The 144,179-nt window shown below is 44.9% G+C and overlaps 2 protein-coding genes across 3 annotated transcripts; one reads left to right on the forward strand and one right to left on the reverse strand.

Moving 5' to 3' along the window:
• The first annotated feature begins 35,878 nt into the window (after window positions 1-35,878).
• On the forward strand, window positions 35,879-117,838 carry LOC147630065 (protein kinase family protein / protein phosphatase 2C (PP2C) family protein). 2 transcript variants are annotated; one of them, XM_086811690.1, is made up of 12 exons: window positions 35,879-36,144; window positions 59,135-59,252; window positions 59,391-59,557; window positions 63,476-63,543; window positions 63,650-63,873; window positions 87,256-87,307; window positions 87,394-87,913; window positions 116,218-116,290; window positions 116,389-116,608; window positions 116,739-116,843; window positions 117,119-117,214; window positions 117,503-117,838. In XM_086811690.1, the coding sequence occupies exons 1-12, from the start codon at window positions 36,018-36,020 to the stop codon at window positions 117,695-117,697; spliced, it is 1,965 nt and encodes a 654-aa protein (XP_086667816.1). In that variant the 5' UTR covers window positions 35,879-36,017; the 3' UTR covers window positions 117,698-117,838. The 2 variants fall into 2 exon arrangements, with proteins under 2 accessions (XP_086667816.1, XP_086667817.1); XM_086811691.1 differs by lacking the exons at window positions 59,135-59,252; window positions 59,391-59,557 and having other exon boundaries at window positions 35,920-36,144.
• A 7,221-nt stretch (window positions 117,839-125,059) lies between these two features.
• LOC147630066 (putative NADH dehydrogenase [ubiquinone] 1 alpha subcomplex subunit 5, mitochondrial) lies at window positions 125,060-141,586 on the reverse strand. Its single transcript, XM_086811692.1, has 2 exons — window positions 141,136-141,586; window positions 125,060-125,544 (listed from the first exon to the last, which is right to left on the reverse strand). The coding sequence occupies exons 1-2, from the start codon at window positions 141,446-141,448 to the stop codon at window positions 125,378-125,380; spliced, it is 480 nt and encodes a 159-aa protein (XP_086667818.1). The 5' UTR covers window positions 141,449-141,586; the 3' UTR covers window positions 125,060-125,377.
• Between the last annotated feature and the right edge of the window lie 2,593 nt (window positions 141,587-144,179).

The raw sequence follows: 144,179 nt of genomic DNA on the forward strand, positions 1-144,179 counted from the left end.
CATTGCCTTCCCCCCCCGGAGTGTGTCGGAGAAGCCATAACCTAGGTAGTTTGAAGTGTGTGAATGAACTTTTCCCACGCTTAAAGAACCATAGGGTCTCAAACATATCACATTTACATTAGAAAATTTTGGAGGTCATTTCTAGGGCCTTGTAAAAAATTCACAAACTCGTATTTTCTCTCTCTAGATTTTTTTAAAAAGATATCCTCACTAAATGTGTACTTTATAAGAAACTGTCGCAAGTTATAAAAAAATGGATCTGACAAGGTATTGAAATATGTGCACTAGCTACAAGTCGCTCTCAACTTTTTGGGTATGCAAAAGGCACTTATGTCATCATATGGTACCTTTTCCAAAAATTTGATGCTACTCTCCTAACAATCTACACTTACTGGCAGTTTGGTGTAGAATTTGGTGCTTTGACATCACCATTGCATCTAGAGTAGCCAAAAACCCCCCAAAATGACTTTTGAGAATCACTTGAATCGGACACCTGAAGAGATAGAAACGACCAAAAAGAAGGGGAGAAGAGGCTTGTGCAATTTGGCACGCATAGAGGCCTCCATTCCAAATGGAGGCCTCTATGCAATTTGGAATGGAGGTCTCTATGCGTGCCAAATTGCACAAGCCTCTTCTCCCCTTCTTTTGGCCGTTTCTGCCTCTTCAGGTGTCTGATTCAAGTGATTCAAAAGTCATTTTGGGGGGTTTTGGCCGCTCTGGATGCAATGGTGATGTCAAAAGCACCAAATTATACATCAAAATACCATCAAAAGAAATGTATAGACTCAAGTCCACAGTTTAGCTTTGAAGTGCTTTTTCTTATCCAATGATGACGTAAGCCGTATTTAATACAGTAACTCTACCTCATTTAAAAAAGATACCCGCATTGAATGTGTACTCAATTGTTTTTTAAAAAGATACCCTTATTGAATATGAACGTGACTATTTTTTAAAATTTTTCAATGAATTAAGCTATTTTTCAACGTTACATTTTCTTCTTCCTCATTGGTTGTGCTCTATTTTCTCATTCCTCTAAAAGGCCCTCCAAATGACCTCTAAAATTTCCTAATGAGTGGAAGCATGCTAAAGGCACCAACCACTGGAGAGGAGTGCAACAATGCATCTGGAAAACTCCTTTGCCAATATTGAGCGGGGTCGACGATGTATGCAATTGTTACATCTATTATGTGATGCCCTCCCATGAGACGATGAGTCAATTAATGATACACATCGGTGTCCCCATCAACATAATGTATGGGTAGGCACATCAAAGGCACTAACTGCTGATAGGACAAAGCAAATGGTGTTGAGGGTGTTAGGAGTAGATCACAATGTTGGGGAAAGAAAGGTACAAATGTGTGTGGCAAAAGAAATCGTGATGGCAAGGCCAGTGCAAGAACGTGGTTTCTCACATTTTATTGGGGAATAAGAGTTCATCTCAACATTAGAGAGGAGATGGGACCACTGGTGGAAGACACTCGGTAAATTAAATTATTTGGATAGTTTTGTTTTTGTAAATGAGTTATATAAATCTAGATAAGTGAAGTGTGAAACCTAAACAATTTAATTACTAGGTTTCAGAGGTTAGGAACTATAGCCCGACAAGCTTGGATGCACTTTTGAAGCTGAAACAAGAGTGCACTTACGACTTTTTCCACGGAAGCAGGTTCTCGAGGCAAGGGTCCATAGGTGAGAAGTGCTTTGTTTTTAAGATGTCTACCATTAGAGCCACTTTTGGGTTGGATTTGGTGAATCGAATGTGATGAAATGGCTCTCGGGACCTATGACATGCATGGATATAGTTCGACCACACCTGATGAACATCAGATTGGGTGACCATGGCTTGTCATGTGTATGATCCAAGGTAGCATATTACAAATGTCAATATAAATGTAGTCAGAGGTGGGGTCAAGTATGTTACATCGTAAATGACTTGAGTTTTCACATAGCATATAGGATCTTCTAACAATTACGCCATGTGAAATAAAAGAGGGGGATATGGAGACCCAATGTCTTTTTTGGGAGTGCATCAAGGAGGTGATGGCAAACCATGGTTGTGAAAGGGACGATTTCTTTGGTTTCATGGTGGCAGACTAACTAGAATGTAGTTCAACATGTGTTCAATATGGAGGCCCAATGTCTATTCTGGGAGTGCAACAATGAAGTGCAACAATAAGGTGATGGCAAACCATGGTTGTGAAAGGGAAGATTTCTTTGGTTTCATGGCAGACAAGGCATAGGCTAACTACAATGTAGTTCGACATGTGTTCACGACATGTGTTCAATGGTGGGAAAAATAATGTTCTCACAGATAGGGAGAGGTCCTACCTATTTCACTTTGGGAGCAAAGCATGGTTGCCCCCACCACATAACAAAGTATGTGTATGCCACATCTCAAGGTAAGCACAAAGCAATGTGCGAGAAGTGGCACAGGGCTCCTACCAATGAAGCTACATTAGTAGAGGCTCGATTGATACGTCAATGATGGTGGCACAATGGTCATGTGATGGATAGGAATATTTCAACAATGGACTCTTGGTTGAGCTGGTGAGAGGTGCGCATAGCACATTGGGGATCAGTTATGACAACAGTAGAGAGAAGTAACGATGGTCTAAATACCCTAAGAACAAACCTAGCAGAAAGCAAGCATGGGAGTTAGCTTACAGGGGAAGGATATAGACGCCAGATTTCTCTTTATAATGCATGTACTACCGATATGGAAAATGCAATTTCACAAAGCACTAAGGCAGTCTCTTACTCTCAAGGCAAGCACATAGGGAGAGGACCAACCTTGGAGAAACTAAAAGGATGGATGTCTACAAGCCTAGCCCAAGTGGTTCGAATAGTTAATCACATGAAACTGAAGGAATACCCATATATAAGGTGCCTACCCCTCTCACCGGTGACAAAGAAAGTGCATGTCACAAGAGATCAGCCATTATGGTCCTTGATATTAATGATCCTCTTATGCATCTAAATTTTTTTATGCAGCATGAAAAAATAAATATAACAAAAATGCTTCTTTTCTCTATTTAAACAATTATGCATAAATACTATAAAAGTATTTTCCATAAATATGACAAAAATCATTCTTTTAGCATAAAAATATATATGCCTAGAATATGATGGAAATTCCTCTTTTTGCTTTACTAAATTTAAGCATAAAAATAAGATTTATCTTTTTTCTGAAAAATTTTGCCATAGCTTCGCTGCAATTTCAGAGAATGTTCAATTTTCTAATCTTAAATAAATACCCATAACTATGAAATGTGGTGGAAATTCCTCTTTTAAAATAAAAATTTTTCTATGCATACATAACATAATTATAATCATAATTATGATTAAATCTCTTGGTTATTCTTTAAAATATCCATTCATCATTTCTATGTGAAAATACTTGTAAAAATATTAGCATAACTCTCTTTTCAACTTAAAATGAATTAATATGATTTTTCTTAATCATAAACAAGCTTAAAAGAATTAATCATCATTTTTAACTAGATTAAAATCATTTTTAACTAGATTAAAATCATAAAAATATTTAATCTTCTTCTCTAGCTTATCAAGCTAGAGAAGAAGATAATGAAATTATCTTTAAGATCCATTCTTCTAACAAGTATCTAACCATAAAGATGATTAATCTTTCAAAAGGAGAGATTTACTAAAAATATATATATAATTAAGCATAAAGATTAGTATTAAACCATTTAAACATTATGAATCGTTAAAAATCTTGATTTCTAGAAAAAACCATTGATTAAAAAGCTTCCCAAGCATTAGAGGGGTTGGGAAGAAGATTATCATTGAGAAAGATAGAAAAACACCATGAATTAAGGCTCACCCTTGATTTTTGGCTTGATCCTTTTACAAAGAAATGAAGCCCACAAAGAAAGCTTGGCCACCAAGATAGGGAGGGTAATCTCCAAGAGAGGATGGAGATTTGTGAAGCTCCAAAGCTTCCCAAAGTAGAGGCAAAATAGAGGTATAATAGAATTACACTAAAATGAAGATAATACTCACATGTAAATACACAAAGATGAAAATACAAAGGAATGATGGTCTATTTATAGGTGAGGGAGGCCACTAACCAATTCCAACTGGGTGCTAGAGGCTTCCAGCTTCAGCTTGATCCAATTTGGACAAGATTTGGACCAGTTTGGCTCACTTTTTGATCCAGTTTGTAGGAGGAGAGAGGAGAGATAAAAATATCTCATTTTTTTGAATTAAAAATGCAAGGTAATGATGAGAAAAAGGCACCTACTTCATGAGCCCTCTCCCTCCTTACTGAGGTGTCAAAATTTTATTTTTTTACTATAAACCTAGTACTTGGTCAACTCTTCATCTTATGTGAGCATTTACTCATTTTTGGGGTATTTTCTTTTATTCTTTATATTTTTGTCATCCCAACACTTGGATTAATCCTATTGTCCCATTAGAACCTTATTTGGACCTTAGTCAAAAATTTTGAAAATGTGGATCCTTAGGCTAAGGTCTTTACACATATTCAATTAATTTCTAATGTACATTGGAAAATTCTTTTTGAACTTCTGTTTCACGGGAATTCATCTTAGATATTAGGAGAAAAATTTTATCCAAAAATATCTCAAATTTGTATTATCTCTCTCTAGAATATTTTCTCTCTCTAGGCCAAAAACAAGGGAAAATAATGTTTTCTTGCATTATGAAATAGGGGATGATATTACAGGGGAACGACATGAGAGCTTATATATCTTTTAGGGCTGAGGAGAAACCTTACATCCACTCCCACTTGAAAAACATGAGATGTCCTCATCTCGCAAAGTGGGGGTAATCCTTTACCAACTCTTCTTCTTCTTTCTCCCAAGTGGCGTCCTCTAAAGGGTAGAACTTTCCCTTGACCAAAAATTCTCTGAGGACTCTGTTCCTGAGAAAATTCTCTCAAACATCAAGGATTTTTTAAGGTTGGAGTACCATCTGGCCTTGAGTCGGAGAAATCAACTGTTCATCATCCAGCACATGACTCAGGCTAGGTATATACCTTTTAAGTAAACTGACATGGAATACATTATGTACTTTGAGATGGGAAGGTAGAAGAAGTTCATAAGCTAGATCTCCTATTTTCTTAGTAATGGCGTACGGCCCACACTATCTTTGAGATAGCTTTTTGTACTTTAGAGATAAAGAACTTCTCTTGGGTCGTACACGAATGAAAACCATATCTGCTTCTTCAAACACTCTCTCCGATCTCTTCTTGTCAACATACTATTTTTGTCTATCCTGGGCAGCCTTGATATCCTTGCGAATTGCCTGCATTTACTGCTCCATATCATCAAGCATCTATCTGGACATCTCGACCTTGATTAATGGGTCAGACCATGTTAATAGCATGAGGCAATCTTGTCTGTACAAAGCTTTGAATGGGCTCATCCCGATACTTCGGTGATAAGAGGCATTATAAGCAAACTCAACCAAGTGCAAATAGCTTAACCACTTCTTGGGTTCTCTGCCACAACATGACCGAAGGATATCTTCTATTACCTGATTTACTCTTTCAGTCTGACCATCTGTCTCTGGATGATAAGCTATATTGAGATCTAAGGAAGTTCCTACTGCTTCAAAGAATGCAGCCCAGAACCTTGATGTGAACTTAGAATCTTTGTCGCTCACTATTCTTCTGGGTAAGCCATGCAGCCTGAAAATCTCCTTGAGGAAGACTCGGCAACATCCACTGCAGAGTAGGTTTCTTTTACTAGAATCAGATGGGCAACCTTGGTTAATCTGTCAACTACCACAAAAATGGAGTTGTAACCTGATTGCACTGACGGTAATCCAGTAACAAAATCTATACTGATACATTTCCACTTCATCTGTGGAATGTCCAAGGGATGCAGCTTACCTGGCATTTTAACCCTTTCTGCCTTGACTCTTTGACATGTTAAGCACTCACGTACATGATTGAGTACATCCTTTTTGAGTCGTGGCTAGAAGAAGCTCTTCTTTACAGACATGTATGAACCCTAAATGTCCAGCTATCGGGCTATCATGGGCTTCCCTCAGAATTTTTCCCTTTGTTTCCTCATCATTAGGAATGCATAGCTGATTGTTGTAATACATGCTTCCTTCGTCCAATTTGTACCCAAGAACTCGACTCATTTCCTGAGGAGTCTTGCTTTCCTGCATCAGTAGGGTAGCAATAGGGGCAAAGAATCTGTCCTGCATGATTTTCTTTCTTGCTTCACTCATCAATGGATTTGACACCAGTGTTATTTCAAGCAAGGAGCCTTTCCTACTGAGCGCATCAGCTACCACATTTTCTTTCCCTGGCCGGTACTTTATCTCAAAGTGAAATTCCTGCAGAGTCTACATCCATCTTCTTTGACACATGTTGAGATCCCTTTGGGTGAAGATCCACTTCAAACTTTGATGATATGTCCATCAAGGTGAATCTCTCTCCCAAGAGATAATGTCTCCATAACTTCAAAGCATAAACTACTGAGAGTAACTCCAAGTCATGGACAACATAATTTCTCTCATGCGTTTTGAGTTTTCTGGATTCATAGACTACTGTATGACCTTCCTGTGCATAAGAGCACCTCCTAGGGCCAAACCACTGGCATCTGTAACTACCTCAAAGGGTTTAGAAAAATCTGGCAATTTAAGGACACGGTTGGTTACTAAAGCTATCTTCAACTTATCAAAAGCTGTCTTCAGCTTACCAAAAGCACTCTGACACATAGCAATCCATTGAAATAGGGTGCTCTTCTTGAGAAGGTTCAAAGGGGATGCTATCTAAGCATACCTAGGTATAAAGATTCTATACCATCCAGTTAGTCCCAAGAATCCTTTGACTTCTTTCACTGTTTTGGACTCTGACCAATCCACAACTACTTGGATTTTAGCAGGGTCAGGAGAAATCCGGTCTTTAGATACTATGAATCCCAAGTATTCTACATGGTCAGCAGAGAAAGTGCACTTGCTCTTCTTTGCAAAGAGTTGGTGCTTCCTTAGGATCTCCAGGACTTTGCGCACATGATCTTCATGATCAGCTGCATTCTTGGAGTATACAACGATGTCATCAAAGAAGACAAGAACAAATTCATCCAAGTATTCTCTGAGAATGTCCTGCATGGGGCAATTAAACGTCGCTGGGGCGGCATTAGTTAATCCGAATGGCATGACTGTGAATTCATAATGCCCATAGCGAGTATTGAAAGCTGTCTTTGGGATATCTTGTTCCTTGATTCTGATCTAGTAATACCAAGATTTGAGATCTATCTTTGTGAACATTTGGGTTCCACTTAACCGATCTAGAAGTTCATCAATCCTAGGGATAGGATACTTATTTTTTATTGTTAACTGATTTAATCCTCTGAGTCTTAACGTTCCATCTTTCTTTTTCTGAAAGAGAACGGGTGCACCCCAAGGTGAAACAGTGGATCTTATGAATCCTTGCTCTAGCAGTTGTCTTAGCTGCTCCTTTAGTTCTATAGCTTTAGGAACTGGCATCTTGTATGCACATTGGGCTACTGGATGAGCTCCGGGGTTTAGCTCTATCTCATAATCTACTTGATGAGTCGGAGGCATCTCAGTCAACTCTTATGGGAATACATCGGCATACTCACTTAGCCATTCTGGTTCCGTAGCCTTGCGTTTTTTGTCTACTACTGGATTCATTTTAATGACATAGACAGTTTGCCTCTTTCTGAGTCCCTTCAGCTATTTAAATGCTTTGACTAATTGCAGAATTGGGGATCCAAAAAATTCCAGTTCCTTGGACTCGATTCCCATGCAGGTCGAGGAAAGAAATGGTTCCGTTGAAATAGTGAATGTCAGCCTGATTCTTATGGAGCCAATCCATTCCAAGGATTCCGTCATAGATTCCCAAGGGTAAGACTCTGAACTGGCAGTCTGTCGCATTCCCATCTAGATTAAACTAAATGATGCGGTCTGTCTCATGGTGTGTGAAAAGAATATTCTCAGTGGGTTTCCCTAATTTTTGATATAGGACTAACTTACACAGACATCCTGGGGAAATAAAAGAATGTGTACTACCTGAATCAATCAAAAGCTTGAAATGCTTACCCTTGTACTCTGCTAGAGTCTAGAGGACTAAGAATTAATGATTCTGCCCTTGATGTTCAATGGCAGCATAAATCTGTCCTCTTTCTTCCTCCACTTCATCAGCTATTGTGGCGGCTCTAGCTGTTGCAGTCTGAGGTGGAACTCTCTCTCTTTGGTTTTCCCAATTATGGGAAGGATTTTTAAGACTACTTTGCATTGAGGCTAAAGGCTAAGCTGGCACTCTTCTGGGGTTGCCCTGATTTTGGTGAGGGGGACCCTGATTAGGGACTGATACGAAGGAGTCAGTCTTTGAATTTTGGGACCTTGGCTTCCTTGGCGCCCACTGACATAGAAGGAGTTGGGAAATCCTTGAGTTGGTGCCCAAAAGCTTGACAACCGAAACACCTATTTTCACTTTGAAGCTCTTCCTTCTGCATTTTGGAAAGAGCTAGAGTTCCGAAAAAAGGGCTTCGAGGAAAAGGCCTTCCTTCCATTCTAAAGCTTCCCGTCTCTTGGTTTTTCGATTAGGACCTTGGTGTCTTTTTGGAGAGGGAAGGTTGGAAGTACTTCCCGGTGTTTGGAACCTTTTGAAGGACGAGGAAGCTAGCTTTAGCGGGACCTTAACAACAAAGGCCTTGGCAAAGTCCTTTGCCATCCGTAGTGCTTCAGCCATGGAAATTGGCTTGGCATTCTTTACCAGGGTATCCAAAGGTTCGTTCATTCCCCGAATGAACCTGGCCATCAGCTGTTCTTCATCCAACGTGGTGGCGAGTATTTGAGGAGGAGAGGTTACGCTTGGTGATACTCTTCAATAGTTCTTCTCCCCTAGGTTAACTCCAAGAATTCATTCATCTTAGTTTCCAAGAAGCCGGGAGGAAATAATCTCTTCCTTAGGTATGTCTTGAGATCATTCCATGTATGGGTGTTCTGATCCAGATGGTTTGTCTCACGGCGGTGTCTCCATGCTACTCTAGTTGTTTCTACTATCTTCAGCCTTGCAAGAGCCACTTTACTTTTCTCATTGTATCCAGTGACATCAAAGTATTCTTCCATTTCTTCGATCCACTTATCCACAGCCTCGCCCAAGTTTTTCCCTTCACCCTTGAAGGGACTTGGCTAAGATCTGTGAAGAAGGGCTTTCCGAACATCGGGTCAAGCTCTTCCTCATCCGTGAAAGGATCTGGCTATCTGCACATGGTTCGCGCGTCTCATGATTCTGCCAAAATGATACATCGTTAAATTTCTATTTGATTTCGTCATCGAGATCCTAAGACTTAAGAAGTTCGAAAGTAATTACTTTAAACAAGATAATCGATCTTATTAAAGATCTACGACATATGTCCGAGGAAACTGATCTTATTTCTTTAAACTCGATATCTAATAATCAAATCACTTAGATAACTGGAAATTTTTCACAAAACATTCTTTAGTTACATAAGGTTTACAATATATACATAGAGCAACATGGCTCCAGAAAATCAAAACCTTCATGGTGGTATAAGCATGACACGGCGATACTGGGCTACTGACATGCCGCGATACAATTGTTCCCTTACAATCTTACTTCCTGGGATAAAACATCTAAAAAATCTATAAATATGATAAGAAAGCCTAAAATCTTGAGGTGAGGGGTGATACAGGATAACACCGCGAACCACCTTTAGCCTCAACAGGACCATGGCTAAAGAGATATTCTTCCTCAGCATCAGGCGCGCTGGTTGTAAGAGGTGTGGACATATTGCCATGCATGCCACTTATGCTGTTGTCTCTCAGCCAGGTCCAGAAAATATAATTCCTCAAAATGATTTGCGAGTCTTGCTCTGCTCATTCAAGTTGTGCGGAAATAGGATATGCTCAAAAGCAAAAGCAGTCATATCCTAAGATTGAGTAAGATCAGGAATACCAGATAAACATGGAACATCTATCTGTAAAATCAAATTCATCGATTAAAAGTCTTCATTAATGAAGCTTAATCTGAACGAGAATACAACATGAAAATGCATCTTTCTAAGTTTTTATTTAATAAATTTCTAATAAAATTCGATTTTCCTTCTTAAGCTTTCAACAAAGCTCTGATACTAGCTATGAGACCCATGCCCTCTCCGTGAGGCCTCCTCTGGGGCACTGGCAGCAGAAGTAGAAGCCTCTCATGCAGGGCAGGGCTTCCCACTCGGGGCCTTGCCCACGAATGTCCAAACAAGAGACTAATCCAGCTCTGATACTAGCTGTGAGACCCATGCCCTCTCCGTGAGGCCTCCTCTGGGCCACTGGCAGCAGAAGTAGAAGCCTCTCATGCAGGGCAGGGCTTCCCACTCGGGGCCTTGCCCACGAATGTCCGAACAAGAGACTAATCCAGCGGTTCCTCCGAAATCAAGACCGAAAAAACTTCCCTCACCCGAAAAGCACGGGCAATTCCGCCAGGAAAACCATCTAACGAGTCAAGGCCTTAACTAGATTTTCTATTCCAACTGAACCTGTAGGTCACAGGACCAGATCAAAGAAGGGACTTGCACTTGGTTCATAGAAACCGTCGCTTTTTTCCCCTTAAGCGAGGCACACTACTGATTCTTTTCCATAGAACAAGAATCTTCCTAGGACTTATTCTAACTAATGTAACTTGAACGTATCTAACTGTATCGTAGGAATCCACTGATCCAACCGGCCCATGGGTTAGCCAACCACCCAACCAATGTATTGGTGAGATCCCTTTATATAAAATTTGGTTGAGTTTTATCCCGGATACCAAGGAAAAGAGTTCCCAGGCCCCCTAGCCGCCGCCGGCACTCATGCAAAATACGATTTAGACACACCACTTACGCACCCAATATGAAATTGCCTTTTACAGATTCAGCTATCTTTAAAGAAGAATTAAAATGAAACTATAGTATTTTGATCATAATCCTCCAAAATATCCAGTCCATTGTTTTATAATCAAAATATCATCTAGACTCTCCATTGACCAGCTAGTCAACCAACGAGATCCAAATTCAAGTTCAAGTTCACATATATAATTCCTTATCAATCCATCCATATCTTCCTTGACATACGCATAGGTGTCCTAGCAACCGCGAGCCCATGCATCGCCTGGTCAGAACCCTCTAGGATCCTCCTTAGGTGTCCTAGCACTTCACTCAGGGACCACTTCATCGGCCCTCGCCCATCGTATCGAAACCACACCATTTTAACCATACTGAGGAGGCTGGTCAAGACCTTGGCAGGCTTTGCCCGAGCAATGTCCTTAGTGACTGCCCACGAGCTACAACGTAACACTCCTTAGTTTAAACCATACACCAAATGCTTCCTCCAGCGTTCTGGCATAAGACAGTCCTTTAGAAAAAATAGAGTTTCTATGCAAGTAAGAATTTCCCGTTGAGTTTGATTCCACGAGACCCTTTTTCTCAAAATCCAGATTTTCTTAATGAAAATCACGAATCTCGTATTTCAGTAATCCACCCATCAATTACAATGAATTTCTAACTTATTTCTCGATGATTTCAGGTCTTAAGAAAAATAATCCGGTAATCCATTCTTCGTACACTACTGAAGAAATGGGAATGATCACAAGGTTTTGCTTAATTTCTAATTCGAGAGATAGGTAACCATATTACTAACCCACCATTCTCATGTGGTCTTGGTCTAACCATAAATTACTAGGATTTAATCCTAGCTTTAATTTCTGATTTTTCTTCTATTTATTTGATAAATTAACTAGGATTTCTAATCGTTATTAAGGATAAAATCCAAAATTATGAAAATTCATTCTTTCCTGGCCACAATAGAATTATAAATAGTTCTATTCAAGAATAATGGAATTTTATAAAGATAACTCTTTTTTTGATAATCCATTTGTAAATATGCATACATCATTTTATTGATTTATTCGCATAGAAATATTCTTTTCTCCATTTTGATCCTCAACATTAATATACCATAATTTTTTACATGAAATTATGGTGAAACCTTCTCTTTTAACACCGAATTTAATTTATGCATTTTCTAATTAAAGTACGATGAAAATTCCTCTTCTAAATAAACAAAAATACCCATGTTTTGAAATATGCCAAGAATTCCTCTTTTAGTATTTAAATTATTTGTATATAGAATATCGTGGGAATTCCTCTTTTGCATCTAAATTTTTTTATGCATGAAAAAATAAATATAACAAAAATTTCTCTTTTCTCTATTTAAACAATTATGCATAAATACTATAAAAGTATTTTCCATAAATATGACAAAAATAATTCTTTTAGCATAAAAATATCTATGCCTAGAATATGATGGGAATTCCTCTTTTTGCTTTATTAAATTTATGCATAAAAATAAGATTTATCTTTTTTTTAGAAAATTTTACCATAGCTACGCTGCAATTTCAGAGAATATTCAATTTTCTAATCTTAAATAAATACTCATAACTATGAAATGTGGTGGAAATTTCTCTTTTAAAATAAAAATTTATTTATGCATACATATCATGATTATAATCATAATTATAAGCATAATTACGATTAAATCTCTTGGTTATTCTTTAAAATATCCATTCATCATTCCTATGTGAAAAACTTGTAAGAATGTTAGCATAACTCTCTTTTCAACTTAAAATGAGTTAATATGATTTTTCTTAATCATAAAAAAGCTTGAAAGAATTAATCATCATTTTTAACTAGATTAAAATCATAAAAATATTTAATCTTCTTCTCTAGCTTATCAAGCCTAGATTAAAATCATCATTTTAACTAGATTAAAATCATAAAAATATTTAATCTTCTTCTTTAGCTCATCAAGCCTAGAGTTTTGATTGAGATAATGAGATTATCATTAAGATCCATCCTTCTAACAAGGATCTAATCTCCAAGAGAGGATGGAGATTTTGTGAAGCTCCAAAGCTTCCCAAAGTAGAGGCAAAATAGAGGTATAATAGAATTACACTAAAATGAAGATAATACTCGCATGTAAATACACAAAGATAAAAATACAAAGGAATGATGATCTATTTATAGGTGAGGGAGACCACTAACTAATTCCAACTAGGTTCTAGAGGCTTCCAGCTTCAGTTTGACCCAATTTGGATAAGATTTGGACCAGTTTGGCTCACTTTTTGATCCAGTTTACATGAGGAGAGAGGAGAGATAAAAATATCTCATTTTTTTGAATTAAAAATGCAAGGTAATGATGAGAAAAAGGTACATACTTCATGAGCCCTGTCCCTAGTACTTGGTCAACTCTTCATCTTATGTGAGCATTTACTCATTTTTGGGGTATTTTCTTTTATTCTTTGTATTTTGTCATCCCAACACTTGGATTAATCCTATTAGCCCTTTAGAACCTTATTTGGACCTTAGTCAAAAGTTTTTGAAAATGTGGACCCTTAGGCTAAGTTCTTTAATACACATATTCAATTAATTTCTAATATACGTTGGAAAATTCTTTTTGAGCTTCTGTTTTAGGAGAATTCATCTTAGATATTAGGAGAAACTTTGTATCCTAAAATATCTCAAATTTGTATTATCTCTCTCTAGAATATTTTCTCTCTCTAGGCCAAAAATAAGGGAAAATAATGTTTTCTTGCATTCTGAAATAGGGGATGATTACAGGGGAATGAGATGAGAGCTTATACATCTTTAAGGACTGAGGAGGAACCTTACAAACACTATCATTGATCTCCAACATGTAAATGTCCCTAGGTGCAATATAGAGGTACTCTTCTTCAACCATGTTAGATCAAGTGTATGTTTGAAAGGATTCACATATTCTAAAAATTGATATGCATACGTGGAAGACACATCCCATGGAAGGGCAATTGTTTGGGAATGATTTGGTCACCACACAGAGCGGACCACATCCTTACAAGTCTGCCAACCAGTTGAGGAGAATTCACGGGAAGAGGAAGAGGCCGTAATGTATGCATTGCTTCCACCTCCAGATTGTAGTAAAAATTGGATGCACATGCTTGCCACTATAGATGTGTTGGCCCTTAGAGGAACCCAGTATGTTAAATCGGGAATCATTCCTATAACCTCAGTATGCATGGTAGATGTATAACTAAGAGAACGGGAAGAAATAGAGGATGAAGCCTTCAGCAAGGGTTTGGCTCGCAAGGCCGCAATAGTACCCAACGCCTCAGGAGATGGCATAAACAACAGAGGTATATGTAAAGTAAACCCATGGATGCCCAGTGGCTAAGATATCTCGAGGTCACTAAGGTGCACGAGGAGTTTTCTAAGAATTGGGGTGAGGAGTCGAGTAAGATAACCCTAGAAGGAAAACAAGGGGAAAGGACTATACCACAGGAGCCGAAAACGCCTAAACTCACTAAGGCCAAATGTAGAAAATGAAATAAGGCTCTAGCTGAAGCGGAATGCAAGGTAAAGAGGCACTAGCTTGGACAAAAGATGAGGAGGACGACAAGCCGGACCTACTCTTAGTGCCGAACCATTTCAAAACATACACCATTGAAGAACGAAAGGTGGTCCAATTGACGGCTAAAAGAGTAAAGGAAGATGGCCAATCCACTTCTTGCGATGGTCCAGCTAAGGAGGTTGATATTGCAGAGACAGGGGAGGACTCCAAACCTATCTACATTGCTAAAGACTTAACTACGGCTGAAGAGGAAGAGCTCATTGCTCTCTTAAAAGAATTCAAATATTATTTTGCTTAGAAATACATGGAGATGAAGGGTGTACCACCTGAGGTGGTTCAGCACACCATTCTAATCATGGAAGGATCGAGACCATCCAGGAAAAAACCATACCAGATGAATCCAAAATATATAGCGATTATAAAGGAGGAAATTTATAAACTCATTGCCTTGGATTTCATCTATGAAATCGAGCACACAGATTGGCTTTCACCAATTGTGATTGTGCCAAAGAAAAATGGGAAATTGAGGATTTGTGTTGATCTCAAAAAGGTCAATGTAGCCACTAGGAAGGACCATTACCACTGCCATATACAGAACATGTATTAGAATAGGTAGCAAGTGAAGAAGACTACAGCTTCTTAGATGGGTTTTCGGGCTATAATCAGGTGTCCATAGCACCCAAAGACCAACACAAGACGGCCTTCAATATGATGTGGGGAACATATGCTTATAAGGTTATGCCTTTTGGCCTCACCAATGCCAAAGCAACTTTTCAGCAAACAATTGATGTGCACGACTACTTGCAAAGTGGTTGGAGGTATTCATTGATGATCTGTGTGCACACTCATGCTAGACTGAGCACTTGGCTTGCTTGAGAAAGGTGTTTAAAAGATGTCAATTATATCGTATATCCTTAAACCCTTTAAAGTGTCAATTTTGGGTCAAGCACGATGTAATCTTAGGGCACATTGTGTCAAAAAATGGTATTTAAAAGATGTCAATTATATCATATATCCTTAAACCCTTTAAAGTGTCGATTTTGGGTCAAGCACGATGTAATCTTAGGGCACATTGTGTCAAAAAATGGTATTTCCACTTATGAGAGCAAGGTAAAATTGATCTTGGAATTACCACCACCAACCAACGACAAAGGTGTACAATGGTTCATGAGCCATGTTGGGTATTATCGATGCTTCATCATACTGAAATCGCCAAGCCATTAAGCAAAATCAATTGTGTCTGTCGTCCACGTAGCGTGATAAGGGAAATTCCACAGTGTAGAAAGATGGCTCTCGCGCCGTCAATGAAACCCGACAAAAAAAGAAAGAATATTTTCTCCTTTTTATAGAGTGTGATGTCATCATGTGACAAAGATGACATTAGCCCTACACACGTGGCAATTTGGCATACACTTTAATGACATTAGCCCTACATGTGGTATTTAGACATACAATTTGATGACATCGGTCATACACTCTGCGTACACTAATGATATCAGCCCTAAAAATGTCTATATATGCTCGTGCCCTGCTTAAATTTCATTTTTTTCCATTCACGCCATGATAAGTCTAATCAGTTCTTGTCATTCCCCTTCCTCGCGCCATGAAAGGCCCTTTGATTATCTTATTTTTTTCCCATTCACCGCGCGATATCCTATTTCGATTCCTTTCGGTCCCCCTTACCTCGCGTCGTGGAAGGCAAATTGACCATGGAGCAACAAGGGTTCATTGTTATGATCATGTGGAAGATATAGATACACTTGAAGAGATAAGAGATGAGCCTAGTGCCAATGAAAATCTATTCGATTTGTTAAGGAGAGCTGGACACAATGAATGTTGTCCATATGTTGAGCCAATATTCAATGTGTCCTTTAGTTTGGAACATATTATTAAGGACTTGGAAATCTCTATTTTTAGAGGAAGACATTGTTTAGGCAGTCCATAGAATAAGATCATAGCTCTCTGAAGACGTTGTAGATCAACAAATATATTGTTGAACTCATTGTAGGGATACATGATCTTACCATTTATGCCTCGTTTTTTTCCCCAAGCTCCAATGGTTAATGTATCATTGATGCAATAGTATTCTCCAATTTTGTGTTGCACATCATCATTGCATGTCCTCTTTGCTAATCTTATCTTTCTAGGGACTAGAAAAATATTCCTTATGATGCCTTGTTTGCGGAGTGTATCTTTTAGTAATTGATGGAGGGCTTGATATCCTTTTGTGCTAATGCCCACCTCATCGCATGCATTCTAAGCCTCCTCAATGCTTAGAAGATTGGTAATGTCATCCATTATCTCATTTGCAAGTACCTTACGCATCTTACGCATCTTTTTGTAGCACGAGTCTCAAATGATGAAAAGAATGTCACGCCTCCTCACACAACTACATAATATTTTCCCAAAATCTTGAGGACCATTATCACCACATGCTTCTTTCAAAAAGTTCCTATCACAAACCAATGAAGATTACCAAAAACACCTTAATCTATTACTTACAAATAACCACAACAACCAAAAATACCTTAATCAAAATTACTTGCAAACAATAATAGACAAAGAACAAAAAATAAACCTTGTTGCATCTTTGCTTGCAAGCAACACCACCAACTACGAGTTTTTGAATGTTATTGATTATCCTCTTTCGTTCTCTTACTCCTATGGGGGTGCTCTTCATACGAGAGATTATGTCTTGTAGCTTCAAAACGCGAGCCTCTTTCTCTCTGTCTCTTTGTCTCTTTGTCTCTTTTCTCCAACTCTACAATATTATTTTGTGCATCTTGTAGTGCATGTTGCACACTACTCAAAATACTTTGTAAGCTTTGTATTTATGAGTGGAGGAATTGGACTCTCCATGCATCACTCATGCTTAACCTTATGCAGTACCCAAGCAGCCCATTCTCACCCTCCAACAAACTGAATAAATGAAGAGAGATCAGTTAAGGGTGGAGGACAATACGAAGAAGGATCATTAGGATATATATATCCATCAACCCAAAGATCCACATTAGTTCGACCCTGTTGTCTTCGTGCATGATTCTCTTGTGCATTCAGATGTTCTTTTTTTATTGGTGCATATTCATTCAATATACGAAAATGCAAGTCCACCTTCGGCACTCTTGTTGAATCTAAAATTTCTTTGTGTGCCATTCAAAAAATGGAAGAGACTATTCTGAAGTGACTCAGTGCTATCCTATTGTATCACAATGGGCTTAAGAGAGAGAGAGAGAGAGAGAGAGAGAGAGAGAGAGAGAGAGAGAGAGAGAGAGAGAGAGAGAGAGAGACCTATTGTATTCGCAATAGGAGAGGAGAGCTTGGGAAAAAGGGGAGAGAGAGAGAGAGAGAAGAGAGAGAAGAGAGAGAGAGAGAGAGAGAAAAGAGAGAAGAGAACTTTTTAACGTCGTAGGAAACTATCCCAAGAGACCAAATTGATCTATCCGACAAGATTTGAACTCAAGACCTTTGATTCAAGAGGGAAATGAGCTAACCAATCTACCACACATGGGTGATAGAAAGGTTAGCCCATTTTCCTCTTCTTATTCACCCACACACCCACACACACATTGAGAAGAGAACTTTTTAACGTCGTAGGAAAGAGAGAGAGAGAGAGAGAGAGAGAGAGAGAGAGAGAGAGAGAGAGAGAGAATCTTATTGTTGCAGAGGTTGGTAGGTAGGACAAAGAGGGAAATGTGATGGCAATAATAGTAATGAGTGAAAGAAACGGTCTTGATGTGGGTTGATGATGTGGAATGTGGGGGGAATTTCAAATACAACTATTAAAGTGGAGTAAATAAGATTGAAAGTGTAGATATCAGTGGTAGCTTTTGAGATAAAATGTTCTTGAAATGAAGAAAAAAACATTTTTACTATTTTTTGGGATCCAGAAAGAGAATCCTAGTTCAAAAATTACAGAGATCCCCTACTTTTAGGCCCAAAAGTAGGCTTTATTATGAGCTTTGTCTCCTTAAGCCTTAATAAAATTAATCTTAATTCCTTAAAATTAGAGATCTTACAAGGCCCTTTTTATGCTCAAATGCCCCCTAATGCACTAAGCTCACTAGGGCCAATGCTAAAGATTTCCCTTCTATATCTCATTGACAGTTTCCCCTCTTGCTTAGACAAAAGTGTCATAGTCTAATTTGATACTCTAATAAGCCTTGAAGCTTTTAAGCTTTGAAGATTTAAGCTTTAAAAAGCCTTGGAGTGTAATAAGCCTTGAAGCTTTAAAGCTTTAAGCTTTTAAAAGCCTTGGTCTTTCAACTCATAAAAAGAAGCAAAACCATGAGCGGGTTTGTTTGCCAGTGCCACAATGAAGTTGAGGATGTGTAGCATGTGCCCTAAGTTGAGGATGCACCAACACACAATGACGATGTGCCATTCGCCCTCTGTGGATATAGAGTTTGATTTCGATGTGGTTCTTATTTTTGAGAGTTGAGGATTCGCTCTAGTGCACAATGAACTTGAGGATGCGCCGTGCACACTTTGTGCATATAGAATTTGATTTCGATGTGGTTCTTATTTTTTAGAGTAGGAGCCTGATCTCCACCATTACCTGTTGATCTCATCCATGAAGCTTGATCTTGGGGAGGCTGCACTGTTTAAGAAAAGGGTCATTTTAAATACATGCAAATCTACTTTCCCTCTAACCTTTGGATAATAAACTAGTAGAGTTTTTTTTGTCCAACAGGAAAGAACCTTAACTTTATCTCTTCCTTAGCCTTTTGCCTTGTCCTTGACCTTGATGTAGATGTAATTCACTTTTTGCTAAACCTGTAGGTTGACAATTAAGAAATGATTAGACTCAAAATCATTGTTTTCAAAATCCTGGCTCAAGAATGAGAATTATCGTAAAAAACATTTCTCAAATATCAAAGGGAAAATGTGCACTATTAGATTTCATGAAGTTTGGAGATAGAAAATGCACCAACTCTCCCCACAATAAGGATTGAGAAGCATTTGAAAGAGTGCTCCTAGCACATGGGCCATGCCAATCAATGGAACTTAATCACACACTCTATCTTACAAAATAAAAAATCGATGGTTATTTTTCTTATTATGTGCATATACTTTTTGTTCCAAAAGAGAACATATTATCTTTCTATATGATAAAAGGGTGAAATTATAACCATAAAAGATCATATTGCTTTGAAGCACGAACTGTGCAGATTGAGAGTAGAAAAGGATTATTTCTTCCCTTTTTATCTTGATCTCAAAAAATTTCACAAAATTCTATGTCTTGTTTGTGGCCAAGTCTTGCCCTAGTCATTCATGTTCTATTCAATTCTATGCTTATAAATTCGCACATGGATCTCTTAACGCTACCCAAGTCATATCTAGTTTCCGCTTGTTGAGGCTTTTGGAAGCTAAGAAGGGCACAAGGTACGACAAAAATGAAGTTTTTCAGTATGTGAGTTATAGCCGTTCTCGACTGTGGCCTCATTCACTACCTGCCATTTTGGGCTTATTGAACTTTAAAGAAATGGAGTGACCCCTTTTTTAACTCAGAGGTAAGATTAACTCCACCTGAGTTCAAGTCCCAGAGGTAAGATTAACTCCACCTAAGATTAACTCAGAGGTAAGATTAACTTCACTTGAGTTCAGGTCCCACCGTTGGTTGTATATGCCCTCGTGTTGCATTCTACCAACGTTAATCTCTCTCTCTCTCTCTCTCTCTCTCTCTCTCTCTCTCTCTCTCTCTCTCTCTCTCTCTCTCTCTCTCTCTCTCTCTCTCTCTCTCTCTCACACACACACACACACACACACACACCACTTTTATAGCAAAGCGGTTGCCCTATTCATGTGAAACCAGCCCAGTTCTTTTGTAGCGCGTGAAACCAACTTTTCCTTATTAGGGTTTTTGAGGATTACGATTCGGTAGAGCAGACGCTTATTTTTGGTATGCGATTTCTTATTAATTGGATGCTCTAAACCACGTTTTTGCCAACGAGATTATGTACATTACTCGTCAAGTATTGGTGTTTCTTTCAAATCTGGCTTTGTTTGATGGTGGGTTGGTGGGTGGGTGTGTGTGTGTGTGTGTGTGTGTGTGTGTGTGTGAGAGAGAGAGAGAGAGAGAGAGAGAGAGAGAGATTTCTTTCAAATCTGGCTTTGTTTGATGATGCTTTGTGTGTGTGTGTGTGTGTGTGTGTGTGTGTGTGTGTGTTTTCTTTTCAAATAGCTTTGTATTTGTGAGTGGAGGAATTGGACTCTCCATGCATCACTCATGCTTAACCTTATGTAGTACCCAAGCAGCCCATTCTCACCCTCTCCAACAAACTAAATAAATGAAGGGAAATCAGTTAAGGTTGGAGGACAATGCGAAGAAGGATCATTAGGATATAAATATCCATCAACCTAAAGATCCACATTAGTCCAACCCTGTTGTCTTCGTGCATGCTTCTCTTGTGCATTTAAACGTTCTTTTTTTATTGGTGCATATTCATTCAATATACGAACATGCAAGTCCACCTTCGGCACTCTTGTTAAATCTAAAATTTCTTTGTGTGCCATTCAAAAAATGGAAGAGACTATTCTGAAGTGACTCAGTGCTGTCCTATTGTATCACAATGGGAGGATAAGGAAGAGAGAGAGAGAGAGAGAGAGAGAGAGAGAGAGAGAGAGAGAGAGAGAGAGAGAGAGAATCTAATTGCAGAGGTTGGTAGGTAGGACAAAGAGGGAAACATGATGGCAATAATAGTAATGAGTGAAAGAAACGATTTTGATGTGGGTTGATGATGTGGAATATGGGGGTAATTTCAAATACAACTATTAAAGTGGAGTAAATAAGATTGAAAGTGTAGATATCAGTGGTAACTTTTGAGATAAAAAGTTCTTGAAATGAAGAAAAAAATATTTTTACTATTTTTGGGCCCCCTTTGTACGACAAGAATGATTATGCTAGTAGGGGTTTTAATAGCTAGAAAGAGAATCCTAGTTCAAAAATTAGAGAGATCCCCTACTTTTAGGCCCAAAAGTAGGCTTCATTATGAGCTTTGTCTCCTTAAAGCCTCAATAAAATTAGTCTTAATTCCTTAAAATTAGGGATCCTTTACAAGGCCCTTTTTATGCTCAAATGCCCCCTAATGCACTAAGCTCACTAGGGCCAATGCTAAAGATTTTCCTTCTATATCTCATTGACAGTTTCCCCTCTTGCTTAGGTAAAAGTGTCATAGTCTAATTTGATACTCTAATAAGTCTTGAAGCTTTAAGCTTTAAAAAGCCTTGGAGTCTAATAAGCCTTAAAGCTTTGAAGCTTTAAAGCTTTAAGCTTTTAAAAGCCTTGGTCTTTCAACTCATAAAAAGAAGCAAAACCATGAGCGGGTTTGTTTGCCAGTGCCACAATGAAGTTGAGGATGCAGCATGTGCCCTAAGTTGAGGATGCAGCATGTGCCCTAAGTTGAGGATGCGCCAATGCACAATGACGATGTGCCATGCACCCTCTGTGGATATAGAGTTTGATTTCGATGTGGTTCTTATTTTTGAGAGTTGGGGATTCGCTCTAGTGCACAATGAACTTGAGGATGCGTTGTGCACATTTTGTGGATATAGAGTTTGATTTTGATGTGGTTCTTATTTTTTAGAGTAGGAGCCTGATCTATACTATTACCTGTTGATCTCATCCATAAAGCTTGATCTTGGGGAGGCTGCACTGTTTAAGAAAAGGGTCATTTTAAATACATGCAAATCTACTTTCCCTCTAACCTTTGGATAATAACTAGTAGAGTATTTTTTGTCCAACGGGAAAGAACCTTAACTTTAGCTCTTCCTTAGCCTTTTGCCTTTTCCTTGACCTTGATGTAGATGTAATTCACTTTTTGCTAAACTTGCAGAGGCTGACAATTAAGAAATGATTAGACTCAAAATCATTGTTTTCAAAATCATGGCTCAAGAATGAGAATTATCGTAAAAACCATTTCTCAAATATCAAAGGGAAAATGTGCATTGTTAGATTTCATGAAGTTTGGAGACAGAAAATGCGCCAACTCTCCCCACAATAAGGATTGAGAAGCATTTGAAAGATTCCTCCTAGCACATGGGCCATGCCACTCAATGGAACTTAATCGCACACTCTATCTTACAATAAAAAATCAATGGGTTTTTTTCTTGTTATGTGCATATACTTTTTGTTCCAATATTCTCTTACTATAGATATGATAAAAGGGTGAAATTATAACCATAAAAGATCATATTATTTTAAAGCAGGAACTGTGCAGATTGAAAGTAGTAAAGGATTATTTCTTCCCTTTTTATCTTGATCTCAAATAAAATTACAAAATTCTATGTGTTGTTTGTGGCCAAGTCTTGCCCTAGTCATTCATGTTATATTCAATTCTGTGCTTATAAATTTGCACATGGATCTCTTAACGCTACCCAAGTCATATCTAGTTTCTGCTTGTTGAAGCTTTTGGAAACTAAGAAGGGCACAAAAGGTACGATAAAAATGAAGTTTTTTAGTATGTGAGTTATAGCCGTTCTCGACTGTGGCCTCATTCACTGCCATTTTGGGCTTATTGAACTTTAAAGAAATGGAGGGACCCCCTTTTTTAACTCAGAGGTAAGATCAACTCCACTAATCTCTCTTTCTCTCTCTCTCTCTCTCTCTCTCTCTCTCTCTCTCTCTCTCTCTCTCTCTCTCTCTCTCTCTCTCTCTCTCTCTCTCTCTCTCTCTCTCTCTCTCACCCCACTTCCCCACTTTTATAACAAGCGGTCGCCCTATTCGTGTGAAACCAGCCCAGTTCTTTTGTAGCGTGTGAAACCAACTTTACCCTATTAGGGTTTTCGAGGATTACGATTCGATAGAGCATACGCTCGTTTTCGGTACGCGATAAGTTGAAGCAGTCTTCTAGATGACCCAACCTCCTTCCACCATCATGTCTGTTGATCTCATGGGTCCACCATCATGTCTTTTGTGTATGTTGATCTCATGGGCCCACCATCGTGGTCGTTGTACATATGGCAAACAGTGATAGGTCTACCTAACCAATTCTACCTCACTCTTGGGTTCTAGGTTAGGTCTTCTTGATCAAGCCTCCATCCATGCATTTCTTTTATGTATGTTTAAATCATGTGTGTATGTATGGTAATAATAATTGCAATTTGGGGTGTCTTCTTGGATGGAAAGTGTAAGCATCCTATTCCATGGTCATTATTTATTATTATCAAAAGAAGCATACACATCACCGAGCGAGAAGAGTTGACAAATGCCAAAAGGATGGCAATTGAATTGCAATATATAAGATGATGAAGACCTTACTTATAATAAGACATCATGTTATTAAGAACACAAGAAATGTTTCTATGGATTTCATCCTATATGTGTGAGGTGTTATAGCTTTTCGTCTTAGTTTTTATCAAGGTTGTGCCTTCGGTCATGATTGTTTTAAAAGAAAATGTGCCTTTACATCGCCAATGTGTTTTAAGTGCCACCACATTGTTATTAAGAATCATGGAATGTAATGAGCATGTGCATATATGTTCCACTAATATACTTAGTCTAAGCTCAAAGGAAAAACATTACGGATCTTTCAATGAATGTTTTAAAAGAAAATGTGCCTTTACATCGCCAATGTGTTTTAAGTGCCACCACATTGTTATTAAGAATCATGGAATGTAATGAGCATGTGCATATATGTTCCACTAATATACTTAGTCTAAGCTCAAAGGAAAAACATTACGGATCTTTCAATGAATTAGCCTTGCCAAATGGAGTGAAATGTTAAGTTTCTTGATCACTTTGAAGGTGTCATAATACTTGGGAAGTTTTGGCTTTATCCCTCCTTATCGTCTCTTTCTAAGATGTGTTTCTTAAAACTAAGGAAAAATTTAGTCACCTTCCTAACAGTCTTTTTGTCTTTAATGCTTGTCAGTAGCTCTTTTGTGCTTTTTTGGAGACCTCTGTGGCTCTCCACATTTAAGTCATGGACATACTTATATGCAACTAAAATTTTATCTTTTGTTCTAATGATGGGACGAAAGTATCACCTTTTTCATGTTGAATCTCAAAAGGTGCTTTACATGTGGTAGAATGCACCGTGTTGTATGTAAACTTTCCCAATAGCAAGTACTCTTTTTTTGCAAAGTCTTTTTATCTTGCCACATAATACTTTTAGTAGTTCAATAACAATTGAATCTGTAGCCTCACTTTATCAATTTGTCAAAGGATGATGGTTTGATGAAAAAGCCTACATCATAAGGAGTCCTTGCAAATTGGCTTGTAGGTCTTGGATTGAAACCGCAGGAATTAGCGAAGATCTAGTGTATCCTTGCTAAAAGAAATTCATATGCTTTGCCTTGATCTTCCTCATTGCCATATTTTAGCAAAGCATTTGCCTTCCTTTGCTTAAATGATTCTTTGATTGAAATTTGGTTTTAAAATCAATCCCTTCTCTTGAAACTTTTTATTAGAAGTATTTTCAATCCTTTGCGCTCTCTAGAGTTTCTTTATTGGTGATTCTCCACCCTTGTGTGTAAATGGGGCACTCATCCCCTTATTTTTATTCAAATTTGTGTTCTTCCTTAGTTTGCAAATACTTCACATGACTATTTTTAGCAGCAAAGATGGAGTTATAAGTTATTGGAGAATTTATTTGGTTAGAATCTCCAACACATGTTGAATGATGGATTGTAAGCCCCACATAAACTTACTTTTATAAACTTCAAGGTAGTAACTTTCAGCGATACCATCCAAAAAAAAATTTTGTTGTAAAATGTGATGATGGACTTGCATTGTAAAACCTCACTTAGCAAAAATTGAGCATAAAGTTATGGTGGGGGCTTGGAGTTTGGAGTTCTCCAAAATTTGTCATCATCATGAAATGCAATTTCAAATTGATTAATAAAGGCAAGAACCTTAGTTGAGCTAAACTCACATTGAAGTTGTCAAATTTAATGGTCTTCTATCTTGTGTTGAAGTTTTTGGTCCTCTTTTTTATTTGGTTTCTCTCTTTTGCGTGTCTCTAGCTTGTGGTTACATTGCGTAGGATTCTCGCTTGAAAAATCTCCACTCATGGTGGGTAGGTTTCTCGTTGCAAGATCTTTTTTGGGGATACCTTCCTCACAAGCTCTTGGTCTTGTTTCATTCGCCATTCTTTTAACACGGGATTGAAGTACTTCTTGACTTTCTTTTGAAGGTTTTTGTAGTCAATGAGTTTCTTCTCTCTGGGCAGAGCTGGTTTGAATAGGAGATTGCTCGTTGTTGCCTTCACTAAAGAGAATGTAGGGAAGAGGGAAAGCTTGAGTTCCTTACAAGCGAACACACACACACACACACACACACACACACACAAGAGAGAGAGAGAGAGAGAGAGAGAGAAAGAGAGAGAGAGAGAGAGAGAGAAATCAAGACACGAGAGGGATGGATGGTTGAATTTTCTTCTATCTTCTTTTCTTCTCTACAGCCATAAAACTAAAGAGATGAGAGTACATATTATAAGGGAAAGTACTTTCGTACTATAACTTACAAAGGTCAATCCATAGTGTGAACTCGACTACATGAGCTACTATTATAACTATGTTATAACTCTAGCAGTTCAAACTGGTTATCACAAAGCCTATTGTCCACTGGCGGCATATTAGCCATAATCTCACTAATTGCTGGCGGCATATTAGCCATAATCTCACTAATTGCTGGTGGCATAAGTGCGAAAGCTATCACCCAACACCGGGACATCTAAGTAGCACTAGTTAAGCTTGATATCTCAACACTCTCTCTCAAGCTCAACTTCACACATTGCACTCCAAGTAAGCTCCTAAAATTATGGAGCTTCTCTGTGTCCAATGCCTTCATATAAAGATGTCAACCATTTGATCCTCTATGCTTACATATACCAAATCTACATCACCAACTAGAACTTTCTCCCTCATAAAGTAATAATACACCTCAATTTGTTATTTATTGTATCTATGGGCTCACCCATATCACCAAGTAGCTTCTAAAACTAAGCTACCTCACAAGTTGCCCAGCAACATCTTTGTACTCTACCTCTCTACTCGACAAGGCAGCTATCGGTCGTTTCTTACTGCTTCAACTCACAGCAGTACTTCCAAAAGAAAACATAAAGCCGTTGGTTATCGTGACACTACCAACCTATTCATCATCTGCATGTAGCTATATCTTTGTGCTAGCCTCATCGAAAAGTGCATAATCAACTATGGACTTTATGTATCTAAGAATCCATCTAGCCACATCTAAGTGTGGCTTATTGGGAGCCTGCATAAACTGACTCATAAGTCTAACAACATCGCTCAAATTTGGCCTAGTAATGGGGTTATGTAAATCAAGCTACCTACTATGCATCTATACATAAAGCGGTCCTTCAAAGCTCATTTGTATCTCTACTATGAAAAGCTTTGTGTTCTGCTCCAATGGCACTCAAATAGGCTTACAACCTATCATACCATACTTGGACAACATATCCAAGCCATATTGACTATGTAACTACAAAATGCCATGAGGTGATCTCACCCCACTAAAAATATCGTAGCTCATTCAAATCCTTTATCTCAAACCTGTGCTTCAAAATCATCCTTACACCATGTATGTTAGCATCACTATCACCAATGATAATCAAGTCATCCACATAAATGACTAAGAGTATGATCTATCTGTCTCTCTTTTTTACATTAAGTGAATTGCATTAGATATCTGAAATCCAATGGTAACCAGATACTCTTCGATCTTGTTTAACCATGCTCTGGATGCTTGCTTCAAGCTATACAAATCTAGGTGTGTATCACTCTCATAAGTCGGTGGTTGCATCATGTGTACTTCTTCTTGTAATTCACTACGTAAAAAGACATTTTGTATATCCACATCTGATGTAAAGGCCAACCCTTTACTATAGTCATAGTAATTGTTAGATCGCTTCTGTAACACCACTACGGGCGTTACCACAGGAGGGGACGGCCTCTGGCTTCACCACCCAGCCATAGAGGAAGAATGAGGATTGCCCCTCATCCCCCGGGCTATATAGTGTGTGGCCTGCCGTCCACACTAGCCTGGCCGCCCATGACTCCGCACACGGGCGTCCTCTCCCACTGAACCCCGGATGGCCAGATCCTTGGCCATCTGGTCTGCTCTGTCGATCACACAGGCGTTACAGCCTACGTGACATTACCCCCCCTTAAGAAGAGTTTTCGTCCTCGAAAACAAACTGGGGAAACCTCTTGGAAATTGGACTACGGCGTTCCCAGGTAGCTACCTCTCATCCCTGTCTGTCCATTTAACAAGTACCTCCTGGTACACTTTATGTTGGGTTTGTCTGTCACGATACTCTAGAATCTTTTCAGGTTCATGTGGTATCCTTGGTGGCTCTATCAAGTCCACCAAAATCTCTGGAGAAACTGCATTCTCTAACCCGTGAACTGATTTCTTTAGTTTACTGACATGGAAGACAGGATGGACTTGAGAACTCTCCAGTAACTCAAGTTTATATGCTACGTCCCCAATCTTCTTAAGGATTTTAAAAGGACCACAATATCTCGGAGAAAGTTTATCACACTTTCCCGTTTTCATAGTTTCTGACTGCACAGGAACCTTGAGGAATACAAAGTCACCTTCTGCAAAGGTCACCTTTCTTCCGTCCTTTATCCGCATAAGTTTTAGCGCGATCCTGAGCGCCGCGATCCTGAGCACTACGAATGCTCTCACGTGCGACTCTGAGCATATCATTCATATCTTCAAGGAAATCCTTGACAGATTGAATCTTCTCCTTTTCTAGGCCTACAACCATCGGAGATCTCGGGCTGGAATCCATACATTAACATGAATGGTGTAAAATCCAGTCGCTGAGTGTTTGGAGCTGTTATAGGCAAACTCCAATAAGGGCAAGTACTCTTCCCAATTAGATTGCTTCTTACTAACATAAGAACGCAACATATCCTCTAGAATTTGGTTAACTCTTTCAGTTTGACCATCAGACTCCAGATGATCTGCCGTACTCATACTCAGAGTAGTATCCAACTTTTTGAAGACTTCCCTCCAAAAATGACTATTGAACTTTCTATCTCTATCCAACACTATATCTACGGGTAGGCCATATAGCTTGTAGAGATGTTCAATAAAGAGTTTTGCCAACTCTGGCATTTTAACAGTTTTCTTCGTGGCGATAAACTTTGCCATTTTAGTTAACCTGTCCACTACCACCCACATCGAGGTCATTCCCTCAACTCGTCTTGGGTAAACTGGTAATGAAATCCATGGAAATGCTTTCCCATTTCCCTTGAGGAATCTCCAGCGGATGGAGTAGTCCTCCAACCTTAAGACGTTCATGTTTATTGACCTGGCACCTACTGCATTTCAGCACATAAGTCTGGACGTCCTTAAACAAACTAGGCCAATAAAACTGTCTTTTTACTAGCACATAGGTCTTCTGAATCCCGGGATGACCCACACTTGGACTATCATGACTTTCTTTAAGAATTTGGGCCCGAAAGTCACCAATAGTTGGTACACATACTCTACCCTTGTAGAGTAAGTACCCGTCGTCAATGGAGTAATTAGCATTATTTCTCCCCCGACGAAGTTTATCACTCCCCTTTGAAGCCGTGGCAGTCAAAGGTGATGAAGGGCCTACGTCAGAGCTCTCCGGCTCCAATTATACCCAAAAGACACGGCTAGTCTCTCCGGACTAACTCTCGCTTCCCTTCCTATTGCACCTTCGGCTAGTCTCTTCGGACGAGCAATACGTGCCAACGAGGGAGGTGGTCGCGTCTGTGAAGAAGTGCGTACGCATACAGCGCGCCAGACCTCTGTAAAAGATGGATCGTGCTCACATAAACCACGTAGTGACTCCAAGAAATCATTCTTGAAGACTGTGAAATTAAGTTCATTAATTTGTGGCATGCGACTAAGTGCATCTGCCACCACGTTAAATACTTACCTTTTTGGTAACGTATCCGAAGGTCAAACTCCTGTAGAATCTCCGCCCACCGAGATTTTCTACCCTTCAGTTCATTTTGACTTGAAAGCCATTTCAGACTTTCATGGTCCGTCCGGACCTCAAAAGTAGCACCATATAAATAGTGTCTCCACTTTTTCAGTGCATGAACTATCGCTAGTAACTCTCGCTCGTAAGCTGAGTAGGTTACGCTGCACACGATCTAACTTTTTATCTCAAATGCAATTGGGCGTCCCCTTTGCATAAGTACGGCCCCAATGGCCTCATTACTAGTGTTTGTTTCCAAAACAAATGGCTCATTTGGATCGACTATAGTCAAAATAGGTGCAGCTGCTACGGTCACCTTGAGCTTATCAAAGCTCTTCTGTTGGGCGTCCCTCCAACTAATGTTTTTAGTTTTTGACCGTAATAACTGGTCAGTCAACGCGACTGTAATCTTCGCGTAGTCCTTCACATACTGTCAGTAGAACCCCGACATGCCAAGAAAAATCTACAGTTCCTCGAGATTCTTCGACGCTGGCCATTTAAGAATAGCCTCTATTTTTTCTGGCTCCATCCGCATACCATCGGCGAATATAATATGGCCAAGGTAGTGAATTTCTGTTTCAAAAAATTCACATTTGCTCTTCTTTGCAAATAGTTTGTGCTTTCGCAACAACTCAAACACTAGACGCAAATGCTCTATGTGTTCTTTCTGTGTGTTACTGTACACAAGAATATCATCTAGGAAAACTACTACGAATTTTCCCAGATATGGACGTAAATGCTGTCCATCAGCGTCATAAACGTCGCTGGAGCATTGGTTAGCCCAAATGGCATAACCAAAAACTCAAATGCCCGAAACGGGTCCTAAATGCTATCTCGCAACATCTTCTTGTTTAATTCTAACTTCTTGATATCCTGATCTCAGGTCTATTTTTGTAAAGTATCTCGATCCATAGAGTTGATCAAACAACTCATCCATGCGTGGCATTGGATACTTGTTCTTAATCGTTATCTGATTAAGAGCCCTATAGTCTATGCACATCCACATAGATCCGTCTTTCTTCTTTACCAAAAGAATAGGCGATGCCCACGGACTTGAACTAGGCCGAATGAAGCCTTTGTTCAAATATTCCGCCGTCAATTGTTTTTCCACCTCCTGTGCCTCGGCGGAGTGGCTTAATCTATAAGCAGGTTTGCTTATAGGTTTTGATCCTGGCATAACTTCGATGCCATGGTCTACTTCTCTAGATGGTGGTAAACCATCTGGTATATCATCAAGAAAAACATCTTGAAATTCCTCTAATAAATTCATTAAAGTATCTACGTACTTTTTCTTTAATGTCTCTTTCACCTTGGATTTTTTCTTGTTTGAATCACATGCATGCCAAATAAGGGTTTTCAAACAGTGGGTCTCGTCCAAGGCTATTTTGTTTTTGTTGTTTGTCTACGTAAACATCATTTACAGTTTCATCTACGAAAACAGAATTTAAAAGAGGTAACAAGCATATACCTCTGCTATCTGGTCTCTGCGGACCGCTGTGCACAGCTCCATGGAGGAAACAAGCATATACCTCTGCTATCTGGTCTCTACGGACCGCTATGCACAGCTCCATGGAGGAAATAAGTGGTGTGGCGGGGACAGTACGGTTGCCCTGCAGGGTAATGACTCTACCTCCATGCTCAAAACGTAGCGTATTATGTAAGTAATTCCGAGCTAGACAAGGCCCAAGCCATACAGCCACTCCCTGCCTAGATATACGTCTGCTCTGGCTAAGTGCATGACCTGAAAGTCAAGCGGAGCCTCGTAGTCCTGCATAGATAATGGGACCCCCAATACTATGGTAGTCCATACCGTTTTGTCATATCCATTGGCTAGGCCAACAGTATACTCATGATCACTCCGGGTCTCAGTCAACCCCAATTTCTTGACTAACGAGTAGTTCAAGAAGTTGTGGCTAGCTCCATCATCAATAAAAACTGTGACTCTACGGCCACCTATGGTATACTCATGATCACTCCGGGTCTAAGTCAACCCCATTTCTTGACTAACGAGTAGTTCAAGAAGTTTGTGGCTAGCTCCATCATCAATAAAAACTGTGACTCTACGGCCACCTATGGTGCCATACATGCGCACCATGTCATGCGGACCTACAGTAGGCTGCCACATCGCTGGTGTCACTGAACAAGCGTGATGTTTATCACAATGCCACACTATCACCTCTCTGAACTCTGCGGAACTGAGAGGGATCCATTAGATGGGGGATGGACTTTGTGGGCCCCATCAAACCCATGGCCCACCCCAGTAGATGCAGGTACATACTTGTGGCCACCGACTATGCCACTAAATGGGCTGAGCCCATAGCCACCAAGGATTGCACATCTCAGATAGTGCAAAATTTTTATATGAGAACATCTTCACTTAGTTTGGTTTCCCCCTGGAGATCACGAGCAATCATGGGACCCACTTCGTCAATGAGCTGATCACCACCCTCCTCCCTCACTATTAGATCTTCGAGAGGAAGTCATGTGCATATATCCTCATGCTAACGGTCAGGTCGAGTGCACCAACAGTCTCATGTAGGATGCTTCGCAAGGCTTTCCACAAACATCCTCTCGGCAATGGCCAAATGCTCTTATTCGTGTACTTTGGGCCTGCTGCACAACCTCCAAGGCCACTACACAGAAAACTCCATTCCAACTAGCATATGGTCTTGAGGCAGTCTCTCCCTTCGAGTTCAATAGTGGCTCTCCTAGGGTGGGATCTCCATGCTCCTCTGACCCTCATATCTCACAGGAAGCAAGTATCGGCTCTCCACTCTTTAAATCGAGTTTCAAGGACACCTTAGCCCCATTCAACCTCTTGAGAATATAATCTATTCCAGAGAGGGAGTCTCTGCACTGTATGCAATTGCCTAGAGGATTTATCATCTTTTTTGGCTCATTGCCACTCGTGCTGGCTTTAGGCTTTGGACACTCAGCCTTCGTGTGCCCTACATCATTGCAATTAAAGCAGCGATTTTCCTTTTGCGCTTTAATATACTGCTCTTTCTTTTGGATTTTGATGTCTCTTTTCTTCTTGGATGGTCGCGGTTTTTTAAACCAATGACCACCCTGTCCTTCCTGGTCCGTCCTATCCCCTTGTTTATGCGGAACCCTTTTCTTTTAAGGCCTGACCTCCTCTTTTCACTACCCTCGGCCCTGCTAGAACCACCACGCGCACTACGGCACTTGATGTCATCGAATATCTGCGCATATTTAATTGCCTCTGCTAAGTCTTTAGGCTGTAAGGGCTCTACGTACTCAAGGTAATCATCTTTGAGGCCTCTTTTAAAGCCTCGCAATGTCTGGAATGCATCGATCCCCTTTAGCTTGAGTACTATCTCCCTATAGTCTGAGATGTATTGAGTCAGGGATTTCTTCTCCATCGAGCACTTGTCCCATAACTCCGAGCTTCTCTCCGCCTCATTAACAGGCAAAAACTCTTTTCGAAACATCGTTTCAAACTCCGTCCAAGTGGCAAGACGAGTTGTCAAACTCATCCACCACTTGTACGCTTTGTCGGTTAATGAGAGGCTAGCCTCTACGGGCTGTATCCGGCTAGGCTGCTACCGCAGCGCGTGCAAATCTGACCACTTCGCTAGAAACATGTTGACCGAGTCCTTGTTTCTCTCCTTCTCCTCACCACCAAAACTAGGCGGCTTTAAGTCTTTTAATAACGACAAAGCTATCGCTGCGGACGGCCCCGCAGGCGCATCGGCTTGTACTCCTGCAACCACTGGCGAGGCTACACTCACCTGTGCCGCAGGAGCTCGGCTACCACGAGGAGTCGGAGTACTAGCCGAGGCGGCTGTCAGTGCATCTAACCGTGTGGAGATGCTCTCTAGCATCATGACTAAATCAGCCTGGACTTTACCCATATTGTTCAGTTTTGCATTAAGATATTTAAAAAGTCCACTAGAGAGCTCCGTCTCTGTTAGGACGTCGGCAGGGTCCAATAGGTCATAATCATCGTCGTCATACTCCAAGAGGTCCTCCTCGGTCCCCTCGGTGACGTCGGTGTTCATGTCATCTGGCTCATCGACCACCAGAAAGGGGTCATCTGCTAATGCGGCCGCTGCGGGCTTGCTCGATCCTAAGGCGGGGTCGAAAGACAAGGAGGGCGCTGGCGGACCACGCGTGATCAACGAGCGCACTCGGCGTATACGGCGTGACAATTCAGTCGGGGTTAAACCCACGACCGAGGACAAGAGACCTGAAAACCCTAGAGAAGTAGAAGGTGGTGGGGACACACTATGCCTAGTAGACATCTTTAATTCTTGCACAAAGAAAAATGTGAGAACTCAGAAATTACAAAAAAAACGCTAATAAAATGAGCAGTGATGGAGAGAGAATAGTCACCCCCCTTACGGTCGCTTGCGACTGTCATCGACTTTCGATTTGTGTTGCGCTGTGAGCCTCTACAAGCATCGCTACTCCGGGCTGCTCCGATCCGAGAGAAAAATGCCTGCAGATTCGCTTTGGTGCGTGCGAGAGAGAGAGAGAGAGAGAGAGAGAGAGAGAGAGAGAGAGAGAGAGAGAGAGAGAGAGAGAGAGAGAGAGAGAGAGAGAGAGAGAGAGAGAGAGAGAGAGAGAGAGAGAGAGAGAATTCTTCCTTTCAATTCTGGCCGCCTCCCTCCACACACCATTGTGGAGATAAGGATGAGATTTTGAATGGTTAAAAACCATTGAGTGGGCTCTGGTCCCCCGGTCACGCGCACAGACCTTGACGACCCAATCGAACCGACGCTCTGATACCAGTGTTAGATTGTTGTAACACCACTACGGGCGTTACCACAGGAGGGGACACCACCCAGCCATAGCATCATGCAAGGACTCATCACTCATCACTACTCCTTGAGTAGATGTATACAAAACAAGAAGGTTCACAGATCAATGTCATATAAAAGAAGCTTGAGAGGACTCATCATTACCCACACATCACATGCATGAAAAAAAAACATTTACACATGCATACATCTATGAAAAAAAGTTTACATGTGATGACATTGTAACATGAGACAACTACCCATAGAGCACACAAACAAATAATGCAAGGACTTATCATCACCCACATAAACAACACAAAATTGGACGATGAAATTGTAACATGAGACAACTACCCATAGAGCACACAAACAAATAATGCAAGGACTTATCATCTCCCACATAAATAACACAAAAAAGGATGATGGATAGAATAAAAAAAAGAACATCTAGACAAGCACAATTATATATACACCTAGGATATTTAAAATATGCAACATTGTTAAGTTTTCTTGTGCCTTATTGCCTTATTCTTATAGAGATTTTAAAAAACACAAACATGCTGCATGTAAGAATGTAGCAACACCTTCCATGTATCACAAATGAAACATCATGAAAATGAAATAAAAGAAAGAGCGCAAGAGAAGGGCTTACACACAGATCTGAGTCCAACAACACCATTAGGAAGAGTGTTAATCAAAGGATATTGAACATCAACATCATCACAGGAAGGTTGCTAAAAAGATGTGTTCTATTATGTGGAGGAGGCCAATATGATTCTATTTACATTGAATGACAAAAAGAGAAAGAGAAAATTATGAGCTGGTGAGTTGGTTATGTTCCTTAAAAGAGACCTCAAACTTCACATCGTGCATACACATGCAAGCAAACATAAGAACATTAAACAACAGAAATACAAACAAGCCACACGGATAAGAAGGCCATATGCAAAAAATCATAAGCAATAAGAAGCACCAAGGAGGAAGCAACGTGATCGACATAAAGCAATAATCATAGATATGGTCAAAGCATGGCAAGTGATACACACACACAAATGTAGAGCACAAGTAAAAAAAGCCATCGAGAACAGAAACCATGCAAAAGACACGTGCCATGGGAATAGAAACCATGCAAGACATGTGTTGTGCTGTTCAAAATATAGTTGATAGATGGAAAACTAGAAAGAGGAAGGTTAATTAATTGCTGCACCCAAAAAAACAATGTCAAGGGAAGAGTGAGAGCATACAAAATTTAGTTGAGAAAACATAGTCCAACTTTCAAGAAATAACTAAGGATGCCTTTTGGAACAATACCATGGCTCAAGCCCCAAAAGCTGTCCATGTGAAATCACTCCATTAAAGTTCTCTCTTCTCATTAAATTATAATTCGAGCCGACGCCCATTGTGCGTAGGGAAATTCCTATTCGAAAACCTGTCGGGTTTGTAGAGTTTTTAGTGGGTGAGCCTAACGGCAAGTCCCACAGTACCTGGGCTCCTTCGAGAGTTCTTGGTTGCTGTCGTGCCCAGTTATTGGGTCTTCCGAGGTCATGCCTTGGAAGTAGCGAAACCGTTCTCACGACTGAGACGACGAAGCTAATGACAAAAGCTTTCTCTGCTCGAGTCTCAGAGATGAGCATGCTCGTCTCTTACCCCGGTTCAAAAAGCAAAAACAAAAACAAATTAAATTATTAAAAAAAACAACGTTTGGGTGCCTTATAAATGGCGTTCTATAAAATTTTTAATAAACAATTGGCATTACTAGTGTCGTGTTCGTGAGCAAAGTAATGAAATAAACAATTGAGCAAAGTAATGAAATAAACAATTGGCATTATATAATAGTGTCGTGTTCGTGATGCAGGGCCATTGCAGGTGATACAGACCATCTTCAAGAGAGAGAGGGGAGGGCGAAGAAGGAGATTCAGAGAGGAGGAGGATGTCAAAACATGGCATCAACAACGACAACAGCAGCAGCTGCTTCCGAGGATGCTGCTCCAGCGACCGAATCCCCATGGCCATCATCCCCAAGTCCTCTCTCACCCTTCTCTCCGAGATCGCCCGAGGTAACCCTATGCGTTTACATTCTCTCCATCATGGAATCCATGTGATATATGCGTGTTATCATAAAATTCATGGAAATACCTACATGCAATGCCTACGCAAAATATGTACCATGCACTATACATGCAATGGATCACGGGTAGGCGTATAGTCCAATGAGACCACAGCTGATTGTTTTCTAATATACCGGACACATGTTGGACGTGCCTTATTTCCTGTGACACATGGTGGTGTGGTGCAATTGTGACCTGGGATGTGATGCAGCGAGTGAAGGTGTTCAGGATGGCTGGAGGCAGAACGTTGCTGTGAGTGAGAGGAGGTGTGTGTAAAGTGAAGTGGACAGGGGAGGACCCAATGTGGTGGATGTTGTGTATTAGCAAGAAGAGCTAAAGAAGAGACAAAATGGATTCTGGTGAGAGATTTACTCGCACAGAGCTTCGATATGAGGTGGGAGCTTGGGAGCTAAAGGGAGAATACGGTGGGATGTTGTCTCTCTCCTAGCTTTGATGCAGTGGCGTTATAATCTGACCTATGGAGATGTGCAGTGCACGTGACATGCACTTCAGATCTCCATGGGTCAGATTATAATGCCACCCATTCACTGAGGTGCTGTGACCCCATTTTGAGCCTTGGTATAGGGACATGTCAGGCACGAGCTACGTAGGTCTTTCCAAGCCTTAGGTGTCAAGAGTCTATCACTTAACTCACTTGGAGAACAGTCAGTTCATGTAGGTTACCCTAGCATAGCATGCATATAGAGGCATGTAGAAGTGGTTTAGCAAAGAGAGTCAAGGCTCTAGGCCAGCTCTATGCCAGCCTATGAGCCTTGCTTGTATGCCACCGTGGGCCACACCAAAAGGCCTACACCTAGTTGGCAGCCTTACAGTGTCTTGGACAGCCAGTTGGCCCAGCAGCCAGGACAGCACACTTGTGAAGCGTCAATGAGAAACTAGCATTTAGTGCTAAATATTAGCAGTTTTGAGCATATAATAACTGGTTGACAGCAGTCCACATAACTGACCTTGATGACGGGATTCCAACATGCTCTTGGATGACTGTCATCATCCCTAATCTTTCCCTGAAGTCCCTCTGTCATCCATCCATCCCTAGCAACCCTTTTTCTTTGAAAGTCTGGCCCGTTCTCCAAACCACTCTCTCAGACGAAGATATATGCATCTGTTCCATCTAGTCCACAATCCATTCCTGCCCCGACTCTGAACATTGTTTTGGTCTTCATTCCTGAGAAATGAGTCTGGCACTCTCACATCGCCCTTGGAGGATAATCCTCCCTTGGGACTGTTGCCCGAGAATCTATCTGGCTCACAGGAGTGCTATCCTCTTTGGCTTTGTGGAACACCACCAACAAACCTCCCGGGAGTTCTTCCCGCTTCTGTGCTCCTTGCCTTGGGCTTCGTATCCGTGTACTTTTCTGTACCTTGGACCTATACACCATCATATGGGACTGAATCAGTGTTTAGCTTTGCTGAGCCTGATGCTCTGATACCAATGTAACACGCGGAAGCTTTGGGAGTCTTTTCTTTCAGCCCTAAACACTCCTGGAAACCATCTGATGCAAAACGTAGATATAGAGAGAGAGTAGAGAGAGAAATGCTGGAAATTCAGGTATATTCATATAGTACAAAAAGGTACTCTTACACACAGCCCTAGGCTGCCTTCTTCTAAAAGGTGAACATCACCCAAAACTGTCCCCCTATGGGACTCCTAGAGACCCAATCCCTGGAGGATTGAATGTCTTTTACAATGAGCATGTGTGCCTATTTATAGGCCTTGGAATATTGTAGAACGGCCAGCAGTCGTGGGCATAAAACCATCCAAAAATCTGCGTTTGTGTCAGATCTGGACCAGCCGCTTCTGATCTGGTCCAGCCGCCTTGAACTGGTCCAGCTGCCCACCTTTGCAAGCAGCCGACAGCTCATCCATACCCTTCCATGCCCCTGCTACAAGTCCACACTGGCCTCTGCTGCACCAGATACTCCAAAATCCTAGTTCTACTGATCTTTTACCGGCTGCCCCTTTCTGGATTAGCCTTGAGAAGGTACATGGCATTAATCATGCACATGACAAAGCTTGACTCCAAATCCCGCAAGCTTATATTTATGGGGTATAATTCTCTTTCCAAGGGATACAGATTGTATGATCCAGATAGGAATGAGATTGTTGTCAGGTGGGATGTGGTCTTTGATGAGCATGTTCCAGTATCCGCTGTCGAGGAGCCGCCACTTCTTGGAGATCCAGAAGAGTTTGATGATGATTCCCAGACCATTGTTCGAGTTGATCAACCTCAGTCAGTACAGGAGGTTGAGCCCGCAGCTGGAGTAGAGACCCCGCAACGGCAGGAGGCTCCACGATCTGTTCGAGTACCCAGGTGGTTGTTGGACACCCTTTGGGAGTCAGTTGTCATAGAGTTACCCTCCGAGTGGACCACAGAGGATGGCCCTCGAAGATCGCACAGGGTCCGCGACAAAAGCAATACAGCGGAGCTTCTTCAGGTAAACTATGCTTTGATGTCTCGTATTATGTGGGACAAGGAGCCCACTTCCGTTAAGGAAGCCCTTTCACAGGATACTTGGAGGAAAGCCATGCAGGTGGAACTTGATGCCATCGAGAAGAACAAAACATGGGAGTTGGTACCGAGGCCGTCAAAACGGTCAGTCATTGGGTCTTTAAGACCAAATATGCGTCAGATGGGTTGGTGGACAAACAGAAAGCCAGACTTGTGACTAAAGGTTATGCTCAGCGGCCAGGCATCGACTACGAGGATACCTTTGCATCGACAGCATGGATGACCACGATTCGGACTGTTCTTGCCCTTGCTTCTTCTCAGAGGTGGCTAGTGCATCAGATGGATGTAAAATCTGCGTTCCTTAATGGTGACCTGCAGGAGGAGGTGTATGTTGAGCAGCCTCCAGGCTTTGTTGTTCCAGGATTAGAAGGGATGGTTTACAGGTTACGTAAGGCCTTGTATGCTCTTAAGCAGGCTCCCAGGGCTTGGAATCAGAAGATTGATTCCTTCGTTGTTCGGATTGGTTTTCAGAGATCGTTTGCAGATCCCAACCTGTCTCTCTTTCGGGAACGCGGCATGGTTACGATTATCATCCTTTATGTGGATGATCTCATTCTCACCGGCGGTCATGTGGAGCACATTCGCGTGACGAAGGCTGCCTTGTGAAAGGAGTTTGAAATGACCGACCTAGGCTTACTCCACTTCTTTTTGGGATTGGAGATCTGGCAGACCCAGAGGGGGTTTTTTGTCTCTCAGCAACCGTATGTTCATGAGTTGCTTGAGGCCTTTGGGATGGAGAACTGTAAGCCTATTACTTCGCTGATGGACCCAAACACAAAGTTAATTGTTAATGATCCTTGTGAGCCAGTTGATGCCTCGCAGTATCGGAAGTTGGTTGGTTCATTGATCTGGTTGTTGAACACCAGATTGGACTTAAGCTTCTCCGTGGGGCTGTTGAGCTCTTTTATGCAGATGCCATTGAAGTCTCATTAGGACGCAGGATTGTGGATCTTGCGGTATCTGCAGAGTACGAAGGATCTAGGACTCTTTTACACAGGAGGGGAAGGAGTCAGACTCCAAGGTTGGAGTGACTCAGATTGGGGAGGAGATCAAGACACGAGGAGATCCACTTCAGGTTACAGTTTTACCCTTGGCTCAGGAGCAGTTTCTTGGAGCAGCAAGAGGCAGCCAACTATTGCTCTATCTTCGACAGAGGCCGAGTACCGTGCTGCTTGTGGTGCTGCTTGCGAGGTTGTGTGGCTGCGGAGGCTGCTAGGCAAGATTGGGTTTCCACAGAAGGAGCCCACAGTCATCCAGTGTGATAACCAGAGTTGTATAGCTATTGCTCGGAACCCGGTCTTCCATGCCCGGACCAAGCACATAGAGATACAGTATCACTTTGTACGTGAGAAGATCTTGGCTGGTGACATCTTGCTACTTTATTGTTTGACGGAGGACAATGCGGCGGACCTCTTCATGAAGTCTCTACCTCAAGCTACGCTCAGGCGGCACTCAAACTCCCTAGGGTTGGTTTCACAGCCAGGAGCTGAGACGGGGTGTTAGAAGCCATCTCTTGTCTTTATCAGACACCAGGGCCTTTGTTGTGGGTGTGCCCGCCCTGTATAGGTGTTTTCTCATTTTTCCTCACTCCCCGTATTATTTCCCCATTTTTCCATGGTGTGGGAGGCTACCTTGTGTTGGCAGGATGGTCCAGGTGCTGGCCGACTGATGGCTGTTGGCCGATTGGAGCAGGCTGACTTCACATGTGCAAGCATGTTGGCCGACTACAGTAAATGCTGGTCGGGTGACTCCAGCATGCTATCAGCTGTCCTTCTGTTGGCCGACTGCACTCATGGGGCCATATAAAATGGCCCCATGGCCCCCCCTCTTATTGTATCTTGTTTTCATTGCGGGATCTTGTGTATGGAGAAGAGTTACACGCCTATCTCTCTCCTTCTCTTGTGCTGTCTATTTTCTGCACTCTACTTGCTCTTGTGGTCTCAGATTTTGTTATCATCTCCGCTGCGTGTTTTGACAGAAAGAGGGCGAGGTTGAGGGGTAGACAAAAGCTCTAATTTGTGCCTATGGCACAGCGACGGGACAATACTATATTGTCCTTTTTGACATGGGCAGCTTTGAGGATGCCATCCTCTCCCTAGTTGGCTACGAAGATGGGTTGTACCTTATTGTCACACAATCTAGTCGTGGACGGGTTCACACTTGGTCTCCACACACACACACACTGCTCACGAAGCTCAACAGTTTGAGTTTTTGGTTCAAAAGGCCACATTTCAACGAGATTTCATTGTTTCACCACTTTTAGGGTGTGACATGATGCTCTCGACATCCAGTGGTTCCGAGAACATGTGCCCTTTCTTGATTGGCAGCAGGACACCTTCACCATTGTTGATGGTTTACCTAAGCCCATCATAATTTGCGGGGATAGGAGCATTCTTGGAATCCCACAAATTTCACATGTCTGGGCTCAACAAACAATCAGAAAAGGAGGTGAGTGCGTTGATTTATGTTTGTGCCCAATAGTTTGTTGTTCATCTGTGCTCCTTTTTACTTCCCTTGGCTCCCAAAGGAGTACACCAACAGTTGGCTGCACCTTGGGATAGGTGATTGTCCCCTCACAGCTAGGGCCAAGGGGCTTCCATTGCTTTGCGTCCTCTTGGTCTTGTTGGAGAACCTTCCCTAGAAGGTGGCGGTTCCTCGTCTTGACGAGACCTTCTTTCTTCAACATGTGGAGTAGTGGGGGCTTCTGGGTCAGTGTCTTAAGAGAACATTAACAACATTTCTTCTAATCACACCGTCAGACAACCAGACCCCAGGCGGTTGCGGCTCCAAGAGTGGAGCCTCCTCCTAGCTTTCTTTGTCAACAGCGCCCCCTCCCCCTGCAACCCGCCCGGTGGGCTCCAGGCGGCGGGCGCTAACGTGAATAGAAAGGAGGGGTCCCCGCAGCCAATGGAGCAAGACTAGGTCTGGCTGATCCACCACTGAGCACTAGCGCCATCAGAGACAACATTGGCGTCAACATGAGCGAGAGGAGTGTCCTAGTTCTTCCACGAGGAGGGATCCCCCATGAGGCATTGGTTCCCACAAAGAACCGTTATGAGCCTTTATCTTCGGATCCCCACATAGTTGCCTCAAGATCCTACCCCACTTGCCTTGCTGGCGACAACTCAGTCCCTAGGTCACCCCTCTCCCTCATCGTTCCTGAGGCTCGTGAGCTCCACTCACAAGTCCCTCCCTTGGAGCCCGTTCAATAGCAGATCCATGTCGAGGAGTCCCCCACCTTTGGACACCCACTCCTAAGACTGGCAAACTCACTCGCAAGTCCCTCCCTTGGAGCCGGTTCAGTAGTAGCAGATCCCTCTAGCAGGGTCCCCCACCTCTAGACAACCGCCTTCGCTGCCCTCCATAGATCCTCCACCCATCACCACTACCTCTCCGTGTGAGGACCAAGGGGCCCCCTTCGCTCTGACCGAGGCGCCCCCCTCCACATCGACTCAGCGTCCGACCACTCGCTCGTATTAATACTAGAGCTTCTTTGCCCACTCCTTGGTACTCATATTAGAGCTTCTCCGACCTAGTGGAAATTCATATCTTCTCCGCCCCCTGCACAACTTCAGGGGGAGCAGTTGTCCAGGGTCGGGGATTGAGGGTTTTGGGGGAGGGGGGAACTCAGCCTTGCCATCGAGTCGGCCATTTTAGGAGGGTCCAGACTGGCTTACGTCCCTTGTTTCTCCACTCAACCTAGAGTGGGTTGCTTTTTTCTTGCAGCACATGGTAGTTGTTAACTTAGGGTTGCAGGGTCCAAGCCATGGTGGATTGAAAGTATCCATGTTCTGTGCATAGAGAGAGAGAGAGAGAGAGAGAGAGAGAGAGAGAGAGAGAGAGAGAGATATTAAGCGTCTACTAAAGACCCAATGGGCCTATGAGACCAAAGTGATACAATAATGTCCATGGCATATCTCATCATGGAATGGAAAATAAAACAGAAAGAAAACATAAACATAGCTATCCCACTGGGGTGATACAAAATTGTTCATGGAAACTCATCACGGAATACTAAGAACATAGAAACATGAGAGCAACATCAACTCCAAGTAGATGGTATACCACTCTCCAAAATATCAAGCATGGGGCTAATGAGTATGGCCGAGAGGTCTCCCTCAGCTATGTCACGTGGAAAGGTAGCTCGATGGCGGTGGGGGGGGGGGGAGAGAGAGAGAGAGAGAGAGAGAGAGAGAGAGAGAGAGAGAGAGAGAGAGAGAGAGAGAGAGAGAGATTTTATTAACGTCTTCCAAAAGACCGAACTCGGCCTATGAGACAAATCAATGTACCTGTGTGGGGTATCCTCTGTCATCCCAACAAAATGAAAAAGTACTGAACTAAAAAGCTGAATCTGGTTGTGCAATAAGTACAATGAATGGGGGAGGGGATGGATCTCTACTACTAGGAGAATGCAAAGCTATATGCATGGAGTATACAATCATGATATGCAACCTAGCTAGCTCCATCCTGTACCATACTGGGGGTATAAAATGGTATTCATCAATGAAGGAGGTGTCCATAGCTCCCTGAAGAACATGCCTGGGTTTGCTCTGAAGCGAGCCAGTCGCTCCACACCCTCTCTGTGAAACTGAGCTTTGATCTCTGTCATCTCTCTCTGGTAGAGGCGTGATGTCTGAAAGCCAGGTGTCCTCTATCTCCTGCGGGCTCTGAGTGTCTCTGCTCTCTCTGGAGAGTAATTCCCTGCTGTGTAGGGGCTGGGAGGGGGGTGGATCTCTGAAAAAATGTAGTAATCTGTGTATGTCGTCCCCCCTCTGGAGCTGTCTGAGCCATAGTCACAAGGGAACGTCGTTCCAAGCTCTTGGAACGGGGGAACGCGTTCCATAGAGATAGCCGTTCCCGTTCCCGTTCCAAAATGGCACCGCAGACCATGTAAGAAATATAAGTGAACTATGTATCATGTAGAACACATCTATGCATTATCATGGCCACTACTGAGATGGTTTGAGGTTCTTTCTTTACTATGCCTCTTTCCAAAGCATTTACAGATATATAAAGTAAATTTATAAACACATTTATGCAATGATGTGGCGTTCCCGATTCCGTTCCCTTTTATTCAAGCTTTTCGTTCCCGTTCCAAACAGTCATCCGTTCCCCAAAACGTTCCCGTTCCCTTGTGACTATGGTCTGAGCCTGTAATGATGTCTCTCTGTGACGCTGTATGTCTAGAATGAATCTCCCCAGTATGCGCTGGTCTGCTGCCGCAAAGAGCTGGCGTAGGGAATGTGGCTTTCTGAATAAAATAGGATCTCTATCTCTGATGGCTGTATATGCTCTGCATCTGCATCCATAATGCTCCTCACTCTCCACCTCCTGTCTGCACAATTTGCATACCCTCTTCTCTCGGGGGATCCGTGCTGCTCTGCCATTCTCGATCTCCAATCGATGTGATGAGACTCTAAGCTGACCAATAGCTACTCGGGAGCCGTGTGGTAAAAAGCCCTCCATGTATCTAGGCCTCTCTATAAATCCATCATCAGCGATACTCATGAAATGATCTCTGTAGTACAGCATCTTCGGTGGAAGAGGTTGTGTAGGCGATATCCACGTCTCTCGTGTATAGAGCTGCCATAGGTCCTGTCTCAATACTTTGTTCCTCTCACTATGAGAGACGGATATGTCGTGCATCCCTGTCATAGTGGAATGGTGGTAGATGATCCATGTCTAGGCCATGCTGTGAGAACCAATGTGTGACCTATGCATACCATGATCCTCTGTCTCCTGCCTCAGCCAGCTGTCTAGATGCCTCAACAGCTCTGTATGACAATCTGTCATGTGGCATCTCTTTGAATCTGTCTAGCAGGCACATAGTCTGGAATATGGCCTCTACCATCATAGGAGGCGCAACAAACTCTGCTCGGATAATGTTATGAGGTACTGACGGTTTGCTGCGTATCATGCGTGCTATCATGAGGGCCTGTGGTCTCTCTATCTGTGTCCACCAATGGGTAGCAAGGCCTGGCGCCCATATCGCTGCTCCATACATCAGTGCCGGTGTGACTAATGTGTCAAATAGCCACCCCTTCGTCCGGGGCTCCTGAAAATGTGCTTGGTGGCATTGTCTCTCTAGCATAGCCAATGCTGCATATCCCCGTGTCAATCTAGCTCTGGCTGCTGAAACCATGGTGAAGCGCGTGGCTGCTGCAAAGAAGATAATCCCTAGGTACACGTATGATGTCACCACCTCCACCTGGCATCCTGCGGGAGTGAATGTCAGCTGACTCCTGCCTTGTCTCGATGTATGAAAGACCATAACCTTGGTTTTCCCAAGGTTCACAGTAAGACCAGTCTGTGTGCAAAAATCATCGAGTGCATGTAGATGCTGCTGTAGACCTCCTGGAGACTCAGACACTAGTACAATATCATCAACATAAAGCATAATATGTACTGAGGTACCTGCTAGATCAACTCCATCTCCGCCTCCCCGTGTAATGAAGTCAGCCACCTCATCAATGTATAACCCAAATAGCGTGAGGGAAAGTGGGCATCCTTGCTTCACACCAATGGTGCTAGCAATAGTCTCGGACATGCCTCCTGGGCATCTGACTCACCCAAAAACCTACTCATATAATGCATAGATGTCCCATGTCATATCTACTGGTATGCCAAGAGACTGCAGGCGCTGAAAGAGCCTCTCTCGTGGTACTGTGTCAGATGCCTTGCGGAAATTCCACAAAGCAGCAATAGAGCTTTCTCTTCCTCAGTCTGGCCTGATCAATCATACATCTCAAAGTGAATACATGGTCAGTGGTAGAGAAAGCTCTCCTAAAGCTTGCCTGCCCTGACGAGCGTAAACCTGCTCGCTTAGCATATAAGCTAAGCTCTTGCTCCAACACTGCACCATAGAGTTTGGCCAACACGTGGCCAACCATAACCGTCCTGTAGTTGCTCGGATCGAGCATATCCCCTGTTTTGTGGATCGGCACAATGGTGTGCATTGTCTACTCCGCAAGCAAACCCTCTGCTAGTGCCCTGTTAAACAGGTGTGCAAGAAAAGGAGCCAAAGAATCTAATGCATATATGAGATGCTCACCCTGTAGGCCAATATGGTCGGCGGCCGGCCATGCTGTAGGCGGCGGATAGCTTCCTTTACCATCGAGTGGGTAAAGAAGCTAGTTGTGGTAGGTCGAGGCTCCTGTGGCTGAGGTATAGGTGGCTGCTGTGGGGCGTGGTATAGGCCCTCTGCATATGTGTGCCATGTCTGTGGGTCGCAATGGGTGTCGGTGTCCGGGGCTCTCTGAAGTGCGGCCATGAGATAGGGCTATCTCTACTCATGAAGAAATGGAAGATCTCTAGCTCCTGTATCTCTGCGAAGGCCCGCCTTTTGCGGCGAGTAAGTATCTTCATCTCTCTCTTGCTCTGTGATGGCTCCCAAGGTTCTCTGTATGCGGAGCTGTGAGTATAGGGCTCTGCACTCGTCAGCATACCATCTGTTCTGGGGCATAGTCCCAGATCTTGCAGGCTCTCCTGAGTGGACACGATGTGGGAAGCTCTGTAATGCACCCGTGTGTAGGAGTGATGCCAGCTGGGTTGTAATGGTATCCATAGGTGCCAAGGGATCCATGAGTAGGAGCCCATCCTCTACTCTGCCAGTGTATATGTCTGCCATGTGATGTGACTTCTGGTGATACGATTATTGTATCTGGCACCTTGTTTCGTGGGATCTATAGGCTCAATTCTTATGACAAATGTGTGGAAGATTCAGCAAATGCAGTTTCTGATGAAAAGGCAGTTTCAAATGCAAAACTATGGCATGCTCGTTTTGGTCATCTGAACTTTGCTAGTTTGCTACGTTTGCAGAAATTTGATATGGTTGCTTCATTGCCCCCTCTTGAGGAGGAACCATTGAAACATGTTTGTGAAGGCTGTATTTTGGGCAAAATGCAACGTTCTGCGTTTCCAAAGGATGGTTCTATGCGGGCCACTTGCAAATTGCAACTTGTACATAGCGATATATGTGGGCCTATGCAAACTCCGTCATTTGGTAAACACTTGTACTTCGTGACTTTCATTGATGTTACTCAAGGCATGCATGGGTATATCCACTAAAGGCAAAGTCCGAAGTGTTTTTGTGCTTCAAACAGTTTCTGCTTATGGTTGAAAATGTATCCAATTGTACTGTGGGCACCCTCCATTCTGATGGTAGTGTGTGGCGTCCGTATGTGGGGTTGGTGATACTGGTGATCCGGCTAGTGAAAATGCCAAGTATGTATGATCTGCCCCAATAGGATGAGGTGGGATGGAGAATGAGGTGACAAGCTATGATGCCTCCAAAGACCCCATAATGTAGTCTACCACCGTGCCTCCGGTCCGTGTATGACCCCCATGTGGGAAGCATTTCAGCCCTCCTGATCCCGGCCACTGTAGCATCCCGTTATAAATAACGAGACGATGCCTGGCTCCCAACTCTAGTAAGTGGTCCCCATAATGTCCTCTGTCTGGTCCAGTGTCCTCTGATGCCCGACTAGCGCCTATCTCCTCTGGATCCACAGGGTGGAGGATCTCCATGTCGTCATAGTCACACACCTCACATTGTCTGCTCTGTGTGTGGGCATTGAAGTCACCTGTAAGAAATACTTCCCCTAGTGTAGAATAATGCATAATCTCCTCTGACAGACAAGTGTATGGCGAGGCTCCTGTCTCCTCCTCTCCTATGGCATGTCCTTGTAATGACATATAGGAGGATCCTGATGGAGGAAAGTAACATAGGGCTATGTATATAACCCTGTCCTGTGAGAGCTGTAAGCTGATCCACATGTATCTGGCCTTTGGATCGCGTGCTACCACTCTCAGTTTCTCCTATAGCTCCCGTCTGTCTGAATAGAACTGCTAATCCCCCCGACCCTCTCGAGGTACCCTGGCGTGTGGTCCTCTTGTATGCTGACTCCCACTGGAATCCCTCTACTCGAGGTAGCCCTCTCTCTGGGCTCTGATGTGTCTCTGTCAGAAGTATGATGTCTCTCCATTCCATAACATGCTCCAGTCATCCCGGCTGCACCCATAATGAACCATTACAGTTCCATACTGCCATGTGTAGCTCTATCAGTGGCATGGTCTGTGTCCCAGAGGTCCCAAACCGCTAATCCATGGGCCGGCCATCAATGATGACGTGACCATCTCGATAGAAGGCCTTCTTGCCTTCTCTCCTCGCGTGTAAGACTCGTGGCATGCAAGCTCTCCTATACTCTAGCTGCATGAGAGAGAGAGAGAGAGAGAGAGAGAGAGAGAGAGAGAGAGAGATTTTATTAACGTCTTCCAAAAGACCGAACTCGGCCTATGAGACAAATCAGTGTACCTGTGTGGGGTATCCTCTGTCATCCCAACAAAATGAAAAAGTAATGAACTAAAAAGCTGAATCTGGGTGTGCAATAAGTACAATGAGTGGGGGAGGGGATGGAGCTCTACTACTCGGAGAATGCAAAGCTATATGCATGGAGTATACAATCATGATATGCAACCTAGCTAGCTCCATCCTGCACCATACCGGGGATATAAAATAGTATACATCATCCCAACAAAATGAAAAAGTACTGAACTAAAAAGCTGAATCTGGGTGTGCAATAAGTACAATGAGTGGGGGAGGGGATGGAGCTCTACTACTAGGAGAAGCTATATGCATGGAGTATACAATCATGATATGCAACCTAGCTAGCTCCATCCTGTACCATACTGGCGGCGGTTATGTACCCGTCGACTGCGCTTGTACCTGACGGCAGCGCGGCAGCTGTTGCGACAGTACCTGGCGGCGGCTGTGTACCCGGCGGCGGCGCCAGTACGCGACGGCGCCAGTACCTGGCGGCGGCTGCTGTACCCGATGGCGGCAGCACTTGTACCCAGTGGCGGCAGCACATGGCTTCTGCGCAGCAGCACCACCCGTGAAGGGTCATACGGCGATCTCCCACACGGCCTCACCACCCTTCAACTCGCCACCCTTCGAATCTCCACCACCTTCCCTTATATAAAGAAAGATGCGTTTTTCATAAAAACGCCAAAAAGAAAAGGTTTAAAAACGCATGCTTTTCAAATATTATTTTTATCCTCAGGTTTTAAAAACCTTATGACTTGAAAAATCCTTTTTTTTTTGGTCTCCTTTCACACTTGGGCTGGCCACATATTGGTTTTCCTTTTCATACCCAAACTGGATGCTTGTCCACACTGTGTGTCTCGTGCCCGTGCCCGTGCCCACCTGCTTGTTGTCCAGAGGGAAAAACACAGGGTCGTAATAGCTCCATACATCAGTGCCGGTGTGACTAATGTGTCAAATAGCCACCCCTTCGTCCGGGGCTCCTGAAAATGGGCCTGGTGGCATTGTCTCTCTAGCATAGCCAATGCTACATATCCCCGTGTCAATCTAGCTCTGGCTGCTGAACCCATGGTGAAGCGCGTGGTTGCTGCAAAGAAGGTAACCCCTAGGTACACGTATGATGTCACCACCTCCACCTAGCGTCCTGCGAGAGTGAATGTCAGCTGACTCCTGCCCTGTCTCGATGTATGAAAGACCATAACCTTGGTTTTCCCAAGGTTCACAGTAAGACCCCTGTGTGTGCAGAAATCATCGAGTGCATGTAGATGCTGCTGTAGACCTCCTGGAGACTCAGACACTAGTACAATATCATCAGCATAAAGCATAATATGTACTGAGGTACCTGCTAAATCAACTCCATCTCCGCCTCCCTGTGTAATGAAGTCAGCCACCTCATCAATGTATAACCCAAATAGCGTGAGGGAAAGTGGGCATCCTTGCTTCACACCAATTGTGCTAGCAATAGTCTTGGACATGCCTCCTGGGCATCTGACTCGCCCAAAAACCTGCTCATATAATGCATAGATGCCCCATGTCATATCTGTTGGTATGCCACGGCCCACGAGATTGTAGGCACTGAAAGAGCCTCTCTCGTGGTACTATGTCAGATGCCTTGCGGAAATCCACAAAGCAGCAATAGAGCTTTCTCTTCCTCAATCTGGCCAGATCAATCATACATCTCAAAGTGAATACATGATCAGTGGTAGAGAAAGCTCTCCTAAAGCTTGCCTGCCCTGACGAGTGTAAACCTGCTCGCTCAGCATATAAGCTAAGCTCTTGCTCCAACACTGCACCATAGAGTTTGGCCAACACGTGGCCAAACCATAAGCGTCCTGTAGTTGCTCGGATCGAGCATATCCCCTATTTTGTGGATCGGCACAATGGTGTGCATGGTCCACTCTGCAAGCAAACCCTCTACTAGTGCCCTGTTAAACAGGTTGCAAGAAAAGGAGTCAAAGAATCTACTGCATATATGAGATGCTCACCCTGGAGGCCCATATGGCCGGCGGCCCGTCCATGCTGTAGGCGGCGGATAGCTTCCTTTACCATCGAGTGGGTAAAGAAGCTAGCTGTGGGAGGTTGAGGCTCCTATGGTTGAGGTATAGGTGGCTGCTGTGGGGCGTGGTATAGGCCCTCTGCATATGTGTGCCATGTCTGTGGGTCTGCAATGGGTGTCGGTGTCCGGGGCTCTCTGAAGTGCCGCCATGAGATAGGGCTATCTCTACTCATGAAGAAATGGAAGATCTCTAGCTCCTGTATCTCTGCGAAGGCCCGCCTTTTGTGGCGAGTAAGTCTCTTCATCTCTCTCCTCGACTCCTGCTCTGTGATGGCTCCCAAGGCTCTCTGTATGCGGAGCCGTGAGTATAGGGCTCTGCACTCGTCATCATACCATCTGTTCTGGGGCATAGTCCCAGATCTCGCAGGCTCTCCTGAGTGGACACACTGTGGGAAGCTCTGTAATGTAGCCGTGTGTAGGAGAGCTGCCAGTTGGGTTGTAATGGTATCCATAGGTGCCAGGGGATCCATGAGTAGGATCCCATCCTCTACTCTGCCAGTGTATATGTTTGCCATGTCATGTGTGAAGTAGATGGTAGTGTGTCGCGCTGGTGTGTGGGGGGCTGGTGATACTGGTGATCCGGCTAGTGAAAATGCCAAGTATGTATGATCTGCCCCAATAGGACGAGGTGGGATGGAGAATGAGGTGACAAGCTGTGATGCCTCCAAAGACCCCATAATGTAGTCTACCACTGTGCCTGGAGTCCGTGTATGACCCCCGTGTGGGAAGCATGTTAGCCCTCCTGATCCCGGCCACTTTAGCATCCCATTATAAATAACGAGACCATGCCTGGCTCCCAACTCTAGTAAGTGGTCCCCATAATGTCCTTTGATGCCCGACTAGCCCCTATCTCCTCTGGATCCACGGGTGGAGGATCTCCATGTCATCATAGTCATACACCTCACACTGTCTGCTCTGTGTGTGGGCATTGAAGTCACCCGTAAGAAATACTTCCCCTAGTGTAGAATAATGCATAATCTCGTCTGACAAACAAGTGTATGGCGAGGCTCCTGTCTCCTCCTCCTGTGGCATGTCCTTTGTAATGACATAGGAGGATCCTGATGGAGGAAAGTAACATAGGGCTATGTATATGACCCTGTCTTGTGAGAGCTGTAAGTTGATCCACATGTATCTGGCCTCTGGATCCTGTGCTACCACTCTCAGTCTCCCCTGTAGCTCCCGTCTGAATAGAACTGCTACTCCCCCCCGATCCTCTCGAGGTACCCTGGCGTGTGGTCCTCCTGTATGCTGACTCCCACTGGAATCTCTCTACTTGAGGTAGCCCTCTCTCTGGGCTTTGATGTGTCTGTGTCAGAAGTATGATGTCTCTCCACTCCATAACATGCTCCAATCGTCCAGGCTGCACCCATAATGAACCATTACAGTTCCATACTGCCATGTGTAGCTCTGTCAGTGGCCTGGTCTGTGTCCCATAGGCCCCAAACCGCTAATCCATGGGCCGGCCATCAATGATGACCCGACCATCTCGATAGAAGGCCTTCTTGCCTTCTCTCCTCGCGTGTAAGACTCGTGGCATGCAAGCTCTCCTATGCTCTAGCTGCATCCGAGAGAGCGTCTTCCAAAAGACCGAACTCGGCCTATGAGACAAATCAGTGTACCTGTGTGGGGTAACCTCTGTCATCCCATTAAAATGAAAAAGTACTGAACTAAAAAGCTGAATCTGGGTGTGCAATAAGTACAATGAGTGGGGGAGGGGATGGAGCTCTACTACTAGGAGAATGCAAAGCTATATGCATGGAGTATACAATCATGATATGCAACCTAGCTAGCTCCATCTTGTACCATACTGGGGATATAAAATCTTATACATCAATGAAGGGGGTGTCCACAGCTCCCTGAAGAACATGCTTGGGTCTGCTTTGGAGCGAGCCAGTCGCTCCGCACCCTTGTGTGAATCTGAGCTCTGATCTCTGTAATCTCTCTCTGGTATAGGCGTGGTGTCCGAAAGCCAAGTGTCCTCTGTCTTCCGCGGGTTCTGAGTGTCTCTGCTCTCTGGAGAGTAATTCCCTGCTGTGTAGGGGTTGGGAGTGGGGTGGATCTCTGAAAAAATGTAGTAATATGTGTCTGTCGTCCCCCCTCTGGAGCTGTCTGAGCCTGTAATGATGTCTCTCTGTGACGTTGTATGTCTAGAATGAATCTCCCCAATATGCGCTGGTCTGCTGCCTCAAAGATCTGGCATAGGGAATATGGCTCTCTGAATAAAATGGGATATCTCTATCTGATGGCTGTATATGCTCTGCATCTGCATACATAATGCTTCTCACTCTCCACCTCCTCTCTGCACAATCTGCATACCCTCTCCTCTCGGGGGATCCGTGCTGCTCTGCCAGTCTCGATCTCCAATCGATGTGATGAGACTCTAAGTTGACCAATAGCTACTCCGGAGCCGTGTGGTAAAAAGCCCTCCATGTATCTAGGCCTCTCTATAAATCCATCATCAGCGATACTCATGAAGTGATCTCTGTAGTATAGCATCTTCGGTGGAAGAGGTTGTGTAGGCGATATCCATGTCTCTCGTGTATAGAGCTGCCATAGGTCCTGTGTCAATACTTTGTTCCTCTCACTATGAGAGAGACGGATATGTGGTGCATCCCTGTCATACTGGAATGGTGGTAGATTATCCATGTCTAGGCCATGCTGTGAGAACCAATGTGTGACCTGTGCATACCATAATCCTCTGTCTCCTGCCTCAGCCAGCTGTCTAGATGCCTCAAAAGCTCTGTATGACAATCTGTCTAGTGGCATCTCTCTGAATCTGTCTAGCAGGCATATAGTCTGGAATATGGCCTCTACTATCATAAGAGGCGCAACAAACTCTGCTCGGATAATGTCATGAGGTATTGACGGTTTGCTGCGTATCATGCGTGCCATCATGAGGGCCTGTGGTCTCTCTATCTGTGTCCACCAATGGGTAGCAAGGCTTGGCGCCCATACCGCTGCTCCATACATGAGTGCCGGTGTGACTAATGTGTCAAATAGCCACCCCTTCGTCCGGGGCTCCTGAAAATGCGCCTGGTGGCATTGTCTCTCTAGCATAGCCAATGCTGCATATCCCCGTGTCAATCTAGCTCTGCTGAACCCATGGTGAAGGGCGTGGCTGCTGCAGAGAAGGTAATCCCTAGGTACACGTATGATGGCACAACATCCACCTGGCGTCCTGCGAGAGTGAATGTCAGCTGACTCCTGCCCTGTCTCGATGTATGAAAGACTATAACCTTGGTTTTCCCAAGGTTCACAGTAAGACCCCTCTGTGTGTAGAAATCATGGAGTGCATGAAGATGCTGTTGTAGACCTCTTGGAGACTCAGACACTAGTACAATATCATCAGCATAAAGCATAATATGTACTGAGGTACCTGCTAGATCAACTCCATCTCCGCCTCCCCGTGTAATGAAGTCAGCCACCTTATCAATGCATAACCCAAATAGCGTGGGGGAAAGTGGGCATCCTTGCTTCACACCAATGGTGCTAGCAATAGTCTCGGACATGCCTCTTGGGCATCTGACTCGCCCAAAAACCTGCTCATATAATGCATAGATGCCCCATGTCATATCTGTTGGTATGCCAAGAGACTACAGGCGCTGAAAGAGCCTCTCTCGTGGTACTGTGTCAAATGCCTTGCAGAAATCCACAAAGCAGCAATAGAGCTTTCTCTTCCTCAGTCTGGCCTGATCAATCATACATCTCAAAGTGAATACATGGTCAGTGGTAGAGAAAGCTCTCCTGAAGCCTGCTTGCCTTGATGAGCGTAAACCTGCTCGCTGAGCATATAAGCTAAGCTCTTGCTCCAACACTGCACCATAGAGTTTGGCCAACACGTGTCCAGTCATAACCGTCCTGTAGTTGCTCGGATCGAGCATATCCCTTGTTTTGTGGATCGGCACAATGGTGTGCATCGTCCACTCCGCAAGCAAACCCTCTGCTAGTGCCATGTTAAACAGGTGTGCAAGAAAAGGAGCCAAAGAATCTACTGCATATATGAGATGCTCACCCTGTAGGCCCATGTGGTCTGCGGCCCGTCCATGCTGAAGGCGGCGGATAGCTTCCTTTACCATCAAGTGCGTAAAGAAGCTAGCTATGGTAGGTCGAGGCTCCTGTGGCTGAGGTATAGGTGGCTGCTGTGGGGCGTGGTATAGGCGCTCTGCATATGTGTGCCATGTCTGTGGGTTTGCAATGGGTGTTGGTGTCCGGGGCTCTCTGAAGTGCCGCCATGAGATAGGGCTATCTCTACTCATGAAGAAATGGAAGATCTCTAGGTCCTGTATCTCTGCGAAGGCCCGCCTTTTGCAGCGAGTAAGTCTCTTCATCTCTCTCCTCGACTCCTGCTCTGTGATGGCTCCCAAGGCTCTCTGTATGCGGAGCCGTGAGTATAGGGCTATGCACTCGTCATCATACCATCTTTTCTGGGGCATAGTCCCAGATCTCGCAGGCTCTCCCGAGTGGACACTGTGGGAAGCTTTGTAATGCAGTCGTGTGTAGGAGTGATGCCAGTTGGACTGTAATGGTATCCATAGGTGCCAGGGGATCCATGAGTAGGAGCCCATCCTCTACTCTGCCAGTGTATATGTCTGCCATGTGATGTGTGAAGTAGATGGTAGTGTGTGGCGTCGGTATGTGGGGGCTGGTGATACTGGTGATCCGGCTAGTGAAAATGCCAAGTATGTATGATCTGCCCCAATAGGACGAGGTGGGATGGAGAATGAGGTGACAAGTTGTGATGCCTCCAAAGACCCCATAATGTAGTCTACCACTGTGCCTCGAGTCCGTGTATGACCCCCATGTGGGAAGGATGTTAGCCCTCCTGATCCCGGCCACTTAAGCATCCGATCCCGGCCACTTAAGCATCCCATTATAAATAACGAGACAATGCCTGGCTCCCAACTCTAGTAAGTGGTCCCCATAATGTCCTCTGTCTGGTTCAGTGTCCTCTGATGCCCGACTAGCCCCTATCTCCTCTGGATCCACAGGGTGGAGGATCTCCATGTCATCATAGTCATACACCTCACACTGTCTGCTCTGTGTGTGGGCATTGAAGTCACCCGTAAGAAATACTTCCCCTAGTGTAGAATAATGCATAATCTTCTCTGACAGACAAGTGTATGGCGAGGCTCCTGTCTCCTCCTCCTGTGGCATGTCCTTTGTAATGACATAGGAGGATCCTGATGGAGGAAAGTAACATAGGGCTATGTATATAACCCTGTCTTGTGAGAGCTGTAAGCTGATCCACATGTATCTGGCCTTTGGATCCTGTGCTACCACTCTCAGTCTCCCCTGTAGCTCCCGTCTGAATAGAACTGCTACTCCCCCCCCGACCCTGTCGAGGTACCCTGGCGTGTGGTCCTCCTGTATGCTGACTCCCACTAGAATCCCTCTACTCTCGGTAGCCCTCTCTCTGGGCTCTGATGTGTCTTTGTCAGTATGATGTCTCTCCTCCCCATAACATGCTCCAGTCGTCCCCCCCAGGCTGCACCCATAGTGAACCATAACAGTTCCATACTGCCATGTGTATCTCTGTCAGTGGCCTAGTCTGTGTTCCATAGGTCCCAAACCGCTAATCCATGGGCCGGCCATCAATGATGACCCGACCATCTCGATAGAAGCCCTTCTTGCCTTCTCTCCTCGCGTGTAAGACTCGTGGCATGCAAGCTCTCCTATGCTCTAGCTGCATCCTCGTGAGATCATCATCCAAGAAAATAGAAGCTTCCTCTAGGCCTCGTAGTATGACCCTCTTCCTCTTGAAGGTTACCCTCTCCGTCTCTCTTGCAAACTGTAGGATGAGGGCTCGCTTGCGTGTTGAGTCTTTCCCGGCTCTCCATGCTTTGGTGAAGGGGAGAGGGTCCTCTTCCCTATAGCCTAGCTTCATGCATAGAAGCTGTCCATCTTTCTCGGGAGTGGGTTGGGTGTCTCAGGTATACCTGTGACTCGAATGTTGATGCGGCGGGCATGCCTCATCTTCTCCTCCTCAATGGTGGTGTGAATGATTTGATGTTCTTCCCTTTGAGTCTCCTCCCTCACTTCTTTACGGCTTCACCACCTCAACCCATCCTGACTGCTTGGCTTTGAGTTTTCCCCCCATGTCCTTTGTGATCTCCTTGGAGATCTCTTCTTTGATTGCCGTGAGAGTGTTGTCATTGATCTCCCCTTCTTCCTTCTCGGTGTTCTTGTGCACTCACCTCCTCCTTGAGTGCTGTGTTCTCTTGTTCAAGGTCCGTGACCCGTGCTTCGAGGGCCATGATGTGCCAGTGTAGTTTGTTCTCCACCTCATTGAGGTTGGAATTGGATGTCTTCTTGTTCTCCTTGATTAGTGCCTTCATTGCCCTCTTGAGGGCCTCGAGTTTCTCTTGGAGACTCGGGGCCATTCCTCGAGATTACTCTGCAGCCCTTCCCACAAGCAGGGATGAGAGAGAGAGAGAGAGAGAGAGAGAGAGAGAGAGAGAGAGAGTTATGTTGCTGCCTTGGGGGCCTGAGGAAGGGTGGGTGCGAAAACGGAGGCACAGGGGCTACCGGACAGGCAGACGGGCCAGCATAGCGGCAGCGAGGCGGAGGGGCTAGTGGGCGGCAGTAGCGAACAGAGAGACTGAAAGAGAGAGATGGCGGGGTGTGCTGGGCACACTAGGCGATGAGACGGAACAGAGAGAGAGTGGCGGGAGGGGGCTACGAGGAGAGAGAAAGAGATGGCGGGAGGCTGAAAATGCAGGGGCGGGGCAGGGATGGCGGGGCTCTGAAAATGCAGAGGGGGAGAGAGAGAGAGATGGCGGGACTGAAAACGCAGAGAGAGGAAGAGAGCGTGGGCTGAAGCACAGGCAGTGGACAGCTTAGGCAACAACGCAGGCAGCAACAACACGATGTGAGAGAGCAGCGCGGGTAGCAGCAGCGTGATGGGAGCAGTCCGGGCAGCAGCAGCGCGATGGGAGAGAGCCCAACATTTAAAAAGCTCGAGAGAGAGAAAGATGAAAAAGCTCGAGAGAGAGAGAGAGTACTGCATGACTCAATGATGGTTTATTGATTGATGTAGAAACTCTTCACAAGTACATTCTTTTGGAGGTTAGTAGCCTTATCTTTTGACCCATAGAAATCACACACACACACACACACACACACACACACACACTATACTAATGACACATGGCACACCTATCCTATCCTCTCATAAGAGGGTGTTCACACACACACAGCTCCGAATCCTAACAAACCCCCCTTTGGAGCGAAGGTGGAGATGCATGAAAAACCCTCAATAGTCATTGTGGTTTGGACTCTAGACTGCACCATGTGCTCAACGAAGACACAATGGCACCAACACCCAAACTCTCATGCTAGGCCTGATATAAGAGCTTGACCACAAATGAGAGCCTACACCAGTCTATCAAGACAATCCCCCCTAGATCTAAAGAGGGGTATGCAAAGAAAATGGAGCCTTTCATAAGATTCAAGGCTTATTACAAAGATGGAGCACGCACATAGAAGGAAAGATTGACATACTCACACAACATTTACTACAAACAATTTTGGGGGACCACTTGGGGGCAAGGAACCCATGACCCGCACATATTGGCTTTTAGAAAGCCCAATCATAATATTCCTCTTTTAGAGAAAGATTATCCATGATAGTGGAAGCATGTTCTACTGCTAAGTGTGCTTCTACTTCAACTTGTGCCACCAGGTTTGCATGCACCTTCTCTTGCTCTTTGGCCATCTTGTTGAAGCATCAGTCCTCATGTCCGAGCTTCTTGGAGAAGTTGCATATTATAGTTCGTTTGCCTTCTGTCTGACTCCAAGTGAACTTTTCAATTGCCATGCTGCCTCTGTTGGTCTCCATGATGCTCTACTTGAAAAAGACCCAAATGTTATAAATGTCCAAGTAGGTATTTAGACATATGTCACCTGATCTGTGGAAATCCCCATATGTTGTCGGGGGAGGTGGTATTGCGAGTGTTGGAGGCAATGAGAGCAGTACAAGGAGGCAACAAAGGGCATCTGTGATTGTGGCTTCCACATGTGGTAAACTAAAGAGGGCAGGCAGAGGCGTAGAGCTGGAACAGTCGGTGCAACCAGCAGAGACAGGTTAATAGTTGGGGCACAGCCGCTGGTAGAGGTGGCCTACCCTGCATTAGGGCTGCCCCTGGGGCGCACCGTTTGTGGTGGTCTGCTGGCCACTTGAGCTGCATCATCTGGTAGGGAGGAGGTGGTGACTTGCGCAGTATCTCCGCCGCTGGGTGGAGCGCAGGAGGTCGAGACAAACCACCGCAGCTCAGAGCAGAAGGGGACAAGGGCGAAAGGAGTCAGAGGCCTGTGCTCTGATACCATTTGTTAACTTAGGGTTGCAGGGTCCAAGCTATGGTGGATTGAAGGTATCCATGTTGAGAGAGAGAGAGAGAGAGAGAGAGAGAGAGAGAGAGAGAGTATTACATGACTCAATGATGGTTTATTGATTGATGTAGAAACCCTTCACAAGTACATGCTTTTGTAGGCTAGTAGCCTTAACTTTTGACCCATAGAAATCACACACACACTATACTAATGACACATGGCACACTTATCCTATCCTCTCATAAGAGGGTGTTCACACACACACACATTGAGCCCCGAATCCTAGCAGTTGTAGGGAGAGAAAGACCATTATGAGCCCTCAATATGAAGGGACGGGGTTGTCTCCTTCCCACCTTATTCTCCCACTACCACTGCTCCCCCTACCCTCTGCTCACTTATCAATCCCTCTCCCCTCCCTCTCTTCTCCATTTCGCTTACTAACCCCATCTCTCCCCTCTCCCCCTGCCACCATTTTCCCTTTCTTTCCCTCCCTTGGTCAGCCATCCTGGGTTCCAAAACTCTCTCTGAATCAACAGTGGAAGCAGCCTCCAATTTTTAGTATGCTTGACAGCTCCTGTGTTTCTAAACAATCATATAAAATGTTTCAAACCATCATCTTATTGTATTTTACAGAAGATTTGGTGCTTTGTGTTAAATTTAGTTTCAAGAATCCTATCAACTTGCTATCGTCACCATTCTCAGGAGCTGAAAGCATTGTCTATGAGGCAAGGCTCCATGGAAATCCTCTAGCTGCCAAAAAGCCTCGGCTTTCAACGTCTGATGATATAGACCGATATCACAGGGAATTGCAATTATTAAGGTTTTTTTTTTTTTTTTTTTTTTTGGAGTTGTTCTGAATAGGGAATGTGCCAATGCATTTCATTTGGGTTTGCCTGTCCTCAGTCAATCTAATATTGTCACTACCGTCTTTATGCATGTGATGTTTACACTGGTTTAGCAAATTGGAGCACCCAAACATCATCAAATTGGTTGCAGCACATGCCCAACCTCCAGATTACTTGTTTCTCTTCCAGTTGTATGAACAAGGAAATTTATCTCAAGCTCTTCATATCAGGGAATGGATACCATCTTGGGAGGAGATTTCAAAAATTTCTCTGCAATTAGGTATCCCCTGCTTGCTTGCTTTACTGAAATGGAGAATCTATTGTTGTCAGTAACTTTAAAGCATCATCCCATAACATCTGGAAATATGCTTGAGATGAACATTTGTACTAGTTTTTAATTCTTGATTTAGAGATTTAGTGATGTCCAATGTTGTCTCATGTGCACACGCACATGGACACACCATACATACACGTGTGTATGCGCCAATGCACACACTTTTTTTGTTGTAAAAACCTGTGCTTTATTACTCCACTGTACAAGGAAAGAAGCCCTCAAAAGTGAGGAAAACTTCTTTAAGATTAGAAACATTGGAAAAACAAGTCTAGGCCCATCTCTTGTAGTCTATGGCAATCATAAAGAGATTGGCACAAAGATTGGTGAAAACACAAGTACTTGTCAATCTATGTGGAGTGAAAGATCACATGATTGCGGCCAATCCAAAGTGTCCAAGCAAAGAAACGTGCATAATCAGCCAGTCTTCGGTGATATCTGCCAAAGATCCAGAAATTCTTGGACAAGCGACATCTTGGAAATCTAGCAGCCAAAGAAACAGATAATCTATGCAAGAAGTCTCTTGTATCCAAACAAGCCCATAGTAAATGATCTCATTGCAACTCGAGCATCTAGAGCAAGACGTAGATGCTATCTTTCTTTTGGCTAGAGTTTCACCAATAGGTAGTACTCCCACAAGGCATTGCCAAAGGAAGACTCTCTTTGCTTTAATGGCAATTTATTGTTCCAAATCTTTTGGAGATTTTGTTTCCACCACTTGGCTGTCTTATCCATATTCCAAAGCTTGTTCAAATGAGCAGCAATCCATGGCTTGGGAATAATCAATTTGTATATTTGGGTAGCAATGAGTTGTGCCATAGGTACTTTGGGAAAATCAGGCTTATCTCTCTGCAACATTCAATCTAACAATCTATTCTCTTGAATGAAAGGTGGAATCACTTCAAATTGGTGCGGGCGCGAATGCCATCGGGAGAAACGACATCTTGGATTAAATGTATGTTTTTAGTGGAAAGAAAATAGGCTTTCCTTGGCTCTTGAACTGGCGGAGGTTCTAGAAAAACTCTGCTCAAGTGAATTCTCTCCAATCTCAATGAGCTACCTATCTTTGAAGGTCTTCCAGACCAATGCAAGTATTGGAGGACTTTTTTTTCAATTAGCTATCAGTCTAGTAGTGAAAGGACCGCTTGGTATCTTCCCTTGTAGCTTTCCAAGAAGCTTCCAAGAAGCAAATCCCAATGTCTACATTGCCACCTTCCAAAAGAATCTGTTTTAAGCACAGTACACATAGCTGCAATCATCACTGTCCAAGGCTGCTCTTGGCCAAAAATGGTGGACAAAAGAGTTGCTTTTCTTGTGGAAACATGATAATGAATATTAAGGATATTCAACCCTCCATAAATCTTTGGCGAACAAATCCATTCACATCTCAAGAGCCTAAGAGCTTTCTTCTGATGTCTGGTTTTCCATATGTGGCATCACTAGCAGATACATTCCACCCCAATGGGTAATCCAGATGTCTAACATGCTTTAAGTGGCAGCAACTTGGATTTGCAGAAATTGATGAACAATCCAACAGCTTCCCCTAACAATTGGAGAGCCCTCATAAGGGTTTGCAAATCTTGTGGAGTGTTTTTGGGGAAGAAAAAGGAATCATTAGCATAAGCCTGCGACCATTTGGCAATTGCAAACCATGCAAAAGTCCTTGATCTGTGAGTTTGTCCATATATAGAAGCAAAGGGTGAGTGGCAATTGCATATAGTAATGCACTCAAAGGGCAACCCTGCCAGACTGATTTACCCAATATCCAAGGATGGGACAATCCTTTGCCCAATATACAATGCATTGTATTGTCTTGATAGAGCCAATAAATAACTTACTGCATTTTAGGACCAAAACCAAGTTTTGTCATCATTGCAGCTATGAAATCCCATTGAACTATATCAAAAGCCTTTGCAACTATTTGAAGCAATAGTATATCTTGTTGTGAGTATTTGGTATACTCAATGCCCACATAAGCATTACAAATGTTATCTGTGATTTGTCTTCTAGGAACAAAGCCATATTGGGCTTGATGCAATCCTCTATGCAGTATCTGTTCGACTCTCCAAGTTATCATCTTAGTGATGATCTTATAAATTACAGGCATAAAAATAATTGGACGCCAATCCGAAAGATTCTGATAGAATTGCATCTTCGGCACTAATTTGACTAGTCCTTTCCAAGACAATGGCATAACACCTTGCTGCCATGATTGATTGATCCAAAGTAATAATGGATCCTCAAGTAGATCCTAGAATTGCAAAAAGAATTCGACAGTTAACCCATCTTATCTAGGAGATTTCCATTTGCCTAGGGCCTTGATTGCATTGTGTATCTCCATAGATGTAAAAGGCTTTCTAGTTCAATGGCTTCTGGCACATCCATTATTTCTATGACATTCTGAAGCAATTCTGTATGAGCGTGTGCCATAGTATTTTTTTCAACAAGCGGCAATGCAAAAGCTTACTGAAAGTGAGTCACACATTTTTGCTCAAGCTACATTACATTTTGCGTCCACTCTCCATGCTTGCATATTTTGCTACATATCCTACAAAGTTTGCATTCCACCTTGGACTATTGCAGCCCAAAGCTTTCTTGTATCTATTTCTCCCAACAAGCAAGCTTTACTATGAGAGGTAGATGTTTCGGTCCACATTCTGGAATGCAACTATTGGGGTCTGATAGAAATAACCTTTCTAGGGTTTGGGGTGTGCCAACCCTCTGTATCTATCACATTCTTATCCTTATTTACAACATTTTTCACAATCTGTTCAGTTCTGGCAGGCATATGAGCTGGATGCCTTGCTCTTGCTCTTATTTGCACACATGTGTTAGCAACATGCACTATATTCGGTGTTTTAGCTGGAGTAGGCGTTGCCTGCCCTATTGATGTTTCCACAATCGAAGCCGGAGGAATAGAATCAGCAGGAGGCTGCAACGTAAGAGTGGGACTGTTAAAATAAGAGAAGAGCAGCTTGCAATGGAGGTTCATAGATGACAGTCACGGCTATGGTGTTGGAGCCGACAGTGATAGAGAGAGAGAGTGAGTAGTACACGACTCAAGAATGATGTGATAGTTGCTTGATTAATTTTCAATGAAGTACATGTACCTTTTATAAGTACAAAGGTTCTTCTCTTGACATCATTGCTTATGTCACATCACACAAAAATATCTAGATATTATTTATACCCGAATAAGAGGTGGCTCACACACACAAACACATAAGTGGGTGTGTACTCCTTTGCTAGAGGATGTTCACACACACACACATATTCAGGCTTAATAGCCTTTCACACACAGAACCAGGCTTAATAGCCTTACACAGAAACATACTACCACACTTATATGAGTGGGTACACACACATTTAAGACCTTGATTCCAATCAGGGACAATCAGAGGTCAAATGTCCTACAAATACTTCCCATTTTAGTTCATAATATTTTTCTCCCATATTGACATCATCAACCTCCACTACAATGGATGGTGGGGTGGGCTTATCTATATCCCATAAAATACAAAATCTATTTTTGTTACCCAATATATGTGGGGGAGAGATGACAATGCCTAACATCCGAGCCAACCCTGGCAATGCATCAGTGAAATCTACCGGGAAATTAACCACCTCAACCCATACTAGGCATTGATGCTTTAAGAGTGCACCAGTGCATGCACGCGCACAGACACATGCGCGTGCGCACGTGCGCGCACACACATGCATACACACATATATTTATTTATGTATTTATGTTTGTATGTACACACACACACAGTTACACATCCACCCACTCAAAAAAAGAGCATGCGTCTTGCATTTGTTGTCATGACTTGGTAAAGTTCCCAATGCCTTCTATGATTTTTTTTGCAGCCAATGCTTTATGCTATCTTCACAAGCTAGGCATTATTCATAGAGATATCAAGCCTGCGAATATTCTTGTGAGTGTCCAAGTCAAACCTTCATCATGGATTTGATTTTCAGTTTGTAAGCAAATATTTTTCTATAAATTGAAATACTTGATTTGAGTGGATTTTGTCGGTGTAGTTGGACTTTGACTCGAATGCACATTTGGGAGACTTTGGGTTGGCAATGCTCGCAAAGGACCTTGAAGGAATCGATTCACAAAATTGGAAGTCAATCGGAAAACCAACTGGTGGATTTCATAAAAGAAACATGGTGGGGACTCTTTTGTATATGGCTCCGGAGGTGCTGAAAAAAGAAGTCCATACAGAAAAATCTGATGTCTATGGCTTTGCAATCACTATCAAGTGAGTTATTCAAGTAATAACTTCTCTTTGGAGTAGAGTTTCGGCTCAAAGAGACGTGCGTGTGTGTGTGCGTGTGTGTGTGTGTTTGAGAGAGAGAGAAATTGTATTAATGTCTACAAAAGACCTGAAGGGACCACGAGATAAAAAAGATGCATATGATCCATGAGTAAATTGGATTTGAAGACAACAAGAAAAGGAAAAACTAGCTGCCAAAACAAAAACAAGGCTAACGTACTATGTAGGCCCTGTGTGTAGAATGGAGTAGGCAACATCATGTGTCGTCCTCCTCATAGACAAAGGACAGGACCTCAATATCCACTACCTGTGGTGGTGCCTCTGTGTGTAGCCAAAGAATATGCCTGACCTAGAGCTGCCCCGAGAGAGAGAGAGAGAGAGAGAGAGAGAGAGAGAAAGAAAGATATATAAAGCGTCTACTATGTTGGCATTATCATCTCTAGATTGGGCATATATGTGCATATTTCATGCTGTATCTGGCCAGATTTATGAGGCCATGCATTCATATTATTTTAGATATTTTTCCTGCTATTTTTTGTCTATTTTTTAGACATTATTCTACTATTTTTTGCATAGTCGGCCAGCCCACTGTTTTTATACTGGCCGACCAGCTCTTGTCCAACCTATAAATAGGTGGCTTGGATTAGCATCCTTAACACATGTCACCAGCTTGGACATTTCCCAGTTTGAAAGGGGTCTGGTGGACTCCAGGATGTTTAAATATTTGGAAAGTACAAGCTTTGGGAATGGGGGATTATCCTAGAATACAAAGGACCACACTCCTAAAATTTAGGAGAGTTGCTATTTTTGGCCTGACTCCGATGGAAATTTTGTTCGCGTCATTACATCTGGAATTGAGCAGATACCAAGAGTTGGCAAAGTGCCTATGACAGAATGTCTACTAGTTGGGATTATGGGAGAACCCATCTCTTAGATATTTTTAGACCTAAAGATTATGGGAGAACCCATCTCTTAGATTGGGACATGTGGCAAGAAAGTGGATCAAAGTGAGACAAGTGGCCTGACACTTGTTAGAAAATGGATCAAAGTGAGACAAGTGGCCTCACACTTGTCACTTCAGCTATTGTGTGGCTCTCCACTTGTCATTGTAGCCTTCTCTTGCCATTTTAACTCATGGGAGGCCCAAATCTATAAATTGGAGCCCTCTCTCTTCATTAATGGAGGCTCTCTTGCTGCACACTAGCCTCTACCACCGTTACAGGCTGCCCTAATGATGGCTACTCTCTCTCTCTCTCTTGAAGGCTGCCCATGAAGAATACCGGCTGTTGGGGACTGTTTTGGAGGCTTCCATCGCGAAGAAATACTGAAGGCAAGGGTATTCAATCATTTATTATGATTTCTAGCCATTGTACTTGTTGTACCAGCATTTGTACTTGCTGTACCTGTTGTACCAGCCACTGTTCTAGCTGTACCAACCCTTGTACCGGCTGTACCAGCCATTGTACCTACTGTACTGGCCACTGTACCTATTGTTCCGGCTGAATGGAGAGCTGAACCTGTTGTACCAGCTCTATTGCATGAAGACCCGTGGTTTTGGGGAAGAATCAGTACCCACACGGAGGTATATGGATTATGTTGTTGGCTCGGCATTTCTACAGCCTATCTTCCGGCTTGGTTGCCTCGTGTGGGTTGTGTTATGGCATTTGTATATGGATAATCCGGCATCTCCCGTGGGGAGAGTAAGGCCCTCAAAGCTTGTACATGATATTATTCTCCTTGGGTAATAAAATACTCCAAGGGGGGGGTCGACCCATTCCGGCCTCTATGCGGTGTCACTCGTGCAAGCTCCATTTTCAGCATTTGTGGATGTTTTGTCCAGCTTTATGTTTTATGCAAAGTGATGATAGATATGTGATAAGGCTGTGGCCATGTTTAAATGTTTTATTATGCATTGATGGTATCAACAAGAGTGTCAAAGGCCCTAGTCCCCCAGGCACCCACCGCGAGTTACATTGGTATCAGAGCATAGGCTTTCGTGGAAGCGGAGGCTTCCTTCTGTCAATAAGGAAGAGAAAAGATCTCAAGTGGGAACCACACTTACCATCATTGCTGTTAAGCATGGCTAGCCGCTTCATAGCTTATGAAGCAAGAGCATGAGCAGTAGACAGCTTGTTGATCTAAGGATTTATGAATTCACAGAATTTTATCTTGGAAGTGTGAAGTTGGCTTTATGTGCACACGTTTAGCACTCTTTCCATATGGATATTGTGGATTATATTATCAAGCTTACACGCAAGCTATATGGAGATATATCTTAGGATATCTTAAGGATATGGTGACGAGATATTTCTTTTGGCTTCATGACCAACCTGGCAAAGAAAAGCTAAGTATACGTTGAGTTTGCAAAGTTGGTGCTTTGGCTATTTACTATGAAGTGTTTTTGATGTTCACTAACCCTTGTATAGCTATGCAAGGAGAAAGGTGTTGTTGTTTGCCTTGAGATGGTTTCGGGGAAACATTGTTTATGACTCCCTTTATTGGGATGGATTATATCTATGGAGATTTCTTTCTTGGACGAGATTTATATAGATATTGGGCTTCACAAGCAATTTCTATGGACGAATCTGTCCGAGTTTATAGAGAAGAAATCTTTGGATATCTCATGGATATGATGCTTTTATGGATAAAGTCCACCTCTACTCCAAGGTGTGTGGTTAGCACAGAGTATGTGGTAAGAGTTATGGTATACAAGGATTATGGTATACAGGTCTATGGATTCTTGGACTTCTTTTCTAGGAATTTGGATCCATCTTCAGGTTTATGGATTATGTTTATGGCTCCCTTTTACTGGGTTGGATTATTCTTTTTGGCTCCCTTTATTTGGGATGCATTGGACTTATGAAACTCATGATTCACATACCTTGTGTAGTGTTCTCTTGTCCTACGTGCTCTCTTGAAGATTGTTTCTACCATGTGAGGGTGGAACAATAGAGAGCAGATGGAAGGGAACATGGGCACTTCAAAGGGTAGTGACAAGCACAACATACCCTGTGTAGTGTTCTCTTGTCCTACGTGCTCTCTTGAAGATTGTTTCTACCATGTGTGGGTGGAGCAATAGAGAGCACATGGAAGGGAACATGGGCACTTGAGAGGGTAGTGTGAGTTGGTAGCCGAAATGCCTACAAACTATTGGTGGCCGAAATGCCTAAAAACTATGTGTAGCAGAAATGCTTATGGAACACCAGGTTATCTATGCCTGCGGCGAGTGATTGTTTTATCTTGTTACTTGAGCCCACCTCTCATCCAAGGTGTGTGGTCAGAGTACCAACACGGAGTGCAAGTGGTAAAGTGGACATGACGGGACTTATGTCTATGCCAAGGGTCATGTGGACCGATGTCTTGTTGGCAGGAGACTTATTTTGTCTCGCCCATTTACTTGGGACATGGATTATGATATCTGGACTTATGGGACTGTTTTGTCTCGCCCATTTACTTGGGACATGGATTATGATATCTGGACTTATGGGACTGATTTGTCTCGCCCATTTATCTTGGGACATGATTATCATATCTGGACTTATGGGACTGTTTTTGTCTCGCCCGTTTATCTTGGGACATGATTTTGATATTCTTATTATGGAGACTTATTTAGTCTCGCCCATTTCTTTGGGACATGGATTCTTCAGTTATATTGGATTTTTGAGACTGTCTTGTCTCGCCCAATCGATGGGACATGATTATATCTTGAATATATGGCTTGAAGCTTAAAGTTGCGGACAACTTTTAAGAAGCTGGGGAGGATGTCACCAGCCTGGACATTTCCCAGTCTGAAAGGGGTCTGGTGGACTCCAGGATGTTTAAATATTTGGAAAGTACAAGCTTTGGGAATGGGAGATTATCCTAGAATACAAAGGACCACACTCCTAAAATTTAGGAGAGTTGCTATTTTTGGCCTGACTCCGGTGGAAATTCTGTTCGCGTCATTACATCTGGAATTGAGCAGATACCAAGAGTTGGCAAAGTGCCTATGACAGAATGTCTACTAGTTGGGATATTTTTAGAGCTAAAGATTATGGGAGAACCCATCTCTTAGATTGGGACATGTGGCAAGAAAGTGGATCAAAGTGAGACAAGTGGCCTGACACTTGTTAGAAAATGGATCAAAGTGAGACAAGTGGCCTCACACTTGTCACTTCAGCTATTGTGTGGCTCTCCACTTGTCATTGTAGCCTTCTCTTGCCATTTTAGCTCATGGGAGGCCCAAATCTATAAATTGGAGCCCTCTCTCTTCATTAATGGAGGCTCTCTTGCTGCACACTAGCCTCTACCACCGTTACAGGCTGCCCTAATGATGGCTACTCTCTCTCTCTCTCTTGAAGGCTGCCCATGAAGAATACCGGCTGTTGGGGACTGTTTTGGAGGCTTCCATCGCGAAGAAATACTGAAGGCAAGGGTATTCAATCATTTATTATGATTTCTAGCCATTGTACTTGTTGTACCAACATTTGTACTTGCTGTACTTGTTGTACCAGCCACTGTTCTAGCTGTACCAACCCTTGTACCGGCTGTACCAGCCATTGTACCTACTGTACTGGCCACTGTACCTATTGTTCCGGCTGAATGGAGAGCTGAACCTGTTGTACCAGCTCTATTGCATGAAGACCCGTGGTTTTGGGGGAAGAATCAGTACCCACACGGAGGTATATGGATTATGTTGTTGGCTCGGCATTTCTACAGCCTATCTTCCGGCTTGGTTGCCTCGTGTGGGTTGTGTTATGGCATTTGTATATGGATAATCCGGCATCTCCCGTGGGGAGAGTAAGGCCCTCAAAGCTTGTACATGATATTATTCTCCTTGGGTAATAAAATACTCCAAGGGGGGGGGGGGGGGGGGGGGGTCGGCCCATTCCGGCCTCTATGCGGTGTCACTCGTGCAAGCTCCATTTTCAGCATTTGTGGATGTTTTGTCCAGCTTTATGTTTTATGCAAAGTGATGATAGATATGTGATAAGGCTGTGGCCATGTTTAAATGTTTTAATATGCATTGATGGTATCAACAAGAGTGTCAAAGGCCCTAGTCCCCCGGGCACCCGCCGCGAGTTACAACACATCATTATTCAGCTATTGCTGTTGGTTGTATGCACCTACGGGCAGCCCTCGTGCTCTGCTTCAGCATATAACAAGTTTTCTACTTCAGTCCTTTTGCACGTGTGTTTCTTTGCAAGATCTATTTGCTGTTTTTCTGATTTACAGCCATTCTTTCATGGTATCTGAGCCCAGTGTTACAAAGGGACCTGCGTTTTCTACATCTACTGTTGTAGGCAAAGATCCACCGCATCTACATCTACAAAGGAGCTGCGTTTTCTGCTGTGGACCTGCGTTTTCCACCGAGGAGCTGTGTTTTCCACCGAGGAGCTGCGTTTTCTGTTGAGGACCTGCGTTTTCCACAGAGGTGCTGCGTTTTCAGCCTGAGATCTGCGTTTTTAGATCTCAGCCCTGTATTTTAGTGCTACAACAGGGTTTTAACCCAGGGGAGTCATTTCTTACCTCTCCTTTTGGTTTCCCACCCTCCCATCCCTTCTTCTCCTTCCTTTCTCTTGGCTGCACTCAGCTTTCGAGGAGGAGTTTGCTGATTTTCTGACCAGCTTTGTTGAAGAGGAGGATTCTGCTGCGTTATCGGAGGATATGGCTTCTGGTCATAGTCATTCTTCTCTCTCGGGGATTCTCTTTCCTTCTCCAAGCCCCAACTTCACAGGCTTCTTCTTCCCAGCTTTCTGTTTCTCTACCTTATTCCCAGATTCCTGCTTCTTTTCCTTCCATATTCCCCACCACCACTTCGCTTGTTTCTCCCCTCCCACAAACCCTCATCCCAACCCCTTCCCATGTGCCATCCTATTCACCCCCTCAAGTGAGTGATTCCATGAAGCTGACTGCTACCAACTACCATACTTGGTCGTTTTATATGCAATTGCTTCTCGAAGGAGCAAGTGTGTGGCCCTCTGTCACCACTCCTCACTTGGTGGATCCCGCGTTTCGTGGAGTTTTGGATGCACGGGCCCGTCTCATCATCATCCATTGTATGACACCATCTATCCAGGCACAATTCATATCTTCCCGGAGTGATGCCAGTCAGATGTGGAATGAGATTCAGAGGAGGTTCGGGAGAGTATCTTCCGTGAAGATTGCTAAGTTGGAAGCGGATCTTGAGAAGATTACCATCAGTGACCCAGATAATATCATTGATAAGATTGGGAAATTCACAAGGATCAAGAGGCAGCTTGAGGAGTATGGGAGCTCGATCAACAACCCGATCCATAAACTGCTTGGTAAGCTGCCATCATCCTTTGACTCTTTCAAAGATCACATCTGCTTTTGTGAGCCTCTACCCTCTTTTGAGGAAGTTGTGACTTACTTACATGACAAATGTTTATTGAGAGGCAAAGGGAAGACAGATTCTGCCTTTGTTGCCCAACGTAAGGGCAAGTCCAAAGGAGGCAAAGGAGGCAGCAACAACAAAAGCGAGAAGGGCAAAAGAAAGGATTCTAAGGAATCCAAAGGTTCCAAAGACGAGGAGTGTGCCTATTGTGGCAGGCCTGGCCATACGGAGGCTCGGTGTTTTGCAAAGCGTAATGATTCCAAAGCCGCCAAAGCCAAGTACAAAGCCAAGGACACCTCCAAAGATGTTGACAAAGATTCCAAGGACAAAGGCAAGGACAAGGTTCCAGAGGAGGGCAATGCCAAAGTGGCATACATGGTAGTTACAAATTCTCCCGTTTCTTCACAGGATTCTTTCCTTGTGGTCACAGATATCACTTCTGATGCAGAGGTGAGTGCCACACATGAAGAAATTGAGTGCATTGGTGATAGCAGCGCTTCGGCACATATGACCAAACATTCCCACATTATGGAGGATTACAAGCCACTTTCTTCTTCTGTACGCATTGGAGATGACTCCTCCTTACCTGTCCATGGAGTTGGTAACATTTCTTTTGGTTCCTCTTCTACTTTACATGATATGCCACGTATTTCGAAGAATTTGTTTTCATTGAACATGGCTCCTCGGAAGGGACTTGGCATTTATTTCGATGATGAGGTGATTGATCGGAGGACTCTTATGGTTGTGGCTAATGGTGTTCATGATGAAGGCCTCTACAAGATCACCAACTTCTCTTCTCAGATTTCTTCCTCGAAATCTCATCTTCATCAGCTTTTCTCTCCCTCCCATGTCTTAGTTTCTATTGCAGATACTTCTTTGTGGTATTCACGTTTTGGTCATGTGCCTATTGCCGCTCTGCAAAAGCTTCATTCCAAGCAACTTGTTAGTGGACTTCTTGAGTTGAGAGCTCTCCCACACATTTGTTCCTCTTGCATGATGGGGAAACATAACAAGGAGTCCTTTCCAGAAGAGGCTACACATAGAGCTACTCGGAGACTTGAGTTGATCCATGCAGACTTGGCTGGCCCTATGGAGGTTGAGTCCCTTGGCGGGGCCCGTTATTATATGCTCTTGGTGGATGACTTCACACGGAAGGTATGGCTGTGTTTCTTGGCACGCAAATCTGATGCATTTGCCAATTTTAGGTCTTGGCTTCCAATGGTTGAGAACCAATCTAAAGGCAAAGTTTCATTCTTACGAAGTGACTATGGTGGTGAGTTTGTACCTTTTGATGAGTTTCTTACTTCTAAAGGCATCGAGCGGCAGACAACTGTTCCTTATGCTCCTCAGCAAAATGGAGTAGTGGAGTGGAAGAACCGAACAGTGAAGGAGATGGCTCGATCCCTCTTGCATCATGCGAGTCTTCCTCCCTCTTTCTGGGGTGAAGCTGTGGCTACCTCAGTTTATCTCATCAATCGCTCTCTCACAAAGGCAGTCGATGGGAAGACACCAAAGGAGGCGTTTTCTGGACATAAGCCCTCCGTCTCACACTTACGAGTTTTCGGTTGTGTTGCGTTTGTACATGTGCCAGGTCAAAAGAGGACTACACTTTCCCCGAAGTCGAAGAGGATGATCTTTACGGGATATAGTTCGAAGTCGAAAGGATACCGCTTTTGGGATCCTACGTTGGAGGACATCATCATATCTCGTGATGCTCGCTTTGATGAGACCCTCTTTGGATTTGATTCCTCTTCACCCATGCAGTTTTCTGAGGATATTGATCCATTTCCGCCCGATATCGATGAATTTTCTTTGCTCCCATTAGGCACTTCATCACCCCCTGTGCCTCCGGTGACTTCGGCAGCGATTCAGCCCGCTGTTGCTACTGTTTCAGCCCCTGTTTCTGCTGTTTCCAGCCCCATACAGAGTGCTGGACCGTCTTCCGGAACTTCTTAGCCAGTCGGGACAGCCTCTACATCATGTCCCACACGCTCGGATGTCCCTTCTTCATCCCCGGCTGCCCCGGGTGCGTCCATTACAGCTGCGGAAACTTCCTCTTCCACATTTGTGAGGAGGGCTGGTCCACCCCGTTGGGTCCAGCAATTACTTCGAGATTCTGGCCTTTTTGACAGTCTCTAGAGGAGGCCCTTGCCCAACCACAATGGCGACAGGCTATGGAAGCCAAGATGTCCTCTATTGAGAGGAATCATACATGGGATTTACATCGATGAGTCATCGGTGTCAAATGGATCTTCAAAGTCAAGTTTCATGCAGATGGTACTTTGGATAAGTACAAGGCCGGTCTTGTTGCTCGTGGATATGCCCAAAAAGCCGGCGAGGACTTTGATGAGACATTTGCTCCTACGCCAGGTTTACTTCCATTCGTATTGTTTTGGCTCTGGCTGCTCGTTTCAGATGGCTTGTGTTCCAGATGGATGTTAAATCTGCCTTTCTGAACGGTGATTTAGATGAGGAAGTTTATGTGGAGCAGCCTCCTGGTTTTGTGATCCAAGGACATGAGGATCATGTTTACTTGTTGAAGAAAGCTCTTTATGGTCTCAAACAAGCACCTCGTGCTTGGTATCAAAAGATTGATGCTTTCTTGTTATCTCTTGGTTTTGAGAGGTCATATGCAGATCCAAACCTCTATGTGCTTCTTTCTGATGGGGATATATGCATCATTGTGCTTTATGTTGATGACCTCATTCTTGCAGGCTCACAGATTGAGTTGGTCACTCAGGTTCAGTCTCAAATTTCCCTCACGTTTGAGATGATGGACCTTGGCTTACTTCATTATTTTCTTGGTCTCTGGAGGTTTGGCAGAGAAATGATTGCATCTTCATTTCCCAGGAGAAGTACGTGAAGAAGTTGCTTGCAACTTATGGTTTGACAAATTGCTGTCCTCTCTCTTGTCCTATGGATCCCAATTCGAAATTGTCTAAGGAGGATGATACACCTTTGGTGGATTCCACAGAGTACCGGCAGTTAGTTGGCTCCTTGCTTTATCTTGTCAACACCCGACCGGATCTCTCTTATGCTATGAGCGTACTCAGCTAGTTCTCTTCAGCAGTTCGGAGATCTCATTGGCAGGCAGGTTTGAGAGTGCTTCGGTATCTTCGTGGCACATCAGATTATGGCATCACTTATTCTGGTGGTTCTTCTTTGGTGGAATTACTCTCCAGAGAGCAGAGACACTTAGAGCCCGCAGGAGACAGAGGACACCTGGCTTTCGGACACCACGCCTATATGCTGATTGGGCTGGTTGCATTGATACTCGGAGATCTACTATGGGATATTGTTTCATGCTTGGTACAGGATTGGTCTCTTGGAAATCTCAAAAGCAGAGGACTGTTGCTGCTTCTTCTACCGAGGTTGAGTACAAATCCTATCTTCTCTCCGCAGCCAAGGCGTTATGGATACATCAAATTTTGGAGCATTTATGTTGTGCGGATGATTCCCCTGTTGTCATCTTCTCGGATTCTCAGAGTGCCATTGCTTTAGCTCAGAATCCTGTGATACGTGGCCGCTCCAAACACATTGAGGTTCACTATCATTTTGTTCGGGATTGGATTGAGCTTGGTCTTCTTCGACTTGAGTATTGTTCCACTCAGGACAATCTCGCTGACCTCTTCACCAAACCGCTCCCTTGGAGGTCTTTCTTCAGCGTGCTGGAGTTGGTCCGCCCATCTGGCCCTAAAGAGGAGGTGTTGGCATTATCATCTCCAGATTGGGCATATATGTGCATATTTCATGCTGTATTTGGCCAAATTTATGAGGCCATGCATTCATCTTATTTTAGATATTTTTCTGCTATTCTTTGTCTATTTTTTAGACATTATTCTAGTATTTTTTGCATAGTCGGCCAGCCCACTGTTTTTATACTGGCCGACTAGCTCTTGTCCAACCCAGAAATAGGTGGCTTGGGTTAGCATCATTAACACATCATTATTCAGCTATTGCTGTTGGTTGTATGCACCTACGGGCAGCCCTCGTGCTCTACTTCAGCAGATAACAAGTTTTCTACTTCAGTTCTTTTGCCAAAGTGAAACAATATGTCAATGGCATATCTCATCATGGAATGGAAAATAAAATAGAAACAAAACAAAACTATCTCTAGAGTGATACAAAACTGTTCATGGAATACGAGGAACATGAAACATGAGAGGAGCATCAGCCCCCATTAGATGGTATACCACTCTCCAAAATATCAAGCATGGGGCTAATGAATATGGCCGAGAGGTCTCCCTCAGCTACGCCACGTGGATTGATGGCATGGAGCATGTCGTGGATCTAGAGCTAGTGAGGGGATTGGAATGCGAAGGCCCGGTCTGAGGTAACTCCTCTTGGGTGAGGTGGGTCTGGAGCTTCTCGAGGTGGGTCCATGTATGGGTGTCCTCCTCCTGGGTCTAGAAGAAGCTGGTGATGGTTGGGTGGAGGGAGGGGTCAGGATGGTTGGGGCCAAAGCTCTCTCAAGAAAGTGTCCCTACGTCTATGGAGCTTGACCAGGAAGAGACCTAGGCAACACAGGTCCGAGAGGTCAATGATCCTAGAGAGGGGGCCGAATCCCTCATGGAACAAGTAGTGAAACCTCCCACGGATCCCGTAGTATACTGGGTAGTGACATCTGTAATGCTTCTCTGTCTCAACCTCTGTGTGGCCATAATCGACAGATCCTCTCTCCCTGGGTCTCTGTATGAGCTCCCCGGCTCTGAAGACGTGTTCAGCCCTTCCTGTCTCCACACTGAGGTGGTGGGCTAAAACCCATATCTGGCCAATCTCAATCCACATGGCATGGGACATGTGAACACTCAGATAGAAGGCTGTTGGATCATCCTCAATGAGCGTGAGGAAGTGATCTCTGTAGAAGTGCATATTCAGTGGGAGCTTTGAAGGTGTGATCCATGTGTAGTGGATGTAGAGGCTGAGAAGATATAACCGAATAATCTGGTTGGTGTCCTCATGAGAGAGCCGGAGAAAAGGGAATTCCAAACCGTATTGAAGGGGTGCAAGGCGGTCCATGCGGAGCCCATATCCTAGGAACGAAGTGGAAAATCGGGCATACCATACTCCAAGGTGGCCCTCGAGTGAGGGCAAGCCTCGGGTACCTGTGGGGATCCATGCGGGTAATGTGATAGAGGTATGTGACTGTTTAGAAGAGTGCATCCACTACCATCGGGGCTGCAACAAACTCTGCTTGGATAATCTGGTGTGGGACCGATGGTTTGCTACGGATCATATGGGAGAGCTTCATGACTCTGGGCCTCTCAACTCACTGCCAATCCTCATCAGATAAATATGTCCCCTAGAAGGATGCTCCATACATCAAGGCTGGTGTGAAGGGGGTGTCGAAAAGTGAACCTTTCCTCGTGGGCTCCTAGAAATGTGCATGGAAGCAGTGCCGCTCAAGTAAGCCCAAGGTTGCATATCCCCGTGTCACTATGGCATGTGTTGTGGGAAGCAAGGTGAATCATGGGCCACTGAAAGTGACACCAAGGGAGACATAGGATGAGACAATCTCCATAGGATTCCCTCTGTATGTGAAGCTCAATCTGGATGTGAAGGGAGGTCTTGAAGATCATTACCTTGGTTTTACCAAGGTTAACAATGAGGTCCCGCAGAGTGCAAAAGTCCTGTAAAGCATCCAAATGTCTCTGAAGTCCCTCGGCTGAATTTGAAAGGAGGAGGATGTCATCTGCATAAAGTAATAGGGGGATCAATATGCCTGCCAATTTGGGACCAGCCCCGCCTAATTTGTCAATAAAGCTGGAGATCTCATCAATTTAGAGGCCAAAAAGAGTGGGTGATAGAGGGTAGGCTTGTTTCACCCCAATAGCGCTGGAAATCTCCTACAATGTACCTCTTGGGGCGCTCACTCATCTGGTGGTGACAGACTCATAGAGGGTGATGATGCTCCAAACCATGCTAGATGGGAATCCTATCTCTTGTAGACGCTGTAGGAGACGGGTTCGGGTTACAATATCAAAAGCTTTGCGGAAATCCACAAAGCAACAATAAATCCTCTGATGTCGTGCTCTACCCTCCTTGATGATGGCATGGAGAGTGAAGATGTGGTCAAGGGTAGAGTAACTCCTCTAAAAGCTTGCGTGTCTTGAGGCTCTACATCCCTATCTCTTTGCAAATGAAATGAGCTCCATCTCTAGCACTGATCCATAGAGTTTGGCCAATATGTGGGCGATCATGATCATCTTGTGATCCTCAATACTGTCTACAAGGTCTTAGCAAAGGCCTTGAGTTTGAGGATCCAGCCCTTCCTGGGGGAGTTGATTCATGCTACTCAGACAGGATTTGTCAAGGAGCGCAGTATCCTTGACAACATCTTTACTTTCTGGGAGGCGACGGCCCGAGCTAGATTTCTTGGCGAGGACTTGGTCATGATGCTTCTGGATTTTGAGAAGGCATACGATAGAGTTGATTGGGGATTCTTAGAGGGCACTATGCTTCGCCTGGGCTTTGAGCCAGGATGGATCAGAGGGGTGGCAGCTTTGTATTCCACAGCTCGCAGCCAGGTGCTGATTGCAGGAGGACGGGGGCCGAGTTTTGAGCTGACCAGATCAGTCCGTCAGGGGTGTCCTCTCGCCCCTTTCCTTTTTCTCTTCTTTGCGGAGGCTATGAGTATGTATTTGACGGCAGAGGAGGTTGGTTTGAGAGGACTTCAGCTCCCAGTCCGGGGGGAGGATTTGCTTGATGCTGAGTTTGCAGACGACACGGGCTTATTTTTGCATGGCCAAGAGGCCAATCTTATGCGGGCTGAGCAGTCGCTCCAGGTTTTTAGTGCAGCTTCGGGAGCATTGATCAATTGGCGCAAGACAGTGGCCTTTTGGATCAGTAGTGCTCCCACTCCGGCATGGAGCCCGGACCCCGGTTTTAGATGGATTCCTCCAGGCACAGCAGTGCGGTATTTGGGATGCCAGATTGGCCTCGATTTGTCACCAGAGCAGCAGATTGCCCCGCTTCTTCTGAGCATTCGGAAGAAGCTATTGTATTGGAGTACAGCTCGACTATCCTTGGCTGGGAGGGTGGTGGTGGCAAATCAGGTGCTGTTAGCGACCATGTGGTACATTACGTCTTGCTGGATTTTCTCGAGCTCTTGCATCAGCCAGGTACAGAGGCTGATCAGGAACTTTCTGTGGTCTGGGCGGGACGGTCAGCCAGCTCGGGCAAAGGTTGCATGGGCAGTTATTACACTTCCGCTGGCTCAGGGCGGTTTGGGTATTATAGATCCAGTCGATCAGAGTAGAGCCTTATTGGGGAAGCTTATTGTTCGGGGGTTGCTTCCAGGCGCTGAGCCTTGGAAAGAGCTCCTCTTGCAGCGACTGCAGGCTCGGGCGCCCCCTGCAGGGGGTACTTGGGCACCAGAGATTCGCTGGATCTTCATAGAGATGAGGAGGACAGGCCTCAGTAGAGGATGGGAGGACAGATTTGCTTTGAGTATCCTGAGAGCTTGGGAGCTGCTGAGACCGGGGCTCTCTCAGCGGCCTCCTTCTTGTGTTGAGGAGCGGGCCAGGCAGCCGCTCATCTGGAGCCCAGCGGTTCGTACGGAGCAGGGTCATATGCTGGGTTCTCGGCCTCGTCTAGCCTGGGGACCTTTAGCGGCAGGCCCAGCTCGCAGTTTTGGAGACTGGCAGGCTTTCTGCAGTCTACCAGAGGAGATCCAGGTGGAGAGGCTGAGTCACTTCAGAGGGGGGTTGATTATGAGGGATGATATTCAGGAGGCACTTACAGAGGAGTGGTTCACACCTCTCGAGCCAGTGGCCCCACGGTGGATGGGAGCCTTTACGCAGTTGGAGATCCTGATTGCTGTCAGAGCTAGCACTGAGGATGGCAGATGCCTCTACTATGAGATTCAGGATGAGGGCAGACTCCAGAGAGTGGAGGTGGAGTCGCCTTTGGTTGCAGAGTGCACCTTCCAGAGGATTCGGGTAGTGGCTGCCGCTTCTCGGAAGTGGCATATTGACCCCGACCCTGCTGATGTGCTCCCGGATTGGCGCATATGGGCATATGCAGCGCGCCTCTTGGCCCGGCTACAGTGGGACCCCGGGGAGTACGAGTGGCATGATCCTTATGCATCCCTTGAGGCCACAGAGATCACCTTTTTCCAGTATACTGTTCGGCTGGGATGGCATATTTTGACGGCGAGGAGGACGGTTTCTCCAGCGGCAGCGGGGCATTGGCGATTGCAGGGACTCTCACAGGAGTTCCTGGAGGATTTCTGGGCTCGGCTCTGGGCTAGTCGGCAGGCCCGCAGGATCTCGGCTTTTCAGTGGCTGGTCGCCCACAGGGGCTCAGCAGTTGGCACTTGGCTTGTTTACAGCGGTCTTCCGGCGGCCTGCGTCCGATGCGGCCACCCTATGGAGACACAGAGACATTGCCTTTGGGACTGCCCTCAGGCACAGCAGATTTGGCTGCGGATACTGCGTATTCTTGCCCCCCTCTCTCCAGAGGGTATGTTTACGTGGGGTGCCGCTGCTTGGTCGACTTCGTCAGGGCCTGCTATGGGCTATGAGATGGAGCAGGGCAGTCAGGCCATCAGATTTATTAGGGGCCAGCCTCGCCTGGTTCCGGCACCGGATTTCTCGTCCGCCAGCTGGACACAGGAGAGGGATTTACGATGGGAGCTCCTCAGCAGCCTCACCATCTGGTTCACCTGGAGGGCCCGGTGCTTTACGGCCTTTGAGGGGAGATTAGAGCCACCAGCAGAGACTGTTCGGGGGATTTGGCAGGAGTTGATCCACACCCTGCGAGGACAGTACGACCGCATCCGGGGAGACTCGGATGAGGCGATCTTACGGCGCCAAGCCTTTCACACCACTTGGCGCTGTGGCCCGTTCTACACCTTACACACGGGATGCCCCCGTTGGCACTACAGGCCACCTGTTTGGCTCTTCCCCCCCCCTATTGTATGATTTAGCCGCTCAGTTTTTTATACTGATGCTTGTATTTTGCAGCACCTAGGGAGAGTCTCCCGGGCTGCCATGATGTATTCACTGCTCTTCTCTCTCTTAGGAGCAGGAGAGATCTTTTGTAGCCCTTCGGGCGTTTTTATATAACTAATGAAAGGATCTTTTCTCGGAAAAAAAAAAAAATGATCATCTTGTAATTATTAGGATCAAGTGGATCTCCGGCTTTGAGGATGGGGGTGATGGTGTTGGCAGACCAAGAGGGTGGAAATCCTTCACAAAGGGCTCTGTTGAACATGTAGGCTACTAGGGGCAGGGTATCATCGGCATATGATGTGTTCGGCAGTGAGTCCCTCGTGATCTTGGGCCTTCCCATTACGTAGTCTACGAATGGCCTTGAGAACCGTATTCTCTTTTGAAGAACGTGGAGGTGGTGGGGGTAGAGGTGGTGGATGGGGGATGTGATAGAGGGAGCGTGCATAGGAGTGCCATGTGTTCGGGTAGGCGATGGGTGTGGGGGGCGGATGTTCTCGGAGTTTCGTCTAGGACTCTTTGCAGTCCGGCCCTAAGAGGAGTCGGTATAACTCCTCTTTCCGAGTGTAGAACTCCCATTTCTTACGTTGGGTGAGGCGTTGAGAAATCCATTGCAATTGGCGCTTTGTGATTTGCCCAATCCGTACCTCATGCTTAGGTGGGATCGTGTGGCTTGGCATTCGTCATCATACCAAGGTGTAGGTGCAGAGTAAAGAAGTGGCAGATGTGTGGAGAATGGTGGTGAGCTGTGATGTGAGGGCGGGTAGGGGGATAGTAGGATCCACATCTTGGAATTGGTGGTAGATGTGGTTGGAGTAAATAGGGTCAAGCCCATGATCAAATGGATGTGAGATGGGGGGTGGTGGCAGGGGGATGGGTGATGTGCAAGTAAGAGTGAAAGAGAGGCAGGCATGGTCAGCTTCAAAGGGGGTTGGCGAGATGGAGAAGTCGGGGAGAAGGTGTGCCAAAGCCGGAGATCCCATCAAGTAATCCATGGTGCTGGTACCTCCCGAGTAAGTTAAGGAGGTGAGGGGGTCGTAGGAGGGCAATTGGGACATCCCATTATAGATAACAAGACCATGTGCAGCTCTCAGGTCTAAGAAATGTCTCCCATACATCAGGACCTCCTCACGGTCCTGTGATGATCTCTATAACCCTGTGTCAATGATGTCCAGCTCGTGTAGTCTGATTGGGTCATCCAGATCAAGTAGTGGGACCTGCTAACTCCCCGTCCTGGCATTGAAGTCCGCAAGCAAGAGGGCTTCCCCCAGCTGTGAGAACTCCATAATAATGGTAAGTACGGTGACTGGTCATGTTGTGCAGCGTAAGGGGAGTGGCTCGATGCAAAATAACACACAACATATGGATGACTCTTTCCTTCGTAAGCTATAGCCGCACCCAAAGATACTGTGCATCCTCGTCCTTCTAGACAATGCCGAGAATTTGTTGGAGGTGGGGTCTAAAAAGGACAACTACCTCTCCTGAGCCATGTACTTCTCCTGATGTGCGGGTCTTGCCTCGAAACGTTGACTCCGTGTGACCGCTCCCTAAAGGAGGCCTACAGATCGGAAGACAATAAACACATATTTAGAACACTTAATTTAACTGTTATTAAACAATGGAAACAACATCAGCAACACAAATACTAGAAATACTGAAAATACAAATGACACTAGCACTGGGGCCGGAAAGGGCGGCCCCCCCCCCTCAATACTTTTTGTATTTCTTGGAGTATTTATATTTGTACAAGTGTCACAGGCCTGACAAGCCAGATTTCTCCACAAGGGAGTGAAAACAACCAAATAAAACTGATTCAAGTCGATGCAGAGGTGTTGGTCGGAGTAGCCCCAAATCACTGACTCATTCCTACCTTCATTGGGTGGACACCTGCCTTTCACTGGTCTTCTGGGACCGTGCACCAACAGGCACGCCCGTACTAACGCAGGCCAAGGAGTACACCGCGGAGGGAACGTGGTTTGGTTCTCCCCAATGAGCTTTGCTCCCAAATTCCCCGGTGAGTCTAACCTTCACTGGCTCTCAGAAGCTCTGAGAGCACGGTTAACAACACCACACAGGGAAATATACAAAGCCACACCAGGAAGAATTTCCTGAACATGGTCAGCATATACATGCCATGCTCCTGCACTACACAACTTAAAGCATTCTCTGAATTTAAATTTGCAAATTTCAGATTTATACAAATGAGAAAAAATATGAGAGCACCTGGTACAATGAGTACAATTCCGGTACGAGTACAATTCTGGTACAAGTACAATTTGCAGCAGGTACAATCAGGATATCAGGTGCTTCACACGTGTGGAGGTACAAATCAGTCAAGTACTATGCAGGTACTGTACTTGCAGCAGGTACAACAGGTACATCAAGTGCTTCACACGGCGTCTTCACCGACTTGAACTGGACCTTCTCCAAGGCTCTATGCGGACAATGCTCTATTTTTGTCTTGACAATCCAACGGTTTGTGCAGGTACAGCCAGCAGCCAGGTGGTATTCAGGTTCTATACTTGCAGCAGGGTACAATCAGCGAGGTACAGGGTAGGTACAGTACTTGCAGCAGGGTACAATCAGCTAGGTACAGCAGGCGTGGGCAGCTTCAGGCGGGTACAGCACTCCATTCCACCTTTTGGGGAGAGAGGTGATGAAGAGAGAGAGCAGCCAGCAGGCGATGGAGAGAAAGAAAACAGCCACCACCCACGTGGGGAATCATACTAAGTTCCATGCAAAGCCTCTTTTTAAAGGTTATAAAGCCTTAATGCATAATTAACACTTATGGGCACCATCAAAAGAAAATGTCCAGCCCTTCTTTTAAATGTGTGTGAACACATTAGCTTATAAACATTAAAGTTAACCATAGCTTATGGATTTTACATTTTAGAAGGGGCAAAATGACAATACTTCCCACCTGTTCACACGCCACACCACCAAGTCAGCAAACAGCATTCCACGGTACACTAGGGGCGTCCCCGTCCAGTGTACTGGCACAACATAACAGGTAGACAAGTCATGCAAAAACAAATTTATGCATGCAGGCATAAATGCATGTGCACAAATAATGGACGAAATCTCCCTTTCATGAAACTTGTACAACAGGTTCCTGTCGGGCACAAAACTGGCGCGACAAATATAAATAAATATGTCCTGGTCTTCCTATGGAGTGATAGTCCCATAGGTAAGACACCATCCTGGCCATACACGGGTGGCACCAACAGGCTCTCGTCCATACAACACAAAGCAAATCACACACGAGTGAAACGAAACTGGTTCCCGTCCATGTGACGCAGCACTGGTCGCACACGGGTGGCACTGATCTGGCTCCCATCCATGTGACACCATAAAACTGGCCCTTTCACATGGGACACTGGCCTGGCCCAATGTGAACATGGCACAAATCTGGCCGCTCTATGGAGTGACAGTCCCATAGAAGTGGCTCCAGAAATGGAGATGGACCAAATGGTGACACTCCCACTCATACCCGGCTATGTATGGTAAACCTCTCTCAAGGCTTTGATAAGTCTTTGTATAGAAAATGACATCCTTGCCTGCGAGAATCTCACTCAAACCTCTTGGATTCGACCACAGTGTCACGTGCACACCAGTCAGGTGTACAGTGACATGGCATCATTATGGCTTCATTAGCATCATCAGTAGTCATCAGGCATTTTACAGGCATTTTTCAGGTATTTATGTCCACGACTGAGCATATACAGGGTGCCATTGCAGTTCCTTAGTGCTAACCTCAAGCGTGTCTCATAGAGCCCATGATAATGACCTTGCCATCTCTGTAGATAGCCCACTTGCCTACTCTACGGCCCTCATGAATTGTCACTATCGCCTCACGTCAGTATGCCACCTGTTTTGAGGTGAGATCATCCCCTGTGTAGACATGTGTGCCCTTGAGGGCAGCTCGTCTATCTAAGAAGGCTTGTCTGCTAGTGGCATCAAGGAGTCTGAGCTCTCGTGTTATATCCTTCCTTGCCCTCCATGTTTCTACAAAAGGGAGGGAGGGGGGGGGGGGTTTCTCGTCCACTCCTATCATCATTTGGCAAAGCGCCATGGATCTGCCTTGGGGGAAGCCCCCACACTCGCACATGGAGGGCCCTATCCTTCTTGTGTTTCTCCTCCTCGAGAGTGTCATGTATGATGCTCTGTGGGGGTTTGTGCTTCTTCACCACCTCCACCCAATCTTTCTTGGTGGTCTACAGTTCTTCCCACAACTTATCACTCGCAACCTTCAGCCGCTCTATGTCCATCCTTCGACCCTCATGTATATTCGGTTTCCCTTCCTTCAGTGTATGATCCTTGACAGTAGCCTTTAGGGTTTCCATTTCTGCCCAGAGTTTCCCTATCACTATGGTGGCCTTTGGCATTGCTTGTTGTTGCATCTCGGTACATAGGTGCCCAGAGAGTCGCGGCAAGCCCAGTTCCTCTTGACTTCGGCAGACAAGAAGGTAGAGGGATTTAGCACAAGCATGACGACGTACAAGTCCCGTACATGGTCTTGGTCAAGTGTGCAAGTCCTGCACATGAAGCATTGCCAGTCTGTATTGCGAGTCACCCTCTGGAATGATGACAGGTGTTCTAGATGTTCGGCTTGTAGCCAAATACCAAGCATTTGAGTAGGAAGCATGTAGTTGCATGTAGAAAAAAAGGGACAGCCCTTTGGGCTACCCCAGAAAGGGGTTTGTATCCCTTGCCTAAGAGAAGGGGTAGGCTTGGGCCACCCTTAGGGCCAAGAGGCCCATGGCCAATGCCCAACAGTTGGACTGGGCATGCTGTCGGCCAGCGCTAGAGGGGCCTGGACAGCAAGGCAGCTAGCCCATGGGCAGCCAGCCCAGCAAGGAGGGCAGCATGCGTAGGCTGGACAGCCCAGCAAAAGGCGCCCAGTCAACATCATAGAAGAGGCGCATATACAATATGAATCAAGGGGCTGAAGAATTCCAATTCCATGGGCTAGGACAGCCAAAGGGAATCCTAAAGCCAAAGAAGGTGAAAGGCCAAGAGTCAGAAGATCTACAGATTTGCATCGTTCTAATAACGCAAATACACCATCCCTGGTGGGGGCTCTACAGAGGGTATTCGGGACCCAATACTGTGTTTGACTTACTCTCTCTCTCTCTCTCTCTCTCTCTCTCTCTTTTTCTACACATATCTATCTATCTTGTGCTTTATCTTTGTCACGAAAGATTGCTGAATTCTGTCCATTGAAGTACCGATTCTATTCATCAAGCTTCCGCATGTTACAGAGACCAAACTGATACAATAATGTCCAGGGCATATCTTGTCATGAAACGGAAAATAAAATAGAAACAAAACAAAGCTATCTCACTAAGGTGATACAAAACTGTCCATGGAATACCAAGAACATGGAACATGAGAGGGGTATCAGCCCCCGATAGATGGTATACCACTATCCAAAATATCAAGCATGGGGCTAATGAGTATGGCCAAGAGGTCTCCCTCAGCTACGTCACGTGGAAAGGTAGCTCAATGGTGGTGGAGCATGTCCTAGATCTGGAGCTGATGAGAGAGAGAGAAAGAAAGAAAGAAAGTTGTATTAACATCTTCAAAAGGCCAAAATGACCTATGAGACCAAAAGGTTACATCATATCCATGAGGTACATCATCTTGGGTACAAAGTAGTAATAAAGAACGATAACAAAATTTAGAACTTTAAAATCTGATCTAGGTACATGAGCAGACAGAAAGCAAGAAAGAAAGAAAGAAAGATTTTATTAACGTCTTCCAAAAGACCGAACTCGGCCTATGAGACAAATCGGTGTACCTGTATGGGGTATCCTCTGTCATCCCAACAAAATGAAAAAGTACTGGACTAAAAAGCTGAATCTGGGTGTGCAATAAGTACAATGAGTGGGGGAGGGGATGGAGCTCTACTACTAGGAGAATGCAAAGCTATATGCATGGAGTATACAATCATGATATGCAACCTAGCTAGCTCCATCTTGTACCATACTGGGGGTATAAAATGGTATACATCAATGAAGGGGTGTCCACAGCTCCCTGAAGAACATGCCTGGGTCTGCTCTGAAGCGAGCCAGTCGCTCCGCACCCTCTCTGTGAAACTGAGCTCTGATCTCTGTCATCTCTCTCTGGTATAGGCGTGGTGTCCGAAAGCCAGGTGTCCTCTGTCTCCTGCGGGCTCTGAGTGTCTCTGCTCTCTGGAGAGTAATTCCCTACCGTGTAGGGGCTGGGAGTGGGATGGATCTCTGAAAAAATGTAGTAATCTGTGTCTGTCGTCCCCCCTCTGGAGCTATCTGAGCCTGTAACGATGTCTCTCTGTGACGCTGTATGTCTAGAATGAATCTCCCCAGTATGCGCTGGTGTGCTGCCTCAAAGATCTGGCGTAGGGAATGTGGCTCTCTGAATAAAATGGGATATCTCTCTCTGATGGCTGTATATGCTCTGCATCTGCATACATAATGCTCCTCACTCTCCACCTCCTCTCTGCACAATCTGCATACCCTCTCCTCTCGGGGGATTTGTGCTGCTCTGCCAGTCTCGATCTCCAATCGATGTGATGAAACTCTAAGCTGACCAATAGCCACTCGGGAGCCGTGTGGTAAAAAGCCCTCCATGTATCTAGGCCTCTTTATAAATCCATCATCAGTGATACTCATGAAGTGATCTCTGTAGTATAGCATCTTCGGTGAAAGAGGCTGTGTAGGCGATATCCATGTCTCGTGTATAGAGCTGCCATAGGTCCTGTCTCAATACTCTGTTCCTCTCACTATGAGAGAGATGGATATGTGGTGCATCCCTGTCATACTGGAATGGTGGTAGATGATCCATGTCTACGCCATGCTGTGAGAACCAATGTGTGACCTGTGCATACCATGATCCTCTGTCTCCTGCCTCAGCCAACTGTCTAGATGCCTCAAAAGCTCTGTATGACAATCTGTCCTGTGGCATCTCTCTGAATCTGCCTAGCAGGCATATAGTCTGGAATATGGCCTCTACCATCAAGGAGGCGTAGCAAACTCTGCTCGGATAATGTCATGAGGTACTGACAGTTTGCTGCGTATCATGCGTGCCATGCCTGTGGTCGCTCTATCTGTGTCCACCAATGGGTAGCAAGGCCTGGTGCTCATACCGCTGCTCCATACATCAGTGCCGGTGTGACTAATGTGTCAAATAGCCACCCCTTCGTCCGGGGCTCCTGAAAATGCGCCTGGTGGCATTGTCTCTCCAGCATAGCCAATGCTGCGTATCCCCGTGTCAATCTAGCTCTGGCTGCTGAACCCATGGTGAAGCGTGTGGCTGCTGGAGAGAATGTAACCCCTAGGTACACGTATGATGTCACCACCTCCACCTGGCGTCCTGTGAGAGTGAATGTCAGCTGACTCTTGCCCTGTCTCGATGTATGAAAGACCATAACCTTGGTTTTCCCAAGGTTCACAGTAAGACCCCTATGTGTGCAGAAATCATCGAGTGCATGTAGATGCTGATGTAGACCTCCTGGAGACTCAGACACTAATACAGTATCATCAGCATAAAGCATGGCACGTTGGAAATCGGAGGCCCGGTCTGAGGTAACTCCTCTTGGGCGAGGTGGGTCTGGAGCAGCTTGCGGTGGGTCCACAAGATCCACTATATGGGTGTCCGCCACCTCTTGGGTACGGAATAAACTGGTGATGGTTGGTTGGCGAGGGAGGGGGTGTGAACAGCAGCGCAAACAGGGTATGCAGCAGCACATGGAACAGGGCATAGCAGGGTGGCCACCAATGCACAGTGCAAACTGGGGGGGCAGGGGCACGAAGGTGCTCACGCCATGAGAGAGAGAGAGAGAGGGGGTTTATCTAAGGTCTACTAGACCACATCAGAGAAAGGTGAATTGTAGAGAGGAGAGAGAGTTGACAGTGGCAAGTGAGAGAAACAAGTAATTGCACGTACAAGGTAGAGAGAGAGAGAGAGAGAGAGAGAGAGAGAGAGAGAGAGAGAGATTGTATTAACATCTTCAAAGGACCGAAGGGGTCTATGAGACCAAAAAGATGTTTAAGATTTTTTTTTAAAATAATTTGCCAACATCTTAGCATATGTTTGCAGTGAACTTGCAACAGGCGTGGTACCCTACACCGATCGGAGGACAGAAGCTCAGGTAGGCCTTTCTGCCGCATATGTTTGGATGCTCAACTGCGCTACTGCGTATTATACCTGATCCCTATTTTTACGTGTGTACTGCAGGCTCATACGGTACTGGAAATGAACTATACAGAGCAGCAGCTGACTGCAGCTATCACCTCAGGACTACGGCCTGTTCTTGCTGGCCCCGAATGTGGCATTCCATCTAAGCTATCATCCTTGATTGAGCGTTGCTGGAATGGTGATCCAACTGTGCGGCCGTCTTTCACTGAAGTCATAAAAGAGCTGCAAGAGATCCGTTCTAATTGGAACATGGAGAGTAATAGAAACATCAAAAGAGAGACCCTCGATTCCTCTGACACTTCTCTAAATCTGGGCAGTCAGATGTACAGTGCAGACTGGCCTAAACAAGTTACTTCTCATGAAGAGACGGTTTCCTCTGTGTTGGACCCAAGCTGGCTCAAGTTTTCAGATGGCAAGAGTGCGTACACCCCGACCTTATCCTGGGGTTTCTTTGCCACATGTGGGGGTAGAGAGACAATGGAAGATACTTGTTTTCTTCTTCCTCAGCTAGGGGGAGCAAGACAGGTTCATCTGTTTGGTGTTTTTGATGGGCATCGAGGTGAGAGTCTTGTCCAAATGAATGTCATGCTTAGCTGCATGATAGGTATGAGAATGCCTCTGGCACGAATGATTTTTTTTTTTGGGGGAAAATGTTTTGAAACAGTAGTAAATATACTTCTGTCCACACACCATAAGGACCTTCATACAGACCAGACATGTTTTACATAGCATATAAATCATTTCACAAGTTTTTCCAGCCAGCTCTATATAAACATTTAGAGCTTTGAACTATCAAGTTTTTGTGATAACTCTCATACCCTACACCTTGTGCTGCAAGCAGCTAGACACTGAAGCATACATATATATATATAATAGGATGAAGAGTCCCTCCCAAAAAGTAGTTTCCAGGCACAACTTCAAGCAGGCAGCCTGCAATGAGGAACAAGCCATCCATCTGGATTCCATGAATGTATGCTGTGACTGAAGGACAAAGACTTTACTGATATACCCATTTGTGCTTTTGGGTTTTACCACAACTGTACTTGTAGGACTTCAAATGAAGCTCCCCTGCCCTGTATCATGCACCATGAAGTTTAGCCAGGTGCATATACATGAAAAGATCCTATCATTAATCTTTCTGTTTGCCAAATAGAATGGTAAACCCCATTGAGGACCATCCATTAATCTGCACTGGAGATCTCATGTTTGCTTTACAGACAATTTTAAGATGATTAACATCCACCCCTTGAGAGTCATTCTCACCAAACATGAGGGCATTTATGGTAATCCATACCTCCCAAGGTAAGTATATGTGACCTTACGAAATTAAGTGTTACTCTCCTGAGTAGGGCCCAGGGGCTTGCCCAAGAGCGAGTGAGACCAAGTCATCCTACACCCAAAGAATTCCATAACCCATCTGCTAAAGATGACTTCATATCTCTGATTTCAAGGCATGCCAAGAATCTGCCACCCTGGTCTTGCACCTTCCTGAAGCCATATTCCTTGGACACCTTGGACACCTTCCTGAAGCCATATTCGTTTCCAATATCTTGAAACCCAATGGTAAGGCCCCCATAAGGACCCTTCAAAGGAACACCTTACATTTCTGAGGCAATGCAGCCTCCCAAACTGCCTTTCATCTCTGCAGGGCCAAACCTCTTCAAGCCACTCCAGTCTCCAGATTTTGTTCAAGTAACACAGATACCCTCTCCATTGACTACCTGTATCAGGTTTGTTAAGAGGTGTCCCACCTGCCCATTGCCAGTCCTTCATCCATGCATCCAGCCTGACAACATTATTGATTATGACATCTTGGGCTTTCTCCAGTGTTTGCTTGATCAGCTCCATGCCCCATTGCACATTACTTTCAACTGGTGTCCACCAAATGTGTAACCCCATAAGGGAATTGATAGTGGTTTTTTGTGACCCATCCCATTCAATAAGTTGAAACACCCCTTTCCAAGATTTTAAGAGAAAACTGCAGAAAGGGGAGCCTTTTCATGTTAGGGTCTGTAAGGAAAAGACCTTATCCATCCACGACATACCTTTTGAGCAACCATTAAGGACCCCCTGGGATCCATTGGCTATGTGGCCATTTGCTTGAGGATTAGAGTCCAAGTTTGCTCTTACAAATCAAAGCTTCCAAACTGTTTAGCAACCCTGGTCCTAGCATGAACCTATATATCTAGCACCCCCAGTCCCCCGTTTGCATACCTTGTTCCAGGCTAGCCAATGGGCAAGTCTTCGGTGTGCCCTTCCTTCCCACAGAAAGGCTTTAATGGGATATGTAGGGGCAAAAAATTGCACATTGGACGATAAAATGAAGTTAATAACTGACACTTTGGCATGAAAGGGAAACATAATGTTATTCCATTTCTTTACTTCCTACCAAGTACCTTGTCCAACACCCAATTGTTTATTGGGGATACTCTCACCCTCATGGGGAAATCCAGATGCCTAAACACGTCCTTTGTTAATTACCTGACATCCCCATCTTGAGATTTCAAAGCTGTTCTCTCAGTGAGTCTAATTGTTCTGGATTTAGCCAGGTTACATCTAGCCCCGAGGCATCATAATATGGCAAGAGTCTTCAAGTTCTCATTCCTGGAGAAACAATATAGAGATCTGCAAAATATTGAATCACCATCTGGCTACATTCCTGTAGAAAAACTCATAGTGGTAGTGCTAGGTGTGAACATGGGCTTATAAGGGGTACTTTTTACCTTCTATATTGAAGGGTTTTTTCCCCTGTTCACCCAGTGTGAAAGGACACCATATGGACGTCATTTATGCTAATATCATGCCTTGTACTTGTGGTTGTGTACACACAACCTTATCATTCTAATACATTCAGCATCATGTTGCTCTCCCATCCCTCTCCCTCTTTCTCTCTCTCTGCTCTTTTCTACCCCCATTTCCTGCACATTAGGGTTAAGCCTAACCCAACAGGCCCAAGAGTTCCCTTTTATCTCTTCTCCAATAAGTCTCCCCACTCCTTCACCTTCTGTTGTTGTGTCTTCCTCTCTACAGCTCTCAACTTCCCTACCTGTCTAATCAGCTTTTACATTCTGTCAGAAAACTTCTCCCAAGTGTTAGGATCCTCCTCCACCTTTTGTGCAAGCAAGCTGATGGCCTTGTTAGTCTCTTCCACAAACAATAGGGTGTTGTTAACTATCAACTTCTCAGGAAAGGCATGTGATCCTACTCCCCAACCCTTACGGGCTTCCCACTGGTACATAAGCATGCAATGATCAGATAATGTAGATCTTGTATCCAACCATACGCTCAAAAGTGTGAGGTATTCAGTTAGCCTCCCTCCCAAAGTAGACCCTGTCAATCCTGGAGGAGTTGTTAAGTTATTACAAGCTGAAGTATGTATGCTCCATAGATGAAGACCAGTCTCCAAGTTTCCACCCATCCACCAAGCCTTTATGAAGAGTTAGGGAGTTCCACTGTTGTTTTTCGAACCCCATCAGTATGGCAAACCCCAACAACCCCCCCCCCCCCCCCCCCCCCCCCCCCCCCCCCATCTATATGCTCCTCCACCTTAATAATATCGCCCATCAGAATCCAATGGTATTGTGCTCCAGCTCTGTCCAACCACCCCACAGCTCCTTTTGTTTTGCATTGTGCCATCCATTAATATTCACCATTTAGAGTCTTTGATCCTCCCACACTATCTCCACTATCATAGCCTTGCCATTAGGATGGTTAGCTACCAGAGTTCGTTCTAGAGACCTATGTAGTAAGGTCTGTTGGGATTTGGGGTTTAGGCCTGGAGCAACTTTTGCCTATAGTTGTGAGGACTTCTTAGTCGATTAGTGATTTAAGACATGATTAAAAAGACTTAACACTAAAAAGTAAGATGCTTAGAGCGGAAAGCTGTGTGTTGTTGCATTGAGACACAAGGCCTTGTTAAATAGGGCTTAAAGAGGTACAAATGAAGAGGCACATCCCTAATGAAAGGGTGTGACTCTTAAATGAAAAGTTATGTCCTTTGGACATAGAGATGTGGCCTTTAATCAATAGATGTGTCCCTTGATGATGACCCATGTGACAGGGTGTGACCCTTCACTGGTGTCCTTTCAATGAATAAGAGTAATTAGGGATAATTAAGGGTAGTTAAGAGAGATTAAGTCACAATCGTGATATTCCCTCACTTAAAATAAGATCCAGGGTTATATAAGCGATTGTTGTTGACGAAAGAACTCTTGAAGTAATTTTGGGTATTGTTGTAGATCTTCATCACTTTGCCAAGTTGAATCCAAATCATCCGAATCTTTCCATTGTACCAAGATTTCTGTAATAATCTTCTGTCAAGTTTCTTTCTGTCATACATCAAGAATCTTTTTTGGAATTAAGATCATATTCTCATCTTTAATCTCTGGAACATAATCGGAAATGTCTGGAATGGGAGAATCTCCTTGTATAAACTTCTTGATCCATGTTGTGAAAAGTCGGATGAATCTTTCCCCATGAAGGTGTTAACTCCAACTTATAACTCAAAGGAGAATTCTTCTTAATAATCCGAAAAGGACCATAGTAACGTGGTCGTAACTTTGGAAAAACCTATTTCACTGTTTTATATTGATGAGGAACCACGAACAAAAGAACCATATCACCTTCTTTGAACTCATCATGTCAGCGACGTCGGGTAGCTGCTTGTTGTTGGTATTGTTTTTGAACTCGAATCATCTGATCTTGAACTTGAAGAACATCATCTTGCATTTCTTGAACTAACTGATCCGCTAATGCCATCTTGTGTTGAAGAACAAAGTTTGATGGCACAACTAGTGTATGACCATAAGCGGCTTGAAAAGGACTCATGTCTTGCTGTGTGATGAGAATTATTGTAAGCAAATTCCATCGATGGTAGATAATCTTCCCAAGATGGTAGGCGAGACTGAATATAATTTCTCGGAAAAAAAAGACTTTGATTAACTCTTTTAGTTTGGCCATCTGTCTGTGGTGGATGATATGCTGAACTGAACAATAAATTTGTGCCAAGTGACTTGAAAAGTGAAGTCCAGAAATGTCCTGTAAACTTAGGATCTCAATCTGAAATAATGGACTTTGGAAACCCATATATCTTGAAAACATTCTGAAGAAATTGTTGGGTTTTATGCTGTGTATGCACCCAGAGGAGTGCTAGTGATCATCAGTAGATTACTGGGGCACTTTTTACTTCAGTTAGTGGAGGTTTTTTTCCCCAATTTAGCTTAGTTTCACTTATATTCAGTTTATAGGTGTTTTGGTCCACTCGGCACATTTTATGGCCGGACATGTGAACACATCTCTTTAGGTCACTATTAGGTGGCTATTGTACTACACTTTTTCATTAAGCATAATACACTGAAGTCGTGTTCTCTCTCTGTTAGCCTCCACGCCTGTTTGCAGCTTCTCCAAACCCTAACCCTAACACCCCTTCTGCCTTCATTTGGTATCAGAGCATTGAAGGCTTGCCATTGCTGTACACAGTCGCTTTCATAAACTGCCCGTACATCTGCCCATACACCTGTTCGCCGCCTGCAGCAATCGTACAGCTGCCGTACCTGTTCGCCGCCGTCAGCAGGAGTCGTGCATTCGGTACCTGCTTCGTACCTGTCAGCGCCGACTGTCATCTGCCTGCGCCAACTGTACAAGTCAGCGCCGACTGTACCTGAACACAGTCGACACAGCTCTGGTCGACTTTTACAGTACGGTACTCTGGTCGCCCTGCTCCGTACAGTCCTCTGTACACACCTGCGCACAGTGTTCCGTACCTGACCAGACAGTGTTCCGTACGTGACCAGTACCTGCCTACACTCGACTGTTTCTGTACCTATACTGTACCTGCAGAGTACCTGTTCGCACTGTTCAGTACAGTGCTCCGTCTGAGTACATCCACTGTACTTCAACCGTACCTGCAGTCTGCTCCGTACAGTAAACTGTACCTGCACAGTACAACAGTCAAGTCATTCACATTGCAGTCAACTTGTACCTGTTAACATCACACTGTGGTAAGCATTACAAGTTTTGAATACTGGGTATTTTTATTTTCTCTGTGAAAATCTACAGGCACTACAGGCAGACTTTCTAGCAAAGAAGTCTACAGGCTTTTTGCACAGTTTTGGGTGCAGTAAATTTGGGCATTTTTGGGGCATTTTGGCATTGTGTACGCCATTTTTGCTGCCCTACTCAGTCATTGGTGCATTGAGCTGCACATTCAGAGGATTGAGAGTGTAGGCATATTTGGGTGAACTGTATTCAGTGGAGTACAGTTGTTTTCAGGGTTCTTGCTATTGGGTTTTTTGATACACAGGTACAACATTGTGCGTAGGCATAATGGCAAATCAACAGCAGAGTGATGTATTCACGTATTTGTCTAAGGAAGACAAATTGGATGGCACGAACTACTCCTTGTGGAGTTTTATGCTGAAAAATGTGCTTGTGGCAAAAGGTCTTTGGGATTTTGTTAGTGGTGATGAACCACGTCCAGGTCCATTGGCTCCAGAGACTCCTCCCCAAGGGGATGCTCGTGGACGAGGACAACAGGTACAGGCTCCAGGGCAGCCATTGCCTGTTCAAAGAACAAATGCTCAAAAGACATGGGATGCCAGGGATGCACAAGCTTTGTCACTCATTGCATTGTCAGTACAGAGGTCCATTATACCTCATATTCGTTCAGCTGGCTCTTCACAGAATGCATGGGTGACTTTGGAGCAGATGTATGCTGCTCGTAATGAGGCTAGGTGGAAAATCAGAAAATGGATGAAGGAGATGATATGTCTAGCCACTTAAACAAGCTGCAGGATTTGAGAGAGCAACTCATCAATGTGGATGAGATTATTCCTAAGACACAGCTTGTGTCCACCATCTTGCACTCTTTGCCAAGATCTTACTTGGCTTTTCATACCTCTTTGAACCTCAGCATGAGGAATGCTGTTGAACCCCTCAAGTATCAGGAACTTGTTGCTCTCTTACTACAAGAGGAGCAAATGAGGAAGAATATGAATATGAACACAAATGCTGAACAAGCATTTACTACAGGTCAAAAGGGGAAAGGAAAAACTCAGCCAAAGAGTTCAAATCAAAATTCAGGTGATGGTGGTTCTTCACAGGATACCAAGAAAGGTGATGGACAGCCCAAGAAGAAGGGCAAATGTCATTACTGTAAGAAGCCAGGTCACTACATCACTGAATGTAGGAAGAGAATTGCCAAAGAGAAGTCAAAGGAAGCTGGGATGTCTGTTAATGATGCTTCTAAAGCTCCTCCAGAGACTGCTTCTTTTGTTGAGGACAGGGATTACTGTTTTTATACATGCAGCTATGATGCCTCTTGGTCTTCACAGGCACTCAGTATGACAGAGCATGCATGTACTTGGTATTTTGATAGTGGTGCCTCAAAGCATATCACATCTCGCAGGGATTTGTTTAGTCATGTTGGCCCTGCCCCTGTTGGCAAAACTGTTCAGTGTGCCAACAATGCTTCATATCCAGTTCGTGGCATTGGGGAGATTCAGCTCACAGCCATTGATGGCTCCATTCTCCACCTTACAGATGCCTTATATGTACCAGGGATAAAGAAGAATTTGTTGTCCATTTCTTCTTTAGCACATTGTGGTATGCAAGTCCACTTTGATGATGATAAATGCATGGTCAGAGACAAAGCTAATGCCTTGACCTTGATGCTTACTGGTACATTATGTCATGGACTTTATCAGTTGGATGCATTTCAGCCAGTGGATCAGTCTACTTATAATGCATTCACTCTTACTCCAGCTATGGTTGATGCGGAGTTATGGCATGCTCGCATGGGGCATGTAAATTTTGGTAGTCTTATGCTTATGCAGCGACATAACATGTTTACAGATCTACCTCTCATGGAGAAGCCTCCAGATCACATTTGTGAAGGATGTATTTTGGGAAAAATGCATAGGTTTTCCTTCCCACGTGATTAGGCTCTAAGAGCAACTGCAAAGTTATTGATGACTTCTCTCGTATATGCCGGGTCTATCCTTTGACACAGAAATCACAGGTATATGATGCATTTTTGGCCTTTGTAGCACTTGCTGAGATAGAGTCAGGATTCAAGGTCAAGACTCTCCGTTCTGACCGAGGGGGGGAATATATGTCACATATGCTGAATTCCTTTCTTGGGAGTAGAGGTATAAAACATCAGTATACTACTCCTTACACTCCACAGCAGAATGGGGTTGCAGAAAGGAAGAATCGGTCACTCATGGAGATGGCCAGATGTATGCTAAAGGCAAAAAGGCTACCACATATCTTTTGGGTGGAAGCTGTCATGTGTGCTTGTCATATTTTGAATCGATGTCCCACAAAGGCATTGGTATCCATTACTCCTTTTGAGGCTTGGCATGGCCGCAAGCCTTCTGTATCGCATTTTCGTATCTTTGGGTGTCTTGCATATGCACACATACCCAAAGAGTTGAGGAGGAAGCTGGATGATAAAGCCACGAAATGCATTTTTGTTGGGTATAGCCGTGAGAGCAAGGGCTACCGGTTATATAACCCACTATCCAGGAAGATATTCACTAGTCGGGATGTGATTTTTGATGAAAAATCAGAAATATCCATGGCTGGTTATGAGGCAAATCAGGCTGAAAATGATGTGTTTGAAGGTCTACTACCTATGGAGTTTCATTCCACAATTGGTGATCCAACTCATGAGGGTACAGGACAGCCAGCAAATGATGTAGGTGGTGCAGAAATTCAGCAGCAAAATGAGCCAGAAGCTGAACCAAATATGGGGCAGCAGGCACCACAGGTCAGACACATACCTAGATGGTATTTGAGGACATTACAGGACAGCCATTTAGAGGGTCCTCTTGCTGGTCGTACTCGTAGGGAGACACGGACCAATGAGCATGCACACATCATGGATTTGAATCTGGTTATGGCAGCCAGTTTACAGGATGATGATGAGCCTGATTCATTTGTGGATGCACGAGATAATGTGCATTGGAACAAATCCATGCAGGATGAGCTTGATTCTATTAAAAGGAATCAAACATGGGATTTGGTTGATCTGCCCAAAGGCAAGAAAGCAATTGGTACTAAATGGGTCTATAAGTTGAAAAGACATGCAGATGGATCCATTGAGAGGTACAAAGCCCGTCTAGTTGCAAAGGGCTATGCACAGAAGAAGGGCATTGATTATGAGGAGACATTTGCTCCTACATCCCGTATGTCGACACTTAGGTGTGTCATTGCATTGGCTGCACATCGTGGTTGGGTTGTTCACCAGTTGGACATAAAGACTGCATTCCTACATGGGGACCTCGAGGAGGAAGTTTATGTATTTCAGCCCATGGGTTTTGCAGAACATGGTCATGAGGGAAAAGTATGCAGGCTGAAAAAGGCCTTGTATGGTTTGAAACAAGCTCCACGAGCTTGGTATGCAAAAATAGATGCTTTCCTACTCACTCAGGGATTTGTGAACAGTACATCAGAAGCCACTCTGTATGTAAAGAAAGAAGAGACAGATCTTCTGGTCATCAGTCTTTATGTGGATGATCTCTTGCTCATGGGATCAAATGATGACAAAATTACAGCTTTTAAAGAGATACTGCAACAGACATTTGACATGTCTGACTTGGGGCTTGTACATTACTATTTGGGCATACAGTTTGTGCAGGATAACAGAGGCATTGGGTTGTTGCAATCACGGTATGTTGCTAAACTTCTAGAGAAGTTTAAATTTCAGGATTGCAAGCCTATTAGTACTCCTATGGAGCCTGGGATGAAACTGTCACTACAAGATGACAGTATTTCCTTTGATGCCACTACATACGCTCAGGCTGTTGGGTGCCTTATTTACTTGTGTAATACCAGGCCCGATATTCAGTACGCAGTCTCTCAATTGAGCAGATTCATGCACAGCCCGCGGTTGTCACATTGGCAAGCTGTGAAGCGTGTATTCCGTTATTTGCAGGGTACCTTGTCTCTTGGATTGCTTTATCCTGAGGGGGGTGACATGCAGTTATACGCTTACAGTGATTCAGATTGGGCTGGTGATTTTGATACCAGACATTCCACTAGTGGAAATTGTTTCTTTCTTGGCTCTTCATGCATTTCTTGGCTAAGCAAGAAACAGACCACAGTGGCCACTTCGTCTTGTGAGGCAGAGTACAGAGCAGCCTACACTACTACTGTTGAGTGTGTTTGGTTGCGTCGTCTCATGACTGATATGGATATTTCAGTGGAGGAGCCTACACCTATCTATAGTGATAGTCAGAGTGCCATTGCTGTGGCCAGGAATCCTATGTTTCATGCTCGCACGAAACACATTGAGATTCACTATCATTTTGTTCGGGAGAGACTCCAGGCAAGAGATATCAGTCTGATCTACTGTCCTACGGATCAGAATGTGGCAGACATCTTCACCAAGGCATTACCACGTCCGAAATTTGAAGCATTCCGCACTGCTTTGAATTTGTTTCCTTTTGGTGGATGATGTACAGTGATCACATATCACTCCAGGGGGGTTTGTTGGGTTTTATGCTATGTATGCACCCAGAGGAGTGCTAGTGATCATCAGTAGATTACTGGGGCACTTTTTACTTCAGTTAGTGGAGGTTTTTTCCCCCAGTTTAGCTTAGTTTCACTTATATTCAGTTTATAGGTGTTTTGGTCCACCCGGCACATTTTATGGCCGGACATGTGAACACATCTCTTTAGGTCACTATTATGTGGCTATTGTACTACACTTTTTCATTAAGCATAATACACTGAAGTCGTGTTCTCTCTTCGTTAGCCTCCACGCCTGTTTGCAGCTTCTCCAAACCCTAACCCTAACACCCCTTCTGCCTTCATTAATAGTGAAGGAATATCCGGAGGTTGAGCTGTCTTCTTGCATGGTATAAAATGTGCCATTTTGGACAATTTGTTGACCACCACCATTATTTGTGTATTATCTTTTGAAGAACGAGGTAAAGATGTAATGAAATTCATACTGATACTTTCCCAACGTTCATTTGATATGGGAAGTGGTTGAAGAAGATCAGTTGGAGCTTGTCTATTTGCTTTTATTTGTTGACAAGAGAGACATGTTGTAACAAACTTTATAACATCTTGCTTCATTTGAGGCCAATAATAAGAAGTTGTCAGCAACCGATAAGTCTTGTTGAATCTGAGAAAGATTAAGTTGATGAATGCACAAGGTCGTAGTAGCAAAAATGCCAAGCGACATGGATTGAGTATTCGATTGGTAAAGGATGCTGGCGAATGACCGTGTAAACTCCCCGAACCCTGCCTGCGCCCCTGTGCCTGTGTCGCCTCTATGCCCCTTCCTTCCTCCGCCTCCCTCTGTCCTTCTCCGCCTTTGTGCCTACATCACCCATTCCTTCCTCCGCCTCCCTTCTGTCCTTTCGCCCCTGCCTCTGTCCGCCATCATTCCTCCGCCTCATCCCTCTGTGCAACGAACATCTCCTCCGCCTCCCATCATTCATCCTCCCCTGCCCCTTTCTCCCCTTCATTCCTCCGCCTCATCCCTCTGCGCAGCTCATTCCTTCGCCTGTGTTTCCAGCTTCCCGTTCTTTTCTTTTTTCTTTTTCCCTTTTTTTTTCTTTTTTTCTTTTTTTTTCTTTTTCTTTTTTTCTTTTTTTGTTTTTTTCTCTTTTTGTTTTTTTGTTTTTTTCTTTTTTTTCTTTTGTCTTTTTGTTTTTTTTCACTCCCTCCCTCCCTTTCTTTCGCCTCCTTGCCTGCCTCTTCTCCTTGGTTCGGATTGCTCCTCATCCGGGTTCAAGTCGGCCTTCTTTTTACACAGCAAGACATGAGTCCTTTTCAAGCCGCTTAATGGTCATACACTAGTTGTGCCATCAAACTTTGTTCTTCAACACAAGATGGCATTAGCGGATTAGTTAGTTCAAGAAATGCAAGATGTTCTTCTTCAAGTTCAAGATCAGATGATTGGAGTTCAGAAACAATACCAACAAGCAGCTACCCGAAATCGTTGACATGATGAATTCAAAGAAGGTGATATGGTTCTTTTGTTCATGGCTCCTCATTGATATAAAACAGTGAAATAGGTTTTTCCAAAGTTATGGTTAGGCAAGGAGTTGCTCGGCAGTGTTGTCTTCAGGATTTGCCACTTTCACACTTTGTCCCTCCGGCACAGAGGCTAGACAGTTCTTGGGAGATTATTGCTAGCATCTTAGCCTAGAATATCTGGAAGGCTAGATGCACTGAGGCCATTGAGGGTACTCCCGTTCTTGTTTCTCAGTGTCTTTACAAGATTTGGAGTGATATTATTCACACCATTATGGCTACCTGGGCCAGAATCCATGGATCTTCGAGGGCTACGGAGAGGAAGCGCGCCCAGCTTATGAGAGAGTGAGACATTGGTATCTTTTTCACATCCTCTCATTCGGGACCCTATTAGCAGCACAGGGCTCCTGATTAGTTGAGATCTCCACCTTGCTTGGTGTGAAATCTCCATTTTGTAAAATTTTTCATACTTAATAGAAGTCTCCTTTTTGAAAAAAAAAAGAAGTCTTGTTGATACCAGGATGAGCTGCACAAGGAACCTCATGATGTTCTTTCACCAAGAGTTTACGCATACTTGTGTTATGAGGAACACAAATGCGATCTTGATAATATAATAATCCATCGATGAGAGCATGAGCTCCATAAATCTTCAAAGGAGGAGGAGTAGACTGTGAAGTCGTAATCACTCGAAAAGCATTTGCAAAATCTTGATCGTCTGCATAATAATCCACAAAAGTTGCTGGAATGTCGATTTGAAAATTGCCATTGCTAAGGCCTGAGGCATTCTGCTAAGAGCATCAGCAACCACATTAGAAAGACCAAGAACATATTCAATAGCCATGTGGAAGTTTGCCAAATACTACACCCATCTGCCTTGTCATGCATTCATAACTGGTTGAGTGAAGATATACTTCAAGGAATGATGATCTGTCTTCACAACAAAATCTGCTCCTAGAAAATCACGAACTTGTCGAGAAATGGTCGAAAGACCATTCATGAGACTCATAAAAGTTACCGGGGCATTGGTTAACTCGAAAGCCATGACCAAATACTCATAATGTCCATACTTCGTGCGAAAGACAGTCTTGTGCTCATCACCTTCACGAATACGTATCTGATGATATCCGGACTTGATATCAATCTTGGAAAATACTTTGGCATGAAGCAATTGATCAAATAATTCATCAATCTGAGGAAGAGGATATTTATTCTTGATGGTCAGTTTGTTGAGGGCACGATAATCAATGCAAAGTCGCATTGACTTATCTTTCTTTTTCACGAGCAAAACTAGTGCACCAAAAGGACACTTACTAGAACGAATATGACCTTTGTCCAAGAGTTCCGTTAACTGGCGTTGAATTTCTTGTGATTCAGTAAAAGAGACTTGATATGGACCACGAGTCGATGGTGAACTGCAAGGAAGTAAATCAATTGGATGATCCTCCAAGCGTTGAGGAGACAAAACTGGAGGTAGTTCTGCAGGAAACAAATCCAAATGTGGGGCAAAGAAGGGTTGAGCCAAATATCCCACTTTGGAATTATGGTCAGGCGTCATCTCCTTTGCAATGAAAACCATTAAGAGTGTCGAAGAGCAACCGGCCTTTCGAACCCATCGCTTCGCCTGTAATGCGGACAAGGTTGGTGTGGAGGGTTGATCGCGAACACCTTGGAGATCGATGTCTATACCATCTTAACAAACTGTAAAGTGTGGCTGTGGAAACTGATGAGAGGGTCGTACTGATATAGCCATTGTTGACCCAAGATCATATCGTATCGGGACAAAGGCATAACCTCAAAATCCATCTTATCGTGATGTTGGTGATGCGAAAGGAAAAGTCAAGGAGCCATAGTGTTGCATTTAAATCCTGATCCATCTGCCAACTCAATCTCATAAGCGTGGGTACTGTGAGTGGTGGGGATCTTCAATCGTTGCATCATAGCCGTGCCACAAAATTGTAAGAACATCCACTGTCAATTAGGATAGTAATGGGACAACCAGAAAATGAGTCAATTAGTGTCAACACTTGAGTAGACACAGAGGCTGGAATTGTAGAGGCAGACTGTGTTTTAGCCACTGAGGTAATGATGCAAGCTTGTGCATGCTGGGATATGACCATAACACGCTTGCTTTTAGAAGTATCTGAAGACCGAACCTGAGAATTGTCTTCGGAGGTGGAAGGTTTCACATTGGAATTCTGACGATTACTGGGTCATTTAGGACATTCGACCATCTGTGGTTTCCAAAACAAATGGTGCATAGACCTGTCTTCTGTTGGCGTGTAGAGCAGGGGACTGCTTCGGGTTACTAGATTGGTCACGTCCTGAGTCACGTCCACGATCTGATCCTCATGGTTGATAAGACTGCTGACGCCATGGTTGGTTCAAGACTGCTCCAATGCAATCTCATCATGTTCAATCACAAAAAGGTCTAGAATAACCAACACCGGTCCTTTGCTAGCATAAAGTCTCGATGCTTCAAAAGGGTTCTGTTTCAGCTTTGGTCCACAAAGATTCCACGGCTTTATTTGTCGAAACATGCAATGGGCTAAGCACCATTGCAAACCATTTATCAAACTTCTTGTTATGATGTCAATCTGATAATCTTCCGATCTCTCTGGCTTCTTTGCCTTCCTTTTCGGAAATTGCATCTGAGGAAATTGCATCTGAGAGAGCAGGCCTAGGAATAACCTCCCTATTTCCTCCATGAGAAATAGACCAGATAGCTCTAGATCCTTCTCCAATGGTGACTCCTTTGGCTTGAAGATAGGCTCTTGGCTTCGGTGGCTCGATCCTTGATGAAATCTTCAAACATTTGAACCATTCTTTGGTCTTGTTCCCTCTTGGTTCTCCAAGCAAGGACTTCTTCGTCTCTAAGAAATCGCCTGAATTGCTGGAAGTCGTGGTACTCTTCTGATGACCCTAGTTTCCATCCTGAAGTCCTAGATCAGCTTCATAGTTGTTCCCTTCATTAGGCTCTTTGTATCCCTCTATTCTTGCCATGGTTCTGTCACCCCAAGAAAGTTTCTTCAAGAGAAATCCTGCTCTGATACCACTGTAAGCCCAGTGGGGCGTGCAGTGACAGACTCAACCACGTGTCTAAGAGATAAAGATATATATATATATATATATATATATATATATATATATATATATATATATATATATATATATATAGAGAGAGAGAGAGAGAGAGAGAGAGAGAGAGAGAGAGAGAGAGAGGACAGAAAGAAGGGAATAGGGATCTTGCACAGTACACCACACTGAGCGGGGAATAGGCCTTGCCCCCTTTCATGAATTCATTCAAGAACAATCCACGGGCACGCTGGCCAGGATCAATACAATCAATGAATACAAAACAATCAGATATGCCAATGTAGGATATCCAAGTCGATGTCGATGTCGAGGCACAAGATCTCTAATGCCAAGCACACCACAGGAATGACCCACAAGTATCTCTCACTGGGCTAGTATCAGATCTAATATCCAAATCCAAGTCCAAGTTTCAATCCAATGTCCAAGTTTCAATCCAATGTCCAAGTCCAAGTTCATATCCAGTCCAAGTCCAAGTTCTAGTTCCAATCCAAGTTCTAGTCTAAGTTCCAGTTTCAATCCAAGTTCTAGTCCAATCCAATGATCAAGTCCAAGTTCTAGTTCCAATCCAATGATCAAGTCCAAATCCAAGTCCAAGTCCAGATCCAAGTCCAAGAGTCACTCGCTCATCTCATGAGTAATCTCCACAACTCCTAAAGCCTTGTCAATGAAGAAAACCATGGAAAAGCTTTTTTTGGCAAGAAAACTGATATAAAACTTGTTTTAATGGTTTTCGGGCGATAAAAACCTCCAAAAGGCAATTTTTAGGGTTTAGGAGCAGTTTTAGGATTTCTAAATTTCCAGTCTGTACGTGTCCGTGCAGTTCCGTACGGATGTACGGAACCGTACAGTCGTATGAACAGATGATGCATTGCACTCGATGAAGGGCTCTGATATCAATGGGCAAAAATTCCATGATTTGGTTCATGATCAAGTAGATGATGGAGAAGAGGATCTCTGTCACGACCCTATGTTTTCTCTGGACAGTATGCAAGTGTGCACGGGGACATGGTGGACAATGTGAATGGCATCAGATTGGAGTTAAAAAGGAAACCCATGTGTGGACAACCCCAGGTGTGAAGGGGGCAAAGAGATTTTAACTCAAAAGGTTTTAAGTACCTTTAAAAACTTTATAATGCCCTTTATGAAAGTAAACGTGGCCCATATGCTATTTTTGGGGCCACGTGTGTGCTTTTTCAAAAGGGGGGCTGGCGGGCAGAAAGGGGGGCGCCTATCTTCTGATGTAGTGGTGCTTTTCCGCTAAGGAAGGCTGCTCAGCTGGTTACACAGGCAGCCAGCGCTGAGTTACTGGCGGGCTGCTCTGAATCATGGGGAGGCGCAGCTGAATATCAGTCCACGCCTGTTTTTTTTTGGAAGAGTTCATGGGCTGGCTGCTGTGCTACAGAGAACAGTATGCCAGACGCCAGGAGGGCTGGACTGCAGGCGCACAGGGCTGAAACAGGGGACTGGGCTGCAGCTCTCTCTCTCTCTAGAGATTGAGACTGGCAGATTCAGAGGAGTACCAGCTGAGGCCAGGATTTGTCAGCTGTGCCAGATGGAGCCAGAAACAGAGTTACGTTACATATGTCACTGTCCGGTATATTATGAGATACGAGGCCGTTTTCACTGCCTGTTCAGAGAGGGCTTTGGACCACTTTCTAGAGTCATGAGATACCAGGATCAGAGATGCCTTGGATTGTACTTGCTAGAGCTGCGTAGACATAGAGAGGGTCTCCTGAGAGGGAGGGGATCAGAGAGGGAGAGACACCTACAGAGGCAGATTACAGACTTCTTTCGACCAGAGATTGAGCAGTCAGGTCAGCAGGCATTGCAGCTAGCCCCAGAGTATAGCCGCACCAGAGGTACACTGATTGATCGGGCTATAGAGCTGGGGCGGTCCAGGCGCCCCAAGATGAGAGGTCCATCTCGACACCGGCGGAGACTACAACAGAGGATCAGGACCATACTAGCACGGCATGGGAGACGTCCAGTCAAAGTACTCACCATGGAGGACATTGAGGATATCCGCCATCGACCGATGAGAGACATCTTTGGATAGTGATGTGTATGATGCTTACCTTTGTTGCTGGAGTTTTCCTCCCACATGTTATCCATTAGGAGCTCCTGGTACCGTACTTTTCCTCATAGTTGTTTCAGTTTCAGTTAGTTGTTTAATTGTTTTTAGCTTTCCTTACACAGACATTGTATCAGATCCACCAATTGTTGTAACCTTTTTGGTCTCATAGGTCATTTTGGCCTTTTGAAGACGTTAATATATCATTTCATTTCATTTCTCTCTCTCTCTCTCTCTCTCTCTCTCTCTCTCTCTCTCTCTCTCTCTCTCGTGAGAAGCGGACAGGTTTGCAGGGAGGGCTGGACGGGCAGATGCAGCAGAGTTACGTGTTTTTCTCTTTGGAGGGCTGTCGGGCTGCAGGAAGCGCACAGCCGATCTCTCTCTCTCTCTTCGCAAGTCTGGGGGAGGTTCTGGAGACTGAAGACAGGTCTCTCTCTTTCTCTCTCTCGTTTTTTCTGAGAGAAAACAGGGGGCTGGCAGGCTGCTTTTTGGCGCTTTTCTTTGTGTGCAAAAGCTGAGGGCTGAACAGTAGGAGGAGGGCTGAAGCTGTGGCACATGCTCCTTTCTCTCTCTCTCTCTCTCGCTTGGTGCACAAGAGGGCTGGACTGCAGGCGCTCAGGGCTGCGTGCTCTTCTCCTGGGTGGCTAGGGGGCTGGTTTCTCTGGACATAAAGGCGGACAGGGACTGGTTTTTCATGAACATAGACATCATGTGCGTTCAACTGATGGAACTTTCAGCTTCTCTTTGCTTTGGTTTGGGACTGTTTTGGAAAGGGTTTATGGACTGTTTCGTGGCCGTGCATGTGGCTATGAACATGAGCAATGCTCGGGACTGTTTTGAGATCAGTTTGAGGACTGTTTATGGGCTGTTTTTGTTTGGTAGCAAATTCAGCTATGTGCTTGGGTTTCCGGCTGCAAGTACAGGTCAATTGAAAGTGTTTCTTGGCATGGGAGTGATGCAAGCTCGCATGGTTGCATGCTCATGGAGCAGATTGTTTTCTTCTTGCTAGAAAGGAACAAAGGGACCTACAGTTATGGGCATCTCTATGTTTCCAGATGTTTCATGAGGGAACAGGTAACTAGATGTACGCCGTTGGTTGCACGCACTGTTGTTGAATGGTGTTGTGAATGGTTCTGTATGAAAACAGGACAAAAGTTTCACAGGGAAACAGGCCTAAGGGTTTCATGTGGAAAAAGGTCATAGGTTTCTCGAGGAAACATGTATTTGGGTTTCTCCAGGAGATAGGTCACATTCAGGCAAAAGGTACAGGAATGGACACATGTTTAGTACAGCCTTGCTAGTGATTGGGCAGGGGACAGGGAATCCATGACAGAGATGGATAGTACCCTTGGAAGGTAGAGAGGGTTGGTACAGGTGTGTTGACCTATATGGTATGTTGTGCTGTGATGCGAGTTCTCTTTTGAGAGACAGTTTGGGAGTCTGTGTTGTGATCGGAAGCATTGGATGTGTTAGGGTGTGATGTTGTTCATAGGGTGAGAGGCTATGGATGGTTGTGGCAACCCTGATCATGGGAGAAAGCTTCTGTATGCAGGACTCAATGTGTGAGAGTCTTTTGATGTGAACAATGGCTGGACTTGTTTGTGGATGCCGAGTGGATATGAAGCCATGATGCAGGGTCTTTGCAGGCCTCAGGAGTTCTACTGTGACGGTTGAGTTCCCAACCTTATTGTAATCAAAGCTCTTATAATCAATTAAAGAAATACCGCAAGGGGTTCCACTGCGTTTTGGGGCGAATCGGTGTCTGTGTACTGTTTGCAGGAGCACTCTAGCTCCCCTTGTTTGTTTTCCTTTTCTAGGTCCGAAATGGTGTTGAAGTGTTATATGTGCGAGTGTTTGTTTCACCGCCCATTAGATTTCTGAAGGCCGGTTTCATGGTTTCGTTGCCGAGACATTGTCGACTTTGTCAAGTAGGCGAGCCGAGTGTTGCTTTGGTAGGGATAATCACCTACTTTTCCAAGGGGGTGAGCTTGTGGTTGTCTGATGAGAGTCGCATCAAAAGCTTCAACATGTGGAAAGTGAAAAGGAAGTGCAGGAGGCAGTGCAGGATTGTGTGTCTTTGCCTATATGAGGTGAAGAGCAAGAGCTGAGGATGAAGCTCAGGAGAAAAGACACCAAGGACAAGAAGTAGTCAGCCAAGAACAAGAAGCAGTTGAAGTGTTATGGTGCAAAACATGGGTTGAAGGCTATGGCTTTCGACAGTTTGTCACTGGTCGTATCTTCATAGGGGCTTCATGGGTTCGGAAGACAGCTTCTTTCTATGTTTAGCAGCGGTGATCTACTATGCTTCATCGGGGACTTGTGCTTACCACTTGGGTGGAGTGCAAGCAGGTTTTGGGTGTCTGAGGATGTATCAGATGAGGCTTAGATGGAAGCTGAGGAACTTGATGAGGTTCTTATTCCCGAGCAGATACTGGCACATAAGGAAAGAAAGGTACAGGGTAAAGTTTCCCGTCGCTATCCTGTGAAGTTCAAGAGCTGTTCACTGATGGATGCGAAGTGGATGGAGGAGGGTGACTTAGCAGATTCACCTCAGGAATTGCAGCTTTATCTTGATGCCTTTGAGTTGAAGTCGACTCTTGTTATGGCTCATTCAGGTCCAGCAGAGCATAGGTCTGGAGCATTGCCTGATGCTCAAGAGGGGGGTAGCACCTCTGCTCCCTTGTTACAGACAGGCTCAGTTGTTATCTAGGAGTCGCTTGGTGACATCTTTGTATTCACTCGAAGGTACTGGAGGCTGACAGTACATCTGCTTATGGGACTTCTATGATCTTGTGTTCTAGACACATGAGATGGTGGTTGAGTATGGTTCATAGTCGCGCGCACCTTGAACTATAACTGCAACTATGGATAACTCTATGGAGGGCATAAGTCTTGCGAGCAGTCCTAGAGTTGGTTTGGTTCATGGATATATGGATTGAACTCTATTTGTGCATATGCATACACTTTTTGAGGTATTATTGTATTCTGGTGCCATTGGATCCTGGTACGATTGAGAATACATTGGGTAATACTCTGGATTGTTTCGTGTGATGCATGTATATTGGTATGATACATCAAGTACTTTATTATGTTCATGGATGCACCACTGGGTGTGACTCCTGCGGGATGGCCATGAGACATATGTGGGAAGTACTTAGTGGATGTATTGTTTGGATGCATTGAGTGCTTTCATATGCTCATGTTGTACCACCAGTCGTGGGTCCTACGAGATGCCCATGGGTGTAAGGCTTGTGAGCAGCCTTGAGACTGTTACTCTAGAGTAGGTAGAGCATTTTGAGGAGCATATGCATATATGTGTCATGCATATGTGTCTCATATGTAGAATGATACATGGTTTTGTTTTTGGCTACACAGTGGGTTAGGAGGTCAGTACCCACCTTTACATATGGTCAGGAGACAATGGAGTATACAGATGCATATACTTACCTTGGTGTGGTTTTTAGTGGCCCACTATTTTCCTTGAGGAGAGCAGCGGAGACCAGATTAACCAGAGCTTATGCAGCATTGGGGAGACTAGAGAGGATGTGTTCGCAGGTTCAGTTTCAGGAACCTCGAACAAAGCTCTGGCTCTTTGACACTTTGGTCACTTCAGCCATGCTGTATGGAGTGGAGATATGGGGACCCTCAGTGGATCACCATAGCCGAGCTGGTAGCACTGATGGATGGAGACGTATGGAGAGGCCCTTGGTTTCTATGATTTTGCGGATGATTAGGGCCACATGATATTATCCGTGCAGAGATGGCTGCCCCCCCATTGGTAGTAGAGGCACTCACTCGATCAGTCTCCTTTATACATAGCACTTGGGCTCTCCCTAGAGACAGATATGCTCGCTTAGCCCTGGAGTCTTCACAACAGTTGGCATCATAGGGAGACGGATCATGTTGGTATGCACAGTTGACAGCTTGGTTCCAGCTGCATGGCTTTAGTATGGACAGGCTACCTCCATTTCAGTACTCCCTGGATGCACCCTCCCTCTCTCTCACACGGGCAGAGATTACCAGACTTATCAGGCAGGACTTGATTCAGCTGGACACTAGGAGGACGTGGATATAGCCGACACACGAGCTTGGTACGAAGATGGCTTTCTATAGAGATCATCTTCTCCAGCTCACGGAGGATGCATGAGACATGGACAGCACCAAAGAGCCCACTACCACCGAAGGTGCTGTATGACAGAGACCACTTTATGAGCATCTCAGGGGATGGGTTTATACAGCGACTGCGGTATATGGATGTATACATGCCACATAGCTCTCGCGTTGCTATTGGACAGCTACGAGTCTCATCACATCAGCTAGAGATAGAGGCTGGGAGAGCGGCACGGGTTCCCAGAGCCAAGCGGATATGCAGATTGTGCCGCGAGGAGGTGGAGACTGAGGATCACTTTGTATGTAGATGTAGAGCCCACCAGGGGGTCAGAGATAGTTATGCAGGATTGTTTGGAGCACTCTTCACTACATCAGTTGATGGAGGCCTCGGACCAGACAGCTTGGCAAACTACTACTAGAGCTTCATAGTTCTCGAGAGAGACTCCTCCAGACACCCGCTCCCACTAGGGGTGGGAGACAATCCCAACTCACAGATTTCTTCCAGAGAGCTATGCCAGTGCTAGCTGATGTACCACGTGGGGTGACTGCACAGAGAGCAGACGAATTGAGAGCCAGGAGGAGACCTAGACAGACTGGACACAGAGCGCCCCGCGCCCGACTCTGTCACCGAGAGATAGCAGCTATCCGGATGAGACACCAGATGGAGACACAGGAGAGGCTAGCTCGCTTTCATTCAGACTCAGGGTACATGTTCACGCCACTCACAGCCCCAGCATCGGCGATGTATGATATCTTATATCCCTCTTATGGCACTGGATGGAGTTAGACATAGATCTGCATAGCATGCTTGTACTACCCCTTCAGCATATAGAGATGCATCTTGCCTTAGCACTCCATCCACATCCCCACCCCCCTTTATATTGTTTGTATATGGGCTCCACTGATCCATGATGATTCACAGTTGTATCCAGACACATGCACACTTTTTCTTTTCTTTCTTTTCCTTTTCTTCCAATTACCGGAAGAACACAGTTGTATTATTTTTTGTCTCATAGGCCGACTTTGGCCTCTCGTAGATGTTAATATATCTTTCTTTCTTTCTTTCTTTCTCTCTCTCTCTCTCTCTGGTGAGAAGCGGACAAGTTTGCAGGGAGGGCTGGACAGGCAGATGCAGCAGAGTTACGTGTTTTTCTCTTTGGAGGGCTGTCGGGCTGCAGGAAGCGCACAGCCGATCTCTCTCTTTCTTCGCAAGTCTGGGGGAGGTTCTGGAGACTGAAGACAGGTCTCTCTCTTTCTCTCTCTTGTTTTTTTTGAGAGAAAATAGGGGGCTGGCAGGCTGCTTTTGGGCACTTTTCTTTGTGTGCAAAAGCTGAGGGCTGAACAGTAGGAGGAGGGCTGAAGCTGCGGCACATGCTCCTTTCTCTCTCTCTCTCTCGCTTGGTGCAGAGGAGGGCTGGACCGCAGGCGCTCAGGGCTGTGCGCTCTTCTCTTGGGCGGCCAGGGGGCTGGTTTCTCTGGACATAAACGCGGATAGGGGCTGGTTTTTCATGAACATAGACATCATGTCGATGGCGTTCAACTGATGGAACTTTCAGCTTCTCTTTGCTTTGGTTCAGGACTGTTTTGGAAAGGGTTTATGGACTGTTTCGTGGCAGTGCATGTGGCTATGAACATGAGCAATGCTCGGGACTGTTTTGAGATCAGTTTGAGGACTGTTTATGGGCTGTTTTTGTTTGGTAGCAAATTCAGCTATGTGCTTGGGTTTCCGGCTGCAAGTACAGGTCAATTGAAAGTGTTTCTTGGCATGGGAGTGATGCAAGCTCGCATGGCTGCGTGCTCATGGAGCAGATTGTTTTTTTCCTGCTAGAAAGGAACAAAGGGACCTACAGTTATGGGCGTCTCTATGTTTCCAGATGTTTCATGAGGGAACAGGTAACTAGATGTACGCCGTTGTTGGCACTGTTGTTGAATGGTGTTGTGAATGGTTCTGTATGAAAACAGGACAAAAGTTTCAAAGGGAAACAAGCCTAAGGGTTTCATGTGGAAACAGGTCGTAGGTTTCTCGAGGAAACATGTATTTGGGTTTCTCCAGGAGATAGGTCACATGCAGGCAGAAGGTACAGGAATGGACACATGTTTGATACAGCCTTGCTACTGATTGGGCAGGGGACAGGGAATCCATGACAAGAGATGGATAGTACCCTTGGAAGGTAGAGAGGGTTGGTACAGGTGTGTCGACTGTATGGTATGCTGTGCTGTGATGCGAGTTCTCTTTTGAGAGACAGTTTGGGAGTCTGTGTTGTGATGCAAAAGCACTGGATGTGTCAGGGTGTGATGTTGTTCATAGGGTGAGAGGCTATGGATGGTTGTGGCAGCCCTAATCATGGGAGAAAGCTTCTGTATGCAAGACTCAATGTGTGAGTCTTTTGATGTGAACAATGGCTGGACTTGTTTGTGGATGCCGAGTGGATATGAAGCCATGATGCAGGGCCTTTGCAGGCCTCAGGAGTTCTACTGTGACGGCTGAGTTCCGAGCCTTACTGTAATCAAAGCTCTTATGATCAATTAAAGAAATACCGCAAGGGGCGCCACTACATTTTGGGGCGAATCGGTGTCCGTGTACTGTTTGCAAGAGCACTGTAGCTCGCCTTGTTTGTTTTCCTTTGTGCAGGTGGCGAAAACCAATGGGTTTTTTTTTTTGAAAAGTCGGCGCTGGTGGGCTAGTCGGGCTAGCCGTTTTTTTTTGCTTTTTTGTTGTGCTGGTTGGGTCCTGGCCGCTGGCTGCCTACGTGGCTAGAAAAGGCTTTTACAAGCCTTAAGTAATAAGGCTTAGGATTAAAGCCTTTAAAGTTTCTTTTTTTTAACACTTATAACACCAACAGCCGCGTCTATTCAAAGGAAATGTGATGCCTCCTTTTTGGATAACGATTCGGCCTAGAGGTGTGTGAAAGATGCAATCAGAACCTCCAAGGATAGGGAGATAAGGCCCAAGGGATAGCTTGCTAGCACATGGATGCAACCTTGGTCCCATCGTTGTTGTTTTTTTGTGTAGAAAAATTAGGAAAAATAACTAATTAGGCAAAATTAGCAAAATTGGGCAAAATTGAATGGGGCATTCTCTCTTGCTTGTCCATACAACTCTTGCTATACCTAATTGGGCAAAATTGAATGGGGCATTCTCTCTTGCTTGTCCATACAACTCTTGCTATACCTAATTCTAAGGTTAATTTACTGATTTAGGGTTTTTGATTTTTAGGTTTTTTTTATTTTTAGGGTTAGGGCTAGGGTTTTTTGGATGTGGGCATCCTACCAGCTAGAGCTTGTTTGCTCTGATATCAATGTGTGGACATCTTAGTCTATTAGTGATTTAAGACATGAATAAAAAGACTTAACACTGAAAAGTAAGATGCTTAGAGCGGAAAGTTGTGTTGTTGCATTGAGACACAAGGCCTTGTTAAATAGGGCATGAAGAGGTACAAATGAAGAGGCACACCCTTGATGAAAGGGTGTGATTCTTAAATGAATAGTTATGTCCTTTGGACGTAGAGATGTGTCCCTTTGAAGAGACGTGTCCTTTGATGATGACCCATGTGACAGGGTGTGACCCTTTACTAGTGTCCTTTCAATGAATAAGAGTAATTAGGGGTAATTAAGGATAATTAAGAGATATTAAGTGACAATCGTGACAGTAGTTGGGTACTAGATTCAGCATTTGATCTAGTGTTGAACACTCTCTTAGGTGTTAGCGCACCACCTATGCGTGTGGATAGGATAAGCATGCCATGTGTCATCAGTCCCGTGTGTGTGTGTGTGTGTGTGTGTGTGTGTGTGGGGGTCAAAAGACAAGGCTTCAAGCCTACAAAAGCATGTACTTGTGAAGGTTCAACACATCAATCAAACCATCAATGAGTCATGCAATCTAGCTGTCACTCTACACACGCAACTCATGGATCACACGAGTAGGCCCATTGCCTACCAAGATGCAGAACTAGAGAGATCATTTCTTGAGATTCACAGCTGGTTTCATACAAAGATCAATTGGTCTCATAGACCCTTTGGGTCTTTTGAAGACGTTAATATAACTTTCTTTCTTTCTTACTTGCCCATCTAGCCATCACCTTGGTACCATGTAAACCAATGTAGTATCAAAGCTAGGATAAGCATCTCCCTCTACACCTGCCATCTTCACTGCTGTGTCGCTCTACCTCCTGCCTTTGCTTGCCATGAGCTAATGTGCCCAACTGGTCGCCACCATAGCCTGCACCTCCACCCAACGCCATTGCTGCCCCGCCACTTGTGAGACCTCTGCAGCCTCTGCCCGTTGCCGCCACCTACTGTATCTACAGTGCCATGTCAGCAACTGATTTGAGACCAATAGAAGCAACATTGCATTGGAAAAATTCAATGGCTGCAACTCTCTACCTAGCCTACTCCTGATGAGAGATGGAGTGTGGAGTGTCTTCAAGGGCATTGAAAAGCAACCTGCAGATCAAGGTACCAAGAAGATTCATGTCTGGCAAGATAGGAATGACAAAGCCCTTGAATTGACTCAACCTCACAGACAGCATGTGCCAGATAGGAATGACAAAGCCCTTGAATTGACTCAACCTCACAGACAGCATCATACATCGTGTGGAACTTTGACAAATCAGCCAAGGAGGTATGGGACAAGCTAGAGAATCTTTTTAGCAACAAGATTAACAATTCAAAGGTTTTTCTCAAACAAAAGCTCTTTAATATGAAAATGAATAGGAGTAATACCCTAGGAGAACATTTGAATGTAGGCTCTATTCTTCAACAACTTGCTAGCCTAAAAGCAAACATTGATGAAGATGACATGAAGAGAGTTCTTCTATCTAGTATACAAGGGGTTTCAAAATTTTCAAACCATCTCATCATAGCCCGAGAAATTGTCTATGATGAGATGGTTGCAACCCTCATAGATGAAGACCATTGCACCAAAGAGCAAAAGCTGAAACTGCACTTGAATCAGACAAAGCCATGCTCTTAAAGTTCAAAGGTAACAAGGTAAGACATTCAGTGCAACTTCTGCAAGAAGCTTGGACACATTGAAGACATGTGCTTCAAAAGGATGGCCAAAGAGCAAGAGAAGACACATGCCAACCTTGTACAAGATCTAGCCATCACACTGGTACCATGTAAACCAACAAGGTCAGCACCCCACTATAACCTTTCTCAATCCCTCCATAGAAGACCATCCAGTCCGAGCGATTCCTCATTCTAGCCCCCTCCCCAAAAAGATTACGTTCTTGCACTGCCGGTACCCCGACATTTCCTCTCTGCCACATGACTCCAGAAGGCATTCCATTTGTCCTCATTTTATTGTACAGGAGAAGGTTTGAGTCATCAAGGGATGAATCAGGCACCATCTCAATCTCCTGATCGTTTGACATGAGCCTTTCTTTCTCTTCCACTGCCCTGGCCATTTCAACTTGGTACTGCAGGTGAAGGGTGGACTGTCGGAAGTAATATTCTCTTACAACATTCAGAGGAGGTCCTTTGAATAAAGTAATAGAAGGGCTGATTGCTGCAGCTTTCCTCACAATTAGAGGGGGGATAGAAGTTTTGCTTGGACCTTTGACAAAGGATTATACATTGTAGATATTGTTTATAGCATGCATTGGCATGGGAAGACTGACAATTTAGGTATGCTTTTGGTGACTATATGGTGGACAACCATGGCAACTTTTGATCAAGGTTTTAACAAGGAAAAACACAAGACAAAGGAAGGATATGAGCAGGAATAAAAGCTACTTCTATCATTCCTTTGAGTGACGCGTTTCCCCCTCCTGCTGGAGATAAATCTACTGCCTGTAGGCTTGCTTCCATCTGTCCCCTTCATCAGCTTTCGCTTTACTCTCCTTCCAACCTTCATCCTTCCTTAAGGTGTCTTGTAGCGGAGCCTTTTCTTGCAAGCCCACACCAACTTCAGATCCCACTTTAGGTTTAGACACCTTATTCTTATGAGAATCACTTCTCTCCCCTGGCTTCTCCCTCTTGGAACCTTCCCCCCCTCCCTCATCTTTAGCCTTATTTTGTTTCCTTTGCAATGTTAGAACCTTCCCCCTCTCATTTTTTGTTTTTAAGACCAACATTCTTAAATACCATGGAGTTTTTGGTAAAATGCCCAAACCTCCCACATTGAAAACAAGCCCCAAAAGACAGCTTGACCTCTATAGAGCCCAAGGTGCCCAGATCTATTCTCATTGACTTAGAAGTGTCCTCATGCAGACATTATTAGATCCCTTTCCAAGAGCAGGACTTGACCGGACATATAAGGGATGTTCCAACTGCGTGGACAGATCACCAAAAGCTGACCATAATAACCATGGAGGAAGGTCAACAAACACGACCAAGACAGAGCAGGCTTCTATCAAGCTCTTGTTAACATCAAACAATAGGTCGCATGGAAGAATGCAAATAAAATTTCTAAACAGGAACGGTGGATCCCTTGCCAACAACATAGGGACCCAACTATCAGAATTTTATAAAACCCTCTACCCAGATAAAAGATTTGAGAAAAAGCCTTTGCCATTAAGACTTCCTTCTCTATCCAGTTCACGAGTTCATGCTTGGATGGAACTTTCCCGTGCAGAATAAAATCAAGCGTTATGACGCAAACAACCAGAGTTGCCTGTCCACAAAGTCCTGAGGAAGAGAAACAAATATCCTTCTCACTTGTTTGTCACGTGTTGTTTTGTTCAGGGTATGTGCTGCCTCCCGAACTCATCCAGATTTCAAGGTCTTATTCCTCTTCTGCAGTCCCTCCTCTTCCATCTCCAAGGGTCCAAGGGCATGTCTCTCCATCACCCCTTGTCAATATCCTTAGCAGCATCTGCGTCCCCCCACAAGCTCGCCATTGCAGCCTCTGACCCCTCTCGCATGTCGATGTACAGCTAGTCTGACCCCTCTCGCATGTCGATGTACAGCTAGAGGCCTCTACATACACTTCCACATGCATACCGTTTTATTACTCTCAGTTCAATCTGCTGGTTTGATTAGCAATCATTGTGATACATGTTACTGTTCTCATAAAATGTGGTTGTATAAGTGACTGCCTGTTGCTCGCCCTAGCCCCTTCGGTGTTACAACCTTATGTAACCATTCATGATCAGCTTGCATTGAGAGCACCAAACCACACATTAGAAATACATGCTCTAGCAGTTCCGAAAGCAGGGTTACAATCCCATGAAAAACAGGGCTGGGTGTACAAAATTAAGCAGAGTTTGGATCTATAGTCTAGCCATATAGGAAGATAGTGAACTGGCAAATCCTTGAAGGAAGGTGGTCTATGGTCTAGAGGCTTCATACTCAGGTGTCTCACCCCGCATGCTTGGGGGTGGTCTAATAAGGTCGTACTCAGCCCTCTGCTGCCAAACACAACCTTCTGCTGCATGGCCCCTGCTACCCACTCACTTTTACTTCCATAGCCTGCAATGATCCCTGCAGATTTTGGATCATGAGCTCCTCTTCGTTGATCTTGTACTGTTTCTGCCATCTGTTAGAGTTGTCCCACACCCCATTGAAAACTCAATTTTATATGAATCATGAGGGCTGTACTTCATGTTTCTAGACTCTGATCTGCATCTTATTCTAAAAATCTGATTCCTGACCAGGGCCTGAGGCTGCAGAGTATGCTGCTCATGCCATTCCACACCATCTGATAGCTAGAGCAGACACGGAATGCAGGTGAATTCTAGTTTAAACCATCATAATGACAAATATTCTTGTCTCGTAGATTTATACAAAAAGATTTAACATATCCTTAATTTTTTGTTGTTATGCAGCCCATCAGAGGCGCTTTCAGCTGCTTTCACTGAAACAGATGCTGCCTTCCGACGTGAACTTGATCTTCAGAGACTGAGAAGGAAGGGTCAGAGCAAGAATAGGCATCCTGGTTGTACAGCTGCTGCAGCTTTGTTTGTGAACAATCTGCTATTTGTAGCCAATGCCGGTGACTGCAGGACAGTTTTATGTAGAAATGGACAGGCCATGGCCCTCAGCAAGGTATGATGGTGGCAAAAATGTATCTCCATTTTGCTGTTTGACACTACCATTATCCATAGGATCATTTCACATTGGCTTAAGCATGTTTAAAAAGCTAATATGATTAATGGCCTTATTTTTTCGACTGAAGGATCATACAGCCAGTTGCCTTGCGGAGAGAGAACGGGTGGTCAGACTAGGCGGTCAAGTGATGTGGCAAGTAGACACTTGGCGTGTTGGTGCAGCTGCTCTTCAGGTGTGCATACTAGATTCCAAGGGTGTTTGAACCTTATTAAATGGATTATCTTTTGCCTTGATCATCTGATCCTTGCTGATAATCTTGAGCATGACAATTCAATCAATTATCGAGAGCCACTTGTTAAGCATTGAATCAGTGACTCGGCCTTGATTCTGTAATCCTTCCTGTAAACATTGGGCGCATAGGAATTTTTTTTGTGATTTTGGCAAATCTACCAGGAGCTCTGGGATAATAAAATGAGGGTCGTGTTCTTGGAATTTTTTTCCTTTAAGGTGACTCGCTCGATTGGAGATGATGATTTGAAGCCTGCAGTCACTGCCAAACCAGAGATGACAGAAGTCACCCTGACAGCAAGTGATGAATTTCTGGTAAGTAGGGGGCCTCTCAAACCTATCTAACCTGTCTTTGACCATGTGGTCTCCAGATGGTCATAGTGCTTTTCACTTTATTAATGGCTGTGTGTCAAACCTATCTAAGCCATCTCTGACTATCTGGCCATCCAGATGGTCATAGTACTCTACACATTTTTGGGTCATCATTCATGCAGTGCATATTGATAGTGATGAGATTTTTGGATATGTTCTTCAGCTTTCTTGTGGCACGACTTTACAATGCAAGCTTGGCTAACAGAAGTTGATTGTTTACATTGTGTTCAGATCATAGCAAGTGATGGGCTTTGGGATAAAGTAAGCAATGAGGAGGCTGTTTCTTTCGTTAAAAACACTGTGAAGGAGCCCAGCATGTCTTCCAAGCGTTTAGCAACTGAAGCTGTGGAACGCGGCAGCAGTGACAACATTACTGTAATTATAATATTTCTTAATCCAGTCTCCACATTGGAGCGTGTATACTAGCTTAGTGGTAACTGCCAAATTAATATATATAATATTTCTTATTAAAAGTTGTAGCTTATCAAAAATTATAACCATAGAACTATTACCTATTTGATAGTCAATTCATTGCCATTTTTTTTAATGGTAATAACGTCACTGCTATGACCACTGCTTAGAAATTGGGCATAAAGCATGGGGGTATACTGTGGTGAAAAGATTGCCTAATGATAATTCTAGAAGGCATAAACCTACAAATTACGTGCTAGGCTTGCTGTCAAAAGAAATGGACCTTGAAAACCCAATAATTCAACAATTATGGTGAATTGCATTTGAAATCTTGAAATTTGAACACTACTGTCACCATTGGAATCTTGAATAATGGGAGGGCTCACCCTAAAACTTAAGTCATCTAACTTGTAGAGAGCTATCACATTGGATAGTGGAGACCAAACAAGGGGAGAGCATCTAAGGGAGGACAATTTCCCGCATGCATATCATGCCTCAGCTCTCATCATGTGAGATGTGAGATGAGTCTATGGGATGGCACAGAGGACATTCAAGCCTGCAACCCTAATTCTAACCTCTTGCAACCTTTAATCCTAAGGATAATATCGCAGTTTGTAGCATGTAAGCCCAACCCTAATCATGCATCATGCAACCTTGATCCTATAGCCAACCCTAATCCTGCACCAACTCTCTCTAGTCTTGTAGCTTATAACACTCTCGTGCAAGCTGCAATCATAACCCATACCTTGGGACTGTAACCTCAACCCTTATCTGCAGCTTGAAACCTAATCTTGTTGCCTATAACCTTAACCCTTGTCCTAATCATGCAGACCGTAGCTCTGCAGCCCATAAGCCTGTTGTGCAGCATGTATGACCTAAACCTAATCTTAAAACCTAAAATCCTAGCCCTAATCTTTTGCAGTCTGTGACTTAGACCATAACCTCCTATGCAATCCTACACAGATTTAGACCCTAAACACCATTGTACGTTCTCTTTATATTTTTCGGTGTCATATTAAGTTGAAATTATTATGTCCCTTAGTTCATGCTCACTTGGAGTGAGAACCATTCAATAAGCTTGAGGAAGCTTTTAGGGATGCCAAGATAGAAAGTGCAGGTGGTGTAGGAATGAGAGATGGCCTGTCTCTCCTCCGGGAATCTGTAATGATGCACAAAGAGAAGAAGACCACATCACTAGAGACACATGTGACCATGTTGCAGGAGGGAAATGCAACACTTAAAAAGAGTGGAACAAATACTAGCCAGGTTGAAGAGTTATATAAGGGACCATATCAAGGAAGGACAAGCCAAACATGTGCAAGAAATGGGTGAGAAGAGGTTGTTAGGATTGCTGAAGCAAAGTGGAGTGGCATGATCAAATAAGGAAAAGAACAAATGGAAGAGAAGCACACTCAGACTCGGGTGATTAAGAAAGAGAGTCACCCTTTTCAAATTAACCATTAACACTACCTTGATAGAAGAAAGAAGAAAGGAGAAGGTATCAAATATAAGGGCACCAAGCATCCCACTAGGATGTGCACTTGAGGATGATTAAAAAGTGCTCAAGGAGGGAAGAATAAGATCGCTATTAAGAACATGGCAAATGTATGGAGAGTTGGGTAAAGATATGTAGCCTTGATGTGCCCACCTCTTAGACATCCACATTTGCTTGATGCCACAAGGTCTGCGGGATCACATGTAGATTGCACATGGCTATTTGGAATAGCAATGGCACAATATGGTCAAATCTAAGTAAACTTAGAGAGACCTATACAAAAAGATGCTCACACAAACACACCCAAAGTCCAAAGAGGGCACTGCCAGCAGTAACTAGGTATCATTGGCCCTACTGGTTCAAACAATAGTCCCAAAATAGCCTCCTTTATATCAAACCACCTCAAATATGTGCAAGAATTAGAAGGAACATTGGGGTAAAGCAAGGTTTTCCACTATCTCAAACCTGATTGATGAGGTGGTGGCTCTTTGTTGGGACAAACCATTGTATCCATCCGCTTGTATGCAAATGACATTGTTCGTATTTTGTCACAAAAAAAGTTTCAAAATGACATAATGCACTTGAGAAATTCAACAAACATAAACGATTGGATGAAAATCTTAGCAAAATATAACATGTAATGATACTTCACAACGTGAGGTACAAATGAGTAACATATCTTCACCTATCGAGGAAAACAAAAGTAGTGAATTAATACACATATCTGGGACTGGAGTCTTCAAGCCCATGTTTCTCTTTATGTAAAGCAACAAAGGCTTGACTTAAGAGTTATGGCTCCTTGGCATATCTTGAGAGACAATGTTTTAAAGCTCATTTCTTGGATCCTCCAATAAAGAGCCTACTTTTTGACTCTATGGTCCACCTTGTAGCCTTTTATGGGGGCATCCTTTTGGAGACCTCATCTCAATAGAAAGAGAACAGCTAAGATTGAGAAGCTCTAAATTTAATGTTTTTTAGGCTCAATGAGATTGAAACCATCAGTACCTCATAAGATCATCTTGGTAGAACTTGAGGTCTCATCAATTGATACAAACAATTACATACCTTTATAAGGTTTGGTCTCTTCTATATGGCTAGAAAATAATGAAGCATGATATTACTTTATTAAGACCAGTAGATGGCTTCTCTATAGGGGCATTCACATCTTTAGAGTACCACCCTATCTTGACCAATGCCATGAATGCATTGATGTCTAGCAATACAAAATCAAGCAGCTCAGTTTTAACCACAAAAAAGAAAGGTACGTTGTTTACTAACTAAGAGTGGATTCGCGTGCTTTTTTTCCCAACATGTCGACATTATCCTCAATGGGGGCATCACCAAGAATGCCTCCACTCACCCAGTAAAAAGAATGGTCTATTCACCTAGCAATCAAATAATGGAAAGAGAATGCCACACTAAATGTGTGGCTTCATAAAGTAGTAACCCTAGAAAATAATCCAAACCTAACAATTAAAATCTTGCAAAAAGAAAAATTATTGCAAAGGGCACTAACAAAATCCAAGAATATGAATTGAGGCAATTAGTGGACCTTCATATTGAGGTGGGCAATATACCCAAAGCAATACATGGATGGAGATGAGGAGGGAAGGCTTGGATATTCAGCTACATGAAGCCGTGCGAATGATTGACTAGGAGCTAGTATTTGCCTACGATTCACAACAAAGTAATCATGCAATAACCACTTATTGTATCAAGCTTGAAAAATTAGGGTTCTAAAGTAGTCAAACAAACTTGAAGGCACAAAGTAATCATGCAATAACCACTTATTATATGAAACTTGAAAAATTGGGCTTCTAAAATAGTCAAACTTGAAGGCACAAAGGTATAGATTGCAAAGAAATTAGTTCCAAAGCAACTCAAGCACAAGAAATGCAAAATCAACCAAAATTAGAGTAGCTCAAAAAGAAGGCAAATGGACATACTATTGTGAGGGAAGAGCTTTCATTGAAGATCTTTGTAAGCATCAAAATAAACAAAGAAATCACAACTACTAGTTGATTAGTAGGATGCTTCTTCTTTTTTTGCTAAACCATAGATTTAGCTCAAGACCAACATGTTCCTTATGATATGTATGTTGGAAATTAATGCTTCACCCTTGCCATGGTCCCTTATATATCTTGTAAATGTGAGATGATATATCAAAGGGCAAGCACTAAGGGTCTTCTCCTCCCATACTCCATTATTACATGGCTTGAACATGGGTCCATATGACCTCGGATGACCTCGGATGGGTCTAAAAACTGCATTCTAGACCTTAAGTCTTTTATTTGGTCAATTATTACCCTATTCAAATGATGTGAATGATTGGGTCCAATCGGACTCAACGGAAGATGGTTGAAACCCACAATACATTGACGTCCATCAAAGGTTTGGGATACACATCAATGTTCTTCACCTTGTGCTTAGGTGCAAGTAACACATACATGCCATGATGTGTACAACAACGTAATACCAAACTTAGAATGAAGCGAATTGAGTTCCATGGTCTATAATGTCAAATTTATCATATTTAAGTGTTGATTCATTTTAGCAAATTGATTTTAGAGCTTCATAATATGTGGATTCCAATAATGGGTCACAAAGTACATTTTGGTTTCATTGCTATGTGACATAATTTTAGAAATGGAAATTTGATTTGAGTACTTTGGTACTGAGCATATATGAGATTTATTTTTTGGAACTTTGATATTAAACATCTGAGATGTGTTTTTGAAACTTTTATATACAATTTTAGGGATGGATTTCCTTGAAAACATAGAAATAATATTTGAAAATTAATATGTAAGTTATAAAGCTACAATTTGATGTGGGTAAAGAGTTTGCACACTTCTCTCCAAAAATTACAAGAGCCAAGGAACATGCCCTTCCTTAGAAGAATATATGATTTTAAAAATGGTACTGAGCATATGAGGTGTTTTTGGACTTTTGATTTGAGCACTTTGGTACTAAGCATATGAGATGTGTTAATAAAAGTGCAATTTGTGTTGAATGCTATGTAATATATAGTTTTAGAAATGAAAATTGAGTACTTTGGTATTGAGCATATGAGATGTGGTTTTGAACTTTGATTTAAGCACTTTAGTATTGAGCATATGAGACATGTTTTTGAAACTCTGATATATAATGGATTTCCGTGAAAACACACAAGTAATATTTATGTGTACATTTATGAGTTGATACACTTCTCTTCAAAATTTACAAAAGCCAAGGAACATGCTCTTCCTTGGAAGAATATACGAGTTTAAAGATAAAAATTTGATTGATCGCTTCTATATTTGAAGTTGGAAGAAGTCCTTGAGTGTCTTATCCATTCCTACTTCCTCCAAGTAATTGTGTGGCATTGGTTAATGCACTCATAGCCTCCTTGTGATGCCTAAACTCCCTTCAAATGGCTCAACAAAATGCAAGGGTGGAGCATGCCATGTGAAATGCCTTTTAATGGCCATCATCCTTGTTGTGCTCCTAAAATCAAGAAATACCTAACCTTATCAATGATTTGTGTGGGAAATGGATGCACACAAACATATTTCTTAAATACCTTTGTAGCAACGGCTCAAGCTGTCCATATTACCATATGTGGGAAATTGGGAATCAAAACTCCTACACAATTGAATTCTAAAATCATGTGCATGAAAAAAGGAAAAAAATCTATTATGACTACTCTACGCACAAGTGGCTCATCATTTGAGAATTATGAAGGTGACAAGCATATTTTAACTCCAAAATAATCCAATTAGTATGAACTAGGAAAAAGAAGCCCCAAACACTCGTTTCCAAACAAGTCCATGAAAGTGCTACTACAAGACACTTAAAGCAATTATGAGAAAGTGAATATTTTTAGAAAGCCTATGTGGGTTTTTCAAGGGCTTTTTAAGAGGCTCAACTTAGCCATTGGTGTCAAAACCCTATGATTCCTCCCTGTCCAAGGCACACCCCCCCCCCCTCCCAAAAAAAAAATCACCACCCCCACCCTTTTGTCTCATAAACAAGCTACTATGGCATATCTAATTTTCAATTTATAAGAGATGCTAGAGTAAACATACATGTATGCCTATGCCTAGAAAGGAAGCTTTGATGCCATGATCAAAGCTATGGTGGATGATGATGTGAGTCATGAAATAAGTATTAGAAAGCTATCTTATAAACAAAAAAAGGTAAGTGAAACAACATAGAAGATAAGGTACTAAAGTTAAAAGTGCTTGTCTAATTTTTTTAAAAAATAAAGATTACATAATTATAACTTTAAAAGTAATTAGGATCACTTTCAAATTGTATTTCTCCTAGATTATATCCTTGAATATATTTATTTAATTCTAAGAACTTAGCCCAATTACTCCACACACGCACAACTCATTGCTTAGCTCATAGACTTCAACCATCTTTTATGGGCATTAAAAAATAGCTACTTCATTAGTTCATTGCTTGATTTTGAGCTCCTTAATTTCTTATAATTAATTTTATTAAACGGAGTGGATGTGTACAAAAAGAAACAATTTTAAAAAAAACTAAGATGCACATTATGAAGCAAGGCATCTTGTAAAAGCCAAATGCACACACACACACACACACACACACATATATATACAATGTATATATATATACACACACACACACACACACACACATACAATGTATATACACACGTATATATATGTACACACGCGTGCGCGCGTACATTTAATTAATTAAATAAGTTCGACCTAAGCCCCTAAGGCTAGTATAAATAAATAAACGTTGAGCTTGATTAACATATCTTAAGTCCAAATTTGTGTGTGAATTTGATTGAAAAATCCATTGTGTCCAAATTTGTGTGTGAATTTGCTTGAAAAATCCATTGTGTGCATGAGCGCACACATGTGAAACTGTGAAATATGATAATGGAACACACCCAAACCACCCACACACAGACACATATACATGTTTAGTATATGGGAAACAACTCGTGTGTATGTGTGCACGCGCGCACATGCATTTTTTTTGTAGAGTTGTTTTCAAGAGTTTTTGATATTAAAAGTCATAGGGTGTTTATGAGAATATGAAGTTTTATTTAAAAATATATAATTCAGAAATATAAATAGATTAGGTTATCACATGATTATACAAAGATAAATATAAAAGTGTGTATACATGATGTGCAAGAGATGCATATTACCATGGAAATTGAACACTAGTTCTATGAGTTCCAATACGGAGGTTGCTGTGTAAAGGTTGATGTTTTCATCTTCTCTAGATGCTCAGTCCAAGCATTTCTTCCAATGATCGAACATTGCAGTCCATAGCATGATGTAATGACAAGTTTGTGGTGCATAGCATGATGTAATGACAAGTTTGTGGTGCAAGAGCTCCTGACACAAACTAGAAGCCATTTGAATGACTGTAAAGAGTTGCAACAAATGGGACGCCGTCTATACCACACCTTTGCAGCTCCCAATTGGTTTGTCACACCCCATGTTGACAGGGTAGCCAAAAATATGTGTGTCCAGCTTAAAGAGCTTTAAGGCAATACGAGACAAGTAGGATAGCAAAGCCTTGAGATCCAGTCATCATGGAAAATTCAAACAGTTCTTGCAAAGTGCTCGCAATTGTTGATGCCATGCACTTTAAAAGAACTCAAAATGAGCAAGGAGTGTTAAAAGCAAGTGGCCTACCTAAGGTCCTTTTAATGGTGGACAATATCATACACTCTCCTCTAATACAAGCTTTCTAGAAGAAAATCTTAAGACAATCTACCGTTCTAGTTGCTATTATATGCAAGAGGTGGCATTCTTTTAGCGAGCAAGTTATGCAAACCTTAGGTCTCAAGGCATACAATGCACATAAAGATATTAGACAACTTCTCTTTTAGGTATGCAAAGCACTTTTTGAAAGGCCATCATATTGCCCCATGGTATGCACAGCTTAGCCCTCAAAAGCAAGCTAGTCAGGTGCTGATCAAGGTCCAATTGGTTACATGTGAACATAACCGACGACTTGAATGCTGATAATAAAAGCTTTGGAAGTGCCTAAAATGCTGCTTTGAAAGGTCATGTACTGGGTATCAAAATACCTCCCAAAAAAAAGAGTACATTTATTCGGAATTTCCACCAGAAAGTTGCTCTACTGATGCAGCAAAATAGCCTGAAATTGTCTTATGGGAAAGAGAACATGACAGTGCCATTACTTCAGAATAAAAGCCTTCAGGTTTTGGGCTTCTCAGCCTCCGTTTCCACTGCATCTTTGGCTGGAGGCACATACGGTTCCGCGGTGAAAAGTGTACGATGTTGAGGAACATGAGAAGGTACTGGGGCGTCATCTATTTCAATCTCAATTTTGTGACCCTCTGGAACTTCCCAAGGTTTCCATTCTGCACATGGAGAAAAAACACAATCTCTCTCTCTCTCTCTCTCTCTCTCTCTCTCTCTCACACACACACACACACATGCACCATGATGGAAGCACATGGAAACCAAGCATATCGAAAAATTGAGAGGGGGGGGGGAGAGAGAGAGAGAAAGAGAGATTAAGCGTCTACTAAAGACTCAATGGCCCTATGAGACCAAAGTGATACAATAATGTCCATGGCATATCTCATCATGGAGCAAAAAATAAAATAGAACAAACAAGCCCATGGAAATCTTATCATGGAATACAAGAACATGAAACATGAGAGGAGCACTAGCCCCCAATAGATGGTATACCACTCTCCAATATATCAAGCATGGGGCTAATGAGTATGACCACAATGCACATGAAAAGGTAGCTCAATGGCGGTGGAGCATGTCCTCGATCTGGAGCTGATGAGTGGATCGTGGCTGTTGTCCGGGGGACCATGGACGCCGGGGACATTGGAGTGCGCATATCATGCCTAGTCCAAGGTAACTCCTCTCGGGCAAGCTGGGTCCACAATAGCCCGAGGTGGGTCCACAAGGATCCACTGTGCAAGCGTCCTCCTCCTAGGTTTAGAAGTAGTTGGTAATTGTTGTGTTAGCAGTCATCTCCTGTCTGTACCATAGTACTCAGTGAGGGCCTCTATTGTGGGTGTGCCCGCCCAGGAGTTCTCTCCATTTTTCCATGTTTTTTCTCCCTGTTTTTGGGTCGTGGGGGCTGTCTTGTGCTGGCCGACGACTCCTATCCTGGCCGACTTGATGTCTTCTGCTGGCCGACTGCTCCAATCGTGGACATGATTTGCACCCAGTCGGCTGTTTTTGGGCTGGCCGACCAGCACTGTAGGGTGGTATAAATACCAACCTTGCCCCCCCCACACTCCTTTTGTATCGGATCTTCGTGTATATAGCAGAGTTTATACAGCTTCTCTCTCTCTACACTTCTGCGTTTTGTTTCTCACAGCAGTTGTCTCATTTTTCGTCGTGCATTCCAACATGGTATCAGAGCCCCACGTGGCTTGAAGCTTGGAGACAATGGGAGCTTGAGGGTTTGCTGATTTTTGGTGTTGATTGGAGAATTATTGGGCTGTTCGGGACTTGGAGATCGGGTAGAAGGGGGCCCCATCACTGTTGGACAGCCGCCTTGCATATTGTTTGCTACCTCTTCTTCATTTTTTTCCCCACTTGCCCTCCCTTCACAAGACCTTGTGAACCCTTGAGATGGCAGATTTGCTTGAGATGGCTGAGAAGCACGTGAAGATCCCCACTCTCCCCACATTCCTAGTGGATCGACAAACCGAAAGTGCCACAAATCACTAATCTGAGAACCTGTCAAAGAGGAGAGTGCGGAGAGTTTGTATATACCATTCTCCACGCTGCCTTCCCAAACAACTTGGCCAGTCTCGCGGTCCCGTAGAGCAACAGAACGCTCCTCAAACTCCACCCAGAAGCCAGTCTTGCACACCTCATGCACTGACAACAGATGAAAACCAAGTGCTCGGACGTAAAGAACACGAGAGGAATGCTTCCCCCCTCTACCATCGAGAATGATCTCCATCCGGCCCTCATTGTGTATCGGTATGGTGGAATTGTCGCCAATAAAAATGCGACCTGACTGCCATTTCAGATCCAGAAAGAAGTCACGGGAAGGAGTCATGTGCCTAGAAGCACCACTATCAAGAATCCATTCCCAAGTATCCTTTGCGGTGAAGCCAACTGCCTCCTCGCTCCAAGAAGATAAGCATCCGTGTCCAACATCTCCAAGTGCACAAAGGCTGGAGTCTTTGCAGCTGAGTTGAAGAATCAGCACTCTTCCCAGTCCGCTTGGGACACTTTCTCCAATAGTGGCCTTTCTCGCCACAATCATTACAGGTCCTCTCGGCCTTCAGTTTCTCTCGGTCTAAGTCGGGCTTCTTCTCAAAAGACTTCTCCGATGAAGCCTTCCCTTTGCCCTTGTTGTTGTTATTACGGCCTTTCGACCGTTGGCCAGTTAAGGCCTCAGAACCTCCGCCCTGTGGAGGGTTCATAAATCGCTCTTCCTGGTCCAAGACCATGGGCACAAGCTCCTCCCATGTGATGGTGTTGAGCCTGCCACTGGTGATCAACGAAGAGTAAGAGGCCGAGTACTGAGAGGGCAAATGTGACAGCAACATTATGGCCATATCCTCTCATGATATCTCTTTCCCTCCTGGAGAACTTCCTGCTGAAGAGCCTGCAGCTTGTTGATGTGCTCTCGCATCGTCGACAACTTTGCAGGATTCATCACCCGCATTTGAACTTCCAAGGAGATTCTCTTCATGGGTGATACCCTGTTGTAGAGAGAAGCCAAATGCTAAATACCTCTGGCCAGCGTCATATGCTTTATATGATTGATCACCTGTGGTGTGCAATTGAGGAAGATGAAAGAACGGACTCTGGCATTGACACGATTCCATAACTGTGCCTTCCGTTCCTTCCAAATAGAGGGTAACTTCCCATCCTCTAACTCCAACCATGGAACCCCAACAACAATGAAATCAGCCAAGTAATAAGACTCCAAAACAAATTCCATCATTACCTTCCATATGTCGTAGTTGTTCCCGTCCAACTGGCGGTCCACCAAGAACGTGGGGAGTGTCGGGATCTTCACGTGCTTCTCAGCCATCTCAAGCAAATCTGCCATCTCAAGGGTTCACAAGGTCTTGTGAAGGGAGGGTGGGTGGGAAAAAAGAAGAAGAAGAGGCTGCAAATAGAATGCAAGGTGGCTGTCCAACGATGATGGCCGCCTTCTACCCGATCTCCAAGTCCCGTACAGCCCAAAACAGTCTCCAATCAGCACCTAAATCAGCAAACCCTCGACATCCCACTGTCTCCAAGCTTCAAGCCACCTGGGGCTCTGATACCATGTCAGAATGCACAGCGGAAATGAAGACAACTGTTGTAGAGAGCAATACACAGATGCAAGAGAGAGAGAGAAGCTAGTGTAACTCTGCTATATACACCAAAGAAATCCCAGAATACACAATGAACAATGTGGGGGGGCAAGGGGCCGTTTTATATGGCCCCAGGCTGCAAGTCGGCCAGCACAAAATAGGCCGACAGCAACCCACGAATTGTCCTAGCTAGTCGGCTAGCAAATGGGCTGTCGGTCAGTGTATCTACAGTCAGCCAGGTCAACACATCAGGTTGGGTCAGTAGTGTCCAGTCGGCCAGCATCTGATATAGCCGACACGCACAAAACAACCTCCCACACCAAGCAAAAAATGGAAAAAATACATGGAAGTGAGGAAAATGGGGACACACCCACAACAGAGGCCCTGACATAGTGTACAGAGAGGAGATGACTGCTAACACAAGTGACCGCTTCGCCTGAAAGGTGAGGTGCCGCCAGGTGGACTCGATCTTGTGTTGAAAGCTTAGCCAAAGGAAAATATGCAACAAATTGATGAATGAATTGTAATATTGCAACATGATCATACTTACCATCATACTTTTTGAAGTTCAGTTGAGCTCGTATGACGGTGGTGGTTGGGGTGGTGGAGGAACTTGCGCCTTGGTGCGCCAGTGAAGGGAGAAGAGACAAAACATTCACCTGCATAGCGGCTATCAACTGCTGATTTTGGAGTTGCGTAGTCTCATGATTAAGCATTTCTTGAGTAGCTTGGTCTGCCCGCTTTCGGTCTTCTTCCTCGGCCCTTTGGCTAGCCAAAGAAGCTCGCCGTGAGGATGAACATTCTTTGTGCCGTTGTTGCTCCATGAGGAGTAACTTTTCCAATTCTGAGAGCTCTTTGGGCTTTTCTACTTCTTCTTTGGCTTTTTCAACTGCTGCTTTGGCTTTTTCAGCCTCTTCTTTAGCTCTTTTTTCTTGTGCCGCTTCTTCTTCTTTGGCTTCAATTTGCTGCCTTAGCAACCTATTTTGCTCCAAGAGCAATCTAATGAAATCTTCATTGCTTGGCGGAAGCATTTCTGTAAGAATTGTGTCTTCCTTGTAGAACTCTTCTTCAATATCTTCCTTGTAACTTGGTGACGATATCTCTCCTGACACTGTGGAGGCTTGGGTGGTTTTTCCCGACCACAGTTTTACCATCCACGGAATGCTCTCACTTTAGGGTAGCCAAGTTGGGTTACAACTTGCAGCTGTGATACCAATGTAGCATGCAAGAGGTTGATCGTCGTAATGTGCAACAAAGCCTTCTTTATACCCATGAGTCTGTGCAATTCCACTTAGAGAGAGAGAGTAGAAGAGAGAGAAAGCAGATAAGAGTCGACACAGTATTGGTTCCAATTTACCCAATGAAGGGCCCCCAAACTTACAATGAGTGTGAATGGCTCTGCAGTAGCAGAAAAGATGAGTATATCATCTAAAAAGATGAACACACTTTCGTATGAGCTCCACAAAAACCCCAAGACATCATTTTGTTAAAGTCGTCGGTGCATTGGTGAGTCTGAATTGCATCACCACAAACTCATAGAGGCCACATTCAATCCTATAGGCAATTTTTGGAATGTTAGCCATAAAGATCTGAACTTGATGATAGCCACTCTTTGAAAAGAACTTCGTATCATTGAGTCACTAGAGAATATACTCAATCTTGGGCATTGGGAACCTGTTTTAACTGAGAGCTTATTGAGTGCCCTGTAGCCCACACATAATCGTGCGGACTTGTCTTTCTTTTGCACAAATAAAATAGGTGCAGCAAAAGGGCGAGGATGAGGGTCAAATAAATCCAACTTGGAGTAACTAGGAAAGTTGCTGCTCCAATTCGCTCTCCAATGCCTTAGAAAGACGATAGGGGAACTTATTGGGTAGTTCTATCTTGAGGACTAACTCAATGTGATAGTCCTCGAGGCGACTAGGTGGGAGCTAAGGCGAGAGATCATCCTTTAGCATAATGTCTTGAAACTGTGCAAGGAGACCATCCAACCTTTGCGCAAAGGGGTTGCTGATTTAATAGCAAACTACTGGCTACAGACATAAATCAAAGCACATTCGGCTCCTTCTCTGATGGCTCATTGGACCTGGATATGGAAGATGAGCGGAATGTCGATTGAGGCAACTTCTAAGTGAGTAGAAGTTGCCAGGAGGGGATCTAAAAAACTGATTTGACTCGCCTGCGAGCTCCGCTCTCCCCCCCCCCGCTGCTTCTCGCCATCGCGCCTCACTTCCCCCCCCCCCCGCCAGCCCTCCGCGGTCTCCTCCGCCCTCTCCCCCGCCTTCTTCATCGCGCCCCTCTACGCCACCTCCCCACCGCCTTCTGCCTCGCGTTTCTTCCCCGCCTTCACCCCCCCGCCTCCCTCCTCTTCTCCGCTTTCTTCCCCCCCCCGCCTTCTCTTCCTTCGCCTCCCTCCTCGCTGCATTCCCCGCCTCTCCCCCCGCCGTTTACTTCCTTCCCCCATCCTTTTTCCTCCGCCTCTCTAACATCCTTCGCCTCCCCCTCTCTTCTCTCCCCCGCCACCTCTCCCCCCTCCGCCCTCTTTCTCCTCCCTTCCGTCCCGCCCCTCCGCCCACCGTTAACTCCTCCCCGCCTCAGCTCCCCCCCCCCCCCCCCCCCCCCCCCCCCCCGCGCGCCCCGCCCCCGCTATCCTGTAGCCCTCCGCTTCTCTTTTTTCCTCGCAGGGCTGTGTCCCTCCCGTTGGTGACCCCGGTTTCTGGCTTTTTCCCTCTGGAGGACTCCATGGAAGCCGCTCCGACTATCCCTGCCGATTCCGGTCTCCGTCTGGAGTTCACAGCTGAAGATCTTCAGTTGTTTGTTTCCACAGTTTCCGCTCTTGAGGCCTCCTCCTTGGTCTGCAAGATAGTGGGTAGCCGTCCGATGCGGAGAGCGCTTCGCGACCTTCTACAAGGCAGCCTTGTTGGCGTGCCCGCCAAGATCGTCAGCGTGGATTTTTTGGGACGTGGCTACTATCAGGTGGATTTCGAGTCCCCACAGGCAGCTCAGATGGTGCTGGCTCGGAGCCCCATTGCCCTCCGCTCTTCCCGGGCGTTCCTGGCGCGATGGACTCATGGTTTCGACCCCGCTTCTGACCCGCTAGCAGGCGCGACAGGTTTCCCCGTCACTATCTGTTTTCCTGGACTCCGTAGGGAGTACTTGCCCCTCTTGTCATCCATTGGCAAGGCGTTCGGGCAGGTGGTGGAGACGCCTCAGACAGCGGCTTCAGTGATTGCTCGGGCAGCAGGACTCCCGGCCATTCGGGTTGTGGTTCCGTCACCGGAGTCCCTCCCGAAGACGATCCTTCTCCCTTGTCTTTCTGGAGGACATATGATACAGCGCGTGGAGTATTCGGGCCTCCCCGGCCAGTGTTACATATGTCGGGAGATGGGCCATCTCGCACGCGCCTGTCCCCGCAAGGGGGCTCATCCTTCACGTTGTGCCGCCTCCGGACCCCCTGCAGGAGACCCGAGGGGTGGCCATCCACTTCAGAGACTGGACATCCCTGGCTCGTCACAGCAGGCGCCATCATCTGACGAGCAGGCCCCGGCGGAGGATGCCGCGCAGTCCCAGGAGGCTGGCGGATGGCAGGAGGTTCGCCGGCGGAAACGCCCGGCCCGCAGGGACCGTCGTCGCAGACGCCAGCAGGCAGCACAGGCTGGCGGACAGGCGACTCCGGCTGGCGTACAGGCACCTATCCGCACTTATGCTCCTGTCAGGGATAGGCGGCCAGCAGGTCCCACCCCGATGGACGAGGATTCAGACTTAGTGCCCGTTGAGGCCGCTGGTGGAGTCTCCCACGTGGAGACCCCGCTCCCGCCTCCCCCCGCGGGGGGCCCCCCACCCTCCTTGGAGCAGATTCCTGAGGATCTTGGGCCGCACTCTTCGACCCCCGGCTCCCCTTCCCCTCACCCGGAGAGCACTCCTTCCACCCTTCCTTCTCCCCCCCCAGCCCCCCCTCTCCCGCCTCCCCCGGCGGCCCCCCCTGACACCTATCCTCTGGCAGATGCCTCTCCATCCTCTCCTCGCTCTCCCCCCTCCTCGCCACGAGCCCCCATCCCTCCCTCGGCCTCTCCAGGATACTTCGCCGGACCACCCACTGCCCCGGGGCAGCGCAGCTGGGTAGGCCAGAGCTCAGTCCAGCGGCTGTTCCACCGCCACTCCGGGCCGGTGGAGATGGCGATCCTCGCCTCGCCCGCCACAGAGTTCTCTCCAGCCTCCCCTAGGGGGCCCCCGCGAGTGATGGGGCTACCAGTGAATTACGGTTTTTTCAGGTGCCTCCAGCTGGATGCTGGCCCGTTCGAGACACTGGTCGCGCCCTTGCGAGTTTGCGTGGTGTGCCATCCCTCTCGTTCTCCCTCTGTGGTGAGCAGCATGGTGGCTTTCTCCTTTCCTCTCAGTGTTGCCCCAGACACAGCATGGGATTGCAACTCTGTAGAGGAAGTTTTGCGTGATCAGATACTGGAGTTTTCTCACCACTTCAGTGACTTGGGGCTCACGGACCTATTGCAGACCCGATTACACTCAGCCCGCATGAGCCTGTTTGGTATAAGAGACTGGCGGGCGGATCCGGTCCACACCTCAGTTGAGGCGGTGCTTCTGATTCTCCTCCATGCCGCCCCGAGGGTGCAGCCTACCTTTAGATACATATATGCAGAGGATTGGTCTCACGCCTATGCCCTGGACAGGGCGAAGGCGGAGTGGGGCTAGACACAGAGACAGGTCACCCTCTTTTTGGAGAGACTCCGCACCCGGACAGACAGTGATTATTCTCCCTCCAAGCCGGCGCCCAAGACTCACAGAGTGGAGGGCAGATCATCCGGGCCGGCTGAGAGGGGTGAGCCAGTGGAGGCTGCTTCACTTGCCATAGCTCATCCATGAGGATCCTCTCATGGAACATTCAGGGTCTCGGTGGACATCGCTGCTACATTGGCCGGGGCAGACTTCGCCAGGAGATCCAGAGGGCTCTCGTTGGAGGACCCATCGATATCCTTTTCATCCAGGAGCACCACCTTTCTGCCGGGCGTACCCGCACCTGCGGGAAGATCTTGCCAGGCAGGAGACACACTTTTTGGTCACCGGCATATGGCTCCCAGGGGAACCAGGGTGGAGTATGCATCTCAGTCAGCGAGCAGCTTCTATCTGAAGTTGTGGACTCTGGCATCCTGGTCCAGGGTCGTGCGCAGTGGATCATCCTTCGGGTTGGGGAAGACCGCATTGGCTTCCTCAACTTCTATGCCCCTAATGGGGCGACCGGGAGAGCCGAGTTCTGGAGCACCATTAGGCAGTCCCTCCCCTTGGCAGACCACTGGTGCCTCGGAGGGGATTGCAACATGCTGGAGGATGCAGAGGACAGGATGGGGGGCAACCAGGAGACCATTCATGGGCCGGAGCTAGCTGCCTGGGAGGAACTAGTGCTTCAGGTGAGAGGCCAGGATCCGTGGACTCTCCCGGAGTTTGGCAGGTTGCAGGGGAGCCTATCTTTCTCGCGCTCGGATAGACGGGCCACAGGGGTTAACCTATCCCGCATCGACAGGTTTTACATTGATGAGTGGGCCTGTGATAGAGGTGGCACAGTGGGCATACTTGCAGGCTCCTCGTTTTCAGATCACTATCCAGTGCTTCTCCAGATCGAGGACCCCACGAGAGGAGAGCAGGGCCAGAGCGTCCGGATTCCAGATTGTCTCTTAGAGGAGCCCGAGATTGCGATCAGAGTTGAGCAGGTCTGGCAGGAGCTGCAGTTCAGGAGAGGATCGGCAGCCAGCGATCTTGCCAGTGGCTTGCAGGAGATTAGCCAGATGCTCAGACAGGCTGCCTTGGACCGGCTGGAGGCTTTCAGAGAGCAGGAGAGGAGCCTACGGAGGAGTCTAGCGTCCCTCCAGAGACTCCAGGAGAGGGATCCTACGAGCCCTTGGATCTCAGAGCAGATGGAGTCAGCTCGCACGGAGATCAGATCCATCGAGGAGAGGAGGGTGGAGTTCCGATTCCATGCTCGGGCTTCCTTTTGGACACAGGCTGGGGACAGAGTGACTCGAGATTTCTTTGAGGCGACAGGGCCTCGCTTCAGACGAGAGGGTCTCAGGCGTCTCCGGCAGGTTGATGGCCAGGTTGTGGTGGATCCCCCCAGGGTTCGGGCTATAGCCACAGATTTTTACAGGGACCTTCTCTCTGCTGAGCCAGCAGATGACAGGGTGAGAGAGGCTCGGGAGGCAGTCTGGAGCTTCACGAGACCGGTTGTGCCGGCCCATTTACAGCACTCCCTTCTCTCCCCCTTCTCGGATACGGAACTGGAGGAGGCTCTTCAGGCATTACCTCGGGGCAAATGCCCAGGAGAGGACAGTCTTTCGGTGGCTTTCTTCCAGAGGTACTGGGGCCTCTTACACAAGGGCTTCAGATTGGCATTCCAGGAGATTATGGAGTCAGGAGTCATGCCGGACAGCATGGCTGAGGGTTTGATCCACTTGATCCCCAAAGAGGGAGGAGACAGACTGGAGATTAGACAGTGGAGACCGATCACCTTGCTAGGCACGGCCTACAAGGTCCTAGCTAAGGCGATCAGCAGGCGGCTTCAGCCTCACCTTCCGGACATCATCCACTCCACGCAGACTGGCTTCATCCAGGATAGGAGCATTCTGGATAACATTTTCTCCTTCTGGGAGGCTACGGCTCTGGCTAGATTTCGACAGGAGGATCTGGCAGTGCTCCTTCTCGACTTCGAGAAGGCATATGATCGGGTGGACTGGGCCTTCTTGGAAGGCACTATGGAGAGGATGGGCTTCCCCCCTCAGTGGATCCGTGGGGTCTCTGCACTCTACTCATCGGCTCATAGCCAGGTGCTGATACAGGGCGTGCGCGGAGAGAGGTTCCAGCTCTCGCGCTCGGTGCGGCAGGGGTGTCCCTTAGCGCCCTTTCTTTTTCTTTTTGTGGCGGAGGCCATGAGCACTTTTTTGACGGCACAGGATACAGGTTTGCGGGGCCTCCAGCTTCCCATCCGTACCTCGGAGGAGCTCCTAGACTCGGAGTTTGCGGATGACACTGCTGTCTATCTTCAGGGAGGTGAGGAGAACCTCCGCCGCTTCGCCTTAGCCATGGACAAGTTTTGTAGAGCTTCGGGCGCTTTGATCAACTGGCACAAGTCGTGTGGGCTGTGGGTCAGCTCTATGCCCCCCCCGACTTGGAGGCCAGTTGACGGTTTTCAGTGGCTGCCCCCTGGCACTACAGTGCGTTATTTGGGATGTTATGTGGGCATTGACATATCTCCGGAGCAGCAGATAGCCCCCCTTCTTCTGAGCATTCGGAAGAAGCTTCTGTATTGGAGTACCGCTCGTTTATCTCTGGCTGGCCGAGTAGTTGTGGCCAACCAGGTTCTGCTTGCTACTATGTGGTACATCACTTCCTGCTGGGCCTTCTCTCGGGCATGCATTGGCCAGGTGCAGCGGCTCATCAGGAACTTTCTTTGGTCCGGTGGCGACGAGCGGCCCGCCAGGGCCAAGGTGGCATGGGCGGTGATCACTCAGCCGAGGGAGAGAGGCGGCCTGGGCATTGTTGATCCTATTTGCCAAAGCCGAGCATTGCTTGGCAAGTTAGTAGTTCGTGGCCTCCTGCCAGGCGCTGAGCCGTGGAAGGAGTTTCTTGTTTCCAGGATGCTCAGCCGCACCCCTTCTCTTAGCGGCCCCTGGACCCCCAGCATTAGGTGGATCTTTACAGAGCAGCGATCCAGAGGAGTGGGCCTTGGCTTCGAGGAGCGTTTTGCAGCTAGCCTTCTGAGGGCCTGGTCGCATCTGAGGCCGTCACTCTTCCAGACTCCTCCGGGCACCGATGAGGAGCGCCTGAGGCAGCCATTGATCTGGAACCCCTTGATTCGACTTCCCAGTGGCCATATGGTTGGATCGCGGTCTCACGTGTCGTGGGGCCCTTTGAGCTCCGGCCCAGCCCAGTCCCTAGACGACTGGATATGTTTTCAGCAGCTGCCTCTAGAGGCTCAGGAGAGGAGACTCAGTGGGATGAGGGGCAGAGAGTTGATGAGACAGGACATTGAGGCGGCCATCCCCCGGGAGTGGCGGACCCCAGTACAGGACCCTCCACCTCCACAGTGGATGGGTGTCTTTACTCGGCATGAGATCCTTCTAGCGGTCTGCGGCACAGCGGAGAGAGCCGCCCCACTCACTTTCGAGGTGGGAGAGGGTGGCCAACTTCAGAGGACACGACTAGATTTGGATGGGCTCCAGGGTTGTATTCTTCAGAGGGTGCGGGTGGTCGGCTTTCATCAGAGACAGTGGCATGTAGACCCCTCACCGGCCTCGATAGGGGAGGACTGTTCTTGGAGATTATGGGCTTGGGACAGCAGGCCTCTTATTCGCCTTCAGTGGGATCCAGGTGAGTGGTTTTGGCGAGATCCCTACTTGGCCCCTACCAGCCCAGGCATCCCCTTTTTTCAGTACACAGCGAGGCTGGGGCGGCGGATTCAGAGGCACAGGATAGCGAGCACTCCGGCGGCGGCCGAGCATTGGCGGCGACAGGGGCTCTCCCCTGCCTTTCTTAGGGACTTCTGGCAGCGCCTTTGGGCCAGCTTCCGGCCCCGGAAGGTGACGCTTTTTCTCTGGCTCACAGCGCATAGAGGACTGGCTGTGGGGGCATGGCTAGCTTTTGGCAGACACCCAGCGTCCTGCCCTCGGTGCGGCCATGCACAGGAGTCGCAGCGGCACTGCTTATGGGATTGCCCACAGGCTCAGCAGGTCTGGCAGCGCGCTCTCAGGATGGTTTTTGCAGGCTCACCAGGTGAGATGCTGGTGACGTGGGGTGCGGTGGCTTGGGCCACGGACAGCGGCCCGGCCCTTGGATATGAGGACGTCCCTGGCAGCGCGACCATCCAGGTCTCTGACAGGGCGATGGCGGTGGTTCCGACGCCAGACTTCTCATCGGCAGCCCCTCAGGAGGGGGTCGGGCACAGATGGGAGATGATCAGCAGCATGACGGCTTGGCACATATGGAGAGCCCGATGCAGGGAGGCCATTGACCGCCAGGCGACTCCACCGGCGGAGGTCATACAGGCCCTCTGGGTGGACATCATTCACACCTTGAGAGGACACTGGGGGAAACTCCGGGGCGACTCGGATCGCATGAGAGGGCGCCGCAAGGCTTTCCTCCGCACTTGGCACCCTGGCCCTTTCCTCACCGCGAGGGGCGAGGATGTCACTTGGCACTACAGGCCTCCAGTCTGGCTTTTCTCACCTTCCATATGTACTACTAGGTAGCCCCCCCCAGAGAGCGGCCAGCCACGGGGGTGGAGCTCAGGAGATCACTGTGTTTTATCCCTCCTTGCGAGGTGAGCTTTGTAGCCTTATGGCGTTTTCTCATTAACTAATAGAAGGATCTTTTTCCCGGAAAAAAAAAAAAAAAAGATGAGCGGAATGTCGGGCATGCTCCTATCCCTACGAATCAAGATAGAGTCAAGAACACCATGAACAATTGTGAAAGTGTCCTGCCTCCAATCAGAAATGGATGCATACTCCCTAAACCACTGAATGCCAGGAATCATATCACACCCCATAAAAGGTGAGACAATGAAGTCTCGCTAAAATGTGGCCTTTTGAACCTCGAATTCAAACTGTTGAGCCTTATGGGAAATGTGAGTACGAAGACCAAGTGTGAACCCGTCTACGTCTAGATGCTAGGATACAAGCGTACAACTCATCTTTCTAGCTAACTGAAAAGAAATGGCATCCTCAAAACTTTCTAGCGTGGGATGCGCGAAGTGGCAAATGGGCAACAAACAAGGGCGAAAACGATGGCAAAAATTGCATTTGCAAAAAAAAAAAAAAAAAAAAACATTCCGCCCATTTTTTTACCTCACTTTACATTTGGGCAAAATGCCATTTCGATGGGCAAGTTTCGTTTTCTTTCGAAACGTTTCATGCCGTTTCGAGAGGGCGGCCCTATCATATGATAGTGGCTCAAAATTACACACAGTGAACCTAATGTTAGTATCCAGCCCCCTAATGAACTGTTTCAATCTATTCTCCTCAAATATTCCTAGCTGTTGCGCTGACGTGATAACTTTGTTAGAGTATGTCAGAACTGGAGACCCATTTTGGGAGAGTCTGTAGAACTCATCCTCAAGGTTGGTCTTGTATTGGGGAGGAAGAAACCGTTTTTTGAGGTCGGACACGAAGGTGTCCCATACTGAGGAGCCCCTATGATCAGATCTACATATAGACTGCCACCAAGTAACTGCTTCGCGAGAGAGGTGAGGTGTTGCCAGGTAGACTTGGTCTTGAGGATCTGAAAGCTTAGCCACAAATTGATGAATAAATTGCATAATTGTAGCATGATCACACTTACCATCATACTTACTAAAATTTGGTTGAGCTCGTATGATGGTGGTAGTTGGGATGGTGGAGGAACTCAGACCGTGTTGCGCCAAGGTAGGGAGAATTGATAGCATGTTTGTCTGCAGAGATGATATCAACTGCTACTGGCTCTGGAGTTGCATAGCATCTCTTTCAAGCCTTTGTTGGTGTTCTCAGGCTGCTTGGTGTTCCCATCGTTGGTCTTCTACAACCTTGCATTTGGCATCCTCGGCCCTTCATTCGTCATCACGTCGGGCTTTTTTGACCGTTCATTCTTCCAACTTTTTGGCTTCTCCTGTTTGCTCTTGTTGCTCCATGACGAGATCTTTCAAGTTTTGAGAGTTCTTTTAACTTTTCATCTGCTTTTTTGGCTTTTTCAGCCTCCTCTTAAGCTTTTTTTTTCTTTGGCTTTTTTCTACTTCTTCTTTAGCCTCAATTTGTTTTGTTCCAAGATTGCTTTGACAAAATCTTCACTAAATTGCGGAAGCATTTCTGTGGTGGTGTCTTCTTTGTTGATTCTCCTTCCATGTCTTCTTTGTAGCTTTCTGAAGAAGTCTCTCCTGACATTGTGGAGGCCTGGGTGGTATTTCCTGACCACAATTTTACCATCCACGGAATGCTCTCACTTTTGAGTAGCTTAGTTGGGTTACAACCTACAACTTGCAACTTTGATACCAATGTAGCATAGTGGAAGCCTTCAATGCCCTTAAGCACCCTATAGGAACATTTTGATGCAAAAACGCAAATAGAGAGATAGAGAGAGAGAAAGAGTGGTTTACATTATATGTATTATAGGTAACATAAATGCTTGGCCAATGGCATTCCAAAATAGACTTATCTAAGACCAATCTCTAAAAGGGGGAGAGATGATTATGACTGAATTATGACCCTTCTATATATAGGACTCATCAACTGCTGGTCAGTTTACTGAAGCTGTTGTCGGCCTGCTAATATATGCTCACAACCTACTGCTTGCCGACCGGATGATAAAGCCCTAAATGGATGCTTAAATTGCTGCCTTAATGAAGGATTAGATTGGGATTAGCATGGCGCGATGTGTGCACGTGATGCAGAGCAGCCTAGCCATTAAGTTTCAAGCCAATTTGCGAGGCATGTGCTGTTTCAAGACATTGTCGAGCTTGACCCTTTGTCTGTTCAAGCTCTTCTCAGCATGTCAGCACCTTCGAAAAGCAGAAAATCAGCAGCAAGATTATCCCCAGCAGCTAGTGCTCATCTTCTGATGTAGGTCCAGGCTGACTTGAATTGTCTCTGGAAAATTTTGTTCTTTAGTATTCTTCAGTTTTCAAACTCAGTCCACTTTGTAGATAGAATACTTGTCCACTTATGCATTCTGTATGGGAAGGACCGGAATGCAAAATCTTCTTGAGGTGCAGTTTGTCCTAGACCAAGGGGAAAAAAAAGGCACTGTTGTTCCTATTTGGTACTTGGGAAAAAAAAAAAAAAGGGCCATGTACCTAACGTACCTAATCCTAATTGGAGCCGCTTGTTACCGATTTATTATGTTGTCTAGTAGAGAGGCTTCACCCTCAAGATGACAATAGGTTGGGAAGCCAGCTTTTGTATTAGCAAGGTAACCTTCCTCCGAGAGCGGCCAGCCATGGAGGAAGCGCCCTTGGTTGTGTTTTGTTGTGTTTCTTTTGCAGTGGTTTGTATTCTGCCTTCTAGGCAACTAATAGAAGGATCTCTTTTTTGGGCAAAAAAAAATGTTAGGTACGGTATGAGTATGGAAAGTGTCAACGAGGATGAGTAGGTACATTGCCTTCTTCTTTTTTCGCAAGTAGGAGGGGAGGGGGGGGGGGGGGTCTGCTGAAACCTCCATCGTTCCTTAGAAGCCGAACCAACTAGGGCAATGGGTGCCTGAGATTGGTTCACCTGCCTCTCCACCAGGTTCAAGAAGCTATGAAGAGATCACCAGCAGGTGACCCATCGCCGAGTCGAGGGAACCTCTCACTCCGTGTGACCAAGACCAGGATGAGGAGGGGGAGGCAGGAGGGACTCCACTTGGGGAACCTGCTGCTACGAGGGAGGGTCCGGACAGTGTATTCTATCCTTTGTTATGCATTGAACAAATATGCATATCAGACGAAGCCTCCCCTACACACACACAAACAAATGTTGTTGCATAATGAGGGTAGAACCTCCAGTGCCACACACCACCTTCTACAATGTGCTTTTTTTCCTTTTTGTGGATCAAAAACAGAGAATGCACATAGTAGGAGGACACACACACACACCACCAATGCTGTTGCATGATAAGGGTAGAACCAAGGGAGAGAAAAGGTCTCTCTCTTACCTTTCATTTTGTCGATAAGGGTGAGTTCATCTTTGGCCATTACGATGAGCTCCTCGACCTGCCCACCATTGATCCTCTCTTCGATCTTCTCCCAGTCCTGCTCCTGCTGGCAGACCTGCAGCCGGAATTTGGTGAACCTCTCCACGGCCTTCCGGTACTCTGCAGACTCTGGGATGTCCTCCACTGCTTTGAGGGTTTGGTCGTACAACGTTATCAAAACCTCCCGCGCATTGGGAACCACGTCCAAGCCCACCAGGCCTGTCGTCTCCTTCACCTTACCCAGAAGCGGCCCTGCGAATTTCCTCAGAAACATTGCAGCAAAACCCTAATTTATCCTCCTACAACAGGCAAGATCTCGCCTTCTCACTGCATTCCACCTCCCCACAGACAAAAAAATGATCATGCTCTGCTGAAATAACAAAATATTTCCCAATTTTTTTTAAAAAAAAAACCTTTTTTAAGAGAGAAATTTGATGTATGGATGCTAAGGTTAAAACCTTAGGGGTGGACAATTACCACGCACCCTAGGACACCAATAAGATAACAATTATCTTTCAATTTACATAATCCTTTTGAATGTGAATATATATGTGTGTGTAATATGTTGAAAGGAATCCATATTTTGAGGAAGATGAGACTCCTCACACTTACAAGTTCTTTATAGATTTTCATTAAGGATGAGTTCAAATATAACTAAATTGTCTTGAATTTTGTAAATTTTTGAGCTAAAACATTTGTAAAATGTCTTAAATTTTGTAGTCTTTGAAATTAAGAAAATATGTTATGCATGTAAAAATAAAAATGTCACAAGTCCTAGTTTGCAAGTTATCTCTAAACATTACACTTGCTCGTCATCAAGGTACCATCCAAGTTACATGTAAGGAATGGATGGGCAAAGATACCCAAAAGCTCCTGCATTGGTGAATGATCTCTCCTTGGTTGAGGTGGGTAGTAATTACACATAGAGATTATGAATCGAATAATTCTATTCTTCATGCAGAGTACAAGGGCACGAACTTGGAGAATTAGGCAGACTAGGTAGGATACCGTTGTATCCTCGATAACTAAACAAAGACATTGGTTGAGAATTATCCATGTTTCCCACTAAGCTTCATTACGTGGGGATATCTAGCCATCATACAAGCAATGAGATGGATCAACACTACATGGATGATGAATGAGGGTTCACTCTTCAAATATAGCATCAATAAGCCTAAAGAGATCCACGATGTAACTATGCTAGGCTTAAAATGCCTCCTATAAGAATAGAAGGGAGTTAATTATTTAAGGAAAATAAGGGATGTCAAATACAAAGGAAACATATGTGTGTTTATGTGTGGACACACACATGTGCTTGCATGTGTGTGCGTGTTTTTTTTTCACGTGTGTATGCACATGTGTACTTGCATGTGGACCAATGTGAGATATCATCCCCCAAGAGTGAAGATCATGCTTGCAAGTACATGCCCTGAGCAAATGTGAAGAAAACATATGCCTTCAATCAACTCGAAACCATCGTTTGATGTGAAGATCACCCTTGGTACATGCCTCCATTAGATGTGAAGAAAGCGATTATGAAACATGCACAATCAACTACTAAAACTCATCGTTTGATGTAGAGAAGGAAGGCTTGCTAGATGGTTACAGATTGTTTGATGGAGGAGAAAGTCGTGATAGATGGTTGCTGATTGGTTGAGCATAGACATGGATAGCAAAGCTCTAGGTTAGGGTTGGAGAACTCGAGTTTGCAAATCCATAGAGTGGGCTTATATAGTGTTCTCACGTCGAGTCGTTTGATGGTCAGAGTTAGAACCCAATGAGTAGACAACGTCAAGCGAAGGCGTGAACAAAGGCTTAAACCCCATGACTTAATGAAGATAATATAATGATGGAACTGGTGTATTTGATGGCATGGTAGGATGGGTTCCAAGGACATGATTGATCTCTTTAAACCTAACCAATTCAATGGGGTGCTCATTTATGGTTTGAACTCATACATGAGGAATATTCCAATATGATAAGTTTGATTGGTTAAAATTGGCATATTTGATTGGAATTGAATACACGGCATGTGAGGGATGCTATAACCCAGTGCGGCAACTACTATAATATGATGTGTTCAATGGTTTGAACTTTGCATGAGGGAACTCTCCTTAGCTAATTTTGACAAAATGGCCTTGCTTAAGAACAATGAGGAATTTCTTCATGGATGCACCTTCTATAATATCACCTTGGCCTCTCTATTGAAGCATTCGTGCTATCAACAACTGACACAGGGAAGCTTTCTTGATAGGGAGGTCTCATGGAAGACCATTGCAAGGTAGTGGATGATGTCTTTGCTTTATTTGGGTAAATGGTCAAGGTGAAATAATAGAGCATCGAGAAGATCATCTTTCGCTACTAGAGAAGGCTCTCTGTTTGGAGTCCTAGAAAGGTGGTCAGCATGGACATGCAGTGATCCTTTTCTCATTGTGATTGAAAAGTCAAATTCTAAAAGTATAAATTCAAGCAACATAAACTTGGTTGTCTGCTAGGGTTCATAAGAAGGAGACTATATTTGATGTTGAATCTAAACTACGGAATTGGATAAAGGCATCTCATCCTTAAAAGGGTTCAATTCATCCTTGTAAATATACCATGTGAATTATGCTTTATGGTAGATAGGAGCTACAAACAAGCATGGTGAAATCATAAAGGTTTGAGAGAAAGGTCTTGCTAATAAGTCTCATTAGTTTAGCAAACCAATGTGTGCTCTCCTCAATAATACCAATGATTGATGTGTCTGTCTTGCTCAAGGCATAAAAAGGATGAATATAATCTTGTTTGAAACTTGCGATAAGCACTATCATCCCAATTCGAGAAGTTATACTACGCAACTCAAGGTCAAAAAACGCATTAAAGAGCCTTCTCGATTACAAAACTTACCACAATAGCGGGAAGCAAAAATCAAGAAAATTGGGAAAAAATAAATAGAAGGCTCGCATGCCAGAGAGGCTTAAGTGAACTTGGAAAGGAAGTTATGAGGAAGCTATGAGTTATAGGAT

Source organism: Cibotium barometz, chromosome 17 (assembly GCF_041138505.1).
Source record: "Cibotium barometz isolate CiBa-2024 chromosome 17, ASM4113850v1, whole genome shotgun sequence".
In the NCBI taxonomy this organism is placed as follows: Eukaryota; Viridiplantae; Streptophyta; class Polypodiopsida; order Cyatheales; family Cibotiaceae; genus Cibotium; species Cibotium barometz.

Coding starts and splice junctions, on each gene's coding strand:
- LOC147630065 (XM_086811690.1), top strand. CDS start 36,018: ATGTCAAAACATGGCATCAACAACGACAACAGCAGCAGCTGCTTCCGA. Junction 59,253..59,390: donor AGGGAATTGCAATTATTAAG/GTTTTTTTTTTT, acceptor ACACTGGTTTAG/CAAATTGGAGCACCCAAACA. Junction 59,558..63,475: donor AAAAATTTCTCTGCAATTAG/GTATCCCCTGCT, acceptor TTTTTTTTGCAG/CCAATGCTTTATGCTATCTT.
- LOC147630066 (XM_086811692.1), bottom strand. CDS start 141,448: ATGTTTCTGAGGAAATTCGCAGGGCCGCTTCTGGGTAAGGTGAAGGAG. Junction 125,545..141,135: donor CCTTATCGACAAAATGAAAG/GTAAGAGAGAGA, acceptor CTCCATGTGCAG/AATGGAAACCTTGGGAAGTT.